The sequence below is a fragment of the Tachysurus fulvidraco genome, chromosome 4 (assembly GCF_022655615.1).
Source record: "Tachysurus fulvidraco isolate hzauxx_2018 chromosome 4, HZAU_PFXX_2.0, whole genome shotgun sequence".
NCBI lineage: Eukaryota > Metazoa > Chordata > Actinopteri > Siluriformes > Bagridae > Tachysurus > Tachysurus fulvidraco.
Window position 1 is genome coordinate 7510834 of NC_062521.1, and position 144179 is coordinate 7655012.

General features: G+C 38.8%; 7 protein-coding genes across 16 annotated transcripts in view; 3 read left to right on the forward strand and 4 right to left on the reverse strand.

The window, feature by feature from the left end:
- The first annotated feature begins 1005 nt into the window (after nt 1-1005).
- lhcgr (luteinizing hormone/choriogonadotropin receptor) lies at nt 1006-26211 on the forward strand. Its single transcript, XM_027165640.2, has 11 exons — nt 1006-1237; nt 17240-17311; nt 18200-18274; nt 18385-18459; nt 20820-20894; nt 21374-21451; nt 22379-22447; nt 22577-22651; nt 22767-22952; nt 23259-23324; nt 23564-26211. The coding sequence occupies exons 1-11, from the start codon at nt 1080-1082 to the stop codon at nt 24765-24767; spliced, it is 2133 nt and encodes a 710-aa protein (XP_027021441.1). The 5' UTR covers nt 1006-1079; the 3' UTR covers nt 24768-26211.
- Nucleotides 26212-26819: 608 nt separating this feature from the next.
- On the forward strand, nt 26820-51520 carry mertka (c-mer proto-oncogene tyrosine kinase a). Its single transcript, XM_027165870.2, has 19 exons — nt 26820-27088; nt 28477-28756; nt 28882-28982; nt 29348-29518; nt 33662-33748; nt 33859-33974; nt 34686-34866; nt 35633-35778; nt 39292-39427; nt 40559-40706; nt 41376-41464; nt 41846-41941; nt 42073-42153; nt 42984-43076; nt 43297-43415; nt 43657-43766; nt 44609-44768; nt 44938-45074; nt 50527-51520. Exons 1-19 carry the CDS (start codon nt 27022-27024, stop codon nt 50966-50968), a joined length of 2760 nt encoding a protein of 919 aa, XP_027021671.2. The 5' UTR covers nt 26820-27021; the 3' UTR covers nt 50969-51520.
- Nucleotides 51521-54338: 2818 nt separating this feature from the next.
- tmem87b (transmembrane protein 87B) lies at nt 54339-69181 on the reverse strand. 4 transcript variants are annotated; one of them, XR_007140438.1, is made up of 21 exons: nt 68882-69180; nt 66335-66395; nt 66113-66204; nt 65899-66033; nt 64561-64614; nt 64420-64476; nt 64226-64319; nt 64052-64113; nt 63753-63936; nt 62819-62918; nt 62625-62718; nt 60297-60368; nt 59930-60038; nt 59731-59789; nt 59540-59643; nt 58433-58506; nt 58265-58335; nt 57451-57503; nt 55722-55752; nt 54864-55612; nt 54339-54740 (listed from the first exon to the last, which is right to left on the reverse strand). XR_007140438.1 is itself a non-coding variant. In XM_027165867.2 (20 exons), the coding sequence occupies exons 1-20, from the start codon at nt 69005-69007 to the stop codon at nt 55571-55573; spliced, it is 1674 nt and encodes a 557-aa protein (XP_027021668.2). In that variant the 5' UTR covers nt 69008-69181; the 3' UTR covers nt 54339-55570. The 4 variants fall into 4 exon arrangements, 3 of the variants coding, with proteins under 3 accessions (XP_027021668.2, XP_027021667.2, XP_027021669.2); XM_027165867.2 differs by lacking the exon at nt 60297-60368 and adding an exon at nt 60926-60997 and having other exon boundaries at nt 54339-55612; nt 68882-69181; XM_027165866.2 differs by having other exon boundaries at nt 54339-55612.
- Nucleotides 69182-72687: 3506 nt separating this feature from the next.
- LOC113655409 (fibulin-7) lies at nt 72688-95183 on the reverse strand. Of its 5 annotated transcripts, none has more exons than XM_047812963.1 (10): nt 94303-95183; nt 93776-93901; nt 88136-88298; nt 87266-87330; nt 86994-87170; nt 82532-82660; nt 82118-82255; nt 79785-79919; nt 77441-77579; nt 72688-74655 (listed from the first exon to the last, which is right to left on the reverse strand). In XM_047812963.1, the coding sequence occupies exons 2-10, from the start codon at nt 93810-93812 to the stop codon at nt 74280-74282; spliced, it is 1359 nt and encodes a 452-aa protein (XP_047668919.1). In that variant the 5' UTR covers nt 93813-93901; nt 94303-95183; the 3' UTR covers nt 72688-74279. The 5 variants fall into 5 exon arrangements, with proteins under 5 accessions (XP_047668919.1, XP_047668918.1, XP_027021727.1 ...); XM_047812962.1 differs by having other exon boundaries at nt 82532-82663; XM_027165926.2 differs by lacking the exons at nt 87266-87330; nt 93776-93901 and having other exon boundaries at nt 82532-82663; nt 94303-95182.
- Nucleotides 95184-96383: 1200 nt separating this feature from the next.
- Nucleotides 96384-107703, forward strand: LOC113655368 (zinc finger CCCH domain-containing protein 6). The gene is made up of 12 exons (XM_027165874.2): nt 96384-97151; nt 99892-100102; nt 100203-100325; nt 100437-100620; nt 100843-100994; nt 101072-101200; nt 101303-101417; nt 101534-101643; nt 101757-101974; nt 102099-102526; nt 104110-104286; nt 104382-107703. Exons 1-12 carry the CDS (start codon nt 97066-97068, stop codon nt 105863-105865), a joined length of 3417 nt encoding a protein of 1138 aa, XP_027021675.2. The 5' UTR covers nt 96384-97065; the 3' UTR covers nt 105866-107703.
- On the reverse strand, nt 106625-116066 carry LOC125141008 (catenin alpha-1). Its single transcript, XM_047812080.1, has 10 exons — nt 115873-116066; nt 113674-113857; nt 113478-113555; nt 113267-113361; nt 111846-113040; nt 109965-110147; nt 109680-109852; nt 107948-107964; nt 107561-107646; nt 106625-106825 (listed from the first exon to the last, which is right to left on the reverse strand). Exons 1-10 carry the CDS (start codon nt 116064-116066, stop codon nt 106625-106627), a joined length of 2406 nt encoding a protein of 801 aa, XP_047668036.1.
- Nucleotides 116067-117287: 1221 nt separating this feature from the next.
- The window catches only part of itga9 (integrin, alpha 9), a 64927-nt gene continuing 38035 nt past the window's right edge, over nt 117288-144179 (reverse strand). For all 3 annotated transcript variants that reach the window (XM_027165783.2, XM_047812309.1, XM_047812310.1), the window contains 13 exons: nt 138094-138246; nt 137477-137553; nt 136766-136913; nt 132412-132498; nt 132209-132288; nt 131780-131869; nt 129337-129445; nt 129027-129134; nt 125491-125616; nt 125184-125303; nt 124904-124999; nt 123301-123420; nt 117288-119012 (listed from right to left, as the gene is read on the reverse strand). In XM_027165783.2, the coding sequence (XP_027021584.2) occupies nt 118914-119012; nt 123301-123420; nt 124904-124999; nt 125184-125303; nt 125491-125616; nt 129027-129134; nt 129337-129445; nt 131780-131869; nt 132209-132288; nt 132412-132498; nt 136766-136913; nt 137477-137553; nt 138094-138246 (1413 nt within the window). In that variant the 3' untranslated portion in view covers nt 117288-118913. The remainder of the gene's footprint in view (nt 119013-123300; nt 123421-124903; nt 125000-125183; nt 125304-125490; nt 125617-129026; nt 129135-129336; nt 129446-131779; nt 131870-132208; nt 132289-132411; nt 132499-136765; nt 136914-137476; nt 137554-138093; nt 138247-144179) is intronic.

The following is a 144179-nucleotide window of genomic DNA, read 5'->3' on the forward strand; positions in this document are numbered from 1 at the left end:
TCTTTAGACCTGTCTGAGCCATCCTTGGAGTCTCATCACTAGAAGGCTGGTTACTAAGGACGATCCAACATGGACAGCCTGGAGATACATGCTGTGGATGGACTGCTTTGGACTGCAGATTTGCACTTAAGTCTTGTTATTAACGTCAACAAGACAGACTTCATCTTAAAACTAAAATCAATTCTTTGGTTATGTAATTGAATTTTTTTTTATTATATAGTACACAGTAATATAAGAGAAATTATTTATAATATATATCCGGTGTCACCCAGAGGGGGGTTCTGTCTTGAGTCTGGTTCCTCTTGTTTTCTTTTATTTTCCCCCTAATATTGCCTCAGGGACTTTTTCCATGCCACAGTTATAAAATTGTTCAATTTACACTTCTGTAGTCTGTAAACAAGCTGTGATGGGTTGGGTGCTGTCCATTCTGTGGCCTCGCCTGGTGTCTCTGGTGGTGGAATAATATCCTCCAGTGATAGGAAGTGATGAGAAGGCTGCTCCTGAGATGGCACAGAAGTATAGAATTAGATAGAAATTCTGAATTGCATTATAAATGGGACCACATAATAGTTTTACACAATGACTTAAGAATGTTCCACCTTTGAGTTAAACACATAATGACTCCTCTACATGAAACACGGTTGCTTTGATTCATTCCCAAAGTAAAAAAATTAAAAGGTTAAAAAAATAAAAATAAAATAAAAATAAAAAAGGGTTTGATGAGCTTTAGTGACTGTCAGTTCAAACCCATGTTTTCTCTGTGGTGTCAACACTGAGTCAAATTGTTTGAATCTGTTCGACTCGACTCACCAGCGGGAATCTGTTCGACTCGACTCAACAACACTTCCTGTCCCCATTCTCTCCAAGCGCACATAACATCATCGCCTCTGTCTTTTTTCTCTCTCTACCCACTTTTCTATAACAGTATATCTCACTCTTGCATCTCACACTTCTGTTTTTTTCTCCCTTTAATAATACACTTTGGATGGATAGGAGGATCAGGTAAAGAGCTGTTTTAACTGTGTCATTAAGAATCGGATCCCTGTCCATTCGGGACAACACGAAGACAAGCATACAGAATGAGGACATCGCTTTTCATCGTCGTTGTAATGATGTGGCAGTGTGATTGTTTGCGTTTTGTCTGTCCCGAGATGTGCCGGTGCTCCATCAAGTCCATCAGCTGCACCAGCGCGACTGAAGCCACGGCGCAGAAGCAGCGCGGCGCGTTCAGCAGACTGTAAGTACAAAACCAAGTTCAAGTCCTAAAACCATACTGAGAATATTATGAACACACATACACATCCATCCTTAGTGCCAACGAGCTGTCAAATCACGATCCATGAGCAATAGATCAACTTGCTAATCGTTTCAAAATGAAGATAATACTTTTACTTAAACAGATCAAGTCAATACAAAAATCCAGATGTTACCTTTAATATCTAGTGTTCTCTACAGGCTTGAACAAACGTGGAAAAAACAACAACTTTGCTGCATGCAACATTGCAATAAGAACCCATACATCTTTACATGTAACTTGTAAAAACATTTCATTATTTAAATGCAGCCTGGTGATGATCCATAACATGAGGATGAGCTTCCTTTCCTCAAGGGTTCTTTCTAATATTTTCTCAGGGAGTTTTTCTTTCTTTCTTTCTTTCTTTCTTTCTTTCTTTCTTTCTTTCTTTCTTTCTTTCTTTCTTTCTTTCTTTCTTTCTTTCTTTCTTTCTTTCTTTCTTTCTTTCTTTCTTTCTTTCTTTCTTTCTTTCTTTCTTTCTTTCTTTCTTTCTTTCTTTCTTTCTTTCTTTCTTTCTTTCTTTCTTCCACCTTTTTTATACAGCTGCATTTTGCCCATTGTGATCATTGCTAAAAGTGATATACAAATAAAATAAAAGTGAACTGAATAAATATGAACTCATAAGATTTTGCAAATTCAAATCTGAGCAACAATTTTAACATTTTCATTATTAACAGGATGCAATTATTTAAAAAATATATATCTGAGTATTAGATTCAGACATTCTCACAGTCAACTAACTTAGACTCTCTGTAAAACTTGAATATAGTCAAATTAAGGTAGCATTTTCTACCATAGGATTACAGAAAAACAAATAGGACATAGTTTTTACTAATATCAAACTCTGTTTTTTTTTTATTCTGTTCCCAGATACTTTTGCTTCTTTTGAAAAAATGAATTCAGAAATCAGAAAAATTGTGTTCTTAGGATGTACTGATACTGATGCATAGTGTGCAAGTATTGGACTGTTATGTAACTACTTCTAATTTGATGAGATTGCTACTTGTAAAATCTCCCCAAGGGAAAATTTGCATTCTTGTTACATGATCCATGTGTTCTCATCTACCGTAAAAAAAAAATTCATAAAATGACTTCTTATATGAAAAGACAATTAACTAATTTGTAATTATCAAGATCAAAATACTTTCTCATTCCTAAGCTGTCCCATCTTTCATTTGTTATGGCTCATCCAAATGCCAAAGCATTCAAATGAAATATATTTGCATCCTAGATGGTGAAAGAAAGAAAGAAAATGTTATGATATTTTAAAATATAAAGATATTTAAATATTTAATTTATAATTATATATTTAAAATATATAATTATATATTTAAAATACATAATTATATATTTAAAATAAAAGATCATCAAGGAACTGTATACATATATATGTATATATATATATATATATATATATATGTATATGTGTGTGTGTGTGTGTGTGTGTGTGTGTGTGTGTGTGTGTGTGTGTGTGTGTGCGTGCGTGTGTAGTAAAAAGATAGAAGGAACACAGTGAAACCTCATAGGCACTGAACAGTCCTTCATGCTAGTACAAGTCTTTCATGCTAGTGCTAGAGCTGTAAGAACACATTCATCCCAATAATAATTTTTCAAAGAGCTGCGTGTCATCTGGTTGTAGTTTCAATGCAAGCTATTTTGATAGGACTTCTTCACCGCTAAACAATAAGCATGCTGCTGTGGCCAAAATATCAGCACATTATAGTGAAATACAAGATGGAGGTCGTGTTTCAGGCTGGAAAACTGGTATCTGCATTTTAACACTAAATAATCTAAAAATAATAATAATAAAATAATAAAATAATAATTTTGTTAGGCAGATCAATAAAAAAGTTATTTATGCAGTTTGTTTAGCTCAGCAGAAATGCATAGCACGTGACAATAATGACCGACTTAATTTTACACTTATCATAGCAGGTATTTCAATATGTGCTCTTAAGAATGAGAAAAGATTTAAGAAATTAGAAGATATAATACAGTATACTGTACAGATAGTACAGTATGTCTAAACAAATAGAATTATATATGCTGTGGATCATGTACATAGTGTGTACAATAGTAATCAAGAAATATATTGTATTGGTGTATTGTATGTAAAGAAAATATGCAATATATTAAATGGGGGTAAGCAATGAATGCACAGTTATATACAATTATACAATTATATTACTATAATCACCAATACATATGATCAACACCAATCAGCCATAATTTAAATCCACTGACAAGTTATTTGATTATCTTACTAGAATGGCATCTGTCAAGAGGTGGGATGCAGCAAGTGAACAATCAGTTCTCGAAGTTGTGTTGGAAAAAGAAAAAATGGGCAAGCACAAGCTGATAATCTGAGTGCCTTAAACAAGGGCCAAATTGTGGAGGCCATCGAACTGAGTCACAGAATCTCCATATGTGTGTACAGAGAGAGAGAGAGCGAGAGAGAGAGAGAGAGATCAGATCTACATATAAAAAACAACTTGATAATGATAGATAGATAGATAGATAGATAGATAGATAGATAGATAGATAGATAGATAGATAGATAGATAGATAGATAGATAGATAGATGGATTCATGCCATTTATTTTGAACTGTGATTAAAAGTAATAATATAGTTTTCACACTTGCCGCTACCATACAAAAATGCACCATTGGCCATACTGTGGTCTGAATTTTGTTTGACCCTTTTTTGTCATATGAGTTTTGTTGATTCGCAGGTATGAGGATCTTTGCTGTAATGATGGCAATTAATTCAACAGACAGAGTTATGTTAATGTCAGTCATCTAACATTTCTTGCTGTTAACTATCGTGTCAATTTGCCCTAATCTGAAATCCTTTACCATCCTCCCGCGTCTTCTTAAAGGAGCACATTTGTAGTTCTTGCTACCTTTGACATTCTATTTCTAGCCACGCTCTTCTTTCAAAAAAGCTTTGTGTGTGTGTTTCTTTATATATTGCTTGCTGGAGGAGAGAGGTCAAGTTGTTTAGCCAAAACTGAATCTATCTCTGGCTAGTCTCAGAATATAGCTTGTTAGTGACGTTAGAAAGGTAGTGCCTGGTGAGAGTGAGGAATGTGTGTGCTTCATGTCCTTGAAACCTTAAATCATCTTCTCTCTCTGATACACCCAAAACCTTGAGCCTTGATAAGAGTCAGTCAAGGGCATCAGACAAATCAATGACACATTTAAGAGGACGACATGTAAAAATGAAGGAATTTAGCAGAGAGTTCGGATTTATTTCGTCATCACTGACCACAACCTTAAAGTTTGCTCTATAGTGGCAGCAATATTGCATTTATACCATCATGTGCAAAATGGCTGCTTAATATAGTTTTAAATATAGATTCATGGGGGTTGGCACCATGCTGTAGGGTATCTTGAGCTTGGACTGTACATCCGTATAGGGTTCCTCTGTGTTCTCCAGGTTCCTCATGTCTCCTAAAGACATAATGGTAGGTAGAATGACTCACTGACATTGAATAAAGGTGTGAATGAGTTTGTGAATGTGTGTAAATGGTACTCTGTGATTCATTCCAGATTATTTGATATATAGAGAATGCAGGAATGATTGAAAGGAATATAAAAACCTTTGCAGCTGAATGCGAAGAACACATCTGAGTGTACACATTAGTGTTGTGTGTGTATGCTAGTATGTGTGCTAGTATTGAAGATCACATCTCCTTACATCTGGAAATGTGCACGGTATGGTAGGATAAAATGGCAGCGTATCAGCACTGAATTTACTGTAGCACAAATAAAAAAATGGGTTGTTTCTCTCAGTCTGGCAAATGAACACTCTGCATAAGCAATAAAAACGGGTGGGATTTTGGCTCTTTTTTGTGGACTTCCTCTGTCCTGGAAGACAGTGATAAAGCAGGTAGTGCTGAGGCCTCAGATCTAAGTTATGAGTAGAGTTTCAAATGTTCTGCTCCCCTCATTGTAGGTTTCGTCCTGGTTCTTCAGTTTCCACCAACATGCTTGTTATTGTGTTTCCAATGCAATTCTGCAAGCCCAGCAAGAATGAATTAATAATTAACTTTCATGTGGTGGTTGTGCTTGTATTTGTACTATCACCATCCAACAGATATTTCAACTTTATATCTTAATATTGTTAATTATAAAAACAATTTAAAGTTAAAAAAACTCATTTTTATTATCCAGTTAAATAATTTTTTATCCCTATCGTAGTGTTACTGTCCTCCTCTCTATATTCACATACAGTACATGTAATACAATGCCATTTTTTGGATTCTGAAAAATTAAGCTCAATACTCTTTAAACAAGCAGACTGTTTAGAAGCAAGTGACATTTACAGCATTTAGCAGACAGTCTTATTTAGAGCAACTTTCAAACATTGCAGTTGAGGGATTAGGGCCTCAGTCAAAACTTCTACCCTCCCCAATCACCTGCTGCTTATTCCACCGGAAATCTGCCACAGTTACAGTGGCTCCTTCTACAAAAAAAAAGCGTCACAAAAGACGAGGAAAACGTGGGGGCTGGTTGGCGAGAATTGCAAAAAATAAACGGGCAAACCGGGCGAATGACGCTCGGTTCGTTTGGTCGTGGCTTCGGCCGGTCTATCCTGCATGGCCTTTGGCCATTACTCGGCATGTGTGGGTAAAGCCTCATAAGCGGAATAAACCGTCAGCTCACCGCTATGTAAGGGATTTACAGTACTCATCATTACCTCAATTTCGCCCGTTGGATCTTATTGGACTCAATGCTGCTTTGCTAAATGTGAGGTCAGTGAGAAACAAAACTTTTGTACTTCGCAACTTCATGGTCTCTAAAGACTTGGATTTCCTGTTTTTAACTGAGACATGGCTTGAACCGACAGACAGCTGCTTTCTTCCCGAGCTGTTACCTGTGAACTTTAATATTTTAAACTCCCCGAGATTGTCTGGTCGAGGTGGGGTGGGGTGGTGGGGGGGTGGGGGGTGGGGTGGCTACGCTGTTTAAAGACCATTTCAAATGCTCTGTTGTATCAGAAGGCATCTTCATTTGAGGTACAGCTGTTTAAACTAAGCCTGGCACAAACCCTCTACTGCGCTCTCATTTATTGTCCTCCTAAATATAACGACTTCAGGACTTCGCCTACTTTCTCTCACACATCGTACCCATTACGGACAACCTCTTAATCGTTGGGATCTTTAATATTCATGTGTGCTGCTCATCAAACCCTCTAGGTCAGCAGTTCTCTGATCTTATTGACTCTTTTAAAGTGATGACCATACTCAGAATTCGTTCTCTGCATTTGACCCATCCAAAGTGCACACACACAGCAGTGAACACAAACACACCATGAACACACACCCGGAGCAGTGGGCAGCCATTTATGCTGCGGCGCCCGGGGAGCAGTTGGGGGGTTTGGTGCCTTGCTCAAGGGCACCTCAGTCGTGGCCGGCCCGAGACTCGAACCCACAACCTTAGGATTTCGAGTCAGACTCTCTAACCATTAGGCCACGACTTGCCCCAATTTAATCTAATCTTTAATCTAACACAAAATGTTCTTGATGCTACATACAGTCATGGGCATACTCTTGTCCTGGTTTTATCCATGGGCTTACCTATTAAGGATGTGGCTACAGAGGAAAATTTCATATTGGACCATAGACCAGTATTTTTTAGATTTGCAGTTGCCTCACCAAAGAGATCAGTTAAAGATGTCTATTTTCGTTCAATGACTGAGTCAATGGCAAATAATTTTGCAGAGGCGTATGCACATAGCCCTATCTCATTGTTACTAGAAACTGCTGGACCTTTGATGGACATGGATAAATTGACTGTTGCTTTTAATTCTGTCTGCTTGGACATTATAAACAATATCGCTCCAATTAAGAAGAAAAAGCCTAAATCTTTGCCTCAGGATTGGTTTAATGATGATACTGTACAAGGGCTCTCAGACAGGTTTGCAGACAAGCTGAACGAAGATGGAAGAGTGATAAATTACAGATTTCATGTGAAATATTACAGGTATCCCTTAAGAAATATCAGTATGATGTTAAAGCTGCTAGAATGCAATATGTTTCAGAGTTAATAAATAGATCTCCTCACTACCCAAAAACTTTGTTTAGTACAATAAATTCAGTACTTAATCCATCTATAGCTACTTCTACTGATTCCTCTCTTTACACTTGTGAGGACTTTTTGACTTTTTTTCCAAAGGAAGATTGCATTAATCAGAGAAGATATCACACCTTCATATTGTGTTCTAGCAGTTTCCACCCCAATCTTCTCTACATTTGATCATTTTGACTCAGGCTCTCTTCCAGCTCTGCAGGATATTATTAGACACATGAAACTATCATATACTCCCCTAGATCCTATACCTCCTCGCCTTTTAAATGATCTTTTTGATATTTTGGGCCCTAGCATTCTATCTATTGTAAATAGCTCTCTGAGAAATGGAGTGGTGCCTCCCTGTCTTAAGCAAGCAGTGGTCTCTCCTTTACTCAAAAATCTGACTGTAACCCTACAGAGCTGAATAATTATCGACCGTTTTCCAAATTACCATGTCTCACAAAAGTATTGGAAAAAAGTTAAGTCAAATGACTCCTTTTCTAATTGAAAATGACATTTTAGATACATTTTAGATAATGACATGATAGATAATTTTAGATCTGGTTTTAGAGCTGGCCACAGCACAGAGAGTGCATTAGTTAAAGTAGTAAATGATTTACTAATGTCAGTCGACGCTGGGTTGGCTGTTGTTTTAATTATGCTGGATCTCAGTGCCGCCTTTGTCTCTTATCACTTGTATGCTGACGACACTCAATTATATTTTTGAATTTTAAATTTGAACTCGCTACAGTCTTTAGTACTCTGCCTGGATGAAATCAAACTCTGGTTATCGCACAATTTTCTTCAATTAAATGAGAAAAAAATCTGAGATCATTATCTTTGGCCCATCAAAATGGGCCAAAGATGTAAAAAAAAAATGTATTTTTTATCAACTTCGACTGATCTCCAGGCTGTAACCCATCCTTAACACTAAAGACCTACAGGTCATACATAATGCTTTTATCACCTCAAGACTGGACTATTGCAACTCTCTGTACTGTATGTTGGGACAAGCAAACACAATCTATCTCCTCTGCAATTAGTGCAGAATGCGGCAGCTAGGTTTTTAACTCGCACAAAAATTAGAGAACACATAACTCCAGTATTATCTACTCTTCACTGGCTTCCAGTCGAGTATAGAATTGATTTCAAAATTTTATTGATGGTTTTTAAAGCATTTCACAACATCGCTCACCAACCTCTTAAAGGACCATACTCCAGTTAGGTCTCTGAGATCAGGAGATAAACTTCTACTGGCAGTTCCCCGTTCCTCAAAAAAATCTAGGGGCGATAGAGCTTTTATGGTCATCGCCCCAAAACTGTGGAACAGCCTCCCTTTGCACATTCAGCAGGCATCAACTTTAGAAGGTTTTAAGTCTCAGTTAAAAATGTATCTTTTTAATTTAGCATTCGTTGAGAATAGACCTTGCTTAGAGATAGTTTCTTGATGTTTTTATATATTTTATTTCATTTTATCTTTTATCTGTTTTGTTTTTATGAATTTTATTTTTCATCTGTTTCAATTTTCTTTGTATTAATCGGTCTGTTTATTGCTTGTTATTGCTTTATTGTCTTTTGCAATATTGTGCAGCACTTTGGGCAATTGGAATTGCAGTAAAATGTGCTATATAAATGAATACCATCATCTTACCATCATTTTGCATTTGGACAAAAAGACAAAGACTTCATGAAGGGGAAGAATTGATTTGTTATAACTAAATCCCTACATGTCATAGAAATATTCACAATCACTGAGCGGAAAGCGATTGTAGCTGAGGGAGCTGAACTATCCATCATAGGGTCAATACTCCATGCATTACTTTGTCCAACAAAAAAAGAAGTGTAGCATTAGACTAGATGTCCTCAAAGTTATCAGATAACATTAACAAGCCAGCTAGTTACAGTGGAAACTCCCAGGAAAATTCACATCCCAGTAAAAAAAAGTAAAAAAAAATTAAACCAAGATAAATCAGGCCAGATCATTACCAAACTCTACTATAATTATGATTTCCATCAGCCTTGTACCTCAGCTGATCATGACACTCTTGTCACATAACATTTTGCACTTGATTGAAGTATGATCACTAGAGTAAAGTCACGTCATATACAGCTCTGCTTATCTAGCTTTTATTGTCATTGTTGTTGATCACTGTATCCTACTCATGTTATATTTAGTTTGTGTTTAGTTTGTTCACTGTAAATAATCTATATCTGCACTTGCATTCACCTTTGTGACCAATCCCTGACATGACCTTTCATGAAAAAAGTTCAGATAATTAAGGAAAGGCAGACATATAGCATAATGCTGCCACCACCATGCTTCACTATGTGTATGATCTTCTCTCAGGGATATGCTCTCTTGTTTTTATGTCAAATATATCATTTTGAATTGTATCCAATAATGTCTCATTACATCATAACATATTTCACCACATGGCTTTGGGAAAGTAAAGATGAATGTTTGGGAGTATGTAGTTTTTTGCCAGACTTAACAGGAGAAATGAATAGTAAATGAGTATGTAGCAATGCCTAAAGAGTTATCATTGTACCTAAGGACACCTACATTGCATGATGAGGTGACTGATTATGACACATATGAAGACTCATGTGGCACATCCTCATTACCAAGTTTTTTGCAACCAGCGGACAGAACATTGTAAGTAAATAGTACAGAATGTTAACTCGGTAACCAGCTAGTTCAAGAAGATAACATGAAGTGATTTTAGTCATGCCCTATACACTGGATATGCATGAAAGAGTTAACAGAGGCATTGATTTGTATCTTTTATCTAGCACAATGAGATTTATGTTCATTCTCTCTGTGACCTTGTGCCACAAATCTGTGTGTGAGTCATGAAACCCCATTTCCCTCAATACACAGCTAATTTACATAAATCTCTATCCATCATGCCTACTCCGTGACTTCCGAATGAGCAGTTTACTTCTCCTTCTTTAAGTGCGGGGATGAGTTATAAATGTAAATGATTCTTCCACTTTAGTTATCCTCTCTGGCTGAGCTGGATTGAGACCATGACATTGATTTCTTAGTTCACCTTGCAGATGTAACTAAAGCTCATCTTTTTATATGTACAGTGTGTTCTTCATCCCTAAGTCTAGTGATTTATAAACTATTGGTTATGTCCCCTAATTGTTTGTGAGAGAATCTTAATAGAACACCAATCCATCTTGGTTCCTGGGTATGTCATTACCAAGTCCTGGTTTGTTGTGCTTAAACAATATAATCTTTGCCAAACAAATCTTCTATATAGAACATTTGGAAAGCAATGAACTGATTTCACAATTCAAAGAATGTGTAAGGTAAAATCAGTGCTATTTCTTGGTTACTTGGAATGGAATTGTACCTATATGTAGATTTAGGTTTTAAATTTGTGAGATAATTAAACTGAAATGATAGAAACACTTAAATAAGAGGGAGGAGTTTTGCTGTCTTATGGTATAAGATTTTCATAACACGTTTTCATACTGTGCTGTAAGAGAACCATTTCTTTTAAAATTAGCACTCAAAATCATATCTAAAGGCAATTTATTCAAGCCAATATTCTTGGACAGTGGAAGGAATCCAGAAAACCCAGAGGAACCCCACATAAACATGGGAGAAGATCTGAAACTGAACTGAAAACATACAGTACATGCATTCACCCAAAACTTAGGGTCAAACCCAGTAGCCTGGAGCTTTGAGGTGGACGTGCTTCCCAGTGCACCACCACACAAACCACCCACACAACTCACACAAGCATCAACTAGCTGAAGTGTAGAGCTTCATTTATTAAGTATTTATTATAGAAGGCAAATTAATAGGAACGTTTATTATCCCTGAATAAAGTTTATTAGCCTCGAAAACATTAATGCATATGCTCAATTTTCTCATTAAACCATCACATAGTTTAACTTACAACCAAATCGGAAGCTAATTATTGTTAGATTAATGTATTTTGTTTGTATTTTATAGTAGGAAACCAGGGGTAAAGGAACATTGTGATTAACATTCATATGTACAGCAAGCACAATAGCATTTCAGTTTATGACTAGCTGTAAAATCCAGAAATTCACCTCATAATGTTTAACATTCTCATCAATGTGTCTTTTAACCTGTCTTTCATTGCTATTGCAGATCTTTAAATTCAAAACTATTCTTTTTACAGTTTTATTGCTCTTTTAATAATGTCACTAAGTAGCTTTACAGAAATCTGGATACAAAGATTCAGGAGAAACTCTCTGAAGCGAGAGAATAAAGAAACTTACGACAGAACTAAAAAGGACTCCATTCTCATCTGGGTGCCATTGTATAGCGTGATTCCAAATAGAGTTTTAAATTGAAGTAAAAGTTTCATTAATAAAGTAAATTAAAGGACACTCGATGTCAAACAATTTACCACAACCGTGTTGTTATTTACAGACACAGAAAAATCACTAATCTAATTATCAGCCACTCACAGCAACAATTAATTACATAATTATTTCAGTAAATACAGCCACTACAGTACGACTGGACAGAATAGTGGTTATAATCACTGTAACGGTGGATGGTACTACTCAGGGGTGTTTCTAAGATTTCATCTCTAGGTGTTTTAGCCCTCAGTGAGAATTTAAAAGAAGAAGAGTTTTATATTATATATTATATGACTACATAGTAAGCCAAAAGTTATGGTATTATTTAAAATGGCAAAAGTGGACACCAAAATTTTATGCATGATGTAATGATGCCAGTCTTGAATCAAATCAGTTTATGTATGTGTGCATTGTCTACGAACAGTGGGTCCAATGAATGCAGTCATTTTTGCATTAATATGCAGTCATTGTTTGCATTAATATTTTGTTTGTGCTATCAATTCTGGTAATAAGAATAATGAAATTATAAATAATAATGAAATAATGAAATTTCACTGCTTTTGGTTGCCGTCTTTGCGGCTTTCCGCTGATTAGCGTTATAGATAAACTCCAGCTTTGACTGACTCTGTGCTTCTCCGTTCAAATAAAGCAGACAGCTGATGATGTACTTTTGAACGACTACAACGCACGTGCGTAAAAGCAAAGTAAAAAAAAAACCTGATAAACGATTTTCTTTCCCATCCACAGACACAGACAGGGGGGACAGGTTAGGCTCAAGCCACCCTAAAAAAGGTCTAGAACCGCCCCTGGTGCTACTTACCATACTTACATTTGTGTTTTGAATCTGAGTGCAATTGTTCTTGGTGCCCAGTGCAGCATAGGTCTGGTTTCAGATTTTCTTTAACCTAGGTGCATTTGTAAAATTTGTAAAATTGGTCCAAAAATAAAATCTTACCTGAAGTTTAATTTACAGTTCATGTACAGGGGTTGGAAAATGACCAATACAGCGTTGGAGGATTTCTGCCTATATATGTGCTTTGTGGTCAGTTTTCTTTGATTTTACATCCCATAAGTAAACTAAACAGAACTAGCAGTAACTATACATAAAATCCACATTATCAGAGTTCAAACGTGGATAAATAGATGGTGCACACCTTCCTGGCACTGCTGTGACCAGAATAACAAGCCTTTGTGGTGTATCAAGAGCCACAGGATAATGTCGACATAGCACCACCAAGGATGAACCACATCCAGCTGAACAGAATTAAATTTTTTGCTCTCAGTAACAGAGTGGTTTAACACAACTAGCTTTCTGGCAGTCGTGTGTATTATAATGTAACATGTTTACTGTAGATTATCTGCAAACATCAACCAAAAAAATTATTGACATGTTCTGTAGAATTATTTCAAAGAGATACTGGTTGCTGTCAATATCTCAGATGTTCTTGATAGTCCATAGAGTAGTTGAGTGGTTGTAGATTGTATCCAAATCGAGTTACCTACAAGGCTATCAGCAACACATGCTGTTATGGAAATACCTTTTCAGCATTATACCATTTTATATTATTGCTAATATATTATTTTTATTGTTTCCTATAAGCATGTATTCTTAAAAGATAAATAGAAGTAGACCTCCTTCTGTATCAGTTTCATGAAGCAGACTCAAAGAAGTTGAATGCAAATGCATTTTTAATCCCAAAAAATAAAAATAAATAACAGCATGGGAACAACAAATCTTTCACAACAACAGAGATATGCAAAAGTATTAGGACAGTCCCAGCAATGATATGCAAAAAGTACTGGGAGAATAACAACAACAACAAAAGTTATGCAAAAGTATTGGGACAGTCACAAAAACTGCGTTATGCAACAATATTGGAACATACGCACACAGTCATGGTGGATTATTCAAATCAGCTGGCAAAAATACTGGCAAAGGTCTTCAAGGAATATCAGACATATCAAAGCCAATCAGGATCACAATTGGAATAACAAGCGGAGTCAAAAAAAAAAAAAAAACATCTACAAACAGAGTCAAGTCAAGAGGCTTTTATTGTCATTTCAACCATATATAGCTGATGCAGTACACAGTGAAATGAGACAATGTTTCTCCAGGATTGTGGTGCTACATAAAACAAAGACAGAGCTAAGGACTTAGTAAGTAGTCTTAGCCACATACAGTGCAACTGTGCAACCTGGTGCATAAAGTGCAGGACAAGACAACAAGACAGACAGACAATGCAGGACAAAAGACAGTGCAGATGAAAAGTTACAAGACAATACAAAAAATACAAAAAAGACAATAAACAGAAACAGTGCCAACCAGTGTAAATACTGTATGTTCAGACAATATTGCGTGCAGTAATACTAGAATGAACAGCAGGGTCTTAGCAGCAGGATAATGCTGTTGAGATAATGTATAGGATTTGTGCAAAAACAGCAAACAACTAAAATATTGTACAGTATGTGTAAAAGGACAGAAATGATTAGACAGTGTGTGCAAAGAGCAAAAAAAAGTAAAAAAAAAGTGTGCAAAACAGCATGTAAACCTTTTGATGGATGTAAGCAGCATGTAAACAGGTTAATGGATGTCTATTGGAACTGTGTGTATTTGGTGTAGGTCTGTGCAGTCCATACAGATGGTGTGCGTGTGTATGTTGTGCTCAGTACAGTTCAGTTTCAGTTATTGAGAAGTCTGATGGCTTGTGGGAAGAAACTGTTACACAGTCTGGCCGTGAGGACCCAAATGGTTCGGTACCTTTTCCCAGACAGCAGGATAGAGAAGATTGTGTGTGAGGGGTGTGTTGGGTCATCCACAATGCTGTTGGCTTTGCAGTTGCAGCGTGTGGTGTGTCCATGATGGAGGGATGAGAGACTCCAATGATCTTCTCAGCAGTCCTCACTATCCGCTGCAGGGTCTTGCGAACCGAGATGGTACAGTTCCCAAACCAGACAGTGATGCAGCTGCTCTCAATGGTCCCTCTGTAGAACATGGTCAGGATGGGGGGAGGGAGATGTGCCTTTCTCAGCCTTCCTAGGAAGTAGAGACGCTGCTGGGCTTTCTTGGTGATGGAGCTGGTGTTGAGTGACCAGGTGAGGTTCTCCGCTAGATGAACACCAAGAAATTTGGTGCTCTTGACCATCTCTACAGATGATCCGTTGATGTTCAGCAGAGAGTGGTCGCTCTGTGCTCTTCTGAAGTCAACAACCATCTCTTTAGTTTTATCAACATTCAGAGACAGGTTGCTGGCTCTATGCCAGGTAGTTAGATGTTGCACCTCCTCCAGAGAAACTGAAGCCAAAGGGCCTGAAAGAATGAGAGACAAATATACACAATGGGGAACAGTCTGTGGTGTCCAGTGACGTTATGCGACATGATCAGCTGTTATAATATTACATATAAATAATTGCAATATGTAACTAGTTTAATATGCTTGTACACGCAAGTATTGTATGAAGTCTTGAAAGATCCCATTCTCTTTTAATACTACAAGCTGACTATATAATAATATATATAATATAATAAACTATATAATAATTGAAACTGATCTAAGCTGATATTTATTATTCATAAAGACAAGTTGCACTCAAGTTCCAAAATAATATGGAATTATACATATGGACTCCTCATAAAGCTTGGATGCCAAGTGGTGTTATCATTCATTCACTAATTCATCTTCAGTAACAGCTGTATCCTGGTCAGGATCATGGTGGATCCACAGGCTTTCCCTAAAACACAAAGTGACAAACATACATCTAGAGGCTATTTAGTGTGTAATTCAGCCCAAAGGAAATCCATGCATAAATGGAGAGAACATTCAGAGAATCACACAGAGGAGAACGACTTTATTCAGTAATGTATGTGAGCTTATCTCCTAGAGTCCATAAAAACAAAAATAGACATGTCAAACATGGTCTCACCGTGCTTTAAGGGTTTCATTGAGATACTCCTAATTCCTCCCAAATACACTCTAAATACATGTGTTGTTATTAAGAGATGGCTGATTGAAACCTCTTTGTAGTGTATAAATGGGTTTATGAGTGTGTGACTGTGCCATGCGATGGAGACACCCAGTCTAGGGTGTTTCCTGCCTTGTGACCCTGCATAGGATAAGCGCTATATACAATAGACAAATGGATGGATGGACAGATGAATGAAAAATCAGGTAAAATCAGTACTGTGGTAAAATTATGATATTGCAGCTGTAGTAGGCTATGTATGTGGTTTGTGCTCTGTTGTAATACAATAAGCATTAAGCTCATGTGAAATATAATCACTCGAAACATGAGTGCTAGGGGGATGCTTTAAAGCAGTTCCTATGGTTATTTCTTGTGTTTCAACACTTTATCAAGCAGCATATAAACATCCACAGTGCTATCAGTGTTAGTGAGACTGCAGACCTTGTTGGATTCGCTCTTATCAAGTTGGCTGATCCTTTGCTGACTCAGACTTCCTTGAGGGTAGTTTATAAAACACTGTGTGAAAGAAAGGAACTTGTTTAAACTATTAATTGCTTTGACAGTATTGTACAAAAAAGTGCATAAAGGTAATGGAGAAAAATGATGAATGGTTGATGGTATTGTGTGGAAAGGAAGGGACTGGCAGGAAACATCATAAAGAGAACAAAGACACCAAGCTTAATGCAGAGTAGGAAATGATGTGGAAAAGAAATTACTAATGTCAACATGAGAGGTACGTTGTTTTAATAAAGCTGTAATAGACTGTTAGTCACTTGAATACACAACTAATGCTGTAACATCACTACAGAATAAATATTACAGTAATACGTATTTTGGTTGTCTTTTTTTTACATCTGCATAAGTTAGCAGAAAGCTAAAATAGAACTGTCATGTGTTGTGTTTGATTGCCAACCAGTATTAGTTGATATGTTGATAGTCCAGAGACATCACCAGTACCTCAGTAATTCAGTTTAATTAAATTAATTTATTTTTGTATTGATCTATTTAGACCTGCTTAGACTGCTGCCCCGGTGACCTGGTTCCAAATAAGTGGTAGAAAATGGATGGATGGATCTATTTAGACTGATTGAAAATGTCTGATAATTCAATTTCCCACTCGTTGATGGAATAGACCACCAGTGCTCAATAAAAAAGAGCTACTTAATGCATTTACAAACATGTACTAACATGTACTTAAGGTGGAGGTTATTCCTGCATGAATTCGTAAGACTCATGTAGTAGTTATTGTTAGGTCTTCATTAGTTTGCCATGTTTAAGTGAAGATTAGTTCAAGTGCATGACTATTGTTAGAGATGTGATAGTCTAGTGGTTAAGGTGTTGGACTACTTAGAAGGTCATGAGTTTGAATCCCAGGTCCACCAAGCTGCCATTTGTAGGCCCTGGAGCAAGGCCCTTAACTTTCAATTGTATAAATTAGAATTAAATTTAAGTCACTTTGGATAAGGGTGTCTGCTAAATGTCAAAAATCTAAATGGATTGTATGTGTTGTGTCCCTTTTTAAGTAAACAGTTATTACCACTGAATATCATTTTCTTTTAGTGTTCTGAACTATATCCACTTGAGGACAATTCCCAGTTTCAGCTTCGATGGACTGCGAGGTGTCAAAAGAATGTAAGTGTCCTTTACTATTCATTAAACCAGTGTGGATGACTGTGAAGCATCTTGATTTTCAAAATTCTCTGCTTCAAATTTGCTTACAGCATTAAAACTGAATGCCTGAATGACAGCTGTTCTGCTGTTCACAAAATGTCAGCTACTTAAAAAGGTTCTGTCAGTATTGATTTATTGACTGCCTGAAATGAATTACACAACTGCTTAAGCTGCCTTTTCTAGAATAAAATATGCATATGATAGCAGTAGAGCATTCACTGCAGTTGCCAGATATTTTAGTAGTGTTCAGACCACTGGCTTTATTTTTTATTCTTTTTTTATTACAGCTAAGTACTGTACGGTGACCCATACTCAGAATTCATTCTCTGCATTTAACCCATCCAAAGTGCACACAAACAGCAGTGAACACACACACCGTGAACACACACCCGGAGCAGTGGGCAGCCATTTATGCTGCGGTGCCTGGGGAGCAGTTGAGGGGTTTGGTGCCTTGCTCCAGGGCACCTCAGTTGTGGCCGGCCTGAGACTCGAACCCACAACCTTAGGGTTAGGAGTCAAACTCTCTAACCATTAGACCACGACCTCCCCCAACTAAATACAAGCACTAGCTTTTAAGCCTGAAAATTGTCTTTGCTGTCAAATGTAATGTGATGTAGCATAAAAGAAACAGAAATTTGAAAAATTAAAAGCATAATAGTAGGTGAAGGAGACATATAAACACACAAGGAAAAGTGAAATCTCTGTGGTTTTGACCATGGCTTTTAAAAACCTGAGAAGTTTAAATTTATTATAGTATAAGTTTATAGTAAAATTGGCTGAACAGGATGTAAAAATACACTATTTTCCCTGTTTTTATTTTCTTTTTTATTATATATTGTACGATTTCAGAGAAATTGCTCAAAGTGTCACGCTGGAAACCATAGAGACCCAGGCCTTCAACAACCTCTTCAACCTCTCAGAGATGTAAGTGTTCACATTATCAATTTGTCTGAAAAACTATCCTCTAATACTTAACTATCCTCTAATACTTATTGAAACATATTGCTGGACTTTCATCTATGATTGATTCACAGATCTATTCAAAATACCCGGAGTCTGGTCCATATCCATCAGCGGGCCTTCAACAATCTCCCAAAACTGAGATACCTGTGAGTATCATGTTTTTAGTATATCCAAGGTCTGAAGTATGCATAATGCTTAGCATAGTGAATAAATAAAGGCACAATGCAACGAATTATGCAGATACAATTCAAGATCTTCAGGTGATGTTCACATCAAACATCAGAGTGAAAAAAAAGTGTGATCTTTGTGACAGTGCCATGGATGTTGATATAAGATGAGGATTTCAAAAACTGCTGATCTGCTGAGAATTTCACACAAACATCTAGAATTTTCACACTGGCAGATGATGACTAGAAAAAGACTATCCAGTTGCTGGAAGCCCATGTGAACCTCTGCTGTTGAACACAGCAAATAATACTATTAATGTCAGTGCAGCATTGGCTTGCTTCATTCATCCGGCAGCTGCGTTGTCCTGCTCAGGGTTGCATTTGATCAGGACTCTATCACTGTAAGATTGAAAATGAGGCAGAAAAACTATACCGGGATTTCAGTCCATCACCGGATATCATGAACACACCTAGAGTCCATTTAAAGTCACCAATCCACCAACTGCAAGTTTCTGTAGACCACAAGATCATGGTGTTATATGTGAAATGCCAGACTGACCGTAACCAGTAACAGAATAAACTTGTCTGGAGCTGTAAATTGGGAATTACACAACCTGTTACACGACCAACCTGCCTGTCCTGATGATTTCACTTTTTTTTTAAATAAATTTTAAAAAGTAGATTTAAAAAACCACCCACAATGTGGTGTTGACATCCATCGCATTCCTCTAAGCCGATTTCATGCTGTGAGTTTTAGGGTATTATTATTTATTTATTTATTTATTTGTTTATTTATTTATTTATTTATTATCAATAGCAGCAATAACTAGGCAAAGATCAACAACGTGTAGGTGGTTTTAGGGAAAAGTTGTCAAGGAGCCATTAAAGAGGCAAAAGATTAAACTTTTATTGATGAGCCCCAAATAAAGTACAAGTGTACTAATAGAATTTTTTTTTTTTTTTACATGTTCTTGGTAACATCCAACTGAATAAGCCATGGGCCAGAAAGAGCTTATAAATCAGCTACTGGATCTCAATGTTGAAAAATGTCAGTCAGGAAAAAAGAATTCCCGGACATTGAATACACCATGGAACACTGTAAAGAAAATCAACAAGTGGAGAAAATATGACACAACAGTTATTTTATTCTATTCTTATTTCATGTACATTATTCTACAAAAAATTGATGAAATTTCCAGGAGAAAACTGGCCAGGGAGGCTGCCAAGAGGCCTACAGGAACAGTAAAACAATTGCAGTAATTTCTGTCAATTACTGGGTGCTGCCTTCATGTGCCAAAATCTTTCGAATTCTTCATATGTCTGGGCTATGGGAGAGGGAGGCAAGATGGAAGCATTTTTTAACCAAAAAAAGCATTCAAGCCTGGCTAAAGTTTGCAAATAATACACCCAAAACCATGTGAAATAATGTGTTTAAGTTACTAATAAACTTTCTTTTTATTTTATTTATTACTTATTAACCTTTATTTATTATAGATTAATGATAAAAAGATTTTTGGCCATTATACCAAAAGATATGTTTGGTGCAAAAAACACAGTACATCACCAAAAGAATAGCAACCCCACAGTGAAGCATGGTGGTGGCAGCATCATGCTTTGGGGCTGCTTTTCTTCATCAGGAACAGGTTTAGAGGTAATAATTATTAGCTCCAAATACTAGTAGATTTTGGTGTAAAACCTTAAGGCTTCTGCTAAGACCTTTAAGATGAATAGAGATTTTATCTTTTATCATACCAAAGGTCCAAAACATACCTATGAATCAACATAGGAATGGCTTTACCAAGCAAATTTCATTGGTGTGACCTGAAGAGGGCTGTGCACATGAACTGTTTGAATGCTTTTGCAAGAAGAATGTCAAGATCAGCCAAACTGTTTGACTCTTACCCACAAACATTGAATACTCTGAGAAAATCTAATGGTGCTTAAACTAAGTATTATGAACCAGGTTCTTGTACACTTTTATTTTAATTTTTTTCTATAAAATATTTTTTTATTGTTTTTCTCTTTAATAAATAGGTTGCAATTGTACAATAAAGATGGAAAAGGTTTTTAACATGATTTATTAGGATTTTACATTTTTACATCACTAAAACCTGTCATTTTAACAGGAGTGAGTAGACTTTTTATCCACTGTATGTCTGGCACAGAGTGAACAAGATCATCAACACTACTTACATAATATATGAAGAGGTCCCAACTGAACAAAAGGCATTATTATGAAGGACAAGGAGGGCTGTATGTTGATGTTAAGCCTGTTATCTTAGCTTTGATAACAAATTGTTTTTGGCGACACAATGCTGATTGCTTTTTCCCTTCCACAGGAGCATCTCCAACACCGGGATAGTTGCTTTTCCTGACCTGACAGCCATCACATCCCTTGAAGCTGATTTCATGCTGTGAGTTCTACTTAGTCAAAAGGGTTTATGGGCTAAACAGGAGTGGCTAACTGAAATTGGTAGCGAGATCTATATTGCAATGCATTTACCCAGATTCCTTGTTTGAACCCATAATGAAAGTAGTAATTATTATTGTGGAATGAAGTGAAATGACTGATGGAGTTCACCGTTAGCACACTAAACAATGTTAATAAAATAAATCCTGGGTTATATGTTTGAGATAATTTTTTAACAGGTTTTGTCTGTAGCAGAGAGAGAGAGAGAGAGAGAGAGAGAGAGAGAGAGAGAGAGAGAGAGAGAGAGAGAGAGAGAGAGAGAGAGAGACCTGATCATTCAGTCTTATATTGTATAGTCTAAGGTTTTACATTGTTATGAATGATCAAACACACAGAAGAATACAAACACTCAGTATAGTGAGTGTTTGTATTGAGTGATTACAGTTTTAAATGAGATTACAGTCTATGTTGTTTTCTTTTTAGAGATATCTGTGACAACCTCCACTTGCAGTCAATCCCATCAAATGCCTTTATTGGAATGACAACTGAAGACATAACAATGTAAGCTTATAGTTGTTCATTTGTGCCTTGGTTATTTAAGCCTTCAAGGGCATTTGTGTTTTTATGACACTTTATACCTTAATTGTGCTCAGTGGCAAAGCCTAATAGGAAAAATAATAAAGCGTAAGGATCTAAGGGACAAGGGACAAATTGTGATGGCCAGACAATTGAGTCAGAGTCTCCAAAACAGCAGGTCGTGTGGGGTTTTCTCGGTATGCACTGGTTAATACCTGCCAAATGTATGTGGGACAACTCACAGTACTGCTGTAAAGTTAATTCTGGCTATAATAGAAAGGTATTAGAATGTAAAATGCATCACAGCTTGCTGCTTATGGAGCTGCATAGCTGCAGAGCAGTCACAATGCTCATGCTGACCTCTGAACACCACTGGAATTATCTGCAATTGGAATGTGATGCATTAGAACTGGACCATGGAGCAGTGGAATAATGTGGCCTGGTCTAATGAATTACATGTTCTTTTACACCATATGGATGTCTGGATGCGTATGTATGGTCTGGATGCAATAGATGTCACCAGGATGCACTATGGGAAGCCAGCAGATGTAGTGTCACACATGTGGATGTTATTCTGACACCTACCACCTACTGTACTTAAACAATGTTACAGACAAAATCCACCCCTTCAAAGCAAGAAAAATGGCATCTTTCAGCAGGATAATGCACTCTACCACATGATTGATTTGAGGAACATGAAGTTCAAGGTGTTGACTTGGCCTCCAAATTCCTTAGGTCTCAATCTGACTGAGCATCTGTGGGATATGCTGGACAAACAGGCATCAAACTCTGTCGCATGAGGTCCAACCTTGCAAACTACATTGCAAAACACAGTATATTGTTTGGTTCAAACGTTACAGAAATCCAAATCAAGTTTGATTAAAATATATATTGTATATTCTCTATTCATAGGAATCTTTATAACAATGGCTTCAGGGAAATACACAAACATGCCTTTAATGGGACAAAAATAGATAAACTGTAAGTACTGACCAATTTTACACATTCACATTTACATTCCCTCTCCCTGCAAAATTAGCTAAGCAGATTAGCATGAATAACCTAAAAGAACTTAAATATCTAAAATAACATTTTATGCTTACTTCACAGAACCTTGAAAAACAACCGCAAGCTGCAAATAATCCACAGGGATGCGTTTATTGGAGCTTTTGGCCCAGCTGTATTGTAAGTCACATCCTGGAGAACTTGTCGTATCTAGATAAATAAATACTAGCTTCCTTCTGTGTTCTTTCTTTTGTGTGCTGAATTTATTCAGAGGTTAATTTCTACTGTATGTTAGAGACGTGTCCTCTACTGCTCTGGAGACGTTGCCATCTCATGGCCTGCAGTCTGTGTTGATGCTGGTAGCTCGCTCAGCCTTTTTGCTAAAGAGACTGCCTCCTCTAAACAGTTTGGAAAGCCTAAGAGAGGCTCATCTCACTTACCCGAGCCACTGCTGTGCTTTACTCAGCTGGGACACACACAGGTATCCAGGGTTGAGTCTCATAACCTAAATTATCAAGTAGTAATCTATTGACTACAAATACACAGTTGAATAATCATTCATTTTAAATTATTTTATTATAAATCAATTACAGAGCATCATCAGCTAAGTAGCTAGTAATCAAATATAGCCGAAGTGCACATAATCATCTCTAGAAGATTATAGTTACCTATATACTTTAGATTTAAATCTAGTTTTGTTCTCAAAAAAATCTTCATCTTTAATGATTTTGATCTTAGTTGAAGATCTTTCTTAACCATATGTTTTATTATGTGTCTACGTCAACAGGGAGTCTCCATCTTCAGCACAGAGAAATGGATCTTCATACTGCGAGCCCCAGAGTCCATTTGATAAGTAAGGTTCATAAGAAGTTTAATAGTAGCAATGCATTTCTGGGAGACATCAAAACTTCTAACCACATCATTATCCATGTGTCTTCAGCAATCAGGCCTTAATTGTACCATACTCAGTGTTATTATAGAAAATATATAGTAAACTCTATAGTAATATGTGTTTGAATAAAGATTATTCTGAACTAAGCATACATTATGCAGTACTGACCATTGTTTTTCTCTTTATGACTCCATATTTAGGGGGTCTGAAAAAGAGGCTTTTTATCCTGACATGTTGGATCCACTATCTGAAGCCAGCTATAGCAACATGGATTTTGAGTACCCGGATTTCTGTCAAACCAAACCAGCCCTCCAGTGCAGCCCAGAGGCAGATGCCTTCAACCCCTGTGAGGATATTGCTGGGTTTGGGTTCCTTCGTGTGGCCATCTGGTTCATCAACATCCTGGCAATTGCTGGCAACCTGACTGTTCTTCTAGTGTTATTCGCCAGTCGCTGCAAACTCACGGTACCACGCTTCCTTATGTGTCACTTGGCCTTCGCTGACTTCTGCATTGGTGTGTACCTCCTCATGATTGCCATTGTGGATTTGCGGACGCGTGGCTACTATAGCCAGCATGCCATCGAATGGCAGACAGGAGTGGGCTGTAACATTGCCGGCTTCTTGTCTGTCTTTGGCGGAGAACTGTCCATCTACACACTCTCTACGATCACAATAGAACGTTGGTACACCATCACCCATGCCATGCAGCTGGAGCGCCGACTTGCTCTGCCCCATGCTGCTGCAATAATGGCTGCAGGCTGGCTGCTCTGCCTGGGCATGGCACTACTTCCAATTGTTGGCATAAGCAGTTACAGCAAAGTAAGCATGTGTCTGCCCATGGACATTGAAACACCTCTAGCACAGGCTTATGTCATTCTTCTGCTGCTTTTCAATGTTGGGGCTTTTCTGGTGATTTGTGGTTGCTACATGCGGATCTACATGGTTGTCCGCCACCCCGAAGTGCCCGGCCGTGCTGCCGATACCAAAATCGCCAAGCGCATGGCCGTGCTTATCTTCACTGACTTTCTTTGCATGGCGCCAATCTCTTTCTTTGCCATCTCAGCTGCGTTTAAGGTGCCTCTAATCACAGTCACCAACTCGAAGATCCTTCTGGTGCTCTTCTATCCGATCAACTCCTGCGCCAACCCGTTCCTCTATGCCATATTCACCAAGGCCTTCAGGAAAGATACCTGCATTCTGCTAAGCTCTATGGGCTGCTGTGAGAGCAAAGCCAACCTGTACCGCATGAAGACCTACTGTTCCGAGAACACTGCAAAAATGACGAGCTCCTCAGTTGCCAAGGGCCCTCAAGCTGCTATGTGGTTGTCAGGCTTTCCTCATCAAAAGTGCCAGCTTCAAACAGACAGGGGACAGAAAGATAGCTGTGGAGAACATCTCACATGACTGTTATTTTATCTCACATAAAAAGGGTTTTTTTTTGTTCTGAAAAAGTGTGATTTGTCCCATGAGAAACAACTTTGTTATTCTGAATTTATTTATACCATTGACAGAGAGGTAGACAAGAGAAACTGATAGTTTTAGACAGCCTGGATTGGTAAAGAAAAAGGAGAAAACTGATTTGTCCTCATATGTCACATTGCAATTTGTCCTTTCCATCCATTTTTACACTTTTTAGCTGTGAAATGATCATTGCCTACTTCTCCGTCATAAGAAGGAACATCACAGACCCTGAATACATCCTTTCCCTCCATTGTTAATATGTTGTTTATAAGTCGGTTATTATTTTTGTCCGACAAATTAGATTTTATATAATTTCTTGTTTTTTTACTGTAAAGTTACCCACAACTCAAGCATCTCTTCTTATCTCTGATAGAACAACATAGTCTACATCATTGTCAAAGAGGTCAGATGGAAATGACTGCTTGTTCCGCAGCTAACCTTGTTTTATGAACACTTGGGACAGCTTTACGATTTCAACATGGTGAGTGTAAAATGAACAGTTTTCTAGGAGAAATTGCGACATACTGCGGACAATAAATGAACTCCGGATTTCTGAAAGAAAAGATATAGTCATATTTCAGTTGCTGAAAATTTGAGCTTGATCTGACCAAACCACTCTTTAGTAGCTACTAAAACAGAAGCTGAGCTGATGCGTCTGGTAAGATGTTAAGTTATTTTTTTCTTTTCTTAATACTTGTCTAAATTGATAAATATATATTTGAGTTTCTTGGCCTTGCTTGTGTTATTTTCTTATTTACTTCACAATATAGTATTAAGAGCATTTACTGGGTGCCTAAAAAGAGTCTACCAGCTTGTCCATCTCGGTCTCAGTTTTCTCACAGCCTGTCAGACTGAGGGTTTTTTTGCTTGCTTGTTTTTTCAAAAGATTTCATATTCCCTCTCATGTACAGAGTATTTTAGCTGAGCAACAAATTAAATCAGTTCATTAAATTAACAGACTTTACACAAAGCTGTTTTGAATAACTTACCTTCTGAAATTTAATGACAGTTTGAACACATCCACATACTCCTAGATATTTTCCATTTGCCATCTCATTCTAAAAATCAAGGTCAGTTTGAATGTGGTTAGTATTTATAATGTTAGATGTTTTGGTTTCAGATTTTTTGGGCACCTTGTGTAAATGTAGTTAACTGCATTCTCATGACACACTCCATAATAGTGTCTGTTTAAAATAACTAAAGTAAATGAATAAAGGATGAATAAAGGCTCCAACAGAAAAAAGAAAAGAAAAGCCCACAACACATGGTTGTTGACAAACTGACAGTTTTGTTGCTGTGTTCCAAAATCAAGGTCAGCTTGGTCTGGTCACTATTTTGCCTCAGTGCTACAATGCTAACTGCTTGATTGTATCATGCAGGACTCCAGTCTACATGCATCCTGGTTTCTCCATTTTTTCTGTTATTAGTTGCTGGTCTAAGGCTACCACAAACCGAAATGTGACATAGAATTAAACAGTCAGCAAGGAAGGAGCTTTAAAAGCTTTTATCAGTTTTTTCTTTCTCCTCATTGTGTTTGTTTTATGGCTGAGATTCTGTCTCAACCACTGGTACACTGAGCTTGCTTCTTTTCTTTAGTACTTTATTCTACACAAGATAGCTTGTTCGTTTAAACACGATTAGAAAATATTGTGGACATTATTACACAACATTTAACACACCAAGAAGACAAGTATAAACTGTCGACTCTGAAGGGTTTATTATCTTGACTAGGTAGGATTTTCCTTTAAAAAAAAAAATTATGATCCTTAACCATTAAAAAAGCACTAAGGACTTTTTCATTATTTATTTATTTATTTATTTATTTTGTGTAAAGGTGAATTCATTTACATTTATTACAGGCAGTCTGTTGCTGAAAAAAAAAACGTGTAGAGAAATGATGTGGCTAATGATGAAGCTAAAGCTAGATGGCGCTGTAGAGCTGGAGTTAAAGCTGGTGCTCCTGCTGGATGAAGCTCATTCCACGTTTCATGTAAACCTGTGTGAGCTTCATCCAGCAGGAGCACCAGAGATGGCGCTGTAGAGCTGGAGTTAAAGCTGGTGCTCCTGCTGGATGAAGCTCATTCCACGTTTCATGTAAACATGTGTGAGAAAAAGCGCGTCTGCTAAACGGGCTGCACTGTTTCACCCGAACTCAACTGAAGAACTGGATTTAACCTCCTGTGGAAAGGATATAACGATGTCTTCAGAAGTTTTAAAGTTGCTCGTCCTGGGATGTGTTTCGTGTTTGGTCACCTTGACCGTCGGTAAGTGATCCGGATTCAGTGCTCTGTTTACATTGTTACCTTTAATTAATGACTTTAGGAGTGAAATAATTCCGTTAGAGAAATACTTTCGTCTTAACAAAAGCTGTGATTTACTTCAATTTGCAAAGGAAAATAAACTCAAAAATGTTCTATTTCTGACCAGAAACCATGAAGCTGATTAAATTCATCTTAATTTATTAAACCACTAAAAATATCTAATATACAATTGGTCGTCCTTTTGTTAATTGTATTATTAATTCATCCGAGTTTAACTAATAAAATAAAGGTTTTCACAAAATAGAATAAGGCTTTAAACTTTTAAATAAACTTATTAACAGCCATTTATTATGTTTTGATTATGTTTAAATACAAAGTGTTGAATTGTGGGTCATTTTCAGTGACAAGCTCAAAACTGAGCCTTTTCCACTTTTATCAGTATAAACAGTGGCATTAGAATTTAACCATTTAAGTCTTTTGTTATTTATTTCATACATTTCAAAAGTTATTGTGCTTCTAATTTAGTTTAAAAAGCCATATTAGTGAAATAGTGGGGGAAAATCTTGAAAAATTCATCCACTGAGTAGATATCTGTCCCATAATAAACTATAGATGTGAGTTTACATGTATTAAGAGCTTCCAGTCAACACAATGTGCTTCCTTTGATAACTGATGTTTCCGTTAGTGAGACAGTTTCCTTTGGCTACAGTTGAGTTGGATATTGAACTGAAAATCTGAACTTTTACTGCCTGGAGAAACTGTTATGCGCTCGAATGAAATAGTCAGAAACAACGGCATAAATGCGTTTAGTTAACTTGAATGGCATTTGTATTTTAGTTATTATTATTATTAATAATAATAATAATAATAGTAGTAAGGTTACCACATTTGTATGTGCTCCTCATGCTACAGGGGTTTACGCCAAGTACTCTTGTTTCCCCCAGTCGTTCTAGGCTGATTGGCATCTCTAAATTGTGAGTAGTGTGTGAGTGTGTGAGATGGTGAACCCCTGCCATGTGCTCTTGGATAGACTACAGGCCCCTGCGTGCTCATGTAGGATAAATTCTACAAAAATGTATTATTATTATCAGTATTATTATTATGCACAGAACATTTCTTGAAGCTTCTGTCAAAGATTTCCATCAGACTTATGGTGCTTAAGCCTTTGAGGTCTTTAAAACTTGAATACAGGAACATGATGATGATCATTATTGTGTATCAGCACATGTTTGTGAGATAACAAAAATGTATACCAGATCACCTGTCTAAAGCTAGGTAAAAATAATTGCTCTGAATTTGACATCAAAAACATAAGTACTACAGTTTGTTTTCCTGCAGCTGCTAGCCATCGATGAGTCACATTATTTCTTGCGTTTTGTCATTTTGTTCAGGTGTAGCAGCTTCTGGGGGTGTGGAAACCTTGGTGGTGCCTGTCCGAGTTCCCAGTGTGCACTTGTCTCAGGAGGAGATCCAAAGACTCCGCTTCAAACCCACCGTGGGAACTATCCAGTGTTCGGAGGGTTCCGAGGTCACATTCAACTGCTCAATTGACCTCACTGACATGGGACAGGACCTGAGTATCCTGTGGTTCAAAGATGGCAGAGAGATATATGATGGCACACAGACCACTGTGTCCAGCCATGGAACAGTCATTCTGCTGTCTAAGATCAGGTACGCAAACAAGAAATTTTATCATTTATATATATTGAGAAATAGAACGAGCACCAGTCGTAATATTGTTGACAAATGTACAGTACTATGCTGTAAATGTAATTTTTTCAAACAATTTCTCGCAGTATTAAGAGCGTTCAGAGAGCTGACACTGGAGAATACCAGTGCAGACTGAGCGTCAGTAACAAAGTGATCGAGTCAAATCCCATCATTGTTGAGGTTGCTGGTAAGGTCCTCTTTAATTTGTCATTGTTTAGAAGTTTTTATCAGTTCTTCCAGGATTTTGTAATCGCGGAACTTCACATAAAATCGAGCATATTCTATAATGTTATGTTCTTTTTTGTTGTTGTTTTAGACTTTCTGTAGATTTCAGCTAAAATGTGTCACAGGATATCACACATTCAGCTAATTCCTTGTTTTATTTACAGAATTAAAGAAAGTAATTACATCTGTGTTTTACTGCTTTAAAAGGAGGATGCTGTGATTGAATTACAAGTAGAAAAAGCCACTAAAAAGTCTAAAAAAAAAAAAAAAAAACCTGGAGCAACTGTTGGTGAATTTCCAAAACAAATTATGCTTGTTTCGATGCAGGTTTACCGACTTTTACCAAACAGCCAAGCGATGTCAACGTAACACGGAACAGCTCTTTTACGTTGACCTGCGAAGCTGTGGGTCCCCCAAATCCTGTCACAATTAACTGGCTTCTCAGAGGCCAGAAATTAAACCAGACCAGTTCCTCTCCCAGCACCATAACTATCCAAGGTAAGCATTGTGCTTATAGATCCCAAACTTTGCTCTCACTGAATTTGTTCAAGCAAAGAATATTACCTCATTTGGACCTTAATTGACAAATGTTGAAAAGATGATTCAGAATATTTATTTTTAATGGATGCATGAATGGATGCATTGGGCTTTAAATATATAATATTTATTTATAAAGAAATAAATGTAGCAGTTTAGGAAAGATATAAGTTCTCAGTATCAGCTATTGACAGAGCATTATGAGCTCCTGCTCTTCTGGTTATTCATGGCCTTTCATATTCCTGCATTTACCAAACCACTTAAAACATCAGGAAACACATGAGACCCTCAGCGTATTAAAGGGGAAATGAGGTTGTATAACCAGATTCCTCAGGGGTCCAAAAAATACAGAGAAAACCAGTGAGTCATCTGTCCTGAATTCATGTCTTTAAAACAATGAAATAGCGTCAGAATGTTGGGAGGTATTGAGGTATTTTCTCTTTATATGTAACCCTGGATGTTTGGAAGGTGTCAATCTGATTGTCTCATACAACTGCCTGGCTCTATTAATCACTAAGGAATTCTTTCCTGTTTTTGACAAAAGAAGCACTTTTGCTCTTCCGTAGTGTTTCATTGTTTTCCGAGTTCTCGCATCGCTTTGACATACACTACTCTGCCTTGCTCAGACTCTTTTATAGATTTTTTATTGCTTTCTCCACCACAGCACAATAACACTGCAGGGGATTTAACCCTTTTTACTACTACACTGGTGTTCCACTGACTTTTTCAATCAGTAGAAACATGACGTCTCTGAACGCTTAAGTCTGAGGTAAAATGAGTAAGGACATTGTTGGCTTTCAGTGTAAGACCATTGTAGTCAAATTGCTTCCTCATGTACCACCTTTGTCAGTCCATACACAGTTCATAAGTTTAAAGACCACACTAACAATAGAATAGATTTAATGAACTTTACTGAAGTATTTAATAATAATTATTTTCATCATCATTTCTTGACTATCTGTCAATACCTCTTTACTTGTTGCTGTATTTGTCTTGGCACTTACAGTATGGATTTAGTTCACTGGTCACTTCCAATCTTCTTGGATGCAATTTGGAGAATATGTTACATGTTTCCCATGTAAAGAGCAACTCGCATAATGTATTTAATCTATTTTGACTTATTTAAGGGAAACTTAAATAAAGACTGATCAGTTTTAACAAACTAACCTAGATAGAAAAGGAAATGAATGTTTATATAATTGTATTAGTAATGAAATTACCTCCCTGGGACGTAACAGTTACGTTGCCAGCTGGTAAATCATGAAATTACCAAAAATAGCCAATAAATTACGTAACTAGTACGTCGTGAGTTCGCTGGGTGGGCATCGTAAATAAATTAATATACTAATCATTCCAGATAATTTACCTCAAGTGGTCCGCTTTGAAGTTCTCAGAGGAATAAAGACGCGCACCGAAGGAGAGAAGCATTTCCATTGGCTCCAGTCTGGCGATATTGACCAATTATTTTGAATTAATATAAAAATAATTATAAATTATTTTATATTGCACAGCCAATATCACTGAATATCCCACTGTTTTATTATTATAATTATGCTACGTTTATATGGATATTATATTGTAGACTATTGAGTGGATAAAATATAGAAATCCTTTTAATCTATATATATATATATAAACCCTCCCCCCATCATTCAGAGGCGATGCTTCACCGTTGCTTTGAAAAGTGTACTGCGAGAACTCTCTCTGAACTGCACGTGCGGCACACACACGCACATCCAGTTACAGTAATGTATCACACTGATTTGAAACAGCAACCCGGAATATTTGTCACAAGCATTGATTAAAACAATGATGACAAACACGAAAAAAACAAGACTTAAATTCTAACCACCCCTGCCTACGGGCTTGAATACTGAACTAGCACACAACCTAAACATAAAATAGAGTTAAAGCCATTTCTACTAAGCTGAAAGTAAACACTTAGGCCTTGGAGAGTTTTGCTGTAGAAGATCCCTAAGTTGGACTTTGATTTGTATAAAACGTCACTGAGCCACTGGCAGTGTGTTGGGTTTTGTGTAGGCACTAAGCACTAGTGAAATCTGATCCAGGTGGTGAAAATACCGCACTGTAAACAAGGCATTATCTAGATTGAGAACAGGGTTTGAGTTTGCCACCTTTTTTTCTTTTTAACACTGTAATTACTGCAGATTAGTCCACATTTGTTACTTTATTTTATACAGAGTTTTGTCACCTGCTCTGGAAAGTGATTACACAACATGCTTTGATGAGATACTTTCCTGCAACTTCGTTAAAGTCACATTGCATTTACGTTGTTACATTTTGAGCTAATCTCGTTCAGCTCTGTTCAACAACAAAGCACTGATGTAGGAACAATAGAAACTGAGATGTTGTGAAAGTGGGACCTAAGAATTTAAAGGTCACATTTTTTGTGAGGGTGTTGAGAGACAAGGGGAAGATGGAAAACGGGGGAGGGGGCAGAGAGAGTGTGTGTGTGTGAAAGAGAGAGAGAGAGAGAGAGAGAGAGGAATGGGCAACGAGCCGTGTACGAGAGAAAAAGATTAGCCACACAAAAGAGCTCTTTGAGACCTAGGCTACGGAAATGTTGGAGAGGATTGTGGTAATACGCAAATGTTAGTGGAATACGCTCACAAAAAAAGGAACAAAGTACTGAAGTAACAAGACCACAAGACCAAATTTCTGCATTCAATTAAAACCTATAAAGGATATATATAAATACACGAAAATTCACTTCTAAGTGTAATAGACCTGTGATCAGACTTTAAACTGCCTCAGATCAAAAGATTTTTCTTGAACATTGCAATATACATTTCAGTTTTTTACTACTGTGGGCCTCTTATGTAACACACACAAATGCAGAATGCTGTCAGTGTGTCTTTTGAGTCCGTGGCATATGATTGTTTTCCCTGTCATTGCTTACTCAGCAGTCTGTATGCTGTGAGCAAAAAGTTGTTGTGTTTTTCCAAACCGCACTCTTTTCCCATATCCATGTCTCTGTTTTTCTAATTCTGTACTTTGGAAGCAGTAGAAGGCCCTGCATACAAATGTATAGGGTCATATAAAGAGTCTGTTGCAGTGTAGAAACACCACAGCCTGTAATTACAGTTCCTCTGATGGCAGGCAAACAGCTGTGAGATCTCTCTGCTGCTGACTTGTTAACAGAAAGTAGCTGAATCTTTGTCCCAAAAATCCTGCATGCATTAGTACTCTGTAATAGTCTAAAACTATCTGCATTAGTACTCTGTAATAGTCTAAAAGTATCTTCAAGCTCATCCATAACTGTAGCCAAGAATCATTTACTGTCCCAATAAGATGCCAACTCTGTAATAACATATAAGCATAGCTCATTCAAAATTCTGTTACATTTACAGCACATGTATCAAAACTCTGAACATTGTGGACAACTATGTGTCCAAAACATATGAGATACAGTATTTTGTAAGCCACGGGCTAAAATCAGTCTGGGATGGACACGGTTGATATTGTCAAGTGAAGTCAAGTCACCTTTATTGTCACATCACCACAGCACATGTGCCATGGTGAGTGAAATTCTTGTGCCTCATATAAGCAATCAAACAAACAGCTTCCTGGTAATGACAAGAGGGAGTGCAATAGTAGGACCATTGTTTCAGGTTTTCTGAGTGAGCACGACGGAAAAAAGTGACAAATAAACAGAGACAAAAGGGATATTATGGCTGTGCTGTCACTGGTTTTGGCAGAATGGACGGTGTGGGGTTGCCGGGTAAGAAGGGGCTTTGAAAGCCTGGTACTGTTTTTCATGTTGAGAATGAGAGTTGCCTACCATGTCAGTGTTTGTGAGTTTGCCCAATGGAAACAAAGCCACTGACCTTCATTATTGTCTGAAAGTGATACGAGGCTAAGTTAAGGGTTAACAAGTTTTGGACTTATGAACGTATGAACATGTGAAAGAGGATCTTGAATTTTTCAGTGTAGACACTTTAACCTCTCCTACAAACAACTCCTAGTTCCACTTTCTGGAAATAGATTAAACATTAATCAAAACAGATTTAATATTAAACGTGATTCCACAATTATTGATTAATTAAATGATTAATGCTATGATATAATTCCTCATGTCTATAGGTGTGGACTTGCCCACTCAGTACAGCTGTGAGGCTCACAACGCCAAAGGAGTCACGGTTTCTAGAGAGGCTCAGGTCAACATTAAAGGTAATACAGCAGGAGAGAATTTGCTTGCTCTCAAACCAGATTCCAGCTTTCTAAATGATAATATAGTACAATTCATAAATTCCTCAAGATTGTCTTTTTTTTTCCTTCAGACATTCCAGCCAAGGTGTCCGAAATTACTGTGGATAAGCGTGAAGCAAACAAACTCATTTTAAGCTGGACTCCTGGACATGATGGCTTTTCTCCTCTCAGTATCTGCCACATCACAGTAAATCATTTAAGTTGATAAGAGTTGAGCATGGGGGCACGGTGATTCAATGGTTGACACATTTAGTAGCCTTACATCCCCTGAGGTTGAGGATTTGATTTGCAATTCTGCCCTGTGTATGTGTAGAGTTTGCACAATCTCCCCAAGTTACTCGGGTTTCCTCCGCCAGTCATACATGTGTTTTAGGCTGATTGGGTTCTCTGATTTGTCTTTAGTGTGGGAGAGTGTGTAAAATAGATTGTCCAATGTGTCTTTTGCCTTGTCCCCAGAGTCCCCTGGGAGAGGCTGGCCAGGACAATGTGTAGGATATGTAGTACAGAAAAAGGATAGATGAATTGTGCAGGGATAATAATGGCAATAGGAATCACAGTATAGCTTTTTTAAAAGGCCACTGGTGTCCACTGACTACTGGTATCCACTGACTACTGGTATCCACTGATCACCAAAATGGGGCCTGTTGTAGCCTAGTGATTTAAGGTGTTGGGCTACCAATCGGAAGGTTGTGAGTTCGATCCCAGGTCCACCAAGCTGCCACTGTTGGACCCCTGAGCAAGGCCCTTAACCCTCAATTGCTTAGCTGTATAAAAATTAGATAATATAAGTTGCTCTGGTTAAGGGCATCTCCCAAATGCTGTAAATGTAAAGCTGAGCAAATAAATATTTTTAAAAGTTAATTTCTGAATGATAAATGATGTTTTGTCTCTGTTCTAGGTGAGAGAGCTGGACCGAAAGGGAAGCCCTACAACGGTGTATACTAGGAATGTCCCTCCATTTTCCTGCGAGATCACTGACCTGAAAGCCATGACCTGGTATAACATGAGTGTGTCCTGCACAAATGAGATCGGCCCCTCGCCACCCAGCTCCTGGGTCCAGAGCAACACTACAGAAGGAGGTGTGTGTGTTCTGGTGGTATTTAAACATAAATTTTCAATGTCACTTGAGTTAGGATTAAGTTGTTTAGACCAATGAAGTTTAGTCAAGTTCTTTCCAGTTGATAGATATGTTTTTTGTTCCAGGGGAATAATCTAGGTGGGCCAAGTACAATAGTCGTGTCTTTGCCTGAAATGCTTTAGAGTGAGTGCACTAACATTACGTTTAGCCTTGAGATTCTTTGTGTAGATGGAATATTCAGGATTTTGCATTTGCAGATTCTTGTAACACACATCTGACTAGACTTCACTGGCTTTTCAATCATTTTAAATGTAATAACCTAACATATTTCTCTATTTAATAAACTGAACTTACACCTGATTTTTATAAACAAAAGCAACAATTCAATAGCTTCATTGACATTTAATAAGCAAATGTAATTGACTTAATGAAATTATGAAACTATGACTGCATCATTAGTTATGCAGCTTCACTAACTATGAAGTCACAGTGTATCAGCACTTGTGGGAGTAGAAGTGGGTTTGGAAAGGAAATATGCCTTTCCTTTAAGGCGTGTTCACATTATGTTTCCTGTGTATTCCTAAAGGAATGGCACAGAGATATTTTAAGATACTTCGAGAACGTTCTCTCATTTTGAAGTCATGTGGTGAAGGGGCACAAATACGATTATGAGCTGATTGTAGATATTGTGTGTTAGCTGCATACTGATTTTCAGCTTGGTTTCAGTTTCAGCACAATGAATGATCAGATTTATTCAATCTCTTCAGTCCCTTCAGTTGCCCCTCAGAATGTGACTGTTCATGTAAACGGGTCCATGCTGCTGGTACGATGGGAAGCTCCTCCTCCTGACAGGATAAACGGGATCCTACAAGGATATGATGTCCTTGTGGATGATGGGATATATGTCAGTAAGGTTAGTTGTTTTCTCATCATTTATTTCCCAGTCATAAAATGTCTGCTAAGGAAACGATAACAAGCACTTCCTTCAAGGCATTCAATTTAATTCAATTCAATTGATTTGTATAGCGCATTTAACAATGAACGTTGTCTCAAAGCAGGTTTGCAAAAATCTAGAAACATAACGTACAAATGATCAAGTTTAAATTCAGTTCATATGAAGAAGTGAAGGTGAAGCCAGCTAACTGCATCTTTCAGAATTGCTGCTCTTGCTGCATGACAGGGCAGCGTAACAGCCACGCTTTTTTCTTTGGCACCTAGCCAAGGATGGCTGTGGCATCATCAGCATTCAAGCTTGTGATCTCCTAAAGAAAGGACAAATGCTTTTCTCTTTTAACTTTTTTGCATCCAGGGGTTTGAAAATAGCAGTGATTTAAAGGAACAACTGCAATGAATTGTTTGGGAAACATTGACACCTCCCTTGCGGGGAACCATCCTCAGGGTTTCCATTTTAGGGTAAAAAGGCAGAACTTAACAGCTCTTCTTCAGCTTAAGTGGAGCCTATTTTTGATGGAAAAAAATGAAAGATGAAAATATTCTAGATCTTAGGTTATGGATCTTTTTAAGGCCAATATTAGTGTTCCTTGTATATTTTTTTTACTTATGGATCAAAAGAAAGGAGTTGGGATTGTGAGATGGTATCCTAACGATGCCGTCTGTGGATAATTGGTTGTCTGGGTGGGGAAGATGACATTACCTTCTCCCTTGTGGCACTGCGTGAGCAACAGATTGGAAAGATATGATGGCTTTATGAATCTCACAGGAAGCACATGTTGGCCCTCGCCCTTTTTGCTGTTGTGAGAAAGGGGAACTTGTGAAAGTCTACAAATTGGAGCAACACAACTTACTGACCCAGTGGGATTTGATATGCATTTTCTTCACATAAACTACAGAAGATTTTTGCAGTACAGTGTCTTGTATAGTGAATGAGTCATTGTGTATACTAAAGACTACAGTATTTTGACTGAGTAATGAAAGAGAAGGTCAATGGGTTATCTTGGGTTATTTAGAGCAATGACAAATCACAAATACCAATTTATACTTTGAAAACAAAATATTATTCTAAACAGGTAAATACCAAGTGGGGTGCATTCAATAGGTTATTCACTTAGCACAGCTAAATCTGTCTGAACATTCAGCCTCATATACTTAATAAAAAATGTATCTTGTGTCAGGCACATTTAAATATATCCCTTACTAGCAAGTGAGAGGTATTGTGGTTGAAGGTAAAACTTCCTGAGAAAGAAATACTGAGAGACTCTAAAGGGAATCCATCCTAACCTGGTTCATAGTGTAATTATAAATCATTTTACGTCTAGAACTTTGTACTGTATGATCAAATTGTGCAATTGTAACCAGTAACCTTGAAATTTAGTCTTTAACTTTTAAGGTAAAGTCTGTCTTGTTGAAATTATGTTGAACTGTTCATTGATGGAGACTTGAGTGCAAATCTGTCCATATCAAGTGCTGTACAAATGCCATCCTCATGGTTTCTTAGTGGTAGCCATCCCATGTACCTCCAGGCTGTATATTTGGGATCAACCTCAGCAGCACCAAGTTGCTTTCCAAGTGATGATCTATCTGCCTGTCTATCTACCTATCTAGCCTTTAGTTCATGTTTGTCATTTTCCCCACTCATCAGATCTAAACTTCCTTATGGTTTTAAGGCATCTGTACCTGAGAATCAGCTTTGTTATGAAATGCCCCTCTGCTAGAACTGTGAAGTTGTTTAGCTGTATAGTACCTGGAGTATGACCTGCATCTTGGGCAGTTTGCTGTTTTCAAGAAAAGGGAAATATGTTTTGTGATTATGATAAGTAATTATAAGGAAAAAGGATTTTTAACCTTTAAGAATAGGGAACTAGAACTATTAAATGCTTGACTGTAATGGTCTAGGTAGTTATAATAAATCATTTAACGTTTCTAAGCTTATCGTTTATAATGATCTAATATTTTCAATATAAAGCTGAAGAAAACAACCAGAGCAAAACTACATATACTAATTTTGTATTTATTCTTTACAATGCATGCCATACATATTCACCCTTGCACATTTTCCTCTATAGTCTACAATGTTTTTGTGGATTTGTCTCAACTTATCCCCATATATGCTGTCAATTTGCTATGTCTGTTTTGTGAGTGACTTCACAAAACAGTAAAGACCACCAGTCCTTCCTTTGGCAAGGAAGTGTCAAGGACAGTGTGAAAATGAAATTGTTTTTGTCTCTGGACCATGAGTCAGTCATCGACTGAATGGAATTTTATTGTGGAAGTGAAAAGCAAATTGTGCTGCTCTTTTCTGAAGAAGTGATTCACCAATATGACTGTCAGACAACAACCAGTTACTGGAAGTGTGGAAGTGCCCTCTTAACACCTGTTACTTGCTGTTAGTTCAGCTTGTGTTTCATGATCATTACATGCATATTCAAAGACAAGCTGAGATACCAGTAATCATGACTATAATCACTTCTGTTTCTGGAGCTGATCCATCCTGATGCCATACTTCCCATCACTTATTCCCACATGTACAGTACATCATAGAGATATATGTGATGTCTGTGAATGAAACAATGAAGATGGCTTTTTGACTGCAATTGCCATGCAAACGTTTTGTATAACTTTAACAAGATAGACTTTCTGGAACTTCCTGGTGACAAAATTTTTGATCATACAGTACACGTTCTAGAAGTTAAATGATTTCTAATCACTATCCGGTGTCTCTCAGATGAAGGATTCCCTTTTGAGTTTCTCCAGGTTTCTTCCTCATGTCGTCTCAGGGAGTTTTTCCTCAGCACAGTCACCTCTGGCTTGCTCATCAGGGCTAATTATAAAATGCATAATTACTATCCTGTATTTATTTATATATTTCTATGAAGCTGCTTTGTAACAATGTCCTCTGTTATCAGCACTATGAGAATAAAACTGAATTGATTTAGAATTTTCATTCATCTAACTATTAGACATAAGCGTAGGATAAGCTAGGATGCAGCTGTTTGGTAACAAGTGCACATTCTGATCTTCTCGTCAGCTGCGTTAGCTGTTGTGCTGTCATGCTTTTGGAACAGAACGAACAGACGCGATTGTGTCAAGCTGAGCTGTCGTTTTGTCACATGCCTGGCTGTTTTTTCAGTCTGCTTAGAGAAATGGACTTTCTTCCTCTTTTCCTTAACGTTTGTCACTGTGTGTTCTCTGCATGACTCATCTTGTGACTCTTGTTGGGTCCTAAATCAGCAGAGTTCCTCTCTCTTTCACAGGTTTCACTGACTTTTTGACCCTCAAATGATTAACTTATCTCTCAACTTCTGTTACTTTCTGTTATTTTTCACTTTTGTTTTCGCAGCTGCATGTGTGTAAGCTTTGTTTTGAACATTGCATGCCTGGAATTAAGTCCTCGTGATGTGCTGGTATTTCTATCTGGTCAAACTTTGGAGTGTTAACTAACTTTGAGCTCTTTATTTGTGGGTCTCAGATTCGCAGTATGTCTACAGAGGCAGCAGTGGCCATGCAGGAGTTTAACACTTCATATACTGTGGAAGTGATGGCTTGCACTCAGGCTGGCTGTGGAGTTAAAAGCCCTCGTCGAAGGTTCTTCGTGCCAGCGATTGGTGAGAATCTCACATGGAATGAGATTACTGAATTCCTGCCATCTCATTCCATTTAAACCCAAATAGTTAGAGTAGAGTTCCTATTTGATTGGAAAGAATGGGTCCAACTTTGGTAAACTTATAACCCCTAGACAATCTTACACTTACTGTCCACTTTTATAGGAACACCCCTACACCTGCTCCTTTATTGAGTCACGATGCAGCTATGCATCATTCTGAGAACAAGAGACTGTTTTGTCTGTGTGTGTGTGTGTATGTATGTGTGTGTCTGTCTGTGTGTGTCTGTCTGTGTGTCTGTCTGTGTGTCTGTCTGTGTGTGTGTCTGTGTGTGTGTCTGTGTGTGTGTCTGTGTGTGTGTCTGTGTGTGTCTGTCTGTGTGTGTGTCTGTCTGTGTCTGTCTGTGTGTGTGTCTGTGTCTGTGTGTGTGTCTGTGTGTGTGTCTGTCTGTCTGTCTGTCTGTGTGTCTGTCTGTCTGTGTGTGTGTGTCTGTCTGTCTGTGTGTGTCTGTGTCTGTGTCTGTGTCTGTGTCTGTGTGTGTGTGTGTGTGTGTGTATGAAAATCCCAGATCAGCACTTTTTGAACTATTTGAACGAAGGCCTATTTCACAACAAAACAACCATGCCACAGTTAAAGTCACAGAGATCACACTGTTTCCTCATTCTGATGTGAACCTAATGTCTTGATCGTATAAGTATACACAACTAATATAACTACATAAATAAGCAGGTGTACAGGTTGTTCCTATTAAAGTGGACAGTAGGGGTAATCGGCAGCTGCTGATTTGTTTGTTTGTTTTTTGACATTTTAGTGAAATAATGAAGTCCTCGATCATACAATAATGGCTTTCACATATATTTCAATATAAATCTTTATGTTGCATAAATTATAATTCATCTACAAATCAAGGATTGGCATAATAAGCAAATTCTATGCAAGTGCTCTAAAAAATCTATCATTTCAGTGGACATGGATATGAGAAGTCACTCTGATCAGTTTAATTTATGTGGAACCCAATTCTCTACGCTATATGATCTTTTAATTGTGCACATATTAAAGTTATGGATGTTAAATGTACCCTATATTTTGTGTATACATTTCTATTTATATATGTGGTTATTATTTTTCTCTCAGATATGCCCCGGCCATCTTCCAGTCCAGACACACATGGTTCAGACTCTGTGTACATTGTGTTTGGGATTGTTTGTGCCATCTGTCTTATGCTGTTTCTGATTTTTGGAGCTCTATGTCTGCGTAGCCGGATATTAGAAACTCGACTACAGTAAGTTTAGATCTTAACTTCCTTAAAAGTATGCCGTCTAATAAGTTCGCATGTTGCACATCAAACGCATCTAAAATCGCTCCAACAGCTTAAGTGGCTGGTTATTAGTCTGTGCTATACTTGTTGTTAGCTGTTTAAATCCTAATAGATGCCTTCCATAGTCCCCTAAGTGTGACTTTCTGAAAATAGACATAATAAATGTATGCTTTTATTAATTTAGCTTAAACGCATTGGCTGCTCCTGTGGTCGAAACATACTGTAAAGGAGATCGTCCACTTCCAGAGCTTGTTTCCTCCTGAAGTTCCTCACTTGATATTTATTCAGTCAAAAAATTAAAAACAGGAGCATTTATTTTTTTAAGGTACATGGGGAATGGGGTGCCAAGCCTGGAAGTAAATGTTTTCTTTTGTGTGCTGAGGAGCTCCAGTGCCCCCAACTGTGTGTCAGGAACAAAAAATAACATCGCCATTCAGAAGCAGCCTTTATGGAACCTCTGACTCACACCACATTCCTATGGGAATGTCGTATGTCTAAATACTTTTGCAGCCTGATTGATTGTACTTTACATGACATGTCTTACTCTGGTGGCTATTATTTCAGGGTTTCTAACTCTCCTGCTGTGTAATTGCTCTGTATGTCTCATATGTACGTGTTTGTCTCCCCCTACAGGAGGTTGCTTGGAATTGGCGGGAAGCTTTCACCAATCGTGGAGTACAGACCTCAGAGGTCCTACAACCGTTCGGCAATTGAAACAACACGTAGGTCAAACACTATAAGACTGCTAGTTGTGCCATCGTTGTTACTATGGAAACCATTAGAAGAACCACCAACTGGTGATGTCATAATACATCCACTAATGACTTGTTTGCGCAGATATAAAATTTGGAAATTATTGCAAACTTTATGTTTGGGGATTGTGTCTTGTTATTCTAGTCATAAAGCTGTCAGTCAACATCAGACACGTACATAAACACACACAGAATGCAGATGGGATTCTGGATTTTATATCATTCCATATCTTTTCACGTAGTGTGATTCAGAGCCACAGCTGTGTTCTGTTTTGCACTTTGAATGAGGTCATATACAATCACACTATTTTGTTGCAATGAAATTTCACTGTTTGACCTTTTCCCATCTAGTCACGAGCTTAGGTGTCAGTGAAGAACTTCAGACCAAACTTCAAGACGTGATGATTTTGAGAAGTCTGCTTGTCATCGGAAAAGTTCTCGGAGAAGGTTAGAACCAGTTCAGCACTGATTTTAAGCAGAATGGATTTTTTATGGATAGTGAACCACATTCCCATGTCAAGATGTTGCATACTGTTCAGGTTTATATCTGTTAACACTACATTACTGACTTTTCTCAGGGGAGTTTGGTTCAGTAATGGCGGGCCAGATAGATTGGCCTGATGGAAGGAGAGAAAAAGTCGCAGTGAAGACGATGAAATGTAAGTCCAGTTTAACACTGATGTGGAAATGCTAATTAGACAGGTCTGTATACATGTGTAGTTGACACAGTAGCACAGTGAGTAACCATGCCACCTCATGATCCAGGATCAATCCAGAGCTCTGAATACTTTGTGTGAAGTTGTTGTGCATGTTTACATGGTATTCCTCTGGATTCTCAGATTCCTTTCACCTCACGAAAAGGCATTAGCATGAGAATTGGCTAAGATAAATTGCCCCTATATGTGAATGTGTGTCCATACACCCAGCCAGGGTAAATACCCTGCTTCACAACCAGGGATCTCTTGCAACTAGTATGAATGAGTGAGTGGGACATAATTTTGTCAGAACTAGTAAAAACGTTTTTCTTTACCAAAAATACTATAGCGTATAACCCAGACCCCCTCTGTATAAAACATTATGAATTATTGTTTTTTTTTAATGATTTCACTCATATTTACATATTGTCCATTAATATGTACATTAGTCATTAGAAGAACATTCATATTCATTGTGTTAATAATGCAAAGTCTTGCATTTCTCGAGGTTAAGCTCCAGCACACAGCAACTGGCTTTAAAAAAAGGATATAATAGCCATTGTTACGCAGTGCATTCGAAGAAGTGCATTTTTCATATTTTTGTGGTAATCTTTAATCATGATGCACTGATTATTTATAGTCAGTATTTTGGTGAATATAGATACTTTCATGTACATAGATTTTTGGTACCCAACTGGATCCACCATCTCCTTACAATATGACTATTGTCTTATTTTTTATGGTTTATTACAAGTCCAAATTTTGAAGCAAAGTTTTGCTTTTTTTTTCTCCAGTGGATAATTTCTCACAGCGGGAGATAGAAGAGTTTTTGACCGAGGCCGCCTGCATGAAGGACTTTAAGCACCCTAATGTAATTCGTCTACTGGGTAAGAGGCCAAGTCTTCAGTTCTATTATGACATTTGAAGAAATACTTCAGTGATAAACATTTTCTCTGACTGATGCATACACATAATTACACTAACTGATTTCAGTCTCAGAGTTGAAGGTCAGGGATCTGTCTAGTTTTTCCACTCCACCTTTGGCAAGTGGCATTATCATTCAGCAACAAAGTCTTTTTGTTTTTTTCCCCCCAACTATTCATTCAGGTGTATGTTTAGATGTGGGTCCAGGCCACTTCCCCAGGCCAATGGTCATCCTCCCCTTCATGAGGTACGGAGACCTGCATAGCTTTCTTCTTCGCTCCCGGCTTGGACATGATCCATTGGTAAGCTACCTTTAGTGTCTATTATGGATTTGTCCTTCCTTTTTTGCCATAAATACCAATATCCTTATTTAATTTTGATGGAGTCTGGTTGTGAAATTAGCTTTGAACTTTTGTATTGGACCAGATTTGTATGTATATGTTGTGTTATTTTTGTTGTTGGTAAATGAAGTTAAGGTTAAGTTTAGGTGGCAGTGGACAAATATTAAGTGTGATTATGTTTTGAATGCTGTGTCTATTCTAGTATCTCCCCACACCTACTCTCGTGAGGTTTATGATTGACATTGCTTCAGGTATGGAATACCTCAGCAGCAGAAATTTCCTGCACAGGGACCTTGCAGCACGGAACTGCATGTAAGTCATTTTTTTTGTTTGTTTGATATAGGCTTTAAAGGATAAGGTACAATAAAGGATTCTATTATAATATAATATAATATAATATTTTCCCCTTAATCAATCAATCACTGTGAAAGTCATCTGTAAAACGGATGTGCTTGAGTTTGCACTGGTTATTATAGTAGCAGATGGCTGTGCTGTGCAAAAGAGCAAGAAAGAAAAGAAAAGGGCACTTTTAAACAGTTAAAGTCACAATGATTACACTTTTATGAGCATTAAGTGAAGCTATTGAGTAAAGCTATCTGTTTGTGTTGCTGCCACATGATTGGGTGATTAGATAACCGTTAACAATTATAGAAAGGAAATTATTATAATCACACAATTTCCTCTCATGGTTTCTTCTTTGAATCATCTCAGGGAGCTCATTTTTTTATAATGAATATATACATGTTTGTATGTATGTACTGTATGTAAAGCTGCTTTGTGACTATATTCACTGTAAAAGCTCTATACAAATAAAATTGATGTGAATGAGTGTAAAAGAGTTCCTATTACAAAAAGTGGACAGTACGGGAATATAAATGGTATATAAATGGTACAATATCAAGAAAGGCAGTAAAGACAACATATAAAACACAATAACATTAGGGTGTATGTAAGTCTAGCGAAGACAAAGCCTTGCGGGAATGCATAGCCCCTCTGTTAGCCATGCACCGAGTAATTAATAGCATGTCAGAAGTACTACCCTGTACTTTTGTAAGAGTTGTGTAAATGGTCTTTATTGGTTAAAAAAAAGAAGAAAACTTTGGAAATCTGCTGGTTTTCTAACTGGCTAGGCTATCTGCTCTATGTCTTTCCAGGTTACGAGATGATATGACCGTGTGTGTGGCAGACTTTGGCCTCTCCAAAAAGATTTACAGTGGAGATTATTACAGACAGGGCAGGATAGCCAAGATGCCAGTCAAGTGGATTGCTGTGGAAAGTCTGGCGGACCGAGTGTTCACCGTGAAAAGTGACGTGGTAAGAAGAAGCTGATTGTTGACTCAGTTAGTGTGTCAGGACAGATAACACACTGACATTCGACCTTTGAGGATATAGAGTGTAGAATACTAATACTGAGCAGCTTCATCACATATATCATACATCACATTTATTACTTATTGCTGATCATTTCTGTGTTTCCTTTCAGTGGGCATTTGGTGTAACCATGTGGGAGATAGCAACTCGAGGCATGACTCCATACCCCGGGGTCCAGAACCATGAGATTTATGAATACCTTCTGGAAGGCCACAGGCTGAAGCAGCCAAATGACTGTTTGGATGAACTGTAAGTGTCTTTGATTTTTATATTTTCTCGCTATTTTCCAGAGACGGTGCCAAGCTATTTGGCCAAGATTCTCTGACAGCACGTTGGAGTCATGTCAGAAAGATCGTATTTACAAGTTAGCACATGAACGCCACCACAATGTCATTCTTACAATTGTTGATCAGAGGATCTGGGTTCAATCCCCAGCACTGTTGGGCCCTTGAGCAAGGCCCTTAAGCCTTAAAGCACCAGGGGCACTGTATCATGACTGACCCTGTGTTCTGACTCCAACCTCCAAAGTTAGGGATAAAAAAGAATTTCACTGTACTGTTATGTAAACATTACAAAAATAAAGGCTTTTAATTTTCTCTTACAAGTGGGGGAAACTTTTTGGGGGTTCGCTTTCGAGGGAACTCGACGCTGCGTCAGTGCTGACGCTATGGGAATGCTTCTTTGAGGAAGTTGTGTCTGAAGCTCTGTGTGCACACACGCCATTTAATGGCTCGGAAAGGACACGTGACGGAGTAATTACTCGCCAGCAAGTCCATATAAGGGCATCTACGTCACGCTGCTCCAGCTTTCTTTGTCTTCAGGAAGCGCTCTGTGTATGTGTGTCGTTTGTCTGTCTGTCAAGTGCAGGGAAAGAAAAAAAATAGGGAAAGACTAGGCAAAATGTTACAGTCTAAGCACTTTAAGAGATGCGTGCATCCGTGCCCCCGCTTTATCACGGCGGGCGACGCGCATTCTCTTTGTGTGGTGTGTTTGGGAGAGGAGCATGCCCGGTCGGCTCTCGAGGGAGCCGGCTGCGTGCATTGTGAGGGATTCCCTCTCCGCACGCTCCGATCCCGCCTGGCTGTATTTTCAGCTTCGGCTGCGCCACGTGGTTCGGGTCCTGCGTCTGCCGAGGCAGCGCGGCGGCTTCAATCATGGGGTTCCCAAGTTGAGTTAGCGGAGGCGGAGCAAGAGACGGGTGTTCCCCTTTCTCTTGCCCTCTCCCCTGACTCCGATCGCTCAGTTTCGCGTTCGGGAGCTCGCGCTGCGATTTCTCCCAACCCAGAAAAGAGCATGTTGCTTTTCGCGTCCGGCTCTGAGGAGCTCGATGTCGAAGGGGAGGGGTTTTCCACCTCAGAACGGCCGACGCAATCAGTCACGTTCGAGGAGCTCCTCGAGGGAATAAGAAGCTGAGAAGCTGAATTTGGATTGGCCAGGTAGTTGGTGTCGCCCATTCTAAGCTGGACGACCGCTTTCTCACTTCAGGCCGTCAGCCACCTGCACACAGGCGTCTGCCATTTCTTCCAGACCTCCATACAGAGGTATCAAGGTCTTGGAAAAATCCCTTTTCGGCACGTGTATTTTCTCCAGACATGTCAGACTATTCAGCCATTATGGGGCTTGAAGACCATGGGTATACAACGATGCCGAGGGTTGAAGAGACGCTGGCCAGTTATCTCTCCCCTGCATCACCCGCATGGAGAAAACCTGCCCTTCCATCCAAGCCATCCATCCATACCCACTTCGGCCATTGTGGGTAAGGCCTATGAGGCAGCGGGTCAAGCGGGTGCAGCACTGCACACCATGGCGGTCTTGCAGGCCTACCAGGTTGATCTGCTAGCAGAGCTGGATGGCGGTGAAGGGCTGGGACCTCAGGCGGTGTCCGAGCTCCGCCACGCCACAGGCCGTACTATGGCTGCGCTGGTTGCCACGGAGAGGCACTTGTGGCTTAATTTGACGGGCATAAGGGAGAAGGATAAGTCCTTTCTCCTGGACGCCCCAGTTTCACCTCAGGGCTTGTTCGGCGACGCAGTTAGTACTGTCGTCGACAGGCATCAGGAGGTGAAACGCCAGTCAGCGGCGTTCAAGGAGTTTCTCCCTCGCCGCGGGGAGCAGCCTGGGCCATCATCTAGCCGCCCCCCCCTTCTAGCTCACTCAGGGCAGTGAGAAGAGATAGTGTGGCGGCCCATGCCCCCCCATCTAAAACTAGGGAGGTCGGTTCACATGCCCAGGCCGGGACCCGTCCGGTGAGAGAGGACCTTAGGTCTGTCCTCTCAGCCAAGCGGGCCACAAAGGAGTCCTGATGCCCGAGGGCAGGGGCTCATGGGAGCGCCCTATTCAGAAACGCTCCCCCTACTGCCAGCCCCGCCGCCTTTGCCGTTTCGGGGGGCAGTGGGGCCTGTTCCCGGGTTCGCGCCTGCCGGTGCGCTGTTTCAGGGCACCCGGGAGGTCTGCACAAGTTTGACACCACTGTCAGGCAGCCTGGCAGCGTGGAAACTTCTGCCAGGGGTGTCTCAGTGGGTCCTGAATACTGTAGAAAGGGGCTACAGGATCCAGTTTTCCTCCCGTCCTCCGTGTTTTCAGGGTGTGTTGCCCACAAATGTGGGCGGGCACCAGGCCGTGTTCCTCTGGGAGGAACTCCTCTCACTTCTGGAGAAAGGGGCCATAGAGCATGTTCCCCTCCCAGAGCGGGACTCCGGCTTTTCCAGCCGATATTTTGTTGTTCCCAAGAAGGACGGGGGGCTGCGTCCGATTCTGGACCTGTGGGCTCTGAACTGTACTCTGAAGACTAGGCCGCAGCCTCTCTGTTGCCGAGGCACAGAGGGTGCTCGGCCTCATAGCAGCAGCCAACGTTATTCCTTTGGGTCTGCTTCACATGAGGCCATTCCAGCTCTGGCTCAAGGGGGCGGGCTTTCATCCTCGCAGGCATCCCCTCAGGGTTATACGGGTTACGCGCCGTGGGCTTCGTACCCTCCTTATGTGGAAAAGACCCCGGTTCTTGGCCTTGGGTCCCATTCTAGGGGCGTGTCACCGTCGCAGGACTCATTCGACGGACGCCTCGCTCTCGGGCTGGGGCACAGCCTTAGATGGCCGCTCGGCCCAAGGTCTATGGGAGGGCCCCTGTCTCTCATGGCACATAAATTGCCTGGAGATGAGGGCTGTGTTTCTAGCGTTGCAACACTTTCTCCCGCACCTCGAGGGCTGTCATTTCCTAGTGCGAACAGACGGCACCGCGGTGGTGTCCTATATCAACCATCAGGGCGGTCTGCGTTCACGCCCCCTGTTCAGGTTGGCGTGGCAGATTCTGCTCTGGGCAGAGACCAGATTTCTTTCACTAAGAGCGGTTTTTATCCCAGGGCGTGTAAATCGGGAGGCAGACTTCCTGTCGAGGCAGGTGCTGAGGCCCGGGGAGTGGCGTCTTCACCCTCACATGGTGGAGCGAATCTGGCAGATTTTTGGCAGGGTGAAAGTGGATTTGTTCGCCTCAGAGGAGTCGACCCATTGTCCGCTGTGGCTCTCCCTCTCTCACCCGGCCCTGTTGGGCCTGGATGCCCTGGTATGGACATGGCCGAGGCTCCGTCTGTACGCCTTTCCCCGGTAGCTCTGCTCCCGCAAGTCCTAGCCAGAGTGCGCCACAACCGGGTCAACCTTCTCCTAGTTGCCCCCCGTTGGCCCTCTCAGGTTTGGTTCACAGACCTAGTCTCCCTCCTGAACAGCACTCCATGGGAGGTTCCCGTCAGGAGGGATCTCCTCTCTCAGGCGCAGGGGGCAATTCTTCACCCCCACCCCGAGATGTGGAAGCTTTGGGTCTGGCCCCTGAGGTGGACCAGCTCCTAGACGCAGGCCTCTCAACTGAGGTGACAGACTCTGCTAAATGTTAGGGCTTCCTCCACTAGGAAACTGTATGTTCTGAAGTGGAGGCTTTTTCGCCTCTGGTGTGACGAGCACTCTCAGGATCCAGTTCACTGCCCGGTTGGTACAGTGCTGGAGTTCCTGCTGTCTTGCTTTTCTCGAGGCCTGTCCCCGTCTACTTTAAAGGTGTACGTGGCTGCAGTTGCTGCGAACCACGAACCTGTCCTTGGGGCCTCCTTGGGTAGGCACCCTTTGGTCTCTCCCTTTCTGCGTGGTGTCAGGCGGCTGAGGCCTTCCTCTAGGCCACGCCTTCCTTCCTGGGACCTCTCTGTGGTCCTGGAGGGGCTGCTGGAAGCCCCCTTTGAGCCCTTGGAGTCAGCTTCTGAGAAGTTTCTGACCCTGAAGTCGGCTCTGCTTCTTGACTTGGCCTCTCTCAGGAGAGTCGGGGATTTGCAGGCTTTGTCGATCGCCCCCGCCTGCCTAGAGTTTGCCCCCGGCATGTCCAAGGCTATCCTGCACCCTGAGGACTTGCGTCCACCGCTCTAGCTCGTGGCGTAACTCCTCCGCCCTTTTTGTCTGTTTTGGGGGCCGGAATAGGGGTAATCCGGTTTCCAAACAGCGCCTGGCACACTGGGTGGTGGAGGCCATTACTCAGGCCTATGAGGTGCGTGGTCATGCCTCACCTCTTGGCATCAGGGCCCACTCCACTAGGGGTATCGCCTCATCCAGTGCCTTGGCCAGGGGTGTCCCCATTGAAGATATTTGTGCTGCGGCAGGATGGTCCTCTCCGCACACCTTTATCAGATTCTATGACCTGGACTTGGACCCCACTCCAGGGTCCCAGGTACTGTGGGGCCTATGATGTGCTGTTCCCAGTCTGCTCGTGCTCTCTCACGGCCTCTGGCGCAGTCATCGACCGGTGCGTGGCGTCGTGGGTATTGGCATTCCCATAGCGTCAGCACTGACGCAGCGTCAAGTTCCCTCGAAAGGGAACTACACCAGGTTACGTATGTAACCCGGTTCCCTGAGAAGGGAACGAGATGCTGCGTTGCTGGCCACGCCCCAGGCATCCGTTCGCGCTTCCTTCAGACAAAGAGAGCTGGAGCAGCGTGACGTAGATGCCCTTATATGGATTTGCTGGCGAGTAATTACTCCGTCACGTGTCCTTTCCGAGCCATTAAATGGCGTGTGTGCACACAGAGCTTCTGACACAACTTCCTCAAAGAAGCATTCCCATAGCGTCAGCACTGACGCAGCATCTCGTTCCCTTCTCAGGGAACCGGGTTATATACGTAACCTGGTGTAGATTTTCTTTGAGTCCCATCTTTCCGAGTTGGCGGCATGCCAGTAAACGCGGTGGAATAAAGCACGTTGGAACAAATGGACGTACCATCTGTTGTTGACGATTGTATTTGTTAATATTGAATGTGAACTCGTCTCTGAATCTGATTTTAGTTATGCATTTGCAGCAAGTTACTGAAATACAAAAATTATATATCAAATATGATAGTGCATGATATGGAAAGTTTTCAGTGGCGTTTATAAATTGATTAAACACATAAAAGAAGCAACACATGCCTGATGCACGTTTTTGGTTTTCATTTTGTAACAGAAGAAAGAAAAAACCTTGCTGTAAATACGAACTTCCCAGGAGGACTTGAACTCTGTAAATCTATTTGTAGTGTTGGAGAAGGCTTTATTTTTGTCTGGAGGAAACCCTTCCACATCTTTGTTACTCAATTCATGCATTACATTTCCATCCTTTGCCTTTGTACATGTTTGTATTATGTAAAGAACGAAATCTGTTACCCATCACTGCGTGTCATCAGCACTTCCTGTAATTTTGCAGGTATAACATCATGTTAAGCTGCTGGTGTGCCGACCCTGTGAACCGGCCCGATTTCACCAGTGTGAAGCAGATGCTGATGAATCTGTCGGAGAAGCTTTCTGAAAAGAAGGACATCATTTACATCAACACCACGGCCTCCGAGGAGGAAGACGAAGAGCAGCTGACACTGGACAGCCCCGTCCTCACCTCCTCACCGTTCTGCAGTCGCCAGACCGCAGACACATCTGTAGTGACGGTGGACGTCCATGAGAGCTCGACCGCGGATGAGGACGACCGTTATGTTGTCGTTGTCCCTTCAGAGGACGCTGGTGCATTGGGACAGAGCAGCACTGTGGACACTCCACTTTTAGCTGCAGAGAATTCGGAGCAGGATACTGCAGACTCCTCTGGAGACGGAACAGGACTACATCAGGCCTCTTGTGACACGACACATTTACTATGAAGTACAAACTACAAACTGAACAGCTTTAGTCCAAGAAAATTTTCCTGTCTGATCTCCTCCACTACAAACTGATGTCTGATTATTGTTCATTAATTGGATGAATATATAGAAAGATAAAATCTAGAATGTGTGTAAAAATATGTTTGTCAGTGTATGTGGCCAGTTTAGTTCGTCATTTGTATAAGTTGTTTTTGTATATTGTCACAAAGCTGCTTTACAGAAATCTGAGTCTAGCTAACGCTGAGTCACACAAACGAACCTTCAGGCTTTTAACAAAGACTCGAACCTATTGCACAGAACAGGGATTTTAGCCTCTTATTTAAGGGCTTGGAGGATTCACTGTGATTTCCAACTCAAAAATAATATTATTGTGTTCTTAACAGTGTCGTCTTAGCAGAAATGTAAATACAATTAAATCTGTATATTCCTGTTGTTGAAAATATGATGTACATTTTAGAGGTTTTAAAATGATGCTGTATGTAACAAGCTATGTGTAACATAAGTTTCAGGAATTAATTGCAAATATAAATATTCTACTTGTAATTAAATTTATATTGGGAGTGTGCTGGTCTGTTCGATGGGAAACAGACACTTTAAAGCGTGACAAACTTCTGAATGTAACGTTTTTTAAATTAATTTAATTCATTAATTTGGGTTATTTTACAATGGATGATATGAGAAATAGGAACCCATCTCCTACTAGATGACACTGGAGAGCGGGATTATAAATCATTCCAGTGAAATCTTTAAATTGACAGCATTTGGCAGACACCATTATCCAGAGCAACTTCCATTTATCCAACTGAGCAATTGAGGGTCAATGGCTTTGCTCAGGGGCCCAGTGGTGGCAGCACAGGGGTACTGAGATTCATAACCTTTTGATTAATAGTACAACACCTTAACTACTGAGTTACCACTCCCAAATCTTCTACATGTGTAGAAGAATAAAAGGAAACCACAGTGAGTGTTGAAAGGCTGTATGAACAGTTGTTCAGTACTCAGGTGAGATCATCTACTGAAACAAGAGTAATAGCCAGAATCAGAATGGCTTCCAGTGGCTTCCCATGTCAGCTTTACAACACTGATTCTTGCCTAGAAAACAGACCTGCAACCCTTTATCTCACACACCCTGCATTGCACCATGCTCCCTCTGATCGTATAGCCCTTTTCCACTGGTCCTACCTTCTCTCAGGGTGCAAGGAATGTATGCATCAGGACTCTGATCTGTTCTGGTACCTAGGTGGTGGAAGGAACTTCACCTTGATGTTCAATCAGCAGAGTCTCGGGCTGTTTTCAAACAACATCTTAAGAGGTTTTAAACAGTAGATCGTAGATGGCACTCTTTGTCTATGACCTAGAAATAATAATGTATTCACAAACTCTGGAATGCCTTGGATAACAGCGTCTGCCAAATGCCATGAGTGTAAGTGGGTGAAAAGCTTGTTTTAAACCAGATGCAAGGGTGAGCCTTAAAAATAAACTGGAATCCTCCTCCTCCGCAGCAAAATATGACTTACTAGTGCAGAAGTATCAATATCAACCATAATGGTGAGCATAACATGAGGGCATAAGGAAAACTGAGAGTCAGATGATAACAGAGGGCATACTGGGATATGAAGCTTTTTACTACTCCAGTGACAGCATCAAGACATTCCTGTTTACCCCAAACTCCCTATGCTCAACTTCTAAAACATTTCCAAAATTGGCTAGGGTTAGGGTAGGACCGGGTTTCCAAAAACCAGAGCAAATACAGACTCCAAACTGAAGACTCTGAGTGAAAATCCACACAGAATTCAAATTCCTTGAATTTTTTTGTAGTGTATTTATCTTATAGTTTTTCCTCCATCAGTTCATACATCCATTCTCTACACCACCTGGAACCTGGAGCCTGTGCCAGGAGACTTAGGGTACGAAGCAGCATATACTCCTGAGGCATGAACAGAACCTGCAGATGCCACACATGGGCATGGGCAGGGCACCTGTCCTCAACTGGGTGAAACCAGTGAGATTTTGCCTTCTATAACTGGATAAAATGTGCAATTGCATACATTTCGGGACTACATTTGGCACAGGTTCACTATACTGGACTGTTTGGTCTGTTTCCAGTATTTTGCTGTTGTAGCCTATTTGCATCAGTGTTTAGTGTGTTGTGTATTCTCAGATGATTTCTCACCACAGTTATAAAGAGTAGCTGTTTGAGTCACTCTAGTATTCCTGTTACCTTGAACAGTCTGGCTGTTTTCCTTCTTTGTTTTTTGCACCATTCTGTATAACCTCTAGTTATACAATGTGTAGAGCCATGTGGGAAAATCCCAAGACAACAGCAGTTACTCAATCCACCACATCTGGCACTAGAAACCATGCCACAGTCAGTCACTTTAATCACATTTCTTCCTCATTCTGATGTTTCAGAAACATTATCTGAAGTCAGTTGGCACTTTAATGTCTGAATGTATAACTGCATGAATGAGCAGGTGTACACATGGAGGCTCCAAGTTTTTCCACTCTGTTGTTTCCTTCAAAATTCTCTAGCACTAGCAATGTTCCCAATTTACTACAAACAACTCAAGATAGTTCTATAAGTTACAATAAAGCTGTAGTAAAGAACATTATATGCTATATTAATTAGATTTAGTTTACTTACTTTTCAAGCAATCTCAGAGAATTTAAGTGGTCCATTAGACTCTGGCTTGGGTTCAATTCCTGGGCAGGGAGCTAACTCCAAGTGCTGGTGCCAGATAATATTGCATCAGGAAGAGCATCTGGTATAAAACCTGTGCCAAAATCAAGTATGTGTATCAGATGATAGACTGTGGCAACCCCAAACAGGGAGCAGCCAAAGAACAGCAACAACAGAAAATGACCGAATGATGGTGTCTTGTTCACAAGTGAGGGTTGAGTGAAGTTAGAGAATGACACATGGATCAGTGCAGCATTCGCAGTTATACAGACATTACACAGGTTTGTCGTGGTGTAGAATAAAAGATGGAGCTATAACTGTACAACTCTCATCCATGGTCATAAGCTTTGAGTAGTGTCTGATAGACTCTTATAAAGACCAATAGATCTGCATGGACAGTCCGTGACTCATATGAATGCGGCCGCCTGGAGACTGTCACTCCGTCTTTAAGCTACTGTGTTGGGGTCTTCTTCATTTGAAGATTTCGGCAGGAGGGAATTAGTGTTGTGTCTGTGGTAAACTCAGAGATTGTGCTGACCCGTTGTGCCGACCAGTTCCTCAGACGTTCTTGGTTGCTTAATTCCACTCCACTACAAACTTGTAGTAAGGACATTATTTACTGTCCATTATCCCCCAAAAGAGTATAGTTTCCCTTCTGATCCTAATTCCTCTCAAATAGTACAAAAAGAAGACCCATAAATAAAGAATCTTTATTTACATTTGAAGCAAATCGACATAAACATGGAAAACATGCATGACAAAAAATTGACGCAATGGACAAAATGAAACAAATCTGAAAAAGAAGAATCCAGAGATTCCACAGCAAGGTAAAAAAAAAAAAAAAATCCAGAAGATAGAAAATCCTCAAGTTAAAAAAAAATATATTGCACAGAATCAATCAGACTAACCACTGTGCTTGTGGCAAAAATAAATAAATTAGAAAAAAAATCACTCAATTGAAATGAATGCATTTTGTCATTGACGAACAACACACAAGGAGATAATGACACATTCTAACTGAACGCCTTTAAATCACAACGGTTGTCCTGTGGGTAGATTTCTGTATCTCTGCATGGCAAACTGTGCTTTTCTCTGGGGGGGAAAAAAGGAAAATGTGTGATCCTACAATTCTCAATCATCTGGTAATTTGTAGTGTTTTTAAGGCTTGTGATTAAAATGAGAAACAAAGTGCTAGGCAAAAGGAGGAATATTAACTTTATATTGCTCTTTGATGCGAGATGCACATTTTGCTCCATGTTAACGTAATCCAGCACGGTTCAGAAATTAACATCCAGACTGGAGTTCATACTTTTGTGTCTGATTTTCCTCATCACCCATTCAACATCTGTATAGTCACACATGAAGCAGAAGATTCTGTTCAACACAACTGTATTTTCAGAAACATTATGGCTTGGACACCATGAAACTAAAAATAACATGAAATATATGAGAAAATAATAAGTATATAAGTATAAAGGATGCCTGAACAGAATTTCAGATTCATTTTCACAGATAAAGACCATCATTGGTCCTTTAATTTTATGTCCTTTTAGGGGGGAAAAAAAACTGAAGAAAAAAAAAAACATTCGAAACCCAAGATCGCGCAAAATCATTTCTGTTTTGATTGATGGATTTTGTGATTTTTTTAAAAAATGGAATGCTTATAAAATGTATGAAGGAGTACTTGTACTTCTGGGGGAGAAAAAAAAATAATCAAGTAATTTTTCACATTAGATATAAAAGGCTTGAATACAGGCAGGACTGTTGAGGTGAGTCAGGATTCTCCTGTGATTAGAAACAGAATTCCTCTTCTTTTCAGATCCACCGCCAAACTCTTCACCTGTCTGTCGGACGTTGTAGCGGTAGTGGGAGCAGCAGCGCCGCCGCCTTTGTTCTCTGAAGGAAGCCGTTTGTTTGTGCTCTCACTGCATTTTTGACATCTCGTATTTTGTCGTCATGATTTCCTGCAAAGTGACCCAAAGTGAAAAGCGAGCTGATTTTCTGTGTTTAAAAAAAAGGAAATAAAAAATTGACGTTTTTTTTTTTTTTGAAAGAATGCTTGATTCCACAAACCTCATCCGAGTCGAGAAGAACAGGCAGAGCACTGAAATACAGGAAACATTTAAAGTCATGTACGTCAGAAGATATGTTTACTGGGAACTTTACACTAACTCCAGCCTGATATATACACAGATTAGCCATAAATTCAAAACCATTTAGGGGTGAAGTGTGAACATTGTCTTGATACAACAGCACCTGTCATCATCTTCTTTCAGCTTTTCCCGTTGGGGGTTGCCACAGCAAATTATGTGTTTCCATCTAACTTTATCCTCACCATCCTCTACTCTCACACCAATTACCTTCATGTCCTCATTAAACACATACTGTATATCTCCTCTTTGTCCTTCCTCTTGACTTCTTACCTGGCAGCTCCATCTCCAACATCCTTTTACTAATATAACCATCTCCCTCCTCTGTACATGTCTAAACCATCTCAATCTAGCCTCTCTTACCCCTTTCCACCAGAACGAACCGGGTGCTGGTTCAGAGCTAGTGCTGGATCAAATTTGGTTCCACTGGCAAACCTTCAAAGAACTGGTTTGCCTTTCCAGAGCCATCACAGAGCTGAGTCTGACGTCACTGTATACGTGTCACGTTACACAGCAACTTTAGCACAGCAGCGACAAACACATCAACAATGGCAGATGTTGCTTTACTGTTAATGCTCATGGCTTTGTGAACCTACATGGGCATCCAAATGCGGTGAATCCAACGTGTACGTGCAGCTCCGTGTAATTTGTATAAACGGAGGTTATAATCGAGAAAGTACATAACATTATTTTATCATTAACTCAGAAAAAATTTAGCCTTAGCATGTAGCTACCTACTATCATGTGTGCTGATAAGTGATCATATTGCGGTAAAGTAAAAGTGTATTAAACATTAGTAAACTTTAGGTACATTATCAAATGCGCTAACAGTAGCCCCGCCCCCAACACCTAATGCAAGCAGTTCTTAAGTCTAGACCAGCAACATTTTGGTGCTACTTAAGAACCACTTTTCCTGGTTCAAAGCCGGTGCTTTGGCTGTCGAAACAGAAAGAACTGGTTCTAAATTGGGCTCCGAACCAGCACTCGAACTGCCTCGGTGGAAAAGGGGCAGCTGTGTATGACAGGTCAGGTTGGCTGTTTTGGGGACATGGTCACAGTGCCCATGCTGTCCATTAAATATTAATGCAGACTAAGTACCCCCTTTTGTTGCAACAGTTTTCCCTAATGGCAGTGACCTCGTTCAGCCATAATGCAAAAATGGTTAAGGAGTGTCAGAGGTTCACGATTGTTTGGTCTCCAAATACTGCAGATATTAATCAAGCAACTGTGGGATGTACTGGACAAATAAGTGTGACCAGTGGAGGCTTCACCTCACAACTTACAGGACACCAAGCTAAAGTCTTGGAGCCAGATACCACAGCACACCTTCAGAGGTCTTGTGGAGTCCCTGCCTCGATGAGTCAGAGCTGTTTTGGTGGCATGAGTCGGAGCTCTGCACTACGAATCAGGTGGTTTAAGGTATCGCTGATTAGTGTGAAAGCAGACCAAGTAGCAAAACAGAAGAATATTGAGAAGGGCAATGAGACTCAACACTTTCATTAATCTTGTGATTCTGTGATTAGAGGAAACTGGACACTTCAGAAGGGCTGGAACATGCAAACTGGAATATGCATTACGGCGTTTTTGTTTCACGTCCCCTCGTATAAGGAGCCTGAGTGCGAACTAGGCGGTTTCCTTAATAAAACACTTACACATCTGTTAAGGAGGAAGGAATGTTGTCTTCCACCCACTTCAGGTCTTCGTCCTGTGGGGGAAAAAAATCCCTTCAGTCAGCTTTTGTTTCAAATTACAGTCCAAAATTAATGGCACCCTTGAAAAAGGTATTTGTGGTTTATTTGCATTAAATATTTAAATCTTACTTTTAATTGCATTGCATTTATTCATGCAACCTCCCTTTGCCTACAATAACACCACTGTTTCTTGGTATGCTTGAGGAGATCCAGAGAATACAAAGCAAGGAACCTAAAACAATTTCTCAATACACAAGCTCTGCAGATGCAACAGCATACACTCTTGTCGTGCTCAGATCTCAGGTCTGTAATGTTGTTGGGATCGGGGGACTAAGCGGCCATGTCAAGAGCTTGATTCTGTTGACACTGACTCATTTTTCTGTGGTTCATCACTGAGGTCATTATGCCGCGTATCCTAGCAAAGGTATGCGGCTTTTAAAATATTTCATATAGAAACAAAGTTATTTATTCTGTTTTTATCCGTGTGATGCCTAATCAGCCCCTTGCTGATGAAGTTGTTCTCTTTGTCACCTCACATTTAAACCAAAATGAAACAGGAAATCCTGGATGGCTGCATAAGACATCCTTCATGCAGGTAAATAAAAAAATAAAATCTACATATAAGAATTCAGGGGTGTCAGTAATTGTGACATGCAGCTTAAAATATGTCCCTTTATTTTCAGTATGAGATTATAATTTATATCAGTGTTTGCGATGGGTGTTGTGATGAACGTATGTTCGTTATTCTACTGACTTTTCCTCGGCTGATACTGACCACACTCGGCACAAGGGGTTTCGCTGCTCCGTTAGTCTCGGTCTTATTGGCTCGTAGTTTTATGCCGTCAGCTAGAAATAAAGCAAGACGCAGGTAAGTCCACATAGCAGACAGAGTGGAAGAATATCTTTATGCTCCTGTATATTATTGTAGAGATAAATTGCTCACAAATATTTGCAGACACCAAGAACTCTTCAATCTCTTCGTCGTCTGAATCATCAATTAAAGGTGTGAATGCATATCTATATTCGGGAGAGTGCACATCATAAAAGGAAAAGATTCACTTCTAATGTTTGCTTCCACTGAGAAAATATCAATAAACAATTTGTTTTAAATGTTCTTTGCATACAATTGTCTAGGCTTAATTGTTTAAATGAACTGTACACAGAAAATAATTTTAAAATTGTTTTAATTGTAAAGACAACATAAAATGTCTGTCTCCCCCAGAATGTCTACATAGACAACATAAAATGTCTATGTATTAATCAGGCAAGGTACAACATCTCCGATTAATACACAGACGTCGTACATCGCGTCTGATTAATACAGAGGCGTCGTACATCGCGTCTGATTAATACACAGACGTCGTACATTGCGTCTGATTAATACACAGACGTCGTACATTGCGTCTGATTAATACACAGACGTCGTACATTGTCTGATTAATACACAGACGTCGTACATTGTCTGATTAATACACAGACGTCGTACATTGTGTCTGATTAATACAGAGACGTCGTACATTGCGTCTGATTAATACAGAGACGTCGTACATTGCGTCTGATTAATACAGAGACGTCGTACATTGCGTCTGATTAATACAGAGACGTCGTACATTGTGTCTGATTAATACAGAGACGTCGTACATTGCGTCTGATTAATACAGAGACGTCGTACATTGCGTCTGATTAATACAGAGACGTCGTACATTGTGTGATTAATACAGAGACGTCGTACATTGCGTCTGATTAATACAGAGACGTCGTACATTGCGTCTGATTAATACAGAGACGTCGTACATTGTGTGATTAATACAGAGACGTCGTACATTGCGTCTGATTAATACAGAGACGTCGTACATTGTGTGATTAATACAGAGACGTTGTACATTGTGTCTGATTAATACACAGACGTTGTACATTGCGTCTGATTAATACAGCGACGTCGTACATTGTGTCTTATGATGTCTGTGTATTTATGAGGTACAACATATGAAGTCTATGTGTTAATTAGTCAATGTAATGAGACACTGCAATCATTTATGTCAAATCTTGCCTTTGGTTATTTGCAGATGGTCTCCAGAGAAACATGATGACCAGCAGTATTATAGAGAACAGAAACCTCCAGAAGGCGTCATCTACCCAGAGCTCCATCCAGTCCTGTTGAGAACATCACCATAGGTGAAACATCTCATATCACTCTGTTCAGAGCGAAAGGAAGACAAGTACACTGCATCAAATACTCACAGCCTGGCAGTCTGCTAATCGGAATTTCTTTGTTGTCCATACCATGAAAATGACCGAGGCTAAAAACAAGGCGAAATGAAATAGCATGTACAATGTGTAGCATGTAATATAAACAAAACATCTTCAAAAAATCAAATCAATGAACACTTTTCTGTAAACAGGAAATATATTCCAGTTTAACATTTCTCAAATTACTCACCGATTACAGCAAAGATGAGGGTATTGGTGAAGTGTCTGTACAATGACAACTTCACCGGGTTTCTCCGGAGTTTTAGAGTCTTTATGGTTTGTGCGAGACTAACAAATATTTAAGAAGTCGTCAAGGAAATAATGAGGAGTGAGCACTGTCAAAGAAACTCCGATTACAAAAAGAGCTCTGCAATTAATGAAAGAATCAGGAGAGTTGATTTACAGCACATGGAACTGAACCCCACCAGCATTCGTTCATGTTAGCCATAGTGAAACACATCCATTAAACAGTTATAAACACTGACATAAGCATGCAGAAATTACACATGATGACAGAGGAGGCGCTTGTGTATGCATGAGCCAGACTAAAAGGATATCCACCAACAGAGAGAGGAGTCAAGCAGTGCCAGTGGAATGTTGGCCAGTAAGGCCAGGTCAGAGTCTTTAGCCTGAGAAAAGGGGAAGACGTAAAGGAAAAGCAAAAGAAGACAGACAGAAAGAGCAAATTCAGGAAAAAGGGGGAAAAAATGAAACCAAACAAGCCTGATCAGGTAGATAATTCAGTCATTATGACAACACTGTTATAACATTATACTTGTATTCAGTTATACGCGAATAGATTCAGATCCTGATCAAGCAGTTTTTAGGAATTAAACGTGATGGTCAGGCATTCACAAACATTTGGGCATATGGTGCATTCAATTAGCTTTAACTCTAAAAAATCTCATGGAAATTTGATACCATTTTTGTCTTCTGAGTCCAACTAAATCACTGAATTACTGTAGAATAGTACAATTTGCAGCTACATTGTTCATTGTGTGCGTCTCAATCGGTTGCGGATATTAAAGATGAGAAAACTCTTACTTTGAATGACTTTACTGGAACATTTAGCTTTAACATTTAACAGGTACAACTCTCATTGTGCTAACCCTAATAGATGGCATAGTATTTATTTCCAGGTTCACTGGTAACATTGGCTGGAAAAGCAAAACCTTTGGAAGGATATGAACCACGTAGCGCTGGAGTCAAACACAGTCATTACAATGGCAGTGAGCAGAGATGGCACACTGTCCCGGCCCTTTCAGATCAACACATGTTACACTTACATGGTAATAAAAGTGTGTTAACAGTGTGTTAATAAAAGAAAAAATCCACCCCGAATTACTGGTAATGTGCCTAAAATTCTTGGGTTTAGATTTTTCGATTTCAAATTCTTTAAACAAGGCAATTTGAGTACCTGCTGATGTGTGAATCAGTAAGGAATTAGCTCTCATTTCACCTCTGTGAACCTCGTGAACCCATATACACAGTGACCTTTGAAGAAATGTCACATGCTGAAAGTGTGCGCTCTCAGACCCCTCATCTGAAAAGTCGGCTTCCAAAGCTTCTACTTTCGTACGAATGCTGCGTTCAACACTAATATGTGCTTGTTTTGTAACTGCATTGAATGGCCGTTTTAAACTGTCTCTAATTAAGCCTGTCCCATGACATGACATGACAGTTGCTAAATTTTCATAATGACAGTTCAGGACCAACTAACAAATGAACATCCTTATTGGTAAGTACAAGATAAGTGAGTTAATATAAACATGTATATTGTTTCAGGGTGGAGTTTTCCTTCACAGGATGACATGAATACACAAACACACTCACACACAGCGCCGTTTGAAAGTTTGTGAACCCTTTAGTTATTTCTATATTTCTGCATAAATATGACTCAAAACATCATCAGAATTTCCCACAAATCCTATAAGCAGACAAAGTGAACCCAGTCAAACAAATCTAACAAATATATTATACTTTGCAAATTGTTTTCATTCAGGAAAATGTCGGAATCTTATATACACGTAAGTGGCAAAAGTACTTGAACGTCTAGGATTAGTATTCAATTTGAAGGTCAAATTAGAATCCACGGGTTTTCAACTACTTAAAAAAAATGTGGTGGAATGAGAACAAAAAAAACTCATTTAAAATGAGAAGCGATATTTCTGGAGAAAGGAAAATACTGAATTCCAGCATAATAACCATATACATCTGTGAAACATGCTGGTGGTAGTATCATGCTTTGACAGCTTGCCAGCATTGATGGAACAATGCATTTAGAATGATACCAGTGATATTGGAAAATGGCAGGACATTTTTTTATGAACTGAATCTCAAGCGAAAATGGACCATAAACAAATATAACAACCACAACCACCCAAGAGGAACAAAGATAATGTTATGGAGTGGCTAAGTCAAAGACCTGACCTTAATCCAAAAGAAATGTTGTGGAAGGACCTGAACCAAGCGGTTCATGTGAGGACACCCACCCACAAATCCCATTGTTGAAGCTTTTCCGTACTGACCACTGTGAGAAGATTCTTCCGAGCCGTTGTGCAGGACTGAGCAACAGTTACCTGAAACCTTACTTGCAGTTACTGCTACACAAGGGCTCACAACAGATACTGAAAACAAAGGTCCATATACTTTTGCCAGTCACAGATATGCAATGCTGGATTACTTTTCCCAATACTTGCATAAAGAAGTACAACATTTTGGGCTTATTTGTTTGGTTGTTCTCTGGTAAATCTGATCATGATTTGCTTCATATTTATGCAGAAATATAGACATTTCTAAACGATTCACAAACTTCCAAGTGACACTGTGTATAAGAGAGACTTGTATGTATACAAACAAAAGCATTATGGGTAAAGTTTATTTACCCCTGTAATCCTCAAAATGCCCTCAATGGCAGCAAAGGCAAAGTAGAGGACTCCCAGACCCACGACTCTGTGCATGACAGTCCCCAAGCGAGGCCTAGACAAAAAATACCACCATAAAACATTAACACAACATTTAATGGCCATTACCAGCCCTGATAACCATCAATACATACCAGATGTTATCCTCTACTCACTTGACTATTCCGTAGCCCAAACTGACGATGATGACCAAGAGTCGTGCTAGTGTTCTCTTCAGAGCGGAGACGAGCTCGGCAAAAACCAGCAAGCCTTGAGCTGTGTAAAGAAGAGAGAACTGACACTTTAAAATGGACAAACAAAATTCACAGCTTTTTAATGTAGTTTTAGTTTTACTGTGTCTTTGGTCATTTTTGTACTACATTATTATTATACTACCACATTATATAAAGTATTTGCACCACAAAAGTGAACTATTCACAGTTCTCCGGTTTTATAGATCAAGAACAAAACTTGCTATGTGGCATCAAAAAATTGCAAACATTAAGTAAAATAGTTTGGTTGAAGCAAGCCCCAGACCACGTGTTTAAGAGGACCAGAGGCTGGTTCTCTGAACTGCCCCATGGCTCTAGAACACCAGTGCAGAGAGAGTTTGCCCTCCGATATTTTACCCCATTCTTTACCCCACTCTGTAAATATATATACACATTATAAACGAGAATTCCATCATGGATCTCCTTTCATGAACTTATAATGCACACACTTTTTCTTTTCTCCCTTCTTTTTTGCACTATATGTACAGTAACATATGCTTTGTGTGTCCTGTCTAAACCATGTCTGAGGTTGCCAAAAGAGTCGCAGAGGAAGAACTTGTGTAACTTTCCTGTACATATGACAAACTCTCAAACCCTTTGAACCTGACAAAATAGTGAACTTGAAGCTAAAAAAAACACTGTAAAAACGCAAAGTGTCTCCAAAATAAAAAGAGGAAGTGTGGAGATGACACAAACATACTTTTACTAGATAACCAAGCTAGTATGCTGCAATCTCTCATCATCATTTTACGGAACGCACAAATACCCGACAATTCTGCAAGGAAGTCAGTCTTTTTAAAACCGTATTTTGCTTAAGGGTTTTGTTTTTGTCACTTACTTGCTGAGCCGACAGCATTAGCGTTCTCATACTCGGCACAGAAGACTGCCATCTCGATCATGCCCAGGAAGATGACGCCAGCTATCCAGAACTGGATACGCAGCAGGTCTTTCCAGTAGCAAGAAGCCCACATGAACCAGAGTAGAGCGTACAAAATGTAGACAATGCACATCACCATGTAGAACTAAGGAGACGGAAAATAAACACCATGCAACATGTAAAATTTATATGGGGCATTAACATTTGTAAGATGATCAGTGATTTAAAGATAACTTATATAATAAACTATAAACACTCACGATCATAAGAGGCCATTCTGTGACTGAGATGTAACCATGATCTCCTTTCATTATCACAGTGACTGCAACAAAGTAAAAGATGTTTCAATTCTAACTAGTAGTTAAAATTCCAATATTTGTGTTTGAAGGAATCCTAAAGTCTTGAAGAAATAATAAATATGCTGTGCGGCTTACAGGTTAAATTCCAATCGACGTCCCTTTTATCAGTCTCGATCTTTACCACAAGTAGATACGGTCCGTCTCTCCATGTCGTAGCAATGACATGATCCTTTAGAGAGAAGGATGTGTTGTTGATAAAAACAGATTTACACCCTGCTTTCTCACAGACATGAACTTTTTTGATTACCACAAAGAAACAGGAACTTTACCTTTATACCTGGTTTAACTTCAGCTTCTGCTGTAAGCCACCTGGTGTAATTGGCATCCTGGCAAGATGAAGACAAAACGTTACGTTACTGTAAATATAACAATGAGTCAAACCTCCATGACACAGGCTTATACAGTCTTACATTATACAAATCCTCTCGCTGTGGAGCCACTGTTCTGGGCTCGGCTTGGGATTTCTGTAAAAAACACAAAAGCACATATTTAGAGAAATGAAATAAAATGAATACAAATAGTGCTACTAAGCAAACAACGAGAGCTCTGAACAGTATGTATTTATGTGTGTACTAACATGTAACACTTGCCGTGTTGGAGCAGCCAAAGGCAGTATGGCAATAAAGTAGTAGCACTGAATTCTTAGTGTTCACAAAACAGTGTGATATACGCAGATGGACTGCTGTTTGAATACTGCACTAAACCTAATGGTGCTACCAGAACCAAGAAAATGGCAGGAGGCAGCGTGGCAGCACTTTATTGTGCAAGTGTATAGATGTTAAATATTGTTCCTTGTGGTTAAAGCATACTGGTTTAAACAACACCTGAGAACATCATGAAGGTTTAAACAAGAAAAAAAGTGTTGCGGTTAAAAACAAAGAAAACAAAATGATAAACAAACAAAAAAACTTTTCCAGTTATGGCGGCATTGTAGATTACATGACATGGCAAATATAGTATTGTCTGGATTCATGCTACACACATACTGATCAATGTGTACTGTAGCAACACCCAAGCAGTAGATTCTCAATCAAACGCAGTAGGTGCTGAACCGAATGCAGCAAAAGGTACTGAACCGAGTGCAGCAAAAGGTACTGAATCGAGTGCAGCAAAAGGTACTGAATCGAGTGCAGCAAAGGGTACTGAATCGAGTGCAGCAAAGGGTACTGAATCGAGTGCAGCAAAAGGTACTGAATCGAGTGCAGCAAAGGGTACTGAATCGAGTGCAGCAAAAGGTACTGAATCGAGTGCAGCAAAAGATACTGAATCGAGTGCAGCAAAAGATACTGAATCGAGTGCAGCAAAAGATACTGAATCGAGTGCAGCAAAAGATACTGAATCGAGTGCAGCAAAAGATACTGAATCGAGTGCAGCAAAAGATACTGAATCGAGTGTAGCAAAAGATACTGAATCGAGTGCAGCAAAAGATACTGAATCGAATGCAGCAAAATATACTGAATCGAATGCAGTGGGCACTGTTACAGTACACAAAAGTTAAGACAGATTCTCTTCCTGCTTTTGCTCTACACTCAATGACCTCTATCAGCAGGGGTTTCAAAAAATGCTACTTCTCTGCCAAATAAAAAAAAATTATGTAGTTTCATCAAGCAAATGACAACTTTTCAGTGCCCATACCCTGAGCTCAAGAAAATAAAATGGTGCCTAATCAAGATATTACAAATTGCTGATTTAAAAGCTGAGGCCATGTTTAAGGTGTTATGAAATAAAATGACACCAGTTTTACATACGTTTAGCATGGGGAAAAACTGGATCCCATTGTTGCAGGTTAATATTCTGTACTTGTGTTCGATGTACTCTCCAGGTGCAAGAGGATTGGGGTCTAGACCCTCTCCTCTACTCAGTGGTGTCCTATCATACATTTCCTGGTCAGAAAAACATAACAGAAACATGAAATCTCTGATTTACATGGAAGCAGTGTTCTACCATGCAAACATCACTCACCTCTATGTTACTGAATTCATTGTGACACGGGTAGAACTTTAAATACCACTGAATACCAAACGACACCTCAGCGGGACAGTTAAAGGAAGAGACTGCAAAGGAGAAAAGATTATATTAGTTACCTCCCATTGTGTGACGGTATGCTTACACACAAAAAGTCAACAGTACAAAAATCCACATCTTAAATGATCATAATATTTACCCTGAATTTAATGTTACTACCTTTTAACTGGATGTCAGTGGCTTTGTACATGGATTTTTTTAATAACAAAGGTCTTGACGTCTGCAATAAAAAACCCATATAGATCATTAATAACATTCATAATACTGCTGCAATTTGTTACAGTATGAAAACAAAAATATACAGCCATGAGATGTGAGGTACTGCATTTACATTTATCAGGCAAATGTACCTTGTGTACTTGGTAATTTTACTAAGGGCTTTCACACTGGAAGCTTAATCCAAAACTGAGCAACTGTGAAAGCTGTCATGTGGACACCTGGAAGCAGGTATATTTACGTATAAACCTGTACAGTCTTTGCTCTGTAACTGTGCAGTGTACATGTGAACACACAAGTGTTTAAGGCAACGATGACATAGATATTAATTTTGGTACATTAACATGTACCATGAATGGCAGGTGAATGTTGTGTGACATAATATGGGGAGAAAAAAACTCCACATAAGAATGCAGATGGATAATAGCATCAAAATACTAAAATAAATGTAAATATAAATGGGGAGTTACGTTGTGCTCTCTGTGCGTGCTTGTGATTATGTGCACGCGGGTCTGATAAACTCAAGGGATTCTGAACCCAGAACAATGCTGCTGGAAACAAATGTGCTCGACAAACCACAATGAACATGCCCAGTGTGGAAAAAGCTGTAGTCAAAGTTATACTATGAAGCCATGCTAACTTTAGTTACTCCTCTTGACTGAGAACCAAGCACCTTAAATAGTGACTGGGGTTAAGTAAATAATGGAAATAACTGATTGGTCAAATCCAGTGGTCAAAGAATTGTCTGGAAATGTGGTTCACTGGGAGCGCCACTAAAATGCATAGATGCTGCCACTAAAATGCACAGATCTGCCTCACTTCCTTAATCAGAATCAGGTTTATTGGCCAAGTGTGTTGACACACACAAAGAATTTGTGTGTGTCAACACACTTGGCCAATAAACCTGATTCAGTTCCAGCTGTTTGTGACTCTCAAAAGTACAGACATAAATAACACTATACTATACAAGATAATACAGAATATACAAGACAATGCAGATGTGATACAACAGACATTATGAGTATTAAATATGAATACAGAATATATGACTGATCAGTTATGTACATAAAGTGTGAGAAGTGCAAATAACAATATTGTGCAATATTATGCTTTTTGTACAATGTACAGCAGCAATAGCGTGTGTAATGTACACGGATGATGTGATGACTGACAGTTCTGATAGTGCAGTACACATGCTATGAAGCAGGGAATATAATTACAGTGAGTTGCTGATCAGGGTGATTGCCTGGGGAAAGAAACTGTTCCTGTGACAGTTTTGATAAACAAAGTTCTGTAGCGCCTGCCAGAAGGGAGGAGCTGAAAGAGGTTGTGTCCTGGGTGCGAAGGGTCAGTAGTGATTTTTCCTGCCCGGTTTCTGGTTCTTGTGTCGTACAAGTCCTATTACAATATTGTCTTTCTTTGGGTTTGGCTATTTTAAAGTAAAATAAGAGACGCCTGCTTTCCCATTTATTATTAAAGAATCGAGTAACCAACATTCCAGATCCTTCCAAACGTTTTCTTTCATGAACAGTTATTTTATAAACCAGGCTCTGATTAGCTCTGAGTTTAAATTTGTAAATCAGTTCCATTTTTCATGCCCACATTGTAAACCACCAGTGCTCAGTTTCTTGCAGTGCTTAATTTGTGTATGTGTGAACAGCAAAGATGTTTAAAATACAAGCAAAGCTTGTTGTTGTGCACCTTTATTGTAGGGTTAAATTGATAACATATATTTTAAAGGTATTTTAAAGCAAAAAAAAGGGCCAGCAGTTCGTCCTTGTCCAACAATAATGCTATTAATTAATGCATTGATACACGTTACTGAGACGCAGCATCACCTTTCAACTGTCTAGCTATCAGCTATCTAGTACTGCCTTTAAATATTTAATAACAAACAAGCAAACGGAAACAAGTTTAAAAAAAAATACATAAGCCCGAAGAATGAAAATAAAGTACAAAAACCCTTTTCTGTCAAGATCCTTTATATAAAATTGTCAGATAGTGGCTAGGTTCATTCCTGAGTGTTAGCCGGGCTGCTATTCCAGCTATGGAAACTAGCTAGTAGCATAAGCAAGAGCCCATCTGACAGCTTAGTAAAGCCATTCATTATATTCACACACTGAGGCTGTATGTTTAGTGATGGTTCCGTGTTCTCGCTGTTTCTAAGTGGCACTGTGTATTTCTCCACGAAACTAAAGCTTGGGACATCCTGTTAGCCATGACACAATGCCACATCAGCTCGCTAATTAGCCGACCAGCTAATAAAGCTAAGCATATGTAAAGCTAGTTTGCAAAAAAGGGTTGCGTTTTCATAAATCACACACGCTTCTATAATGCGACAAAATGGATAAGTCACGTCGTATTTCATCTGAATGAAAACAAAAAGAAAGAAAAGCTATGAAACCCGACCGTTTGGTTACTTAGTAAGAGTCCTCTTCACTGGCCTGGTTACTCGACTCAAACCACACACTCACTCCTGTGTCTACTTACATTGACAACTGTAATAGTCCAATATCCAGTCTCTGGAGCGGTAAAAACGCCATCGATAATTGACATAAATAAAATGCAGAACAGAAGAAAGGACCAAGGCCTCTTGTCCAAGGCAGTGGAGCTCATCGTCCACCAAACCAACAGTACCGGCCACAGCTAAGTGGCTGCTTGTGCATGCAGTGCAATGCAGTGTGTTGTGTTGTGTTGTGTTGTGTTGTGTGTGTTGTGTGTGTTGTGTTGTGTTGCAGACAGAGACGCTGCGCCCACAGTGGCCAGTAGTGGTGTCCTGGTTTCACACACGATCAGTAATGTCATCTGCGTCGATTTGATATTTATTTCATTACTGGATACTTTATGTATGTCAATTATATAAGTATCAGGAAGTAAACTGTGATTAGTTCGTTTTTTGTCCTGCTAAGTGACAGCTGCTAAGGAATCCAACTAATAACAACAAATCATCAATATCCTAATAAGCTCTAATGATATATAATGTAATGGGTTAAGCCTTTTCCTTTATGATGTATTCCTATATGATGTTTGGGTCTATCATTTCACAATAAGGACGACTGCAAATGCTTCATGCTTGATGACTTCAGAAGAGCACAGAGCACTTTAGTGACCACTCTATGCTGAACATCGACGGATTCTCGGTGGAGAACGTAAGAGCACCAAATTCCCTGGTGCTCATCTGGCAGAGAACTTCACCTGGTCACTCAACACCAGCTCCATCACCAAGAAAACCAAGCATCAAAAAAAGCAGCATCTCTACTTCCTGCCAAGGCTGAGGAAAGCCCTCCCCCCATCCTGACCATGTTCTACAGAGGGACCATTGAGAGCATACTGAGCAGCTACATCACTGTCTGTTTCGGGAATTGCACTGTCTCAGAGAGCAAGACCCTGCAGCAGATAGTGAGGACAGCTGAGAAGCTCATTGGAGTCACTCATCCCTCTAGCACGAACATTTACAGAACAGGTGGCATCTGCAAAGCTGTTGGCTTTGGATCTGGGGGAAAAGTACCATAGCATTCGGGCTTTCACAACCAGATTGTGCAACAGTTTTTTTCCCTCAATCCATCAGGCTTCTCAACACCAAGAACGGAACTGTTACCGAACGAATAAACATAAACATACACACATTCACTCAGTCGCTGTTTTGCACATTCATTAAAATTGTTCTTTTGCACACCACATTTCAGTATCTCACCCAATTGTTGCTTTAACAGAAGTGTATATTTGTTTGCAAGAACCTTGTGTTTACAATCCTTTTTTGTACAATGTTTACGGTATGCACACTGGTCGACACTATCTCGTGTTTTTGGCCCTGTAGTCTTTCGTCTTGCACTGTTTCCACTAGGCTTCACATGTTGCACTTTATGTAGCTAGGACAACTTACTTTCAGTCCTTAGCTCTATGTTGTTATATGTACTGTAGAACCATAGTCCTGGAGGAACGTTGTGTAATTACACTATGTACTGCGTCAGCTATATATGGTTGAAATAAAAATAAAAGCTTCTTGCTTTGACTTGACTAGATATACCTTTCCAAATCCTTGTGCAATTTCTCTCCACATTTATGGAAAGGTTTTCCACTACAATTTGGAGTGTAGCTGTTGAAATTTGTGCACAAGAGCATTAGAGAGGTCTAGACTGTTTGTTCACAGTTGGTAGACCAGACTCAAGTGAAATCCATCCTCATTTGGGTGGCACTGGAAGGTAAATGATGTAAATGCAAATAATGTCATTTCTATTTCAGTTTGTAATTGAGTGGGATTAAGCAACCGAGAACTCCTGAGAAAGCAACGAGTCAGCGTCATTTCTGAGTTCCCTGCAAACTTAACACTAATTCCTTCCTACTGAAATCTTCAGTGATCACTTCAATGATACAACATGTACTTGAGTAACTTCCTTATGAGTTACTTTTAGATCCTTGTGTTGATTTCCAGTTAGCTTAAACATTTAAAGTTTGACTATAGGGAAATTTCTAGAATATTTCTCAGAATATTTCTAGAGGAAAAATGATCTTCAGAATTGGTACTTGCTCGTTTCCAGTGTTTCGCCTGATCATGTTAGCCACAAGGGGGCCTAATGGTACAACCAAAACAACAGGGGAAAACCCAGCTGTTATGAAGTCAAATAACTATTCTGGTAATATTTCAGTTAATGTATTTATTTTAAAAAATAATGATTTTATGCAACGCACAGACAAAGTAATGTTCAAAGACATATGCAGCTCTGAGCTCCATCGCTGGACATGAATCACCCAAACATAAATTCTTGCCTCCATGACCTTTAGTCCTGGCCATGTTTAGCCTGCTGTGTTCTTTAAATGGTGACCTGTTCACCCTTGCCATGCTTGGCAGACCTGCACTTTGTAGTTGGTGTAACTCGCAGGTGTTGAAGAGTGTGTTATGAACTGAGTCCTCTAGCAGCCCATTACTTGGCTGTCTTGCCATTGATGATTTATAGCCAGGTGTGAGAACTGAGCTGGCTCAAATCTCCTTTACACTCAGTCAGGATAGTAGTTTGTTTTGATAATGTTTTCAACCAGCAGCGAGTGGTGACTGTAGACCTTCGTGGAGTGGGACGACATTAATAATGACATAGCATCAAGCAAAATTAACTAAGCTATCATGCTACAAGCTTCTCGCTGGTGAATTTTAGAAGTAAGGTGATAAGACAGGTGGGACTTGACCACACAAAATCATAGGATCTAGAAGCTTCAGCATGTACATTTGTTCAAATTAATATCATAAACTAGAGTTTTAGCAAAAAATTCTAGCCGAACTACATATCAAAAACCACACATAAAAAGACTATTATTATTTATTTTTATTTATATATATATATATATATATATATATATATATATATATATATATATATATATATATATATATATAAAATATTTCATATGAGACATCAACCACCACTGAGCAAAACTTTATATATATATAGTCTAAAATTCAAAGGTTCAAAGGTGTTATCTTAAACCACTATAATTCTTTTGGGTTAACCAAAAAAGGGAAAAACAGAAGTCTCACACTGAAAGCCAACAGTCTCTTGACTAATTTTATATCAGACTTGCAGCAGTAAAATAAATAATCCATTCCTCCTGCACCAGAGTACTGATAGAAAGGCGAAAATAGCACTCAGTGTAAATGTTCATAGAGTCACAAGAAAGAATAAGAGTTAAGGAATTAATATTTCAACAGAAGTTGTAAACACTGACTTTATGAAGATTGATATTTACTAAGCCGATCTTAGACAAAAGTCCCCCATCAACAAGCTGCCACTGGTTTCATCAATTTGATCAAAAACATCAGCATCGGGTATACTGTATTTACTATATGTAGTAAGCAATGTGCAAAATTAAGTCATGATGCAATTAAAGCCATGGCTCAGGGGAATTCTAATACATTTACTGTACTATTTCTCGAGAGACCCTGACCGTATGGAACACAAACCCTGGAACATAAGATTTAAAACCATGTGCAGATCAAACAGAAAGTCTCAAATACGTCATTCCTAATAATTATGCAGCTGGGGTCTGAAGATTAGAGCTCTGTGCCATTTTGAGGCCTAGGCACTTGGTCCAAATGTCCTTCTGGAAATGTGTGGTAACTTTGATCTGCTCATATTATTACACTACAGATGAGTGTGTGAGTGAGTGAATGAGACAGCAAGTTGGTTTACTTTCCTTTTTTTCCTTTTTCCCCCATACTTCTTAAAACAGATCATTACTAAACATGCTGAAGTATATTCTTTCATTTTTCTGCCTGTTGCTGCTCCTGGTATTTGAAAAGAATATGCATGAAAGAAGATTAATTTATTTAAAGATACCCAGCTTATTATGCATAGATACAGAAAGGTGGTTATGTATATACTACATGTCCAGACACTTAACCACTTAATCAGGATTAGTGGAACAACAATTGAATAAAAGAATCTTTTCATTCAGGATACATTTTCCAGTCCATTGAGTGCTGTTTTTACTGAATAGCCTGCACTCACTGAGCATTTTATTAGGAAGAGCTGAACGTTCACTGCACCATTCATGCATTCATCTAAGCAGCCAATCTTCATGTGTCAAATCATTAGATACAGGCCAGCAGTTTGGGGTAATGTTGACATCAATCTTAGAATGAGGGAAAAATCTGATCTTAGTGATTTTTACCATGGCATGATGTTAGTGCCAGACAGACATATCTGAGTATTTATATAAGTGCTGATCTCCTGTGATTCTAACATAAAGCACTGTCTAGAGTTTACTCAAAATGGTGCAGTAAAGAAAAAACATTTAGTCAGTGGCAGTTCTGCAGATAGGATCTCCTTGTTGATAAGAGAGATCAGAAGAGAATGTTCATAGAGGTTTGAGAAGACAGAAGTGCTACAATAACTCAGATAACTCCTTCGTACAATTGTGGTGAGTAGAAAAGCATTTCAACACACTGAACCTTGAGGCAGATGTGCTACAACAGAAGAAGATCATGTTGGACTTCACTTCTGTCAGCCAAGAACTGATGAATCTGGATTTCTGCTGAGGTTCACAGATGATAGAGTCAGAAGGTGTTGCCCACAGCATGAATCCATGGAGCCAACCTGTCTGATGTTTCGGTACAGTGTCTTGGCACACTTTTGGGCCCATTAATGGATCTCTTCATGCCATCAATTTAACGTGTTCTGATAGTTGCTTCCAGCATGATAATGCACCATGTCTTAAAGCAGGAGTCTCAGACTGGATTCATGAACATGACAATGAGTTCAGTGTTCTTCACTCACCGAATCTTAATCCAGTAGAACACCTTTGGGATGTGGTAGAATGGGAGATTCACATCATGAAAGTGCACCTGAAATATCTACAGAAATTCCCTGATGTAGTCATGTCAACATGGAGATGAATATCAAACATCTTGTGGAATCCATGCCATGAAGAACCGAAGCTGAGCCCAAAGGACTACACTGTACTAGTATCGTGTTCCTAATAAAGTGCTCAGTAAGGACTGTCGAGTAACATACAGTACATAATTAAAATCAAGTAGGTTGACACTGGCCTGTTTATATGTTACTTCTTTTTATTAAAAAAAATGATCATGATCAAAGTTCCAAATTATTCTGAAGAAAACCTAAAAAAATATAAAAATAACTGACAAACTGATACACAGATAACAGGTAAAAAAATTTGAGAACTGAGATTTTTTTTTTAGTTGGACATTTTAAAGTTTTACTGCTTGGTTTTTAAAGCCAGTTGAAAGTACAGTGACAGGTTCTTATGTAAAAAGATTAATTGTTTTGGGTCATCACGTTTCAGTTTAGATAAAAAATCCTCGTACTAGCATCAATCCAGTTTCAAAACAGAACTGAAAGGTCAAAAGCTCGCCTGTAGAACTGCTTCCTCCTCATCAGAATTTATAAGGAGATATGATCACATGGACCCGGGCGAGGTGTTTGGCCTGGAAGGTGCGATCCAAGTACTCAGCCATTTCCACGTCCACGCTGAGCTCCTGTGGCCCGAGCAGTGGCTGGACAAGGATCAGCTCGCCGGTCTGCCGGTCTGATCGCTGCATGAGAAACATACCTCGAGCTTCTCCTCCCTCCACAATGCTGAATCGCAGGCTGTCAGGTCCTGGTCTGCCAGGAGCAGTCGCTGTGGCCATACGGAACAACGTAGCTGGGGTTGGGAGGTTTGAAGGCAAAGAAAGGTAATGATAAGAAACTGTTTTTGCAGCCAGATGACAGGTGCGGCTTGTCATGGAGCAGGGGTTCCTCTCACATTGACTGCAAAGAGATATAAGCACATAACTAATGATTAGAGGGCATAACTAATGACGAAGGTTAATGGAGGTTAATTAACATTTAAGTGGAATCTCAGTATCTTTAACCCTTTGCATGTTTTATACTATTATTTTGAACTGCTGACTTTAAAAATAATACTCCCACTTGTATCCAGAGCTCTCATATGTGATATCTAATGGAAATCAGTAATATCTTAAGTAAAAAAATAATGTCTTAAATAATATTTACACAAATTCTAACATTTCTTTGAATTTGTTGCTGCATGCGAGCTGTTGATGACTCAAGTCAAATCATCTGAACATATTCTTTATTTATTTGTGCTGAATATTGATTATTCTATATAAGATTTTGAACATTTCCTATTCTTTCTTTGTATTATTTCTTTTAAAAAAATTGGAAGGGTTACCATCCCTCTCCATCCCAAATCATAAAGGCTGCAGGTGGAGTTTTCCAATGTGTTCTTTCCTCTACCTGGTCAAACAATTCTGATGTAGCACCACAAACACACAGCCTCATGGGTGGTGGTAAGCTGTCATCCTGACCATCTAGTTGAGGATTAAAAATCAGGTGATTTGGGGTGAGCTCAAGGCTCAAGGGATTGATATAAGAATAAAAGAGTCCCAAAGTGACTGCTTCAGATCTGTTTTAGTTGCCAAAGCAGTCAGGTCAGTCATATTTTGTATGGACATTAGAGTAGTTTATGCAGTGTCAACATTTGGCAACGGTTAACTAATTGATCAATTAGGTGCAAATAGTACAGTTTCTGCTTGGGCCATAGGCAGGTGTGTACTCAAAGTGATATGACAGTAACGATTGCTGCCTGCCCAAGAGCTGTGCCATTGTGGAGGCGAGACAGTTCCTGGACCTGGCTGGCAATTATAGTCATTTTTTTTATGTCTCCAGCCCATTAATTGATCTCGCTTAAAAGGGAACATGAGATCCAGTCCAGTGTCATTCACAGTTATGTGAGTGTGCACCATCAATTAAAAAGCAGCTGAAAAGCTAAACTTGCATATGAGCCAAAAATAAAGTTTCCTTTGGGATGTCCTAGGTCTGCCTCCCATGGAATGATCTAATCATTCTCTCCCAACCCAAGGGACTGTTAGAATCTTTTTGCTGCATATTCTTTTTAACTTAAAAAGAAAAGTATAAGCAAAACGTGTGCTCCAAATGCACCATTGATTTTAATTTTTTGGCTAATTGTAGTTAACTTAATTTTCATCTTCATAACTGTCAGGAATGGCAGGCAAGGACCCAAATGCAAGACACAGACCAGATTTCAAATCAAGAGTCTTTAATATTAGCTGGCTTAAAACAGGGGATGCACAGTTCGATATTACAGACAGTCCAATAATGAAAAACACAGGCAATCAAGGCATTATAGGGCAGGCAGAAAACAGGGCAATAAAAAGTCCAAAAATCCAAAACCAAAAACTGAGCAGTACAGACCAGGCAGGAAACAGCAACTAGAAAAACAGGCAGGGTCAAACCAGCCAGAAGTATCACAGGGCAGGCAGAATCAGGGACCAGGAACAGGCAGAAACAAAGCCAGGCAGAGCAGGACTATGAAAAATGGTGGGATGACTTAACAGGAGCACAAGGCAGACTCAGAAGACCATCGGGCAAGAACTATGTATAAGCAGCATCTTTATATAGTGCCTGGTCTCATTAAATGGCCGCCGCCATAAAGTAAAATCCAAGATTGCCGTCAAAACCGGAAGTGAGTGCCGTGAACTGAGAAGTGTGAAAAGAAGTGCTGACGATAACAGGCTGCAAGGAGCTGCTGGCCGCCTGCCTATGGTCCTCCATAGGGATTATATAATGTGTATATAATAATGTATAATGTTTTCTCAAAGCACAGGGAAATTAAATGTCCAAATTCAGGATGCCTATAGGGATGCGGGGAGAGCTGATCAATCCCATGTCCTCATCCAGTATTTTTTTTCCAATAAATTAGTTAAAAACTAGCTAAATTAGTAAAAACAGTTTTGATTTTTTTTAACATGCTCTTTTGTGTTTTGGCCATTTGTGAACCATGTTAAATGTTTTGTGGGTTTGAGCTTTTTGTCATGTCATCAAAATTGATATCTAAAAAACTGGTGAGTTTATGATTAAAATCTTACTGGAACACAAAAGTGTATATATATATATATATATATATATATATATATATATATATATATATATATATATATATATAGTATAGATTATTCATTCATTTTCTATCGCTTATACGAACTTCTTGGGTCACGGGGAGCCTGTGCTTATCTCAGGCGTCATCGGGCATCAAGGCAGGATACACCCTGGACGGAGTGCCAACCCCACCCACACATACTCTCATTCACTTACGCAATCACACACTACGGACAATTTTCCAGAGATGCCAATCAATCTACCATGCATGTCTTTAGACTGGGGGAGGAAACCGGAGTACAAGGAGGAAACCCTCGAGCTACCGGGAGAACATGCAAACTCCACACACACAAGGCAGAGACGGGAATCGAACCCCCAACCCTGGAGGTGTGAGGCGAACGTGCTAACCACTAAGCCACTAATATAGATTATTTACAGTTAAATATTAAAACAAACAAAAAAAAAGGAATTTCAATGAGGTCTCAGAGTTTTTTGGACCCTACTGTAGCTCCTGTCCTGTTGTTGTTGATGCAGATGCCCATCCTGAAGTATTAGAAAGGTAAAAATAACAATAAAACAATGTGCATTCTGGTCTTTCTGTTCATTTCAGTTAAGTGTGTATGCATTGACTCACAGAGGTGACGTCTTGACGTAGCTGATATTTCCGTGCAAGTGTGGGCACTCGGGATTTACACACCGGAAGCCTCCTCCGGTGTTGACACAGGTGGTGCCACGGCTGCAGTTATGCTGTTGGGTAAGACACTCGTCCACATCTGGAGCAGCACAGGCATGTGAGGAGGAAGGAGAGAAAAAGAAAGAGAGAACCAGCGAAAAGAGTTTTGCATGAGGAAAGAATAAGAAGAAGGGTCATGTGGTAAGGAACAGGTTTAACAAAACATCCATGATGAACTGAGCTAGGTGAAGCTCATTAAAGCAGACACCATGTCAAACTCTTTCATTCTCACACGTCAACCTGCAGGATTCACAGCCCACAGTTTCACAATTCAGCTGGTTATTTCTGGATCATTGTAAATTCTGGGTAAATCCTGGATTTTCTTTATTCGTAATATCACACTGGACCTTTTTTCTGAACATATAACTCTTCCTCTTTGCTCCTATTAATGCTAGCTGTAACATACTAACCCCACATTCTTACAGATTGTACACATTTAGCACCACAGCGATTGTCTAAAATACAAGTGTGCAATGTTCCTCTACTCAGGGCTAAAAGTGGGGTTTTTGTAATGATTATAACCTGAGGTTAAGTGTGAAAAGCCTTTAAAGGTACTTTATAGATAGGCTGAATTCACCTCTGCAACAACAACTCGGCAAGCAAAATGTTTATACCTGTGCTTGTAAATAACAGAAGGTATAATCCTGAACATTTTGCAGTTAGAGAAATACCTCTATTGCAATGCATCAGCAACAAGAATTTGCTCAAAGCGTTTTCTCCAACTGCATATACTCAGTAATCATGACAGTAAGGAGGCATTTTAAGAGGACTTATCTGAGGATCATGTACCTCTCACTTTGGTCTGAATCCACCAATGTTCAGTCAGAAAATGCAGAATGAGAGGACAGGAGTTACTGTATCCCTCCATCCATCCCACTTTTTACACAATGTGACAGGGACCCTGGGGTCTATCCCAGGGGACTTGGGTCACAATTTAGGGGACACCCTGGACAACGGTAGGTGGAGGTTTAATTCCCACCTCTCCCGTGTGTGTGGAATTTGTATGTTCTTCCTGTGCTTTAAGGGTTTCCTCCAGGTGCTCCAGTTTGATTGGCTGCTCTAAATTTTTCATATTGTGTGTTATTGTGCCCTATGCTGGGTTGGCACTTTACCCAGTGAGATGGAGTCTAGGCTCCCTTTTACCCTGTGTATGATAAACAATTCATAATTCATACAATAGATAGATGTATGGATGAATGAGCAACTGGAATCAATCAATCAATCAATCAATCAATCAATCAATCACTCACTCAATCTATCTATCTATCTATCTATCTATCTATCTATCTATCTATCTATCTATCTATCTATCTATCTATCTATCTATCTATCTATCTATCTATCTATCTATCTATCTATCTATCTATCTATCCCCTCCCCCCACCCGTATGCTTTAAATCTCTGAACATCAGCCGCCACTGAGCGAGACTGAAAAATTACACCACTCCACGTTTTCCCACTATTGTAGGTCTGTCACTGCTAGTCATGTTGTGCATTAGTCTATTAGGGTATTAGGGCAATTGTATTTCTGCAAACCATAATGTGCGTGTCAGGAGTTTGCGAGTTCATATGGGAATGTGAGCTCTTTTGTTTTATATATATTTTACTAATTGACATTAGAAATATTGCACTGACTTTTGTTTGCTTTTATTTTAGAACGTTACTAACGTTTACAATCAAAACACACTTAAATGAAACAAAAGTGTAAATGTTATTGTAGACTTTTTAACTATTCTAGCTACTGTACATTAGTTTCATTAGAGTCCTATTTTCCCCTATACGTACTGTATCTAAGTTTACTAAACAAACTAGCATTCTGACCCAAATTTCATACTTATTACTATACTAAGTAAAGACTTTTAACACTGACTGGTTTTGTTCTCAGTTTTAATCCCTCCCAGATGCACACAAAGTACACAGGCAAGATTGTGAACAGTTGCACCAAATACAAACCAGGCACCACTTCATGGCAGCTGTATCACACCACAAGTACAAATTATTTGTATGCGTCATTTAAAGCTCGATGTGAGCCCATAAAGACCCTTTTCACTTATAAGATTAGAGAGCTAGTGAATTCTGGTGAATGACAGCAAGCATTGGTGACTAGTGTGTCTAGTGCCACAACAAAGCTAAGAGAAGCTAAACTTGATGCAAGTTGGTACAGCGACTAACAATAGCATTGAACACCGCTTCTCCTTCATAATAAACACTGCTGAATTTTATACACAAACTCCATGTCACTTACCCTCACAGCTCCTGCTGTTCGCAAGAAGCTTGTAGCCACTGGGGCAGGAGCAGCGGTACGAGCCTGGAATGTTCACACACATGTGAGCACACAGTAATCCGCTGTCCATTTTGTAAACCTCGCACTCGTTCACATCTGCACAAAGACGGATGATAAAACGGTCAAAAGGTTTTCACCCTGAAGGCTGGAAAGTAGGTGAGAGATGGATGACAAAGAAACATACATATACACACACACAAACACACACACACACAAACAGAGTTAAATGGGCCTTGAAAAGTGCATTTCCCATACAAACAAAAAGAAAAATTCAACTGTAGTGAAAATGCTCAAACCATTACACATACTTTTGCCCACTTTGATAGGCATGTACAATTTGTCTCAACAATGAAAACTGTATATTTTTACTGAATTCACCATAATCTAATTCACTTTCTTATAACTGTGCCTGAAGCCCTTTTCAGTTAGCCTCAGCACAGTGATCTTGCCCTGTAAAAAAAAACATTGTAGTGCTTACAGGATGACAGACAACGGAATAAGGAGTCTTTCGGAGGACTGCAGAGATTCTTAAGGCTATGAATGATAACATTTACATTTACGCCATTTGGCAGACGCCCTTATCCAGAGCAAAGTACAACAGTGCTTTTAAGTCTCCATCAATGAATACATCAACACTGGTTCCCTAGGTTACAGACTTAGGATACCATCAACCTAAAACTCTGTTCAGGGTGGGTTTTTCAAAGTGTCTGTAGTTTGCAGTTGTATGGACATCTAGGGAAGTTCGTTCTACAATCTCGGTGCCAGAACAGAAAAGAGTCTTGTTGTATACCTACTGTACAGTGCTAGTAGCTCTGAGGGAGCGAGGTGTAATGCAAGAGCTTTGAGGTAAGATAGAGCTGGTACGTTTTTGTGTTTTGAAACTGATGCATGCAGCTAACGGAAACCAATAGAGGGAGCACAGCAGTGGGGTAATCTTTTGGTTCTCCAGACCTGGAACTGCATCTGACTGCCATCTAAACACCTATTACTTGCTGTTAGTTCAGCTTGTTTCTTGTTACATGCACATTTAAAGAGGAGCTGTTTCTGCTACTTTGGAGATACTAGTGATCCTAACCCCTTCCGCTCTCCAGATCTGCCTGATCCATCCTGATGCCCTACTTGTTGGATGTTGGAGTCTCTTTTCTTAGAGGCTGATCATGATTCACATTGACATCCAGGAAATACATGAGATTACTGTGGATAATTCCATTTAGAAACCATGAAGATGGCTTTGGGCTGCAAGTGCCAGGAACAGGTTTGCAATCAAGTCTCCATCACTGAACATTTAATAACTTCAGCAAGATAGATTTCATGTTAAAGATAGAATGATTGGTTACACAAGTGAACGTTTTGACCGTAAGTTATAGAACAGAAAAGATTTATAATTACACTTTTTGGTGTGAACCAGGAACATAAATTTGGAATGTTTTATCTTCTAATCTAAAGTAATCTAATCTAAGAAAGATAATTTTCACACTGAACTAGAGGTCTTCACCGGTCCACTTAGATCCAAAAACCCGAGGTCCGACCCGAGCGGGTTCGGGTCTAAATTTTCACGTGTGCCTCGGACATGGGTTGGGTATAATAATAGCGGCATCAGGTCTCGGGTAATTTAAAATAAATGTGTTTTTACCGAACGGACCCGAGAAGACCCGAACTACTGTATCTAATTTGTGTGCATCAGCTCGAGTCCTTTTCCAACCTGTCCTCTGTTTACCAAGACCGTTTGCGACATGTGGCTGGCGACGTGTGGCTGGCAATAAGCTAATTTTCGTTGAAACAGACCTATCAATCAATTTTGAATCCACGCTGTAGTGGTTACTTTAGTGTAGAGTTACGCAACATTCGGGTCCAGTCGGGTTAAAAAAAATTGCCGACGGGTAGGACTTGGGTCTAATTTTTTCGGGTTTGTCTCGGGTGGGGTCTTTCTTTAAAAAAAAAAATTATGCACGTCGGGTTCGGGTAAAAAGTGATTCGGGTCACTTCGGGTCGGTAATTTTTTTTAGACCTGAGCAGACCTCTACACTGAAGACCTTCTTTTTCTCCTTGCTTACTGTATCTACAGCAGTCTCATTTGCAGCCAGATATGTCGTCTTTTTCTATCCTGATGCTCTTGCTCTTGCTATTCTTGTTCTGTTGTTCATGATGACGTGTGCATTAGTGCATTGCTCTGTACTTGTTATTCTACTTACCTATGGCAATCTTTGCTTCTTTATTTCTAAAGATGTATGCATTTTGCATATCACATACTTGACAGCATGTAAAAACCTGAGAGGAAAAGAGGAGAAGCGTACCCTGGCAGATGCTGCTGTGAGAGGTGCCGCTCATATGAAAGCCTGCTTCACAACTGCAGTGCTGAGCTTGGTCCACTTTAGTGCAGCGAGGTTTGCGACTAAATTCCGGATTATTCACTACGCTCCACTCCGGAGGGGCTGAACGTGAGAGGTGAGGTGAGGAGATTAGGGATGATGCACTGGCTCATACACACAGACAAATACATGCACACACATATAAACATAGTCAGTTAGATTAACGCACAAAATCACAGACATGCAAGACGAAACTGGAATACCCTGAAGACGGAACTCCAAAGCATGCAAACATGCACACTTCATACACACAGGCAAACATGTTAATCACTAAAGATAATAAAGATAAAAGGATAATAACATTGATCAAGGACAATAGTGTAGACTAGGCAAAAAAACCTGTTTGAGTCTGCTGTTGACAGCGGCTCCCGCTCCAGTTGTGAGGACATGAACACTTGTACTGGTTGACCCCCTCAGTGCAAGTGCCACCATTCAAGCATGGGTTACTGGCACAATGACTATAACCTGCTACTAATAAAAGACAAGAGCAGTGAGTTTTTTCTCTCTCTCTGGAGATAAAGACAGAAAGCGACACAGACTGAGAGGTGTAATGAGCAGCTCATAATCTTTCACAGCTAAAGAAATCTTTGAAATAGATAACCCATCATTCACTGTTTAAGTAGATTCAAACGAAAAATTTGATTTAAACTGAAGCCACACTGAAAATGTGGTAATGGTCCAAAGCAATGAAAGGATGAAACACTGTTGATGCACCTTTCAGTTTGACTGCTATAGTGTTACACAGGAATGTACAGCGAGTTTTTATGGAATGTGAAAAATGCTATAAAGCAAAGGAAAGTCTGAAGGAAAGTCTGCAGAAAGGAAAGGAAAGTCTGAAGAAAGTTCTTCCTGCAGTCATGTGCAATATAAATAAACTGGGACGTATCAGTCCGCTTGTCTGTGTTTGCCACATTATATTCTAATTTTAATGATATTTTGAAAGTCAACTCTTAATTTACTTTTATGTCTACAGTACATTTAAAAACAACAGAAGTGACCAAAGTGCTACACAATTAGGACTTTGGAGAATAGTAAAAATTTCCAATTTCTCAATTAAGTGAAAACATCCAGTAAGTGACAGTTTTATAGACAGAAAAACCTTTTTGATAAGAGAAATCAACAAAGAATGACCAGTCTGCTTTGAGCTGACAGAAATGCTACAGTAACTCAGATAAGCATTCTGTACAATTGTGGTGAGCAGAAAAGCATCTCAGAATGCTCAACTGGTCGAAACTTTAAGAGGATACAGTATGCTACAACACTAAAGGACAAAGTAGGCACGGACTCACCAAAACAAGACAATCGAAAACTGAATTTATAAAAAAAAAAAAGATTTCTGATGAGGCTCATGGATTATAGGGTCAGAATTTGGCAGCAAATAAATCCATGGAGTTTGTTGGAATGGGGGCACTACCATTGATCGCCCACCTATAATTTGTACCATCCCACCCTAATAGAATTGGCTGAAACTGGTCCGGGTTGGGAATTTTGCCTTGGCACACTTTTCGGCCTATTATTGCATCCCTTAATAGCCACAGTTTACCCATCTTCTAACAGCTGCTTCCAGCATGATAATGCACCATGTTTTAAAGCACAGTGTTCTTCGGTCACTGGCTATCCAATAGAACACCTTTGGGATGTGGGAGAACAAGAGATTCAAAGCATGAAAATGCACCTGAAAAATGCAATGCAGAAATTGTTATGCAGTCATGTCAATATGGACAAGAAATTTAATGGCATGAAAACATTAAGCTGTTTTGAGAGCAACAGGAGGTCCTACCCACTATTTACACTATTTGTTTAATTTTCCTAATAAGATAGATAGATAGATAGATAGATAGATAGATAGATAGATAGATAGATAGATAGACAGACAGACAGACAGACAGACAGACAGACAGACAGACAGACAGACAGATAGATAGATAGATAGATAGATAGATAGATAGATAGATAGATAGATAGGCAGACAGACAGATAATAGATAGATAGATAGATAGATAGATAGATAGATAGATAGATAGATAGATAGATAGATAGATAGATAGATAGATAGATAGATAGATAGATAAGCCCCACTTGGGAGCTTGGTTTCTGATTCTCTGAGAACTGTATTCTCTAACACTGCTATATTGCAAGACTGCAACTGTTAGCTTTTAGCAATGTCTTATTCCTACAAGTAAATGCATGTGTCACTCAAAACTAGAATTAAATGCATTTGCCATTTTCATAGTCGGATTTGGTTTAATATCGTTCATGTAATATGTTAGAGAGAAAGAAAGATGTCGTAACAGAGAGTGGATTTCACAGTTTTGCTTTCTGGGATTGTTTCTAATTCTTCTGTTGTGCTTTCAGATACAAGCATTAGCAAATATAAAAAGTTGTTTCTAATCTCTTTAGATACTTCTAGCAATACAGCGCTAGAAATATGATTATAAGGACAAAGAATTTTTTTGCCTGACCCCCAGAGGTTTTTGGTTGATTAGTTTTGAAATATTTTTTGATTTTTCTACAATAATGTAATCTCTTGCAAACTTTCAGCCCTAGTGGGTTTATATGCTCTAGGCGCTTGTACCATTTGGAATGTCTGATACTGTTGCCAGCTGTAGCACTCAAGTAAGCCATCAATAGCATACTTCGAATACTTTCCTGCCATCAAACCTGGATCCCGATTTAATGAAATGTGTGAGGGGATTTAAAGGGATATTTCACATAAAAATTTGAATGGGACTGAAAGCAGGTGGGGAGCACGACAACATCAGAAATGAATCTTTCATTAAGGTTTTTATGGCAATAATTATCATTTTTGAGTCAACTCTTCCATTTATCTCTACCCAATGGGATTTTCTGGTGCACGGTACATGGGCAATGGGGTCTCTATAGTCTTGGCTGAAACAGGAGCTTTGGGGCCTGCTCTTTTTACAGTGACCCTGCCAACAACAGCTTTGGCATGTAAAAGAGAAAGACTCAGACAGGAATATGAGTGCAGGGTTGTTCTGTTTTCAGGACATTTAATGCCACAGTAATGAGCGTTTCATTCAGTTCAGCTAAGCAACTCAATCCACTGTAAAGAATGACTCTTTCTTCTCAGTCTTGGCTATATCAGTGTGAGTCTTCTTTACTACTGGGATTCACAGTCATTGTTTAGAAAGGCTGGTTTCGGAATTCCACCGATGCCGTAAACGGACTATATCTGACTGAGGTGTTCTTGGTCCTGTTTCAAGCAAACACTTGTGCAGTTCAAGTGAAATGAAAATTCTACCCTGAATAGATCCAAGTGCAGGAAATGAAACAAACATACCATGCATTTTTTTTGTAAAGGTGAGCTGCTTAAACTGAGCTACAAGGCAGCCAAAAGTCACAACTGTAGAGCTGCAGAAATGTGATATGTTCTGATGCTTTATCCAATGAACAAAAAAGCAAAGATACTTAATGAACGAACGAACAAAAAGCAAAGATACTAGGCGCACAAATTTCTGTTCTAACTGAAGGTGTGTCCTACATACATATACACTGTTTAATGCCATTTTGTAGTAGAAATAGTATAAGTAGTCCGTTCACAATAAAAAATGCCCAGATGACGAAATGTTTTACAAAAAAAGCAAAGTGTGGAATGTCGGACACTTTATGCGCTCAACACCCACAGCTTTGCGACCAAGCCACTAACACTGGATGAGAAGAAAATTTCAAGATGGTTGACAACACTGTGTTGGACAAGATATCTTTTATATTTGTTATTTTTTAACATTGTAAAAATTCACCATATTTTTGTTAAAGCTGGCAGCATCCATTAACTTTTATAATTCCCTTAATGTTCCATTTTATTCAGAACATATGACCCCACTTAAATTCATACACTATATGTTCGAGTACATATGTCTTGTGTCATTTGGGACGTCGTTGGTTTGATTTGAGTCTAGGCTCTGCTCTGTCCTCTGTGTTTCCAGGTGTTCTCTATTTAGTTCTTAATTAGTCTGACTACTTTCTATGTTTTGACTGATATCTGTGCTCTTGTTTATAACTAGGATTAATCTTGTTTGATGTTGCCGACCTGTGTTTTGAGTGCTGCCATGAACTTTGACTATGTTAGATTGGCTTGAATAAACAACAAGCTGATTTTGTTTCTTGAATCCTGCCTCAATTTAGCATGTTACAAAGATTTCAATTCTCAAAGGATCTCTGGCAGAGCACTTTATTACAGCCACAACACAAGCTAGGACTTAACACAAGTGCAGCACAAGATTTAAAGTGTGCAAAAACCTCACAGATAGTGAATATACATAACTCTCCAAAATATTTACAGATCTCTTGTATAGATTAAACTGCACAAAGAATATTGCAGGTTTAGAACTGTATGTTAGACATGTGTGATGAGCAGTTGTATATGTTGTAGTTGTAGTGCGTGTATAAAAATTGTACAGGCGTCATAATTAATAGCGATTGGGAGATGACCTTATTCAGTGCAATTTATATTTATCTCATTTATAAAACTGAGCAGTTGAGGGTTATGGACCTTCCTTAGGGACCCTTATGGTGGCTGCTTGGTTCTCCCTGGATTTGAGCACATGACCTTCTGATCAGTAGGAAAACATCATAACCACTTAAGAGAAATGTCTGGCTGCCTCTGAAAGGATGTGCAGAGCAACTGTGTTATAATTCTTGTGCAATATGTGGGAATGCAAAATCAGCAGTCAAGTCCGAATATTGTGTGTGATTCTGGTAATAATTTTTGCAGATTAATACACTTTAATTTCCAAAAATGTTCTAATATCATATAGAATGAGGTCATATGAGTACAGACCTTTACAGTGTGCACCAGCTCCGCTCCAGCTGCCGTTTTCCTGGCACACTCGGGTTGCCGAGCCCACCAAATGATAACCTGAAGAACACATGAAGTGCACTTCATGTCCAACAAGGTACTTGGAGCCAAATTTCTTCCCGTGTGTTGGGGCTGCTAGAGCAGGACACATGGATGAGGCTATAAAGACAAAGGACAAAGAAGAAAGTAAAAGGAAGATGGGAATACAGGAATACAAGATCGGAAAAGGTAATGATGTACACTTCTCTTTATACCTGTTTTCTCTGTATTTTTAGGCGAAACAAAAAAGCTGGTCCCAGAGCTGTATATTTCTGCAGGGCTATTTACAAAAATAAGAATTAAATTGAAAACCATTTTGAAAATAATGATAATCAAATTATCATTATTCAGCAAAATTAAAAGAAAATGTTCTCAAAATATCAAGCAGTTATTATAATAGCACTTCTTCAAGTATGTCCTTTTTGCTTACACACTGTCATTTCAAGATGGTTCACTTGCTGTATTAAAAATGGGAGTAAACTCAACCTGAAGATAAGTCCATAAGTAGTGAAGACAATGGATTAACTTTGTTTAATTTTTCTGTCTCCAAAATTTGTCATGAAAATTTGGAGCTATAGAGAAGAAACAAGTTCAACTTAATGGAACTATTGTGTGCTTTCCAGTTTTCTAACAGTTTCAGATTCTGCGTGTTCATCAGAGTTGTCTGACTTTTCTGCAATGTAACAAACCCACAAACTATGAAAGTTTCTTGATTCGGGAAAAGATCTTTTTTGAAACACAGCTATCCTGCTTACTGGATGACAACAGACAAAAGATCGCTGTGTGTTGTTATAAGTAGTGAATGAAAAAATGACTTAATTTTTCAGAGTTTTCCAGTTTTTTAAGGCATAGTGCTATAGATCATGTGGGAAAACTCAAGATTTACTTTAAGCTTTGAGTTTCTGAGTTGGGGCATGTCAGTAATTTAAACATTTAAACACCGTAAGGAAATAAATGATTTCATAAATATACAAAAGATTTTGAGCACTAAAAAATTATGTATAGATGACTTCACATTTTCAATTTGTTAATCCTATACCCAAACAATCAAATCAATAGCATGCACATTAACACTGCATACATACGTGAAGATTGGTCTGCTTGTGGAAACTTGGACACAGAGTTCTGAAGGTTGGTAAGTTTGGATTTCATTATACGAAGACCTTCTGTAAACCTGATCTCCTGTCCCTTTAAAAATTTCTCCATCTGGCGAAGCACACCAATCACCCTCTGCTTGTCTATGCAGCCCTGAGATATTAAAAACCACAAAAATATTATCAAAAACAGATAATCCACAGGTTGCCCTTTGCGCCAAAGCCAATAGCTTAATTAAAGGCATCCTGATGATTTGGAGGCTGTGGCAAAACCACACTAAGTCCCAATAAAGTATTTTTCAGCTGTGTAACCTAAAACCCATATGACTGATTTCATCCAGATGTGAATGATTCCTATCTAAAATGGATCCTACGGATTAAAAGAAGAACGAGGGCAGGCTGACAGTGTTTGCCCCATGTTTAGGTTTAACTTAATGAGCCTGAAAATGTAAAGATGCCAATCAGCCTACAACACATGTCTTTGGTCTGGGGGAGAAAACTGGAGTACCCAGAGGAAACACCCGGGGAGAACATACAAACTTCACACACATGGTAAAAATCAAACAAGTGTGAGGCAAACATGCTAAACACTAAGCCTGTACTAATAATAACCTGAGAGTGTCTGACATTATGTCAAGTCCATCGCGGGGCTTAATCACAAATATATTCACACACTACAAACAATTTAGACATGACAAACAGTCTGCAACACCTGTCCTTAGACTTGCAGTGTCCTTAGGGGAGAGACTGGAAGGGAAGTACCCAGGAGAAACCCCTAACATGAAAACTCCATACATCGAGAATTAAACCTCATAACCTCAGAGATGTGATCCTTCCACAGGAGACAGGAATAATTGTGGTGCACATAGCATGTATTACTTATTTATTATTTTTGACTATTTATTAGAATATTAGTGTATTAGGATCAGAGTTCAATACAATTCGTTTTGTATAGCATTTTAACTTCACAAAGCAGCTTTTGTTACCACATTGTAATTTAGTTTAGTTCATTTATCTAGACTAACATGGACTGCTGAACTAATTTAACTTTAAGTTAGCTACAGTTATTTTTAGCTGGCATGAAAATTTTTAATAATAGATTCTGAAAACCAGATGATCAGCACATTTGACTGGTATATTTCTGTCATACAACTGGGTATTTTACAATTTTATAAACTTTAACTAACAAAAACAACAGCTTTCTTTATTTTTTTAACGAATTGTTTTTCTTTTTTATAAGTTTACTAGGTTTTAAGCGTATAATAGTGCAGACATTTTATTCACCACAGTGACCTAGTTCTGTGGAAGATTTGGCTGAACCAGTTACGGTTAGTTGTAATGAGTTAAAAAAAAATTATCAGAATATTTATTTTTCACATATTTTCGATACAGCTTGAGCTATTTCCTTGACATACATAGTAAATATACACTGAAAAACAAATTAAATAAACTTGCTGTACCCAGATATCCATTCATTTGGGATAAACCTTTTATTTTTTATCCTGTACTTTTATTTTATTATTTATGCTGAGAGAATGTCTGTTGTTAAAAGTGCAATACAAATAAAATTTAACTGAATAGAAGTACCTTCATTTTAATGCTTTGAGAAAATGTCTCATTTTTAACTTAAAATGCTTTTAGCTGAAGGACAAATATTTCTTCACCCATTTAAACTAATGAAATTACATGAATGTTCGTTATATACAAAAAAATAAAGTATAAAAGTTTAAAATGATCGTACAGTTTTTTTCATAAAAATGTGTGAATGTGAAAACCATACAGCATATTATAATAAACCACAAACACAATTACATACTAGATTTAAAAACAAATGTTGCATTGCATGGAGAACATAAAACTGTCTGCAGAAATAAACCAGTTCTGAATGTTTATTAGCTTCTAAAGAACATTTGTAATTCAAGGTGAGATCATCTGTTCTACAAAAATAATTTCCCTATTAGCTAAATGACAATGCTTGCTACGCTAGTAGTCTAGCTGGCACTAGAGAAAAAAATGTCTTCAGGCTATTTTCAAGAAAGCATAATTAAATCCTTTTGGAAAGTTCAATAAAATATTCTCTGGCTGGTCGAGGCTTGCAAAGTCTATGGGTGTATACACAAACACACACACACACACACACACACACACACACACACACACACACACACACACACACACACACACACACACACACACACACACCACTCACTCTAAACAACAAACTAATCTTTGTTCACAGAATTCAAGATGTCATGTTTAATTCCAATACTGAGTTAGAACTGATACCAGTTTCCCCTTATAAATAAAAACATGTCAGACCAAAAGTTTGGCACAATTATACTGCAACAACCGACATGTAGACTTGGAACACGATTACATTCTTCTAGATGACACTGGATAGTTAGATTCTAAATCATTAAAGTATGCTTGGAGTACTGTATACAAGAAATGTACTGAAATGACACTAGCGCACGAGTAGATTGTAAATACTATGACTTACAGTATGGGATCAGCACAGGAATGACTTTATAATTACAGCAGTAGTTTAACTGAAAATCTACACTATCCAGGTGACATTATCCACTAAAACAAATGTAAAATGTAAAGATTTAGGGTATTTGTGTGGGACCATTCACAGCACCACAAGAGACAGGTTGTAATTGCAGAAGCTCCAAGCAGAAGAAGTATTGGCATAAATCGGTAATGTCAGGAGGGTGAAGGGACCCATAGCTGTAGAGGCTGTAGGAGACTGTTAGGATCAGGCAGGAGAGAGAGAGAGAGAGAGAGAGAGAGAGAGAGAGAGAGAGAGAGAGAGAGAGAGAGAGAGAGAGAGAGAGAGAGAGAGAAAATCTTAGACTGGATAAAATGCATATGTTATATATACACTATATTGCCAAAGGTTTTGGGCCTTTACATGCGCATGAAATTTAATGGCATCCCATTTTTTGTAGGGTTTAATATGGAGTTTAATATGGCCCAACCTTTGCAGTGATAATAACTTCAGCTCTTGTGGGAAGGCTTTCCTCAAGGTCTTGGAGTACGTTTATGGAAATTTTTGACCATTCCTTTGGTAATGCATTTGTGAGGTCAGGCACTAATGTTGGCTCACAGTCTCCATACTAATTTATCTAAAAGGTGTTCTATCGGGTTGAGGTCAGGACTCCTGCCTCCTTTCCACCAGAAAGAATCGGGTACTAGTTCAAAGCTAGTGCTAGTGCTGGTTCAAATTTGGTTCCAATGTCGAGCCTTTTAAGAACCTAGACAAAGCAATGTTTTGGTGCTACTTAAGAACCACTTTTTCTGGTTCAGAGCCAGTGCTTTGGGTGTCAAAAAAGAACGAACAGATTTTAAAATAGGCTCTGAACCAGCACTCAAAGGGGCATCTTTGCAGGCCAGTCAAGTTTATCCACACCAAACTGGCTCATCCATGTCTTTATGGACCTTGGTTTGTGCACTGGTGTGCAGTCATGTTGGAACAGGAAGAGGCCATCCCCAAACTGTTCCCACAAGGTTGGGAGCATGAAACTGTCAAAAACGTCTTGGTATACTGAAGGGTTAAGAGTTCCTTTAACTGGAACTAAGGGGCCAAGGAACTAAGGGGCCCTAAAAAAGTTTCTATTGTTCCAAATTGCTTCCACTTTGTTATAATACAACTAACAGTTAAACGTTGGAATATTTAGTAGTGAGGAAATTTCACTAATGGACTTATTGCACAGGTGGCAACCTATTACAAATACCACGCTTGAATTCACTGAGCCCTGAGAGCGACCCATTCCTTCACAAACTTTTGGCAATATAGTGTACATATTTAACAGATTCATTCATTCATTTTCTACCGCTTATCCGAACTTCTCAGGTCACTTCTCAGGCGTCTTTGGGCATCAAGGCAGGATACACCCTGGACGGAGTGCCAACCCATCGCAGGGCACACACACACACTCTCATTCACTCACACACATTACGGACAATTTTCCAGAGATGCCAATCAACCTACCATGCATGTCTTTGGACCGGGGGAGGAAACTGGAGTACCCGGAGGAAACCCCTGAGGCACGGGGAGAACATGCAAACTCCACACACACAAGGCGGAGGCGGGAATCAAACCCCCAACACTGGAGGTGTGAGGCGAACGTGCTAACCACTAAGCCACTGTGCCCCCCAGATAAAATATATTCAATGCAATTCAATTAAATTTATTTGTATAGCACTTTTAACAATTTCCCATTGTCTCAAAGCAGCTTTACAGAAGTATGGAAACAGAAGAGAGAGAAAAAGAAATAAATATATAATAATGAGAAGAAGAAAAATATAAGGATAAAAATAAATAAATAAGTACAATTAAAATTTAAAATTAATTTAAAAATATTAATTTAAAATTTAAAATACTATATATCTATCCTTATCCCTAATGAGCAAGCCGGAGGCGACGGTGGCAAGGAAAAACTCCCTGAGATGATATGAGGAAGAAACCTTGAGAGGAACCAGGCTCAGAAGGGAACTGGGTGACACTGGACAGTAAATAATGTAAATGTAAATAATGTCCTTTTAAAATAATATATTTTTAAAAACATGGTTAGTACTGATTTTATTATATTTCTTACCATTACAATGTAAGCGATTTTGTGTGAAAGAGTTTAAAGCGTAACCATTTTTACGCTTATTAGTTTTTAAAGGATGATTATCAGTATGGGTTGACACAAAAGGTAAGAGTATTAATATTGTTATTAGTATTTGTATGCATGTTTGCCTCATGCCACCTGGGTTGGAGATTCCACCCCACACTATGTATGTGGAGTTCGGGGTATCATAAGTTCCTTTCTCTCACCTCTTTTTCTCTCTACCAGGGATGGGTGATAGCTCAGCCAAAAGCTGTTGCGCAGATGTCTTCAGGAGAAAAAGTTGGTCTCTTGTATATTTTTCATGGCAGGAAGACACAGAGGAAGGGAATGCATCGGCTTCGAATTACAATGTTTCATTACCGTTATAAAAATAGAAAAGAGTGGCATTTACAGTCTGTGACCAACATTTGGAATTTCAAAATCTTGCAGGATGTTCACTTAGCCAAAGCAAATGCTAAAACGACTTCATTTTACACCCTTATCACCACATGATTTATATACAGAGAGATAGTTTAGAAATTCTAAGTATACCGGCAACAATTAGACAACTCCTTAGTTATAGTTTCATAACAAATGACTGAAAGACATGATGTGACTAATGTGCAGTGTGTGTGTAGGCGAGAGAGAGAGAGACATAGACAGAGAGAGAGAGAGAGAGATTATTGTCTATTTGGAATTAACAATTACAATGGCTAATGGTTAAAAACACAATGTACATCTTTATCTAAACACTTCATCTAATGATATTAGGTTTGGTACTTGTCTTTTTTCCAAACAGGCTTTATATACTTTACAAGCTATTACGTTCAAAAAAAAAAAAAAAAAAAAAAAAAAAAGGTGAGTGAGGAATGTGTAATACTAATGAAATCTTTTCTCATAGGTAAAACTTAGACAAGCTTAGACACTTATCCTAAAAAAGCTCACCAGTACAAATCAGGAAACTCCAATCAAGACTCTAGAATCACTGCCACCAAATTATAACTAGCTTACACTCTTTAAATAAAGGTACAACCCTTGAGATGTCTTGGCTGTTGCTCCGGTGATCTCATGAAGAATTTAGTTGAACCCCATGATAGTGGTTTAAAAAAAAAAATGTTGGTGACTTCACTTAAACGCTTTGAAGGTTCAGAAAGGATTCCTAAGGGAGGTGAAGAACCATTCGTTATCAAATAAACTCCTAAAGAACCTGATAAGAAACCTTAAAAGTAATTAGCCAACAGGTTCTAGCTGTTATTAAAAAAAGTGTTTTTGCAAACACTACAGACTTCTATTAGACTTCTAATAAAACACTTGTAAGGATCATTGGTATAAGAAACATTTAAGATCAGTACCGTTATTTAATCAATTAGAATTAATGATTAATTATGATTCTGATTATTGACATACAACTCTGGTGATAAAAAAGTGTAACTAAAGTATTTTCACACACACACACACACACACACACACACACACACACACACACACACACACACACACACACACACACACACACACACACACACACACACACAGCTGTTTCACTGCTGTTTCACTGACCTGCATCCCGTCATTACAGCTATGTAAAGCCAACAGTGACAGAAAGAGAACAGCACGGTACTGATGAGAGAGACTCATATTCTCCCAAATCCACAGCCTGAGATCTTGTCCCGGCTTAAGATGAAGGACTTCGGGTGTTTTCGAGTCCAAAGTGCCAAAGGACTGTAAATCCACAGCCTGAGCTCTTGTCGAGTCCAAAGTGTCAAAGCACTGTAAACCCACAGCCTCACACAGTGCTCGTGTTTTGTTTTTGCTTGGTTTCCAGCTGATGTGCAGATGTTCTTTTATCAAACGGAGGAACAGCAGCCACTCGCTTGCTTAATGGCGATGGAGAGACGACCTGCTTTTGAAGTTTCAGCACTGTGCAGGACTGGTCCTTTAACACACACGCGCGCGCGCGCTCACACGCACACGTGCACGCACAGAGAGAGAGAGAGAGAGAGAGAGAGAGAGAGAGAGAGAGAGAGAGAGAGAGCCTTTAGCGCACTTTTCCATAAAAAGGTAACAAAGTAAATATACAGTCATATGCAAAAGTTTAGGAACACCTGACAATTTCCATGATTTTTTAAATGATAAATATTTGGGTGTTTGGATTAGCAATTTCATTTTGATCTACAAAAAGTTATTGCAGAGATATAAGCGGTCAGTGTGAGGAACATAGTGAGGAAATGGAAAACCACAGGCACAGTTCTTGTTAAGGCCAGAAGTGGCAGGCCACGTAAAATATTGGTGAAGCAAAGGTGAAAGATGTTTAGAATGGTCAAAAACAGCCCACAGACCACCTCCAAAGACCTACAACATCAACTTGCTGCAGATGGTGTCACTGTGCAATTCAGCGCACTTTGCACAAGGTGAAGCTGTACGGGAGAGCGATGCGAAAGAAGCCTTTTCTGCACACACGCCACAAACGGAGTCGCTTAAGGTATGCAAACGCACATTTGGACAAGCCAGCTTCATTTTGGAATAAAGTGCTGTGGAGTGATGAAACAAAGATTGAGTTATTTGGTCATAACAAGGGACGTTATGCATGGTGGCAAAAGAACACAGCATTCCAAGAAAAACACTTGCTACCCACAGTAAAATTTGGTGGAGGTTCCATCATGCTGTGGGGCTGTGTGGCCAGTGCCGGTACTGGGAATCTGGTTAAAGTTGAGGGTCGCATGGATTCCACTCAATATCAGCAGATTCTTGAGAATAATGTTGAGGAATCCGTCACAAAGTTGAAGATACGCCGGGGATGGATATTTCAACAAGACAACGACCCAAAACACTGCTCAAAATCTACTCGGGCATTTATGCAAAGGAACATGTACAATATTCTGGAATGGCCATCCCAGTCCCCAGACCTGAATATCATTAAATATCTGTGGGGTGATTTGTGTGGTGAAGTGGGCTGTCCATGCTCGGCAACCATCAAACCTAACTGAACTGGAGATGTTTTGTAAGGAGGAATGGTCCAAAATACATTCAACCAGAATCCAGAAACTCATTACAGGCTATAGGAAGCGTCTAGAGGCTGTTATTTCTTCTAAAGGAGGCTCTACTAAATATTGATGTGATTTTTCTGTTGGGGTGCCCAAATTTATGCACCCGTCTAATCTCGTTTTGATGCATTTTGCGCATTTTCTGTTAATCCAATAAACCTCATTTCACTACTGAAATATTACGGTGTCCTTTGGTTATTTGAGAGATCAAAATGAAATTGCTAATCCAAACACCCAAATATTTATATATAAAAAAAATCATGGAAATTGTAAGGGGTTCCTAAACTTTTGCATACGACTGTAGAGATGAGGTGTACAGATTCCTACATTAATACTGTGGAGAAGCTGTAAACATGATGTTGCTCGAAATCTTTTTATATGAATTTAATAATTTGTTACATATGATTTGTTTAAAAGAGAGAGTGATAAAGTGATAAATCTGGGCTATAATTAGCGACCTTTATTATTATAACAGACCAATTTCAGGTTTAAATGATTGGTCGCCTGCATTTGTCCACATTGTGTGAAACGAGCGCCACCTAGTGCCGAAAAGTCAGTCACTGCTGATACAAGGAATTGTCAAAAACTACTTGCGACAGAAAAATTTCAAGTCTAAAAATAAAACACTTTGGAGAACATTGCGTGAAAACACGTCTGAAACAGGATAAAACGCAGATTCTATGCGCTCAGCTTCCTATCGATATCGGCAGCCTTCTGTTCCAGGTACAAGCGCGTGTTTTTTTTTTTTGACAGCCTTGAAAACCAATAATATGAGTTAAAATGGTGACAAACTCCTGGGCGCCAGTATTCTGACCAATCAGACGAGTGTTCCGGATCCGCTGCAACACAAACCCGGATTCCGATTGGTTAAACCCCTACTAAATGGGCGGGACCTTTCTTCTTGTTCACCGTCTTCGCAGCCATTTTGCGAAAACTCTTAACGGGCGCCATGTCTGAAGGAGATACTGACTGCATCGAAAAAATCATAACAATCTCTGTTCCAACACTCCGCCTGCAGTATCGCACCAAGACAGCTGTCAGCCGACGGGACGTTTTTTAGCAAACCTGCGGTATCAAAGCTGTGTTTACAGCGTAAACATATCATCATTGACATGAGAGGATAATGTCTGTTAACCGTCTCAGTGTAGAGACGTGTATCCGTGAGTGTTCTCTTCAGACTAGCTAATACAATCCGTCATCATCTCTCACAACAAACCAACGTCTCCATGAGTGACTGAATCATCTCAGTCTTGTTGGGGAGAATCCGTTTGTAACCATCATGGCTTTTGTGAGCCTCTTCTCCTGTCCCCTAAACCCCGTCCTTGACAAAAACATGACAGACTCTGAGCTGGCAGGGGATGAAAGGTCGAGTAACGTTCTTATCTGCTTCTGTGCAGGATTTTTATTTCTACATTTTATTCAATGGCTGTTTTCATTTCACTCGATTTTTCCAACGTTTTAGGGCATTGGCTTGATTTTCGTAGCTCGTTGCAAAACAGGCCTGAAAAAAAGTCCATCTTTTATTGCATGCACTTTCATTATTCTAGCACAACTGTCACTTTATCAAACCTAGTGTGTTCCCTCCCTGCTCGTCATTGCTTTCCCTTCATTTATAACGACTTTGTGCTGCCACTTAACCTCAAGACCAGGAGCTGTTTAGTAAACTGCTCGTTACAGTGTGTTGCTACGAGCTGCTTCGAAGCTGTTTAAATATTTTGATGACGTACGGGAAACCCCGCCCACTGATGTGCCTTGGCTCAGATTTGCCCCGCCCCCTTTTATTCCAGGACCGCCCTCTCCTGCAGGGAAAAGACTTGTAGGAGTTTCCTATATAACGCAGACTGATGCTGTGCCTTTAATGATAATGTTTTTAATGTGTAGATGATGATGAATGTGTATCATGTGTCTTAGAATAATCAGGGGAATGCTGGACCTGTTTATGTTTTGTTTATTTTTTTATGAAGTATATATAAATACCTGTTAATCCAAGAGTTTCTGAAGTAACTCTTCAGATGAGAGAAGCTTTCTTGATCTATGTTGCTAAAACCTTATGCAATAACTAAGAATGGGAGAAATGATCTCTGAATAAATCACAGAGATTGGGGCATTGTTACAATGTATGTATAACGGTTACACCAAATGATTTGTTTATACTATGAACACACAGTGTGGAAGTAAACTGCTCGCTTTCACTTTAGTAATAAGATAACCTATCATTGTGCTTGTGGCCATGCAGGTTGTGCTTGATTACTGGTCTGTAGGTCCTACCTGTCCTAGGAACTCAATAACTTGCCTGAAAGTCCCCAAGAAGCATTTCTACTATAAGTTACTTCTTTAAAATATTATTTATATTTTAAAGTCCTGTTTTTTAAACCCAGACATGACTTAGCTTTGATTTGGTTTTGGCAGGATATGATAGAAAATCCAGGTTCCTGAAGTGTCTCCGTACCGAAGGAAAAATCACAACCACTCGTTCATCAGAAGATATAATAGAGTTCTTTTACTACCATGTCAATTTGGACTAGATATATGTGAGGTGGTCCTACACCTTAAACACTTTAAACAGTTGACAGCATTAATGGTCTAAAAATAATAATAAAAAAACATCTTCAGCAAAACTAAGTTAGACAAGACATGACTGATTGGGTGAGATTAAAATACATCAGGAATAATTGCATGACTTTCCCCCCCACCACAGTTTAGAAAACTAAACCAGATTTAATAATCATTTGATTCATTTATTGGAAGCATGTTCCTCCACGGTGTAAATTAGCTGTGATGACTTCTGTTAATTTGTATATACACACAGTGTCGACTCTCCCAACTGGATCCCTTTGGCAACAGTGTTTAATGTGATGTGCTTGCCATATATCTAGGGGTCTCTTGGGACACTGCGTGTTTGTCATTTTGCTTTTATATGAATAATTTATCCAGTAATCATTCAATTATCTATTACATTATGTTGTGTGTTGGATGTCATTCAACTAAAATTTGAGCGAGAGTGAAAGCAGGTGGTTTTGCTGGCATTCAGTACATCCACAATACACACCTTCCTTTGTTGTCAACGTCTTCGCTTTCCAGTTGTCACTGGAAATATCTTTACAAAGCCAAATAAATCTAAAATCTTGTTTCCTAAAAGCTAGAAATAAGAGTAAAAGAAATACTAGCATTTACTTGTACTTTGACACAGATTTCTTCTAATAATTTATAATAATCCAGTTTTGTATAAATAAGACATTTCAAAATTGAGACTTGTGGCGCAGACTGAACCGATGCAAGACATATCCTTCTGTCTTTCTTTAGCCATGTTGTTTTGTTTCCTCCAAAATCGAACCAGGGATGGGTAAAAAAAAATATCTGAATGTCAGTTGGTGGGAGCACGGTGTCAGTGTGGAAGAACTTCAGTGGTCTACACCTGAGATGAGTGGGGATGAGTCCTGCCCTCATCCCCACTGAACACTTTTGAACTGAACACCCCAGACCCCTACACTCAACATCATTGTCAGATCTCACTAATGCTCTTGTAGATGAATGATCACCCAACCCCCCCCCCCCCCCGCCATATACTAACATCTAGTGGAAAGCCTTCGCAGAGGAATAGAGCCTCTTATAAATGTTAAGAGGAGACTAATTTTGGAAAGTGATGTTCAAAATGCATTTTAGATCAGGTGTACAAAAACGTTTGGCCATATAGTGTATGTGATGGGATTGGAGGCTGCAAATTTTATTCTCTCTCATATTTTGTTTGACTCATGATACAGTATTTTCAAGTGCTGAGTTCAGTCTGCTGAAAAACATTGCTGGGTTTGCATCTGGGCCACAGTCTGCCAGATGACTTTCATTTTAGACACTCAGTTAAAGCTGAGCTATTTCCTCCAAGACACACAGCTTCCAGCATTGTCATGTTGACAATATAAGAATGTGTTAGAAGATATTATGGTTTGTGATAATGCTTTAAAAGTTCTTGTGTTAAGTGGTACATTGCATTTTTGTTAATTCTGGAGCAATTCTTATCATTTTATATTGTTGTATTGGCACCCTAGTAGTTTGCTGGAATGTACATCCATGTGTATTAATTGTCTGACCCGGAATTTAATTTTTAAAGGGAGGACGGTGAATTGGAGGATGGAGAAATCGATGATGAGGGGATAGGGATTGAAGAAGAAAAGGAAACCAAGGCGGATCCTGGAGTTTTAGACAAAGAGAAGGAAAAAGTGCGTGAGAAAGATGACAAATCGCACCGGCACACTCATAAGAGACACAGGAAAATCAAAGAGAAACACAAGTCAAAAAGAAGGCGGAGGGAGAGGCAGAAGGTATACTCCTAACTTCTTTCTTTAAAATCACATTCTGTCTTTGTGAAAGTGTTGCTTCTGAAACTTTTCTGATTGCTTATTTTTTATTGCTGTCTCTCAGCACCACTCGCCATCTAGTGGCTCTAGTTCTGACAGTTACAATACCGATCACGAGCATCAAGACAGACACAAGATCAAAAAGAGCAAAATCTCTTACCGGGATTACGACGGTCGGTTTGCACAGGTAAATTTCAGTTTCACTCATAAATCAGTTATTAGATTTAGAGATAAATGGCAATTCCTGTCTCTGTCCCTTGTCTAACCACTCTCTGTTGTTGTACCTGTTGGTTTCTAGCGTGAACACGAACCTAGTGGAGGTCATGGAAAAGCCCAGAAAACATCACAGTGCAAAAACAGTGAGAGTGAAGAGAAATATGATTATGATGAAGATCAGGACGACTTCTGTGAGGAGCTTTCCAAATACAAACAAGCCAAAGAGATCAGCAAAGCAGTACCATCTAAAGAACAGGGGACAAAATGTATGTAATTTCACTTTCAGTGTTTTATCACTTTCAACGTTTTCACAGTTTAATTGTCTATTTTGTTTTGGTCTGTCTTCATCTGCCTGCATCATTATGGATGCTTTTAAGTTATACTGAATATCTAATAATAGTAAGCCAGGGCGATGGGACGTTATTGCTTTTTGTCCCATCAGTTTTATTTTCATTGGTTGCATATTCTTTCTCACTCACCCGGTATAGTTAGTTGCCCCCGGGGTCGAGGACGTGGTGGAGGAAATTTAGGCAGGGGACGTGGTGTGCTAAACAAGAACAAGAAACTGAAGGGAAAAAGCTGGGGCCGTGGTCGGGGAAGAGGTGGAGAGCCAGGAGAAAGTGGAGGCGGAGCTATAGGGGTGAGGCTCTCTAATGACATTTGTATGCATTTTATATTCAGCAACTGTGTTTAAATACAACATTCCTGATCCTCCAGGAATGCCAAAGCCAGCAGTGTTTCCAGAAAAAACGCCCAATCATGAGTCAGGAGTTCATCAACCAACACACGGTTGAGCACAACGGAAGAAACATCTGTAAATATTTCATTGAGGGCAGGTGCATTAAAGTAAGTCTTTGCATTTTACATCTTTGTCATGTGCATGGCATGTTGTCTGATTTGGGTTTTATTTGTACGGACTGTGATCTTGATCTTTGATCTTTCTTACAGGGGGATCAATGCAAGTTTGAACATGACAACGTAATCCCAGAGAAGAAGAAAGAACTTTGCAAGTTCTATGTCCAGGGATACTGCACTAAAGGAGAGAACTGCATCTATATGCACAATATCCTTAAAAATATCAAAAGAACTATTCATTTAGTGTAAATTGTTTTCAGGTTATTGAATTAAACGTCAAGATCTGCCTTTTTTCGTATTGAGCCTTTACACACAGTATTTCACATGAATATCCCTGTAAGTTCTTCCACACTGGAGCAAAGTGCTACCAAGGAGACCACTGCAAGTTCTCTCATGACCCTTTAACCGAGGTGACAAAAGAGTTATTAGACAAGGTACGAGCTTATGTGTTTGCACTCTTTCTTTCTGCATCTGACTCTTTATTTACTCTTTAGAATGACTGATCGTTGACGTTACTCCTGTACTGTGTGTACTTTTACATTTTCAGATTTTGAACACCGATGAGGATCATGCTAATGACGAAGAGCTGGAGCTGTTGGACCTGAGGAAGCAGGGCATTGTTCCTTTGCCTAAGCCACCTCCTGGTGTAGGACTCTTACCTACACCTGGTTCAGGGAGTCCCCAAGATGGCAGCAAGAAGATCCCCTCTCTATTTGAAATCAAAGTCCAGCCAACTGTTGACCTGGCACAGAAAATTGCGCTAAGGTCCTTTTTATTTTCTATGTGATAAATTAGAATGATCTGTTGATCAGGAAGGCATTTTTAAACATTGGAAACATGTTGTTGTTAGTAATTATGTTTTTTTTTGTGATGGTTATTCAAATTTCAGGCCCAATTTCTACAATAGCACCTCTCCCCCATCTGGACAGTTTCAGGGTAGCGGAGGTTCTGCTCAGGAGGACATGGAGACTGGAAGTATGATGTCCCCTGGCCACAGTCATTCTATATTACCACCCCCAGGCTCTCCTGGATCCATGGGTGGTCCTGCTTTTCACTTCTCAGTGACAGGAGTTCCCCAGAGCCCTCCAACACAAGCACCACCACAGGGCTTTGGCCAAGGCATTCCCATGCCACCCCCGGGACTGCAAGGTCAGCCCCCAGTCTTCCATCAGAATACAAATCCTCAGATGAACCAGCAGGGGGCACACTTCAAGTCCTTGGCTGGCGGACAGATGAACACACCCTTTCAAGCTATGAGTCGGATGCCTTCAGAGTTTTTCAAAAACTTGTTCAGTGTCCAGCCACTTGCTTTAGCAGGTAGGAATAAAGCATGCTTTGCTTTTTACACATTTCTACATTTTTTTTAGAAAGTCATATAATCATGTGATTGATGCTGATGATCGTGCTCTTTTTGGCTAGGAAAACCATTAAAAAGCTAAAAAAGTAATTCTAATTATAGGCTATTTTTTGGAAATTAATATTTAAATTTAATATACACTTTTGTATTGTACATCAGAAAAATAGTAGCAAAATACTGAGTCTAATGATTGATCTAGGCTATAATAAATTAATAAATAAGGTAGTTAAATCTCTTTACTAAGTGACCACTGAGTTTAATCCCCTAAATATGACCAAATCCCAGATGTTCAATCAACTTAAAATTACATAAAGACGTACAGAGAAATAAGTTGTAAAAATTTCAACAAATCTCATCACCTTTTGCTGACGCTTAGAAACACTACTAGAAGAATTAGAATGCGTGGAAAGTTTAGGCATCTTGAGGGTTTTAAAACACTTATCACACTTGTACGGCACATGCTTGTTGAACTGAGATGCGGGAGGATGGACCGCGGCTTCACTTATACACTAGTACACAAAGCATCCGAACTAAAACCAATATGATATGCCTTTATTCGTCCCACAATGGGGAAATTTCTCTGTTACAGCAGCCAAAAAAGCATGGAGACATAATATAATATACATTTTGTTTTGTACATACTGTATATTATATTATATACTGTATGTATAAAAAAATGTATATTGCATGTTTTTCAAAGATAAGATTAAGTCAGCAACAAGGAAAGCTGGTAGCCTGAAGTAAAGATTTTTTGAAAGAATTGCTTAACTTATTTCTTGTGTCTTTAACTTTCCCCCAAAAAACAATAGAATTTTTATTAACAAAATTTTCTGAGCGATTTTACACTTAAAAACATGAAAACTTATAAATTACTTCAGAAATGAAACAAACACTTTTGCAGGTTTTTTTTTTGAGGAATTCTCAAATTTCACAGATCTGTGAAAAAATCGCGAATTCAAATGAAAAAGATTCAATGAAAATTTCGCTAATCTTTGAATGCACAATGTTTTACTATATTGTAATAGTAAGTCACAATGATATTGTTACTATAGCAACCATTTGCAGCTGGAGATACTGTCCATGCTTCCCTTTTATACAGTAATGCTGCACAGACCAGACAGATTTGAGCATTTTAAAGAGCTGGTAAAGAAATTAAAAGGAAAAAGCTAATGATTGATGACTGAGTTCAGCTGAGAGAAGCATTTCTGGTTGAACTGTTGCTTTAAAAGTCATATTTATCTTAAGACAATATATTTTTTATTATGTTTATATAAACTAAGTGAGAGAAGAGCCTCTTCCATGTTAACAATTGCATGTTAATTTCTTAGTGAGCATCATTCTATGCCAAGGACATGCAGAAGTACATATGTAGTAGCTTGTTAATGTATAATCGCAATGCAGCTCCGGTCAAGGATACTTATTTGCCCCACTGTAACATTTAAACTGTGATTAAATCACAAGGGGCTAGTACAATTTTACTTCTGATTGAAAGAGTTTAATGAACCCCTCATTTACAGTGCTCCAAATATTCTTGTGTTACTAGAAGAAGGTCAGGACCCCCAGCAGCTCCAGGGAGGCAGTGGCGAGTCCCATAGTGGCATGCAGGACATGTTGCCAGCTGTTCAGAAAGCTTTGCTTTTACACCTGAATCAAAATCAACAGGACTCTGACTCACACAGAACTGATGGACAGGACTCCACACCAGTCAGCAGAGACAAAGGTCAGAAATGAAATGTGCTGTGTGAATATAACTTTTTATAAACATATACAATCTGAGCATACATTTCATCTGTAAAAATGTATTCCTTGTTTCAGACGAAACCACAAATTGGTATTCTAGTGATGATGAGGATGGCAGCAGTGTAACAGCCATCTTAAACACTCTAAAAAAGCAGAATGAAATGTTGCAGATGCAACAGTCCCAACAGTCTAAGCTTCAACAGTCTGCCATGCAGGTCCCCTTGAATGACCCCAGGCTTCACAAGGAAAGGGCTCTGGCTGACCCTCGGCAGCACGTTCCAGACTGCAGGAGAGAACCGGAAAGTGTAATTGACCCCAGATTAGCCAGAGATACCCACAAGGCTAAGCCTTTAGAACCTATGAACTCAAAGGTAGTTCCACACCACCACCCACACACTAGCTCCTCTGTAGCCCAGAAGCCTTCTGCTGTGGAAGAGGATGAGGAGGGAGAGCGAGAGCTGAGGGAACGAGCTGCCCTAATTCCACTTGATCCAAGTCCTGGAGCTATGCTGCGTGACCCTCGCTGCCAAGTCAAACAGTTTAGTCACATCCGTGTGGATATCCTCCTTCAGCGCCCAGCCTTCGCTCACAGTGTAGTGTGGGCACCTGAGGATCTCATTCCACTGCTAATTCCCAAACAGGAGCCCTCTATAAATCTTCCTTTGCCTCCTCTCATCGCAGATGCCCAGATGAACCGCAACCTCTCAACCTCTTCAGACCATCCATCCTCTGCGCTGACTACTCCAGATCCACGCCTGGCACGCCTCAGAGAAGATGTGGATGTGCAAAGCATCCCTCATGGCAGGACTCTGCAGCCTCGACTTAACCCCGAGAAACCGACAGATCCCCGGACTCATAAAGTTGGGGAGGCCAGGATAAGTCGGGCTGGGAGCCTAGACTCAAAGCTGCCTGTCAAGAGAGAAAGTTCCTCTGGTGCAGGGGTTTCTGATCCAAGATTACAGCGAGCTGCGTCTCGTCATTCTGCCACTACAGCTAGGTCTGATTCAGAGAAACTGCCCCCATATGCCCCTCACTTGGCATCTTCCACAGGTAGCGGATTGGAAAGCCCTACCACACTGCTTGGGGGCATTAGCTTGTATGATCCACGTAACCACACCTTGCTTTTGCCAAAACAGGAGCCAGAGGAACCCCTGAAAAATGCAGGCATCCTAAAACAAACAGGTATATCTGAGACCCTTCCACTGCCACAGGTGCCTTCACCAGTGGTGAACGAAAAGAAGAGTGAAGACTCATCTGAAGTCTCAGAAAACCAGACCAACGGTTCTCAGCCGGGCCAGATCATGCCTATAGCGATGACAGCTCCTTTTTGCTCCCCTGTGCGTGCAGCAGCACCCGCCATGCACAACCTACCAATCCAGCAACTAGCGGCGCTCATACGACCAGCTTACATAGACAGCCGCCCGAGCAGGCCTACTGGACAGACTACTGGAGCCCAGGAGGAAGAGCCAGATGATGACAAAGAAGTGGAAAAAAAGGACAGGCCATTAAGGGATGTATTTAAAACCTTTGACCCCACAGCCTCACCATTCTGTCAGTAAACACTCCCGTATTGAGACCAGTCAGTCTCTGTTAGGAATTCACACACCACTGTATGCATGTCATATTTATTTATCTTTGTTTTGTACATACACTTCACAAAGTCACACGAACAGCTAACATTACATAATGTCATCAGAGTATACTAGCATCAAGCATCAGCATACTGACAAGTGCTCCTCAAATAGTCTGTAAGCTTTACTCTGAATAAATGCGTTTGAAGATCTAAACTTATTAATACAGACACTGTTCAAGGAGAAATGTGGTTAAAATATTGTTTAGTGGTACTTAAAGAATACCAGTTAAATATCTTAGATCTATGTATTAAATAAAAGTGTACAATTGTGCTTGTAATTATTTAAAAGTATACGTGATCACGTGGCTAATGTACTGCGACTAGATTACTTTTCAAACATTTGTGATAGTTTGTGCTGAAGATACACCTCGAGCAAGGAAAATGAAAGACCAAATTTCATCTAGAGAATACTTTTTTTTTCTGTACAGTGGAGTTTATGAAATCTTGTAGCACTTTATTTTATGGACAACTTTCAATTAACGGTTTTATTGTTTTAGGTGTTTTTCCATATATTTGTACTGAATTGTTTTGGTTACCTGTGTGAAAAAGGACACTGAAAGATTGTCCATCACATTACTTTTATATTGTCTTAAATAAATTGCAAATGCTGTGACTTTTCACATAATTGTACACTACAATCTTTACTTTTTTTATCTAGGAAAGGTGTTTGTTTGTTACAGAAGCTTTATTTATATCTTTCAAGTACGCTGATGGGTGGTGCAAGGCTTGGTGTTGCATGCTGTTGAGATGTCTTGCGGAGACCCAGGTCATCAGTCTCCGGGTTCAGCTGTTCTTGTGTCCGATGGATGAGGAGGTTCTTTTTCCACTGTATGCACAGGGAAGCTGCCTTTGCCGCATCAGAATTGGGCTCAGGTTGTCTCAGTCCCTTTGACATTGAAAAGAAAGTCATTGCATTTAATTGTCTAAACCAAATTCATACTACAGAAAATGCAAAATAATGTCATGTTTTCAGTGTATTCAGTTTTATACACCCAGGTTCCACTTTCCAAACTGTATAATCCCAATTATCCAATCAGCCGATAATGTGGAAGCAAAAGCTTCAGTTAATTTTCACTTCAGAATGGGAAAACAATGGGATCTCAGTAACTTTGTTGCATGGTTAGTGGTGTGAGAGAGGCTGGTTTGAGTATTACAGAAACTGCTCATTTCTTGGGATTTTTAGGAACAAAAGATCGTAGAGGTTACGCAAAATGGTGCTAAAAACACCCTAAACTCAAGAGCTTTCTTGTTGATGATACCCACAAGGCTAAGCCTAAGAATCGAAGGAGACTGGCGAGATTGGTTTAAGCTAAAAGGAACGCTATGATGTATCAAATAGCCACTGGTTATAAGCAAAAAAATATTTTTTTAAAAAAGCACATGTTGAACCTTGAGGTGGCTGGGACAATTAACTTGAGGCTAGATTCAACACACGTTCACCAAAACAAGAAACCTGGTCATTTTCCAGCTGCCTAATTTGCAGTCTTCAATTTCTTTTATCTGACAAGAATGGAACCCAATATGGTGCTCACTGGATGTTGATTGATTTTTCAGACCATTCTGTGTAACCTTTGGGGACTGTTGCCCATGAACATCCCAGCCGATCACTTTTTTGAAATACCCAAGCCAGCTCATCTAGAAACAACAGGCCGTCACAGTTAAAGTCTGTAGCAGGGAAATCCCCATTCTGACAGTTGAAATTAAAACCTGTAAACGAACGTTTAAAAAAAGCAAATACAATAAAAGTGAGTTTGTGCAATCAAATTCAAATTTAGTTTATTTGTATAGCGCTTTTAACAATTCCCATTGTCTCAAAACAGCTTTAAAGAAGCATGGAAACAGAAGAAAGAGAATATAAATATATAATAATCAAGTGTTGGAATCAACTCCCCTCCCCCAGTGGTAAAGTCTTGCCTTGTCAAAATAAGGTGCATTTAACTTCTGCCTTTTAAGGTCTAAAAAGACTGGAAACACTTAGAGATTTTGTAAACATTTCAAGCTTACGTACATTCTTCGATCTGCACGCTTCAATTTAGAACACAAATGTTTTATAGGTTTCAAATCTGGAGACTGAAACATTGGGTATGGTGTGCTATTAGCAATTATTAAATTGATTGACCCCCTTTATGCATTTGATATCCTCCAGGTAAAAATATTTTGGGCTAAAATATCTTGGTTCCTGGTACCACATATCATCATGCACTTGTAAAGCAACACTCTTTTGCATGGGTAAATATCTTCAACTGTTTGACTAGATCTTTTTCTTATATTTTTTTACACACTGGTGGGTGCCAATCATTTTGGAGTAAAAACCTAATGGTACTTATTTTAAGATAATATTATCAGAGTACCTTACATTGATATAATTTTACCTTTATGCATGCGGTTTCTGCAGCTCGAACCCCTTGGATAACTGTTTGAAGCAAATTCTGGGCATTTTTCACCAGGATTTCATCAGAGGACTTGCACGCAGGCGTCACTGCATTAACACTGGAGAGACACCATGCACCCCTTGGGTCACATGATATATTGTCCTGTTTAATTAATGGTTAATATCTTGTAGAATGGTACAGTGTTGAAATGCAAGAGTAGTACGAAAGTACCTTAACCTGTATACAGCTGAGGCCAAAAATGTACTTTCACCTAGACAGAGGACATTCAGACTTACACAACTTCATACGCATCATACTTCGTGTGTGTTCAGTTAGGTGTGTACAGCTTTTATCTTCTATTATCAGATGGGCCAAAAATGTACATACTGTACTTAGTATTTGGTGTTGCCTTGCAATTGTTTAATTTAAATGACATAAATGAGGGAGACTTCTACAAGCGTCTAACAATTTTTGCCCCTTTCTCTAGATAAAACTTGATTTAGTCAGGTTTGTAGGGTTCCTTGGTTGGGCAAGGGCTTGTTCAGTGTGATTGCAGAGTGCAGGATGTTGGATCATTCTTCTGTTTTTAAATATTTGCTTTATTTCTTAGAATTTGTCAGTAATTAGTACTCTGATGGTGAATATCACAGTATTACAAGTTTGTATAAATAAGATAAAGAGGACTAGTGATAAATACATAGTTTTGATAGGGGAAATATTTGATACCTTAGGCAGAGATGCCCCAGCTAAGGTACTGTAATTTTTACAGCTTTCACAGGGGCTTTTGTTTGTCCAAAAGATTTTCAAACCTATTTAAGACTTTGATATGTTTACTTTGGTCCTCCATCTCCTGTCGTTTTGGGGTTGAACCGAGTTTGCTTATTCCTAAGAGTTTATTTGTGTCTCATTAGTAAATGATGCAGTGACATCGTGGTCCATTATTTGTTCTGTTTGCCTACAGTTGTTTGGTACTCCTACTCATGGTACCTTCAGATTTTCAAAATTGCTTCTAAGTTTTTGGAATTTTCAGTTGTTTATCAGGCAAAAAATCACTTTCTAAAGAAAGGGCTTTAAATATTGCAGTCCCTATGATATCCCAGTTATGACAAATAGCTAGTAAGGAGCTTCTAATGTCATCAAATCAATTTCTGAAGTTTTAAAGTTATTTTTTTTAATGTTATACTTTTAACCTAGTGTATGTAAAATTTTGACCTGTATTCTGAGCTTGTGAATTACAGCTAGATTTAAAAAAAAAAAAAAATGCCATAATTAACTTGCTAATTAACCTTGCCTAATTAACTATACATAGAAATGTATGATGACTTGTGGAGTCAGTGTAGGTAATGATTGTGTGTTGATATACTTCACCTGGAAATAATGGTGAGCTGGTTAGTAATGGTAACAATCCGCTCTGCTATGATGCACAGCTCCTTATTAGACTGTTGATCCAGGCAATGCTCAGCTATTACCTTCACAAAATGTGTGACAGTCTGGCAGCTCAAGACTAAATCTTTAGCTGAGGATACAAAGGCATCTTTACTCTGGAAATAAAATGAAAGACATTAAATAAAAATGAAATATCAGTTTTTAATATTAGTACCAATTGCTATTACTAATTTAAGATGTTTTTTTTTTTTGTTTTTTTTTTTTTACCTGAATTGGCCCTTTCCTTTTTAAGTATTGGGTCATATCATAGATTTTATCAGCCATTTCTCTGGTCACCTTGACAATCTGATTTCCAGGAACATCCCACCTTTCTGCTTCTTGTTTCAGGAAGAGTGAAGTGTAGGCCAGTGATGGATCCAGAGAGCTGAACACTGGCACTCTAACACTATTCTGTGATAACAGGTCCAATGTAATACATGAATGTTTAATGTCTACATGAATCCTGAAAATAGAGAATAAATCAATTTGTAATGTCACTCATAGCATTGTTGAATAATTTATTACCATTCTTGATTCTTGGTGGTTCATCGGAGGAATGTTTACAGGGTTTGCTTTTTTTTTTTCAGCGATGACTTGACTAGGAGGTTTTGTGTTCTCTGTGATAGAGCTTTGTTTCATATTAGTCTGCAGAACTCCATTGTATGCTTTGCCCTGCAAACCAAGTTTGATCTGTTCTTTTATGATGGGAAAAATTCCATCTACTTTGTAAAGCTCTTCAACAAGGTAATGTGCTTTTGCTGACCAGCACTGTGTCTGAATGTCAATGCTTAAAGTCTCAGAAATAGTCCGAGTCTCCATTATTATCTTTGCCCTACTTACTATTTCTGACATCTGAAATGACAAATGGTCGCTAATAAATCTCAGATTGGACCTCTCTCTTGGGTCTCTCATAAAGTTTAAACATTCTTGGACAGATTCTGTTGCGCTTTTAACATTCATCAGCAAAACTTCAGCAGTTGCATCAAACTGTGTGTGGATTTTGTCAGCTTCCACTGGACATTTTTTTATACAAGCCAGAGAGACAATGTTTTGAATTGCTGTTACATACTCCTCATTAACTTTGCTCAAGGTACAACATAGGGATTTCATTTTTATTTGAAGCTGTCTCTGTAGAAGCTCTGTTCTTGCAAGTCTCAGGATACCTGACCTGGATAGAGTACCAAGGTCATCTGTGGCTTGTAAATAGGCCTCACTGAGCGCTTTCACATCATCTCGTTCCTTCAAGAGTTTGGTTTTACAGCTGTCTGTACAGTTGAATGAAGACAGCCTTGCCGCCTCTTGGATTCGAAGTGAGTTTTCAGACATTGCTGCAAACCATTTTTTGGGTGTCATCTGATGCTGGCTCAACTGTCCCCTTCCATGAATGGTACTTGTTCCCAAAATCCTATCCAATGTGGTCAGCAGAACTTGTATGGATAATGCCCAGAGGATGCAAGGTCCATCACATTCATTAGCATCAGACTGGCTTGCTTTGGAGACTAGGAGGTCTGCAAGATTCTTTGTATTAGTTTGGGCTTTTTGGAGCTTGCTTAATAGAAATGTTATGCTGTCATTACTCTCACTGCTCCTCACTTTAATATCAGTTAAAGTCACAAGTTCAACTGTGTCTGAACACAAACACATGACTTCTGTGAGCTCTTGGATACAGTTGTCCACCATGTTTGCTGTTTGACTATGTATCATTGCTTTGATGGCATGGTACCACATGCCAGTTACTGGCAGCAGAATATTGTGTGTGGTTTTAAGAAGGTCAGAAAACTGAACACTATGTTTATAGACAGTATCTATGATCTTGACTGAGCTCATGGCTGTTTCCTGTGCTGCCTGAACAAGCAATGGGGTCAGAGTAACTAGCTCAGACCGAAGCGTTTCCATTTCATGATTATTATTTTCCTCTACAATACAGGCAGCCTCCTTCGTAGCCTGGGTATAACAAGTGGAAAATTCCATAATCCGTGTGCAAGCTATATTTAAAGCTTCAACATTTTTATCTTTACTCATGTTAATCACTTCATATAAGAGAGGCAACAAATCAGAACTGTGAGATATTTGGACAGATTGTGAGTCTATAAATAATGGCTTCTTTACATTTCTGGTTTCAGGCTGATGCACTGTGGTAAGTTCAGTATTTTTCTTTTCTGGAAGTGTTGCTTTAAGCTCTACTTCCAAATCTTCCTTTTTATCCCTATTATCTAAAGTCTCTATTTTGGCCTGATCATTTGTTGTCCTCTTTGGCTCTTCAGTGTAAGGGACTGGTGGGGTAGTAGTCACCTGCCGAGCCCCTTCTCTCAGAGGACTAAGCAGGTCTGGGTGTTGTAGACCGTCTAAACCCTCAAGAAGAACATCAAAGTTCTTTATAGAGACCATGATGCTGTTGGTCAACAAAGGGAATGCTTCCTCTTGAAAGTTGGTGTTAAATATCTCTGTTGCATGCCCTGTCACTTCAGCTAGAGATTTTTCAGCTTGCTTAATAAGTACTAGTAATCCATTACGGTATATGGGATCATCACTTTTATCTACACATCTTCTTACAAACTGAACTATCTGGCTCATTCGACCAATCAGAAGTCTTAAATGTTTGCTCAAAAGGTGGTGGTTCTGGGACTTATGAGCCTCTTGACACCTATCCAAATCATCCTTCATCTCCAGAATAGAGAGGTGTATGAAATCCTTTACATTTATGACATTGTAGAATGCATTCAGCAGTTGTTTTGTTTCCTCCTCCCATTTCTGATGAAAACTGATCAGTTTATGTAAAGCCCCATGGTACAGTACTGAGTCTCCCTCAAGCTCCAGCAAAAGTGGTAGGACTCCATCCTTTAATCTCATAAGGCAAGAAATGGAGTTTTCCACACCCTCAAGACTCTTTTCGTCAGTAGCTAAAGCTGAGACAAAGCTGGCTACTTTAGCCATCCTATCTGCATGGGATATGAAAGTTTTAAATAAAGTTTGGATAGGATCCATGTCCAAACCATCCTCTAGATCAGCTTCAAAGACGTTATGTACAGTGTTTACCAGCTGCTCTAGAGGACTTGATTCTAAGACAAAGGTGTCAATTATCTGATATAAAGTTGCTTTTACCACTGCCTCATCCAGCTCATGGATTTGTATCATTAAAGAGATACGCAACTTCTCCTGATGTTCATTTGGCTTCTGCTTATCTGTGCAGTTTATATTTATCTGTCTCATCTGCTGTATCTCTGTCCACAGTTGCAGGATAAGTTTACAGTTTGCAGTCACACAAGACCTAATTTCTCTCTGAAGGGAATTTGTGATATCCATGCTATGGAATACCAAATCTCGCAACACAACATCAAAGTTACTGTCTTTATACCAATTGAATGCTGGATCAGACAGGGATTTCAACAATCTGATCCGTCTCTCTGTATAATATCCAAATGAGCCTTTGGACCTGCATTGATAGTTACCCTTGAGCACCATTATGATATCATTTATAGTGGAGTCCACTAGTTGGAGGATGTATTTTTTTGATGCTTGTGCCACCTCACTGGTTGGGTGTTTGATTGTTGTGTACATGGCAGTGTGAAGCATTGAGATACTTCTTCTCAATATTTCCACAGATGCTTTCACACAGTCTTGCTGCCTGTGATCACGCATGTCTTTAACTCTATTCATTACCAAGTTGTGAAGTGACAGTAATGCCTTGGAAAATGCTTGAAATGCTTTTAGTAATGATTGTATTTCTGTAGAATCTCCAACGTATCTTAGGGAATCCAGAAGCCAGTGAGCAGCTGAAGTAATTTTCCTTACAGTTGCCTCATCAGCCACTAAAAGAACCTATATCAATAAAAAGCAAGTTAGGTCTGATGTAAAAACAAAACAAAACAATAGTACTGTGAGTAACTAGACATAACCATATCTTATGCATTCTAATAGCTTATTTTTCTCATTTTACCTTCACAACTCCCAGGAGCACATTCTGTGTGGCTTGAATAAGTTCGTCTCTGTGCTGTCTAACTTCTGGCTGTATGCTGAGCTTTTGAGTGGCAAGGAGAACATGCTGACCTGACATTATTAGAGGTTCCAAGAGTAGACCCATTTCCAGCCTCATGACATCATCTTCTGACTCTGCCATGACTCTGTGGACAGGAAAACAGAAACACAATAATATTACCTGTGTTTAGACTGGCATAATGCTAAGAATAACAATAGTTAACATTACAAATGTAAATCTTTTGCTACCTAGCTACTACATGTAGATGACAATACACTGTATAACCAAGGGCCTTCTATTCACCACAGTTTTCCTGCTTATTATTTTGAAAATGAACACATTGCATCATGGCTGTAATAAATACAAATAACACTCGGTCTTCATTTTTGGAAATTTGGCTTTTAGTATCTTTGGTATACTCAAAATTAATATGCGTATTGGATTTTTTTAAAAATCTCACTATAGCCTTAATAATTTGTGACATTGTTATAAAGGTATTTTTTAAGAAACTTTTATTTGATACTCTGGTCCACACTGAAACGCATGGTTCATATAGTATTTAGTAGCTGAACATCCATACTGTGACTCTGTAAAGATGCTTGATTGGATTCAGATATGGTAAATGGAGACACCACTGAAGAACACTGTACCAGTTGTCAGGTTTATGGAACTAGCTGGAGACAACTTCTGCTTTGTGACATGTTGCATTATCATCCTGGGTACATTGCAGCCATAAAGAGATGCACATGGTCAACAGTCAAGAAACAGCAACAATCCTCAATTATATTTCATCTGAGGACAATGCAGATTATATTTGACTAATATAAAGATGTGCCAAGAAAACAACACCGTTTTACCACCACTGTCAGCTGGAACTCTTCGCAAAACGTGAATTGGGTCAATATGGTCAAACTGTTGAGGCCACATTCTGATCCATAGATATATAGAATTTTAAATTTTAAGTTAATCTTTTTTAAATTAATTTTAAACTTTAATTGTATATATTAATTTATTTTTTTGTCCTTATATTTTCTTCTTCTTCTTCTTCTTCTTCTTCTTCTTCTTCTTCTTCTTCTTCTTCTTCTTCTTCTTCTTCTTATTATTATTATTATTATTATTATTATTATTATTATTATTTATATATTATTTATATTTATATTATTATATGATTATTTCTTTTTCTCTCTCGTCTGTTTCTATACTTCTGGAGAGCTGCTTTGTGAGACTAGGGGAAATTGTTAAAAGCGCTATACAAATAAATTGAATTGAATTGAATTGAATCCAAAGAGTGTGTGTGTGCCCTGCGATGGGTTGGCACTCCGTCCAGGGTGTATCCTGCCTTGATGCCCGATGACGCCTGGGATAGGCACAGGCTCCCCGTGACCCGAGTAGTTCGGATAAAGCGGTAGAAAATGAATGAATGAATGAATGAATGAATTGAATTGAATCCAAAGAGTGTGTGTGCCCTGCGATGGGTTGGCACTCCGTCCAGGGTGTATCCTGCCTTGAAGCCCGATGACGCCTGAGATAGGCACAGGCTCCCTTGACTCGAGAAGTTCGGTATAAGAGGTAGAAAATGAATGAATGAATGAATGAATGAATGAATGAATGAATTGAATCCAACCATCTGCATGTAGCAGTGAATATTGATATCCTTTAAGTTTTTTAAATTTTCAGCTGACTAGTTTGGTTAAGCCTCTAAGAGCCTTACCACAGTCTCAAATTCCTGTTCTTGGCTGGCAGAAGGGGAATCTTATATAGTCGTTTGCTGTTGTAGCCCATCTGCCTCAAAGGTTTGATGTGTTGTGTGGTGTCTTCTTAAAATTATTGTAAAGATTGCTTATTGGAACCTTATTTGGCTATTTTCTTCTGACCTTTCTCAACAATAAGGTGTTTCCACCAGCAAACAAATCACTTACTGAATTGTTTTATTCTCATTTATGCAATAAGATTTTCTTCTTCCTGGTATTTGATAAATTAAATGGTATGGAGTTGTGATGATAACTGAAAATGAACTGAAGCTATTAACCTTTATCATAATGGTGGAGCCACCTAAATGTCTGGATGAATACATAAATGTGTAACAGTAGTAACTAGTAATAAAGTGCACCATGTTCAACATGGCCAGTGAATTATTATCTTAAATGATCTTTAACTGACCTTGATGCTACATCAGCCATGTTTCTGGAGGCTTTGGCTACAGCACGAGCTGAAGCTTCCAGCTGGATGAACTGTTCTGTCGTGTCATCAGCCTCAGACAGCAGCGTGAGGTAGCATATGTGTATGGTGATGGGGGCGACAACCTGCTCAATCAAACTGGTCTTTATCAAGCTGTCTTCTACTAGGGAGGCCATCACTTATAAGGAAAATATAATCTCAAATTAACGGCATATTAAAGCGTATTATAACGCTATAACGCATAACGCACATTATAACGTTATAACGCACACATCACACACACACACACACACACACACACACACGTGAATGACATCATAAATTACATAGTGTGTTTGTATACTGAACATGTTTTTTTCTTTTGGCCTGGTTACATTTAAAAACCTTAAAAGCATTCCTAAGGTATTACAATTTACAAACTAATGTCACAAACCTAGAAAATAGACTGAAACAATCTTGCTCTTAAAATCTGGGAAATTGTCCATAATAATAAAATCTACTGTAATTACCTGCTCTTGTAGAAGCTTCTTGTAACCACCAGCGACCCAGTGGCAACAAATTATTTATGGAGTTTTCTGTCTAAGCCCTGTGATTGGCTCTCTTGTGTCTAATAGCAACAAGTGTCATCTGAGTCAAACAATGACCTCAGTAATTACTTAGTAGATTAGGAGGCATTATGTAATTTAAGTGCAGTGGATATACAATAATAAAACTGCAGTTACATGTAGGTAACCAACATATGTTGTGGTAGTAGTAGTAGTAGTATTACCAATAATAACAATAATAATAGCGTGCCCAGGCCATGAACCAACACAGCCATAGGGTTCACTCTGGTATACATATAAAGATACATTGCTCTCCAAGTTATCTATTTATTTTATTAATTTACTTTTGCAAAGGATTAGACAAATATAGAAACCTATTTTTTTTTACAGATATTTTTGAATTACTGTACATGTCTGAAAATGACATGCGCAAGAACCAAAAACAATGTCTACAGTATGTGCAATAACTATATGTAAATAAGCATATTGATTATAAGTGCATAAACACATATTTGTGCAATAACTAATATATGTGGAAAGAGCAGGATGAGAGCATGTCTTTTGTAGCATGTTTATGTGTATATTGTGTATCAGATGCAAATGCATTTTAATTTTCAATGTCAATAAACTTTAAAAACTTGTAGACATTTTGTATTAAATTATATAGCAGTTCTTATCATTGACGTTCTGTAGTTATGCTTTTATTATTAACATGAAAACAGAAGGCTGTGGCTTTAGGTTAAAAAGCATTTTTGAGAAAAAATATCCAGTGCAACTTATACAGCACTAGATGGCAATATTGCTAGAGAAATCACACAGGAGTTCAAAAATGGGGACCACATCCAAAAAACATCCAATTGTGAACTTTAATTTTTTTAAAATGGAAAAATTAACAGACAAATATACACAAAGTATTTCACTTTACTGCATTTACAAAAAAGAAAATCTGTGACAGTAGTTTATTCAAAAAAAAAAAAAGGTGATAGTAATACTGCTGAAACACTCACAGTCAATATACAATACATAAATAGCTATTTAATGTCAAGTATTTCTCTCTCATATGCACATGCAAAATAAAAACAAAAAAAACAAAAATGATGTCAAAAATAAAACATTGCCAGGTGCAGAGGAGAAATGTGTTTATGCCAGTGACAGAATGGATCATTTATATAACGTACAAGCAATTTTCTTCAGTAAACCAACAAATTTGAAAGATAAGCAGTAACTAGAAAATTTGCTGACTTTGGTATAAAAGTTTAGTGAATTATATATATAAAAAAAAATCCAACGTCATCTCTATTTTTTAAAAATATTTATATTATTTGTAAAGGTAATTTTTTTGTTCAAGCAAAAAAAAAAACGATACATATGACAATCTGTAGATTCAGTGTATGATAAAGATTATGGGTAAGAATTGAAAGAAAAGGAGAAAATAATAGCTCACCAGAAACAAGAACATGATGATGGAATTTAATAGGTTCTATATCCATTATGCTCTGCTTTACTGCTGCATTTTACAGTTATGCGCAATTGGCTGATGAACTTGAATAAAAATAGTTTGGAAAGACGTGACTGCACACCTCTGCTTGGAGTGGGGCTTTGCTTTATAACTGATGTGCTCTGAGTTATGAGGGAGCTTTGCATTCCAATGTGTTGACATAAAACTTTTCCCAAAAGCCCCAAAGAATGAGCTTAGGCCCAGTCATGCACTACAACACATTTGGACTTTTCTTTAGGTGCAATATTTGACCAGAGGATAAGAAGAGTTTCACTGCAAAAGCAGTGAAAGCTTTACAAAAATAGTAAAGCTTCAAAAGCAACAACGGAAAAAACAAAATCATCAACAACAACAACAACATTTTTTTCGCAAATTGGATGGCTGTGAAATGAAAAGAAACAGAGGTACAACCCTCCATTTATTTTCAGGATGTTTCCAACATATGGTACTATTGTATGTTCTTCCTGGAACATTGATCTTTACATGAAGAGTATCAAACCTTCAGCATGTGTCGGGAATCAGTGCTTTCAAACATCAATACTAAAAATATATGTTTGAAGGCTAACAATCTACAAGCCCTCTTGAAGCTCTCATTTATACATCATACATGAATACATGTAAAAAAATAGGTCTTTGCTCTTAAACAGCGCCCTGAGAGTTTTTATGATCTGCTAGTTTTGACGCAATATCCATATCCTTATGTGGAATCCTTCGATGCTTTCCTTCCGTCCTTATGCTCCAACTGGCAGACGGCCTCCATTGGGATCATATGGAATTCCACTATGAGTCATATCTGGTGAACCATGTCATCATGCCAAATATCCATTTCTCTACCTACAAAAAAAAGTGTCAAGGCCCCCGAAAAATTTGGAGAATATTCTTCTCTTCCACATATGGAAGACGATATGGATGGTGGGACTAAGGACATGGCTGTGGTGAAGGTAGCAGCTTAGTGGGTCATCTGAAACAACTCCAGGCTTTCATTCACTCTTCTGAACCCAATCCCAGCTCTCATCACTGTCTTTCCTGTTCTTTTCTGCTTCTATTATCTCCCGGTAATGCCGCCTGAAAAATCCCATCTGACAGAAAAAAGAAATTAAATTCATGTCAGTATGTGAACGAATGGTGACATTTTCCATAATAAGAGTCCATTTCTATCACATGGTTAATACGAAGCCAATTAAATCATTTTACTTTACCAAGCAATGTGATGAGAAGGATCATGGTGTAACACTGAATTTACCATAAAAGTACTTTAAAAATTGTTTGTCCACCACTGGGACATGTGGAATTTATCTGGAAATAATGAGGATTTCTCCTTATTTTTGACCTTACCATGAATAAAATACCTGTGTATTAACTAAAGCACTCCAATTGCTATAATGAGTCTGCTTCTTTATTACTTACTTTAATGCATTGTGCTTTATATAACAATAAATTATATTTAAATGGTATTAATGATGACCAATTATCCGTGATGGCTCATCCATAGCCATTGAACAACGGATAAGATTCCAAAAGCCCTCTTTAACAATGCCATACATTTTAAATATCTCATTTCAGTACCTCACACAAAAAATGCTGATGCTTTAACTACAATACGTTCACTTTTCTAGATGTTGTGATTAAAGCAGTCAAAAATCAGAAATGCAGTGAGCACAAGAGGCACCACTGAGGTACAAATCATGCTGCCCTATGATCGAGAAACACATTAATTAGTACAATTTACAGGGTTGCCAGATTGGGATAAAGATATATATCTTTAAATGTTATAAAGGTAATTTTTATTTTCTTCTGAAATCGAAATTTAGATGAAACCTGCCATCCCTGGTTAGCTCTGTATTCAACACAGTTGCACAAAGGTACATCAAAAGTACAAGGATATTGCTGCTACACTGCGTGCTGGATGACAACACTGACCGTTAAGATTGTGTTGTTATTGACTCCTTTTACCAGTACATTGGTGTACGGTTCTACCACCGGGATGGAAATAAACTTATCATACATCAGAAACAAATGAACAATTTTATTGCTACAAATCTGGACACTGTTGGCTTTCAGAGACCTCTGTTGGATAAACTTACAGAAAATTGTAGTGGCTGTCGATAACACCACGTTTTAGATTTTTATGGTCTGTCAGACTAATATTTATGACATTTTGTTTTTTAGCAAGCTCACAAATTCATAGCTGCTTTTATACAGTGATGTATAAAAACTGAACCTAGGGCATTAAAAGCAGGTTAATACAAAAGATTCCATTTCCTGCTATTGCATTAATGTTTATTACACATATGATGTCAGAATTAAATACTTTTCAAAATCATGCTTAGTCTTGGTAGCATTGGTTATGATTGACATGGTTTCTAAATAAATTAAATGCAACTATAATAATAATAATCTATAACCTGCTTTTTCTCCACAAAGGCCAGCTTTTCTTGAACTCATACAGTACAAGCTTGATTTGGTGAACATAGTGTTTACAAGATACACAGATGTTAATGAAGTAAAATTCCTGAAACACAAATAATATGCAGGCTACACCTTCCTCTGCAGCAGCAGCAATACAAACTGTTTATTTATTCACTCAGAGTAACTAAAGATCATTAGCATTCACCTACATTGTCACTGTGCCCTCCAGAATTATTTGCACCCTTCATAAAAATGAGCCAAAATCATTAAGAATAAAAAATGCAGTAAGCAATATTTTGACCCAATTTTCCCTTTTTTGTCCTCTCAAAATAATCACCCAGGAGTGGGCAAAGTAATGAAACTAATCTGTCAAACTCTCACTCATCGAAAAGTATCCAGCTCAAACACTGCACTGAATTAAAAGTAAAACAATTTTATAAATACATACAAGTAAAAGGTAAATGTTTTTAATTGCTGAAATATGGTGTTTTTTAAAACATCTTTTTAAAAGTAACTATTAGTGATTTCTGTTTCGACACAATAACATTTTTTTACCTAGAAAATACGCTAACATATAAATATACCAAATTTAGCAAAAGTACTAACAAATTAAGACTACAAGCATTCAATTTCAATACTACTCAATAAAGTATAAAAATGGCTAAATATTACTACTAATAATAATATTGTAACAACATACAATTTCTCAAGTATTTTCTACTCTTAGAGAGAGATATTTTCTAAAATTTAAAAAGTTTGGAGACACATTTGATCATTTCCTTTATGGTGTATATTTTAAGCGCCTTTATAATTTGTAATACAATTTGACTTTCACTGGGGTTTAAATCTGGAGACATGGGAATCCAAGTCTGAACCTTCTGGCAAAGTCAACCAGGTTTTGTGCTGCAATAAAGTGATAATTAAAGTAATTGCTTGCAGTGCAATATCCAGTGGAAAATGTCCACGTTGACAAAGAATGCGAGTTCATTAGCATTTTGTCAGTCCCTTTAGCAACACAAAACTGTACAAGCAGTAGCTCTATGTAAAAGCATGTCTGTGCTTTAAAGATAAATAGTTAGTTCATTAGTTAAATATCTAGATTAGATAATGAATCATACTTGGTTACATTACAATTCAATTCAATTTCAAGTTTTAAAATGAGGTTACTCTAGATCTCTAACATCTATCCTAATGAGCAAGCCGGAGGTTACAGTGGCAAGGCAAAACTCCCTGATATGATATGAGGAAGAAACCTTGAGAGGAACCAGGCTCAGATAATAATATAAATGTAAATAATGTCCTTTCTACAATAGTTTGTAGTTGAGTGGAATTAAGCAACCAAGAGCTCCTAAGGAACTAACAGGTCAGCATCATTTCTGAGTTCACCACAGACTTACAGTAAAGATACAAACTGTATGTCTGTCCATCACTCCATCTGATGGACAGAGTTCATCATTTCTGAGTTCACCACAGACTTACAGTAACACTAATTCTTTCCTGCTGAAGTCTTCACATGATCGCTGATGAAGACCAGGCCATAAAGCCAACTGGTGCAACAGTAGCTCAAATCAGTTAATTGGAGTTTGTTTCACATTCTCACATAATGAGAAGTTACATCATGTACAGGTATATTCTTTGTCATGTTTTGTTCATCATGGTATGATCGGTCCTTGCTAACACTCAGTCAGTTGTTGCTGAGTCAGTTTCAATGCACATTTGAAGAGGATGATTGTGAGAACCATTATGAAGACCTGGGAAATAAATAATAATAATAATAATAATAATAAAAACACAACCCTACAACCCTGTGCAAATGAGAACTGTGAGACAAGAAGTGTGTTTTTGGAAGAGGTCATTAATGCCTTGTCACACATGTATACATTTTCAAGGGTAAATTTAGGACTTATTCGACAGATGGAGTGATGGACAGACATACAGTTTGTATCTTTACTGTATAACCAGGAAGAGAAATAAATATCCCCCAATATACAGTACTATGAAGGTCAGTAACTGTCAGAGCAGTAAAAATGATGTTTCTCTTTGGGGGACTCAGTAGATTTGTCTTTGCTTTGTGTGCTATTTATTGATATAGACCTCCGTTCTCCTCAGGCATTTCCTGAATATCCTCTATGCTGGATGTATGCTTCTCTTGTAAAAGGGGTTTGTTTTGGCAGAATTCAGGGTGTTTGGGAGTGAGAGTGAAATGTATCCCTGTACCAACATTCCAACATTTTGTTGTGTTTTTCCTGGTGGAAAATGGAAGAAAATAAAAGTAAGAATTTGGAGGGAACAAGTTTGAAATGGGTTTCATTGCCATATATCTTTCGAGATGCTGTAAATTCATGGGAGCACTTGCTTTTGTCCTTTTCATGGTCGCAATGACAGGAAGGGATCTCTTAATTGGCCCCTTAGGCCGTTTTTCCAACAAAAGCTGCCCTTCACAAGACAAGTGTGTAAATGACAGTATATATTATGCCTTTGGGGCATGTGATGCTTTCAAAAAAGGGAAGGAAAGACTCTCACACTGTCTGTTAATGGCCTGGGACTGTAGAATTTCTGAAGGATGCCTTTAAATCATCATCATTAAAGAGAAATGTGCAAGTACATAGCACGATTTAAGACATTGTTATTATAATATTGTGAAAGCATCCGAGCCCAAAGAAATGACTCAGCAAATATAAGCTATATCTTTTGAACTGACAGAACAGTTTTCACAATGAAACTTGAATTTTGCTGCTGTCTGGAGTATGATAATGCATGTATGACCTGAAGGTTCACATTCTTCAATGACCTTTGTGAATTGTTTAAACAATCAAGCATTGTGAATGTACAGAGTATCAGGTCAGGAGGTAAAGAGCTAAGTAAGAGGCAAAACACCCGTGACTATGACTAAGCCTAGAGTCACAAGACTGTATGCTCTTAGTCAATCATTATGGTTTTTATAGGCTAAAACAATACCTTCCAGAGCAGCACAGCCAGCAGGAGGAAGATGAGGATCCCCACTAGCAGACTGATGGCAATGATCCAGCCCACCACATAACCCCTGGGCTCCTGACTGTGCAATGCCTCAAACACCAGCTGCAATGAAACAAAGCAAAATTAGATAAAAAAAATCATAGATTCTCACAATTATTTCTTTACAGATAGGAACAAAAGACCATCACAACCCAATAGAGCCTTAATCTGAACCTTAACCTTTAAGAAGTATGAAGACAGGCACTGAAATTGTAGCGAATTAAAAAGAAAAAGAAAATAGAGCCGAAATATACTGAAACATACTAGTTGTTCATAAATTTCATACATTTTTACATAAACCCTGTTCTAAGTAATCTCTTCCTCTGTCATATGTTAGTACTGTCTCTCAATATATGGTGTGTGACCTTAAAATGTGGAAGAATTTAACCTGAAGTGCAGTAACAAAAATAGAGTTTTAAATCCAAGCCTGAACCACAACACTGCTTTCAAATTCCCACATCTAGAACGAGTACAAATCACTGTTGCCAGTGGACATTAATGGCGCATGACTTAGGAGAACTGGATACAACTGATTCAAAAACAGAAATCCCCATAGTTGGCAGTTCTGCACTATTCAAGGCAGAATTTCTTGGATGGATAGAACACACCTCCAGCTTCTTCCTAATTAACTTTCTACAAATTCCCATTTGTTCCATCTGTCTTCTCTAGTGGTGATGTTTCTGCCCCATCACCTCCCAGTCTCTTCACCATTATCAAATCAAAGCAAATCCTACCTAAGAGTCTTCAAGAGTCTTCTGGCATTCTGGTTATCTAGCACAAAGCAAAACACTACCCAGATATGCAGCCAAAATTCCACATTCACAACCACATTGTGCTCTAGTTGAGGGTGGGGTCTGCATTTCTAAAATGATTTGTATTAAATGTAACCAAACCAAGTATGGCTATCTCTTGTGGGTTTTTAAAGTCACATTAACCTGTTAAAATATTTAATAAAATTGCAAATATAATGAGACACTAAAATAAAGCCAAGGTATAATTGAGTTTTTATAACAACTGGTTTTGCTGTAAAAGTGATGATCCACTCTCTTTAATGAAAACAGCTGCCTTGGGACAGAGGGGAATGACCTGTACTTACTTACAGCAGAGGAACATCAGCTGGACACAGGTCCATTATATTAGTACCATTCTAAATTACTTCATGTTTGGTAGTGGTGGTCAGGTCCCAGAAGTGGCTCAGAAACTCAATCGGCTGAGAGCCAGGGCTCCACTTTACCTCCACTATCGCCATAATAATCACAAATTTCTACTGGGATCAGCAGACAACCAGAAGAATTTTGGGAAATGAGGTCAGGATGGGTTTGAGGGGATAGGGGTTTCTTCACCTCAATCTTAATCTCATTGTGTTTAGAGCTTTAGAGAGTGATGGAGTATCTGGCTCATGACTCATGAAATTTTCAGTATCAGCTTTCCCTTCAATGTCACCCAGAAAGCAATTTGTTAAGTGTGCAGTGTATAAATGAACCACCTTGACACAATGCTAACTATAATATTTTAAAAATATAACTGATAATAGACTTCAACTCACTGAAATGTCCTCTGGTAGGCCATCGGACACCTCCATAGCCCGGCTGTCTATTTGGACATGACTTCGTGTCACAAACTGAATAACCGAGGAGCTGTCCTGCATTAAACACAAACCAGGACACATTTACTATGTGGATGAAAACAGAGCCAGTCCACTCTAATATACAATATGACAAGGTGCTGATGAAGTATCTCATAAAAAAATTATTATTATTAATATACCAATTTTTTGTTTTGTTTGGTGAACATATCTGATTATTATTGGTCAAGACCGATCTTACTTTCTTTAGTGGTTCAGTGTTCAGTAGCATTTGCACATCAATAATTGTAGCTTCGTCTTTAGCTTGGGATCTTAGCTTACAGGAAATAGTTAGACAGGCTCTTCCTGGCCTGTCACAGTCCTGTAGACAGAAGTCACCACATTATTATATCACACACATACACAGAGTGTATGGTACTATCTTGTATGGTGCTTTAAAAGTAACATTGTATTAAATGTATATGTAGTTTGTGGAGACTGTATATCATAACATAAACCCAACAGAATATTGACTTTTCAGGAAGAGGAGAAGTTCATTCTTGGCTTACCAAGACCTTCCTGCCAGACTTGGTGAAGAACGCAAAGATGGTATGGAAAATACTCTCTCTGTCCTGGGGAATGACGCATGGTGTGGGGTTTCTGTGCCATGTACAGTTCCCTTTGCCTTCAGCTACCTGGAATACACCACAAAAGCCTTTCACACACTTACATAGGACTAAGAGTTATTTACCAGAAAAGGGTTAATATGAGAAAACGTACACAGGAATAGACATAATAGATTCCTTGGAAATGATCTGGAACCTCATTGTGAATGACAATTAGTGCAATCAGTCTTTCAGATCTTAATACTTCACACATTTTAAATATAAATGTCTGCAACCTGTTTAAATAGTGCTTGAAGGTGGCAAGTTTAAATGATATGAAGCCTGAAGATTTCTGGCTGTGAAAATGGCTTACGAGTGCACTCTGATTAGCTGCACACAGTATATAGCAATCTCTGTGAAACAAGACTTTCTTTTGAGCTTTTTTCTATCTGAAATGCCTTACAAGCAGCTGAAGGCCTGGGGCTAATGAGTGTTGGCTGCGTCGTTCAATAAATATTGCGCATAAATGTAGAATTACGTATACTACAAAAATGTACAAAAATCCAAGTTTAACATACAGTACATCATTCCGTTCCAGTTTCAGAGCGGTTTTATGAAGACATTAGTTGTATCCTATGAGTCCGAGATGTGCCTCGTATAGTCATCCACATTCTACATGGATAAACTCTGACCTTCTGGCTGATTTAAGAGATAAAAGGATGGTCAATCAGTAGGAGTTCAGAGACTCCTCCTGAACAGATTTCCTCATTTCAAGTGATTTATTACTTAACCTCCACCTCACACTACTGTCCCCTGACAGGACCCCCACCCCCAGCCTTTTTCACTTCTGTCCTCTCCAGCCAGAAAAGGAGCTTCCATCTGTGGAAATGTCTAATGGCTTCCCCATTGTTTTGCTCTCATGCCACCCACAGCTGTGTCATTTTATCCTGACATTCGTCAAATGATGGTTTTACAACCAGCCTCAACACTATAAGTCTTTAACGAACAGGAAAACATTGAATTAAAACTCTGCATCATCACAGGCTAGTGTTTTTAAACACATTTTCCATATCAATTAAAATTAAAGTGACAAAAATGTTAATTAGATGCAATATTTTTACTTATTTTCCAAAAGCAATCCAATATATATTAGATCCTCTCTGACTAATTCAAAACAGGTCACAATCACATACACTTTATAAATGCAATACTGCATTTCGTTGTCTTGTACTTGTATATGTGTAATGACAATAAAGTTGAATCTAATCTAAAATCTAATCTAATAAAAAGAAATCTCTGAAACTGCATATACTCTATACACTGGTCCTCATTTATCAAGCTGGATGTAAACAGATTTATTTATAAAGCAATTATACAAGCATTTGCAAAAAAAATATGGTGAAATCCCTGTAAATTCTGAAAAAAGAAATAAATTGCAAGCTTCAGCATAAGAAAACTAAGGAATGTAAACACGTTGATTATTTAATTTTAATATATTTAAAATATCGGTCTAATTGAATTGCTATTCATTTAAATTACACATATTTAATTTTTTTCTGTTGTGGTCATAACCTTTTCGCTAACAACAATTCAACTTCTGTCATAAAAAAAAATCCTGCCATACCTGTAAAGTTTTTTGATAGATTTTCTATTGCTATGTTTCATAAAAAGATAAATGGCCAATCTGGTATGTCTCAACATACAATGAGCCATATACTCCCTGATTTTGTGCGTGCAATAAATCAGTTTGTTCCTGAATAAATCACATTCCTCCTTCAGCCCAAGATGAAAAGCCCAGTGAGAATAGAGTCACTACACATCAGCACCTCATCATACCCCAGTAAAGCAAAGGTTCCTTGGCAGTTAAATAGTAAGCTTTCTTTTAATCCCTTGAAATGAAAACCTGAACCCATGTCTCTTAAAGTTGCTGTATTTTGATATTCTAAGACTTTTCTAAGTTTAGGACTTTATCGTTTGACCTTTTCCTGATGCTTCCTTCCTTATCTTCCTTACTTGTGAGGTATTGTATTGTATAACTCATACTCTTTCCCACACAAAGGCAGATCTGTGGCACTGTAAAGGAGCGAAAAAAAGGCAGCCTTCCTACTGTAAAATCTCTCTGAACCTCCATTGAATAATCTCATATTGAACTGAAGGGTGGGATAGACAGACTGCCCACCTTTTAACAGGCTGATCATGACATTCTAGTATAGCCCTGAATAGGGTCTTATTCAAAGATTCAAAGTTATTTTTTTTTATTATTCCATTTAAATTAAGAGCTCTTGTGAGATTTACTAGTATTATGTGGTATTACATGAGGTATTTGCTGTTTTATTAACTGAGAACGATGACTCTACTAAACTGTTAGAAGACATCGCTAAAGCACTAGCAAAGCAGATCATGGTTTCTCAAAGGAAAGGAACACTTAACATACACAGAACAAACCCTATTCTTACATTGTTTACACATACTTATTTATATTTCAATTGCACATTTTTATTTCAATTTGCATATACATATTTCAATTTGCACATTTTTCCACTGTACATACAACTGTCTTTATTATATATGTGTTCATTTCTTACCATTGTCATTCTGTTTACACTGTGGAGCTACTGTACTAGAACAAATTCCTCGTATGTGAAAACATACCTGGCAATAAAGACCATTCTGATTCTGAACTACTATGTATAGCTGCATACACACACACACACACACACACACACACACACACACACACACACACACACACACACACACACACACACACATATATAGGGATAGGTTGAGAGAGATGATTCGCTGTGGCGACCCCTGAAGGGAAAAGCCGAAAGAGGAAGAAGATACAGAATATTCTAATATATATACATCTAGGGATTGAATCCTGATGATGCCACAGCCATTCAAAGATGGAGGAGTGGCATTCTCTCTCTCTCCCATGTCAATCACTGTTCACTATCCAATCATAGGCATATGTGGGCTCATTCATGCAGAAGGGGCAGATGCCTACTTGTTAGCGGTTGTGTGATAGGAGAGGGAAGCCCAATGTTAGGAAGTGGCAATGACAAAGTTAGGGAGAAAATCAGGGAAAAATAGAGCATGTAGTGAACTGAGGCTTTAAACACAAGTTATTGAACATGTAACTAAAGTAAATGATTTCCTGCCTATCTAACATATCAAGTCTTTTTGTTGACACATTCTGCATGAATGGGTTTTAATATTGACCTACAGAAACTTTCTGATAGTCGAATCAAACTATTAATCATAATAAGCTTGGGTGATTATTCAATAGGTATTTAGGCTACACTGACAATCATCACATTGATTTAATTATAGACACAGGAGGGTGTTCATCTGAGTCTGATTTCACTCTGGGACTTGCTTATTAATAAGTCTATTCAAGTGATGTGATGTTGATGAAAGAAATAATACATACAGAGTTTTTTAATCTTTCCAATGAAGGTTAAACCAACATGTTACAATCTAAAGGATGTACTTACTTGTGTGTCTAAGATGTGGAACATGTCTGCTCCATTTCCCACCAGTCTGTTAGGTATCCTTATATCCACAGTGGAGCCCGGCAGTCTGCTTGGCCCATTGTTTATCACCTAAAACAACAACATCGGGGAAATGGACACATGCAGAGGTCCAGCTTCAATTATTTGTATTTTAGATATCATCTTGATTGTCATGATAGTGGTACTGTTTAAAAAAGACACACTAGAGAGCCTCTATTTATGTAAAACTTTTAGAGTATGCCAGAAAATCTACACTATAAGCTTTCCAGTTCCCTGACTAAATAAAGGGTACCTGAAAAGTAAAGTTGAGAGGCTGGAAGTTGCACTCCAAGTCCTCCAGCTGAACAAAGCGAGATGGGTCAACAGAATTTCCATACACGAATGAGGAAGGATTAACCAGACTGTGGAGATACGAGTAGATATTGGGTACCTGTTTAGATCTAATATCGCACGGTTGACATCGATATTTCAAAAGCGGTATTGATACAAAACATCACTGAAACATGAAACATAACAGAAAAAGTGTATTTTTGTGATTATATGGAAAGACGAAGAAAAAAGGACATACATGAATGTTTTATCTATTTATATTTTATATAACATAAAGGTGCTGAAATTCTTCATATCTATAGGAATATTACTCTCTCTGTAGTAAACTGACGTCTGAGGAACTTTCAACAAAACCATTAGGAGCTGAGGGACAATCTGCAGGAGAGAGTTGTTTATATTCACGTTTATGCCTTTGTTTAAAACAGGACTCTGGTGGAGTGGCTCAGACTTGCTTCATTCTGAAGATCCCTAGCATTACATCAAGCTTGGTAATAAAACCAGAACAGCTGCTAAGCCACTGCTCAGGTGCACAGGCTGTGTGCTGTTAACAGTCATGCACAATAATTAACTCTGAACATTTTTACTGTGCTAGAGGTTCAAATCTAAATCTTGCCATAAAAGGAACATGATCACACATTAATATGCAAAAGGTCTTATATAATTATGTAGAAAATAACAGCGGTATAGAGATATAGTTCAGTTTAGTCATGTAGTTGTGTGCTTAATTTGAGTTGTGTTTAATATGAGATGTGTATTATATGAATTGTATATAATGTTAGTTGTTTTTAATGTGAGCTGTTCGATGTGAAATGTGTACAGTATAATTTGAATTGTATTGAATGTGAATTATATTAAATGTTAATTGTGTTTAGTGTGAGCTGTGTTTAATGTGAGCTTTGTTTGATATAAGTTATATTTAATGTGAATTGAATTCAGTGTGAATTGTATTTAATGTGAATTGTGTTTAATGTGAGCTTTGATTAATGTGAATTGTATTTAATGTGAATTTTGTTTAATGTGAGCTGTGTATAATGTGAATTGTATTTAATGTGAGCTTTGTATAATGTGAGCTGTGTATAATGTGAGCTGTGTTTAAAGTGAGCTGTGTTTAATGTGAATTGTATTTAATGTGAGCTGTGTTTAATGTGAGCTGTGTTTAATGTGAGCTGTGTATAATGTGAGCTGTGTATAATGTGAGCTGTGTATAATGTGAGCTGTGTATAATGTGAGCTGTGTTTAATGTGAATTGTGTATAATGTGAGCTGTGTTTAATGTTAATTCTATTTAATGTGAATTGTGTTTAATGTGAGCTGTGTATAATGTGAGCTGTGTTTAATGTGAGCTGTGTTTAATGTGAGCTGTGTATAATGTGAATTGTATTTAATGTGAGCTGTGTATAATGTGAGCTGTGTTTAATGTGAGCTGTGTATAATGTGAATTGTATTTAATGTGAGCTGTGTTTAATGTGAATTGTGTTTAATGTGAATTGTATTTAATGTGAGCTGTGTTTAATGTGAATTGTGTTTAATGTGAGCTGTGTATAATGTGAATTGTATTTAATGTGAGCTGTGTTTAATGTGAATTGTGTTTAATGTGAATTGTATTTAATGTGAGCTGTGTTTAATGTGAATTGTGTTTAATGTGAATTGTATTTAATGTGAGCTGTGTTTAATGTGAATTGTGTTTAATGTGAGCTGTGTATAATGTGAGCTGTGTATAATGTGAGCTGTGTATAATGTGAGCTGTGTATAATGTGAGCTGTGTATAATGTGAATTGTGTTTAATGTGAGCTGTGTTTAATGTGAGCTGTGTATAATGTGAGCTGTGTATAATGTGAGCTGTGTATAATGTGAGCTGTGTATAATGTGAGCTGTGTATAATGTGAGCTGTGTATAATGTGAGCTGTGTATAATGTGAGCTGTGTATAATGTGAGCTGTGTATAATGTGAGCTGTGTATAATGTGAATTGTGTTTAATGTGAGCTGTGTTTAATGTGAGCTGTGTATAATGTGAGCTGTGTATAATGTGAGCTGTGTATAATGTGAGCTGTGTATAATGTGAGCTGTGTATAATGTGAGCTGTGTATAATGTGAGCTGTGTTTAATGTGAGCTGTGTATAATGTGAATTGTATTCAATGTGAATTGTATTTAATGTGAATTCTATTTAATGTAAATTGTGTTTAATGTTAATTGTGTTCAATGTGAATTGTGTTCAATGTGAATTGTGTTCAATGTGAACTGTACTGTATTTAATGTAAATTGTGTTTAACGTGAATTCTATTTAATGTGAGCTGTGTTGAATGTAAATTGTATTCAATGTGAATTGTGTTTAATGTAAATTGTCTTTAATGTGAATTGTGTTTGATGTGAATTGTATTTAGAACTGTGATGGAATGAACTCTTACCCAGTCACAGCTGTGTCCACTTCGTGCATCAGTGGGATAGACAGCTCCAACGTGTTATCATGTAATTTGTTCTCATGTTCTGGGTTGGCACTAAGTTACACAAACAAAATTCACAAGTGCAGTGGTTAACAGGAGAGCCAGTAACAAAGTACAAAGACACAATAGCACTTACTGTAACTGGCTACATAGATGTTTTTTACATTGTGTGTTTTCAGTCTAGCAGCCTGTGAGGTTTAACTAAATAACTTTCTGTACTTCAGTCTTCTAAAAAAAAAAGCATTATGGGTGGAATTCATTTGAGTTTTTTATTTTATTTACATCTTGGTGCTGGTTTTAAAAATCATGATTTAGAATCCAGTCAGTTAAGCACAAATGTAAACATTACAGCAGTCCCAAATATCTGACAAATAAATATACAGCAACACTCACCTTCTGGCATGTACTAAAAACAGCAGTGTTTTATTTTCACCAGACAGATGACTTGTGTCAAAAAGTACAGACAAATGATACTAAAAGAGATAGAAACACAGACACATTTAAAAAAGACCAGAAACACTGATCCTTGGAAACATTTCTACTGATAGAACTATTACATTTAAAAACAAGCCGATATATTTTACAAAAGTATAAACCTTAGTCTGTGCTTTCATGAAAGGAAATCCCACACTGCATTTAAGGAAGTCCAGCTGAATCAGTTCACAGGAAATGCCTTTCTCTTCCTGCAGGAGAAATTAACATTAGGAAATACTAGAGTATTAAATTATTAAATAGTAAATTGATGAGGTTTTACCACTGAGCAACAGAGCAGATGACACTCCAATTAGGCAGTAAGTGACAGTGATAAAGAAAATCACAATGGCTGCTGAGGGGTTAGTATCCAGAAAAGGGTTAGTATCCAAAAAAGGGGTTAGTATCCAGAAAAGGGGTTAGTATCCAAAAAAGGGGTTAGTATCCAGAAAAGGGGTTAGTATCCAGAAAAAGAATTACAGAAAAATTATTGGGCATTTAAATAAGGGTGGACAGAGCCATAACACACACACACACACACACACACACACACACACACACACACACACACACACACACACACACACACACGCGCGCGCACACACGCGCACACACACACACACACACACACACACACGTGCACACACGCACACACAAACACACACACACTCACTCGCACACACACACGCACAGACACACGCACACACATACAGTACAAACTCACACACACACTCACACACACACTCAAACTCTCACACACACGCACGCACTCACACACACTCTCAAACTCACAAACACACTCACACACACACACACACACACACACACACACACACACACACACACGCACGCACGCACACACTCAAACACACACTCACACACACACACACATACAGTACACACACACTCACACGCACACACACACGCACACACACACACACACACATGCACACTCACACACTCTCACGCACTCTCACGCACACTCACGCACACTCACACACTCTCTCACACACACACACACACTCAAGCTCACACACACACACACTCAAGCTCACACACACACACACTCAAGCTCACACACACACACACACACACACACACACACACACACACACACACACACACACACACACACACACACACACACACACACACACACACACTATCTCTCTTTAGCTCTGTGTCCTAGTATAGTCAATATCTAGCCTTGCATACAGCCTTTTTTTTTACCTGGATTTTGTTTTTATTTCTGTATTTTGTTACACTAATTCTCTAAGTCTGTTTTATGTTATTTGTTGATCTCCTGACCATGCTTCCTGGTTTTGGCTTTTGTATTCTGGTTTTAGCAATAAAGTTTCCTTATCCTACATTTTCCTCCTTTCCTGCTGCCTGAAATGGTAAAAAAAAAAAATACAGTTCTGTACAATACACTTCCCTACAGTACAAGACAATTCAAACCATTAGTGAGATTATGAATGGAACACAAATAGCTTGTCAAGTTCCATTGTTTAGGTTGGTATGGTGGTGTGAATGTGTATCTCATATCTCATACCCAAAAAACAGTAATACTGTAAGACTGAATTTAAAGTCTTATGACACCCCCATACACACCCACACACAGAGAGAGAGAGAGAGAGAGAGAGAGAGAGAGAGAGAGAGAGAGAGAGAGAGAGAGAGAGAATGATATACAAAAATGGACAGTAAAAGTGACAGCCTCCAGACAGTGTGGTTTGAGGTTGGACACTTCTCCAAACACTGCGTAGCTTCTTTGGCTGGATTGAGTAAACAATAAGGCATTGACCCTAGCAGGGAATGAACGTTCATGGTTCATGGACCTGGCCTTCTAAAGTCCATGCGTGGGAAGACTCTGACTCTGACAAGTGCACTGATAAAACAGACAAACTGGTGCTCATCAAACTTTGTGTAGAAGGAGAAGTGAAGGACGCAGAGCTGCGGAGCTGCACGTGAGTCACGGACCTTACGCACTTCCCCCTCTCTGAGTTTACAATGAGATATTCTTAGCACGAGTAGAGTGCACTTGGAAGAAAATATATCAATAAATAATCCATGCAGATAACAGGGATGAGAGAGCACAGAAATGTTTGTGAATCCTAGAACTTAAAATGAGTTTACTTTGCCTGTGTATATTTGAGTCACTTCGCATGTCGCTTGTTTTAATCACTTCATCCTAGTTTAGACAAAATGTAGTCCTTGAGCTCTTAGTGTGGCCCAGGCTGGCAGAGTGTTATTTTTTCGTCACGATGAGAATAAATATGTATCCCTCACATCCACGTGCACCAGAAATGACAGGGGATTCCTAAGACTTCTGGGGTGGCAGAATTTTCTCTGTCGCCTGACTGCACTGCTGCTTCACAAACAGCAAATGCTCCCTCAGGCGAGGGCAAAGGAAGTGAAAGAAGTGAAGACAGTTTGTTTACCCATCGCCACCTGGCAGTCTGTGAGAAAGACCCGACATATGGACAGTCTCTCTGGACAAGAGAGAATGTTTGCTCTATGTTTTGAATGTTTTTTTTGTCTCACTTTCGCTGGCTTATGCTCAGAAAGCCTGTTTGTGCGGAGATGGTTTAGTGAACATGACAAGTCCCAGGAGACCCTCACTTTAGTCTCCACATCTCGTGGCACTCCCACATTTATTTTAATACAAGTAAATGTAAACTTACCAAGATTGCTAAAGGAAAAGTTAAAAAATATGGCCATTTGATTATTTTTTCATTGTCCCTGAACCAGTATCTATCTAGAAATAAAGTCCACTGTGTGTGTCTACACATTTCACAGACTCAAAACATTGTGATTCTGAAGGAATTTCTGAAACTCATTAGCTGGGCAGCTTAGCCCAGGAATACAGTTGTTAAAAAAAAACATAAACAATGAAGTCTACTACAAAACAAAAGGAGGGTATGAGTTCTCATTTGGTGCAGCAATGCGGGTAAGACCACCATGGGAACTGCTCTGGCTTGACCTCCGCACTGCAAGGAATCATATCAACACTGCTAACTCTTTTTCTGAGCTGCAGTATTTTGAAAAACGGTGTACAATAATAGAAAAGCTACTACAGTGCTGATTCCTGTATGTATTGTTCTTTCCAGATGGGTCATGACCTCTGTACAACAATAAAAATCCTGTTTTTTATGTGTGCATGTGTGTGTGTAACTACATACTCTACATACACACAAACACACACCACAGACAAAACTGGGGACAACTGTTCACCTAAATGTTCAATCTAATCAGTCAATCAGCACAATATAAAAAAATCATTAGATAACTGTAGTAACCCACATAAGCAGACTTTACAACCATGGTGAGCAGAAAGGCACCTGAAAACACAAAATACATGAAACCACTGGACCAGCTACAACAGCAGAAAACCCCATATAAACAGTGCACAGTTGATATATACTGTATATAAAAGAAATAATTTTATATATATTTTTAATTCTTTATATTAAGAGTCCCTGAACTGTATTAATTCCCTAAACATTTCTCACGGTACATATGGACGTTTGTGGTGCGTTCATGTTAACCAATTGGTGACGTCCATGCCAGTTAATTATTATTTAATGTGAAGCATGCAGTGATGTACAGAGGAGTCCAAAAATCTGACACCGCACTGAAAATCTGAGAAAATGTCTAGGTCACTATTTATATAAGCAAATAAATTTGTGTGATACTGATTATGTGAACTCCTTATCTCTTCGCCTCAAAAACGTGTTCAGATTAGACACATTTCTTTAGGATTTACACAAACTTGGGAGTAAAATATCACCATCAGTGCACACAATCATTTCAGCAAAAAGGTCACATACCAAATACTAAGAAAATCTGAAATGCATTCAAGTATTTTTAAGATTTTCACTATAGTTATTGCCTAAAATAGCATTTGTAATAAAAACCTTTGTGTTCAATTAAAAAAGAATGCCAAACAAAAGCAATTAGTGGTCACTTGGACCCCACTATATATATTTATTTAAAAATCACATTAAAAAAAAAAAATTCAGATTTTTTTTTGTAACTCCTAAACTTATTTCTAAAAATTCTTGACAGGTGGAATAAATTTGAGCAAGCAAAACTGGAAGTTCTCAACTGCGATTACGCCTGTCAGACCCACATTTGTTTTCCACTGTAAAGAAAAGTCCACACATTGTTCTAGTCTGAGTAAGTCCAGTGTGACGGATATCTCACAAGGAGCACATGTTCCTACAACAGAATGCACTCTGATAACTTTGGTTTCAGTAAAACACATGGAACTGGAGGTCGGCTTAAAAGATGCTCCTGAACGCTGAGATATGATGATTAAAGGAGGCTAAAAGATATAATGCTAACCAGCTGCTTCAGCTCCCATCAGTAAATCTGTGGCACCTCCTGTTTCCTGTACTTCCTCTTTTACAGACCTGGCTATCTCTCTGTTGTTTTGCATTGCTAGAATATGCTACATATGTCTGTGTTTTAATGACTCACCCTCTGCAGAAAGTTTATGTAGTGAACCTCCCTGGAAAAATTAAAGTAGATGTTGGTGTCATAAGCGTCATCGCCAGAGTTGACGATGGTTATGTTGAGAGAGACGTTTTTCACTCCACCGAGAGCAAGATGGGGCCTGATGTGATGTCTGAGTGAACAAAAACATCACAGAAACTCATTAAGGATGGCTTAAAGGTGAGGATTTACATCTCTGTAACGGTTAATCAATAGGAAGTATGCACGCAAAGCACAGCCTTAACATCGTCAATATGTTTCTCAGGTTCTTTAAGGTTGAGTTTGATGGAAATGAGTTTGATATGAATGATGAACAGGAAAAGTCACACACACACACACACACACACACACACACACACACACACACACACACACACACACACACACACACACACCAGAGATTAAATATCTAAACAAATGAATTGATTCTGAAGTAAGGTTAAGGAAACACTATTGCCTTTTTTTCTACAAAAAGACCTAAATCACTACAAAGCAGACGCTGAAACCTCCTTAAATGTTGGACGCTGGACGGCATCCAGTGCTATTCGGAGCCAAGCATGTGTCAGAGCCCCAGTATACACACCCACACCAACTCAACCTTCATGACATCACAGTCCTAAAACAGACCAGCAAGCAGCCGCCAAGTACAACGGGAGCGACAAGGAAGAGAACAGGATAACAGACGGACAATTTTACCCTGAAAGCAGCAGTTTGCCATGCAGCTTTAGGTCAGCAGCACAGTCATCAGACAGACAGTTCTTCTCAAACCAAGTCTGCAAACAGAAGAAGTACAGGATGTTTACACAACTTAAATGTCATCGTGATAAATATCATACTAGAGGGTGCTATTGTGCAAGAATTTAGTTCAGACACTGCGCTTAGACACTTCATGGACATTTCTCTGATCAAGGGCGGCTCAATGCTCACCTTCCAAAAGAGAATTCCAGTTCCAGTCCTCCAGAATAAAATAATATTTTTGTTGGAATAATTAAAAATTGAGCACCTTTTCCTTGAGGGTACTTATTATATATTAATAAAAACTGTTAATATTTAGAAAGGATAATAATTCCATCATAATTGATTCCTGATGTAGTGAAAGATTTTTATATTCATGGGTAAAACATATGGGATAAACAAAAATGTGACCGTTAAGATGATAAGCTTTTACACAAATAAAGCCAACACTTAACAAACATTCCTCTCAAGTAAAGTCAACATCCTTAATGTCTTGGGAATTAAAATCTTAAATAACTAGTAAAAACGAAGGGGATGAGTGTACCATGAACTCTTTTGGATAATCAATACTATCTAACCTCATTCCTTGTTGCAATCTTGTCTCCTTTTCTCCATCGCAGTACAGGCGAGAGTGCAGCAAGCTCATTCTCACGACGTTCTTCCAGAACATGCTTGCCCAGGCTGTATGATGCCTCAAAAATGATGGCTGCAAACACGTCCTTCACTTCCTTCTGTGGAAACACAATAACACAGGTTTAAATGGTGCACATGTTCCTAATGGCACAAAACTCCACTGCATGAATCAATCAACGGTAATATCCTTTTAAACAAACCTCTAACAAGTCATATCCTTTATATATTTTTTTTTTAATTTCTCAAGGAAACTAACGTTTAAATTCATCACATACTTCAGCTTGGCTTAAAAAAGCAAAAGCACTGGCATGTGAAATATGTCCCATCAGCTGGCTATAATGTCCCCTCCCTCCCCTCAGCATCTTTTATCCTGCCAGTATAAGCTGGATCCAGAACAGTAAAGTTTCCTTTGGCACACAACCTGGAAACACTCAAATAAAATGCTGAATACAAGTAAAACCCCATGATAGTTAACGGATAGCAGTGAAACATGGATAAAGTAAGCCTTTAGTTCTTCCTTTTTCCTACGTCCATTAAACATCACTCAGCTCTTTGAAGATAGATGTTGGGCTTGGATTTTCGTCATTTCATTGTCTTTGGCCACACAAAGGAAACATTAGCAAATTGCCCTGTTAGCAACTCAGTGCCTACCAACTTAATGTCTGATAATGCAAACTCTGCAAACCCGTTGTATAAACACATGTCCGGGTGCTGCTGTACCTCTAGCTCATTTCTCTCACATCCTCCATCTCTCTTTGCTCTTATAATTTTATCTTTTGAGTTTCCTATAGCTACCCACCCTTCATTTCCTAAGCAGGGTTAAAAAAGAGCATATAATCTGTTATAAATAAGATCACACTGGGTCTAGAATTCCTCCAAGCTCCAATTCACAATTGTGAAAAAAACATTAAAAGTCTACTTTCATCTCAAAAAAAGTTAAATTCCAAGATGCCGATTTTTGCACACACTTTAAATTGGATGTTATATTGTGTGTGTGTGTGTGTGTGTGTGTGTGTGTGTGTATATGAAAGGACACTTTCATATATGAAAGGACAGGAAGGACATACTGAAAGGACATCTTAACTGAATAGCACACAAACAAAACCTGGGCAATAATGTGCTTCCAACTCCGTCCAGCGTGTATCCTGCCTTGATGCCCGATGACGCCTGAGATAGGCACAGGCTCCCTGTGACCCGAGGTAGTTCGTATAAGCGGTAGAAAATGAATGAATGAATGAATGAATGAACGTGCTTCCAAATTTGTGTTCATTTTGTGTACATTTTGTGGAAGGCTCATTTATGGGTGTCATAATCTTGTGTCCACAAAACCATTGGCCATATCATGTATCTGAAGAACAAAAGTAAATCTATAACGTAAGAAGCACTACAGAGCCAAGTTTGACAAATGAATGCTCATCTAAAATAGTTAAAACCCAATAATCATAGAGACAATGTAGCAACAATGAAATTAACAAAAGTCATTTGGAGAGAACATGGGTTTATGGTTTAGGGAGATAAATAGACTCCTAGTTCCAGAAACAATTAAAACAGCATATATGGGCCTAGTGAACTGCCCGGCCAATGACCCCTGCCCTGGAGGCCGCTTAAGATCAAGACGTCAACATCCAGACGTCGGCACAGTGTTCTGGCAGTCTGTCTGCTGTTTCGCTGTACCACATGAGAATAGTGGTAATAAAATTGGCTTAAACTGCAAAAATAAACATTCCAAAAACAGTCATCATAAAATAAGCTAAAAAGACATGAAGAATTCAAAGCCGTGTTTAAGATTTTAACTTCCAATCTTTTATCTTTAGTCATACTTATGTGGACATTTCACATGGCCTTTGTAAAAATGCTGCGGAATACCATTAAAAATAACTTCACTTAAGTCTTACAACAGTATAAAATAGGTAACAATGTTCAATGTCATATTAATGAGAAATCTAGCTTAGAATTGGAGAAAACAGCAAATGTTGGAATCATTGCAGCTACTGTATACCAGTCGGCTAGTTAGCGATTGACTTGACAAGTACAATGACTCTGACAGGAGTTATCACCTGATCAGCATGAGCTGAGTGTACAGATAAGGAGGTGAAAGAGTTTGGCAGACAAAAAACACTCTGCTCTATTTAGCATGTTCTAAATTCCCAAATATTGTGGGAAATGTAGTAAACCATAACCCATAGTGAAAAGTACTTAAAAAAATTCAATTCCTCCTATAAATTGTTCTTTTAAACGTCAAAATATTAACGCTGTCTGTATGATAAAAAAGCATGCAGAGTCACCATAAATTAAGCTTTGCGTTAGTTCTGGCAGGCCACGTCGTCAAGCGTGCATCAGCTGTTAATCAGCAGTCCACGACGTGCACCAATTCGGTTACGTCATCCTTATTACCCTACCATTTAAATTCCCATTCATTGAGCCGCTTTCTAGCGCGTCGCTGCTGCTGTGACTTAAACTCCCTCCTCCAACCCCGACTCCACCGGAACCCGTGTTCGTTGTACCAGTTTACGTCTTAAATCTCCAGTTATTTTTTCTCTCTCTCCCTCTCGCTATTTATTTATTTATTTATTTATGTATCCATGTATTCATTTATTATTTGCAAAAAAAAAAACCTCTATGCATGATCACTGGCTCTGTTATGGGGGGGGGGGGGTGTCTATTCTATTTTTTATAGTTCCTGGTGTAGCAGCTCAGTCCATGCGAGCGCACAGAACCCCGAACAGAACCATAGCGCCAACACTAACTGTATGCTATCATCTAATCAACTCTCATTTGACAAAGTGGTCCTGACAGAAATATATCATATGGTAGTTCACTAAGATCTAATCGATCCAAAATATCATTTAATCACAAAATCTTTCTGGCCCTTGGTCCTGTAGCCATTGTTATACATTAAAATTTTGCATAACAGAAAGAGGTCCCTGGCTGAGAGACACTTTCTTCCCATGTCAATCAGCATGGAGCATGTGGAAGAGGGCAGATAGTGCTCTCATCTGAGTGTGCTATGTTGTCCTGTGATATACTGTAGCACAAAGTGTAAACAATGTGTTTGGGTGGAAGCACATGTTTGCCCCAGATAGCTGGCAGCTGTTGTGGAATAGGGGCGCAAGTCAGGAGACTCGGGGCACAAGTCAGGTGACACCTTGGACAGCGTGCCATTCATACACTGCAGAAAAAACAGATCTGTGCAAATCTATGGACTGGAGAGGAAACCAGATAACCTGGAGAAAACCCCTGAAGCATGAGAAGAACATGCAAACTCCACAAACAGGGCAGAGGTGAGAATCAGGATTCGGCCATTTTTGTCCACACAGACTGATCAGGTACTTGTTCAGTCTCTTGTCATTTCTAGACTGGATTACTGCAATGCACTGCTGGCAGGTCTACCTATGAACGCAATCCGTCCTCTGCAAATGATCCAAAATGCAGCTGCCCGGCTTGTTTTCAACCTGCCAAAGTTCTCGCATACCACCCCGCTGCTGCGATCCCTCCACTGGATTCCGGTAGCTGCACGCATCCGGTTCAAAACACTGATGCTGGCCTACAAAGCCAAAAATGGACCAGCTCCCTCTTACCTCAAAGCCCTCATCATTCCTCGCACTGCACCCCGTAACCTCCGATCTACCAGCACTGCTCGACTGGTTCCACCATCTCTCAGGGTAAGAGGCAAGTATACTACAAGACTCTTCTCTGTACTGGCACCAAGGTGGTGGAATGAACTTCCCATAGAGGTCCGGACAGCCGAGTCACTGGCTATTTTCAAGCGGCGGTTGAAGACCTACTTATTCAGGAAGCACTTCAACTAGCACTTCTTTCCTTATCCTTTGCATTTAAAAAAAAAAAAAAAAAAAAAAAACCTTTGACACTTTTTCATTGTAACTTTGAACAAATGTTTTAAACTCCTGGTATCTTAAGTATGTAACCTAGTGAACCAGCATTAATGTATTCAGTGTTAGAGATTTAAGCACTTATGTATGTCGCTCTGGATAAGGGCGTCTGCCAAATGCTGTAAATGTAAATGTAAATGTAATCAAATCCCGCACACTGGATACACTCTAACCAATACGCGAGAGTGCCACCATGATGCAATTGTTGCACAAGATCAGTCTGGTATATTTCTTCAAAGTTCAGGAAGGTTTCTAATAATTTTTCTGTTGGCAACTGATATTTTATTCCTTCTTTATTTATAATAAATTTATTATAAGGGGGCATGGTGGCTTAGTGGTTAGCACATTTGCCTCACACCTCCAGGGTTGGGGGTTCGATTCCCACCTCCACCTTGTTGTGTGTGTGGAGTTTGCATGTTCTCCCCGTGATTGGGGCTTTCCTCCCCCGGTCCAAAGACATGCATGGTACAGTAGGTTGATTGGCATCTCTGTAAAATTGTCCGTAGTGTGTGATTGCGTGAGTGAATGAGAGTGTGTGTGTGCCCTGCGATGGGTTGGCACTCCGTCCAGGGTGTATCCTGCCTTGATGCCTGATGACGCCTGAGATAAGCACAGGCTCCCCGTGACCTGAGGTAGTTCGGATAAGCGGTAGAAAATGAATGAATTTATTATAAAATCTAGAAAAAAAATATTTTGCTGATTTTAAAGACCTAGTCTCATGTGAATTGAATGAACCTCTCTGTAAATCTCAGACTACAGTTTTAGAAATTGACTGGATGTTAAATTATAAACAGAGGGCAAAAATAATCTATAACCCATTCAGGTTTGAACAACCAGTGCATTAAGAGAGGTTATTATGTAATGAAATGGCTCTGAGATTGATTCTATCACAGATTGCTTACCATAAACTATGAGCTAAGCTCTGCTTTGCTCTACTGAAAGTGTTAGTGTAACCAAAAAACAAATAGGACTTGTTGCACAATTTCTTCCTTTATGCTGTCAGGGTGTTCCAGTAACCAAGGGAAGGAGTGTGGATGACATCGTCCAGGCACACCCTGATCACGCCTGGATATAAGGCTGTCTGCTCATTGTTCTCTTGTCACAAAGCTAAAGCAAACCATGCACTCAATCTGTCTAAATGTACTAAATGTAAATGTACAGAACAGTTGGGTTGTATAGTAGAGAACATGCAATTTCAGCTATCAGTTTATCCTTGGTAATGCCATGAATCTGAGACTAGAGAATAACTGTAAGCACCTTTAGCTCTTTCCAGTGCTTCACACTAAGAATACGTGCCAGGAATCTAAAGCAAAACATAACCAAATGCCATAAACTGTCCTACATGGAAACAAGCCAAGTGATCCAAGTGTTGCATCAGCTTTATTTAAACACCTGGAATGCAACATCCATGAATATCCCATCCCTTTTAATACGTTTTTGTGACAGCAAAACTCGATCTCTTCTTCCCACAGAGAATCCGGCGGAACTGTGGAAAAAACCGCAAGAAATGACTCCAAGAAACTGTGATGACAAAAACAGCCCATATACTGTAGCCTAACTCCTAATAATAGTCATAAGTCATTCAGGCGTTGTAAATAAATTATTATGATGGAAAAAAAAAACACATTAAACACATTAAGCACATTCCAAAACCAAAACCAAGCTACACTCTGGTGTAAAAACAAAACAAAACAAATGTTATCAATACAGTCCTAGGATGGTTTAAATATCATGACAGTAATGCATTATCTCCAGCTCCTAATTCTGAGGCTACAGCCACAAATTCCAGTCCATCAGGTAATCCTATCTGTGTTTTGGTTTAAAGTGGGAAGGGAGACGGCATGAACAGCACACTGGTGTAAATTGCTCTCCAAAATACCTAAGCACATCTGAAACTCATGATTAAACACAGATACTCATTCCGTAGCCATTAGCCTGTATACAGAAATGTTTCATTTTCCAAACAAATCAAACTAAGAGCTATTCAAAAGCTGTGAGTTAAGCCAAGAAGAAGAGCTTACACTCCTACAGGCAGTAGTCGCAGGGATGTAACGTATTTTAAGCACCAACTGAACAGCCATTATTTTTCCCATGGGAAAGGGTCACTCACAGCCCAGCAATGGATAAGAGCGTACAGGCCG

Bases quoted from the DNA above. Each gene is read 5' to 3' on its own strand.
- lhcgr (XM_027165640.2), top strand. From the start codon at position 1,080: ATGAGGACATCGCTTTTCATCGTCGTTGTAATGATGTGGCAGTGTGAT. The intron at 17,312-18,199 runs GTAAGTGTCCTT...GTACGATTTCAG, and splicing joins CTGCGAGGTGTCAAAAGAAT to AGAAATTGCTCAAAGTGTCA. The intron at 23,325-23,563 runs GTAAGGTTCATA...CTCCATATTTAG, and splicing joins CCCCAGAGTCCATTTGATAA to GGGGTCTGAAAAAGAGGCTT.
- mertka (XM_027165870.2), top strand. From the start codon at position 27,022: ATGTCTTCAGAAGTTTTAAAGTTGCTCGTCCTGGGATGTGTTTCGTGT. The intron at 33,975-34,685 runs GTAAATCATTTA...TCTCTGTTCTAG, and splicing joins TCAGTATCTGCCACATCACA to GTGAGAGAGCTGGACCGAAA. The intron at 41,465-41,845 runs GTAGGTCAAACA...TTTCCCATCTAG, and splicing joins TTCGGCAATTGAAACAACAC to TCACGAGCTTAGGTGTCAGT.
- tmem87b (XM_027165867.2), bottom strand. From the start codon at position 69,007: ATGAGCTCCACTGCCTTGGACAAGAGGCCTTGGTCCTTTCTTCTGTTC. The intron at 64,114-64,225 runs GTAAGCCGCACA...ACTTTGTTGCAG, and splicing joins CGTCGATTGGAATTTAACCT to TCACTGTGATAATGAAAGGA. The intron at 55,753-57,450 runs GTAAGTGTTTTA...CCTGTATTTCAG, and splicing joins CCTTCCTCCTTAACAGATGT to TGCTCTGCCTGTTCTTCTCG.
- LOC113655409 (XM_047812962.1), bottom strand. From the start codon at position 93,812: ATGAGATCACCGGAGCAACAGCCAAGACATCTCAAGG. The intron at 87,331-88,135 runs GTATGTATGCAG...TTTTGTAAATAG, and splicing joins ACAAGCAGACCAATCTTCAC to CCCTGCAGAAATATACAGCT. The intron at 82,664-86,993 runs GTCTGTACTCAT...GTCTTTTATTAG, and splicing joins AGCTGGTGCACACTGTAAAG to TAGCAGGTTATAGTCATTGT.
- LOC113655368 (XM_027165874.2), top strand. From the start codon at position 97,066: ATGGCTTTTGTGAGCCTCTTCTCCTGTCCCCTAAACCCCGTCCTTGAC. The intron at 101,201-101,302 runs GTAAGTCTTTGC...TCTTTCTTACAG, and splicing joins TTGAGGGCAGGTGCATTAAA to GGGGATCAATGCAAGTTTGA. The intron at 101,975-102,098 runs GTCCTTTTTATT...TTCAAATTTCAG, and splicing joins GCACAGAAAATTGCGCTAAG to GCCCAATTTCTACAATAGCA.
- LOC125141008 (XM_047812080.1), bottom strand. From the start codon at position 116,066: ATGGCCTCCCTAGTAGAAGACAGCTTGATAAAGACCAGTTTGATTGAG. The intron at 113,556-113,673 runs GTAAAATGAGAA...TTATTGATATAG, and splicing joins TGCTCCTGGGAGTTGTGAAG to GTTCTTTTAGTGGCTGATGA. The intron at 106,826-107,560 runs GTATTTCAAAAA...TCAATGTCAAAG, and splicing joins TTCTAGATGAGCTGGCTTGG to GGACTGAGACAACCTGAGCC.